This window comes from Hyperoodon ampullatus (assembly GCF_949752795.1).
Source record: "Hyperoodon ampullatus genome assembly, chromosome: 18".
Lineage (NCBI taxonomy): Eukaryota > Metazoa > Chordata > Mammalia > Artiodactyla > Ziphiidae > Hyperoodon > Hyperoodon ampullatus.
This window is the reverse complement of record NC_136931.1, coordinates 4,502,118-4,645,332: the sequence shown is the minus strand read 5'-3', so window position 1 is coordinate 4,645,332 and position 143,215 is coordinate 4,502,118. Positions and strand designations below refer to the sequence as shown.

General features: G+C 47.1%; 2 protein-coding genes across 2 annotated transcripts; both read left to right on the top strand.

The window, feature by feature from the left end:
• Positions 1-24,078: 24,078 nt before the first annotated feature.
• Positions 24,079-30,193, top strand: KLHL36 (kelch like family member 36). Its single transcript, XM_079723780.1, has 3 exons — positions 24,079-25,726; positions 27,246-27,403; positions 29,480-30,193. Exons 1-3 carry the CDS (start codon positions 24,458-24,460, stop codon positions 30,033-30,035), a joined length of 1,983 nt encoding a protein of 660 aa, XP_079579906.1. The 5' UTR covers positions 24,079-24,457; the 3' UTR covers positions 30,036-30,193.
• Positions 30,194-59,905: 29,712 nt separating this feature from the next.
• USP10 (ubiquitin specific peptidase 10) lies at positions 59,906-132,249 on the top strand (the record flags this gene model as incomplete). Its single annotated transcript, XM_079723405.1, has 14 exons — positions 59,906-60,097; positions 93,578-93,646; positions 100,634-100,694; positions 105,393-106,454; positions 115,475-115,566; positions 116,064-116,173; positions 116,587-116,642; positions 116,875-116,978; positions 119,359-119,458; positions 120,241-120,418; positions 123,337-123,502; positions 126,546-126,690; positions 127,971-128,036; positions 131,218-132,249. The coding sequence occupies 14 exons, from the start codon at positions 59,906-59,908 to the stop codon at positions 131,403-131,405; spliced, it is 2,589 nt and encodes an 862-aa protein (XP_079579531.1). The 3' UTR covers positions 131,406-132,249.
• Positions 132,250-143,215: the final 10,966 nt, after the last annotated feature.

Sequence of the window (143,215 nt, the reverse complement as noted above, 5' to 3'; positions counted from 1 at the left end):
GAGATCTGGGGATATATGTATATGTATAGTTGATTCACTTTGTTATACAGTAGAAACTATCAACATTATAAAGCAACTATACTCCAATAAAGACGTTAAAATATATATATATATAATATATATATGTATATAAATATATATAAATATATATAATATATATATGTATATACATACATATATATTTTATATATATATATATATATAATATAGAGAGAGAGATTAAAGAAAAAAGAAACTCCTTCCAGTGGAGTCCTCTGAGAGGTAGGGAGTCCCCTGTCACAGCAAAGGATCCGTGAGCGTTAATTCTTGATCTAGTGACTGTTGCTTTTCTGAACTAGATTCTACCTTTGTTATGTTTTTTGGTTTTTTTTTGGCTCAGCGGCCATGACTCACGGGCCTAGCCGCTCTGCGGCATGTGGGATCTTCCCCGACCAGGGCACGAACCCGTGTCCCCTGCATCAACAGGCAGACTCTCAACCACTGCACCACCACGGAAGCCCAGATTCTACTTTTGACATGACAAAGAAGTTTCAGTAACACAGAGGATCTTGCGTCATCAGTTAAGCTTTTTTTTTTTTAAACTCTGAAACCCAGATTGGGACTTGAACCCACAGTCTTTTATTTTTTTCCTTTTAATGCATTTATTTATTTATTTATTTAGTATTTATTTTGGGCTGCGTTGGGTCTTCATTGCTGCATGCGGGCTTTCTCTAATTGCAGTGAGCGGGGGCTACTCTTTGTTGCAGTGCACGGGCTTCTCGTTGCGGTGGCTTCTCTTGTTGCGGAGGCTTCTCTTGTTGCGGAGCTCAGGCTCTAGGCACGCAGGCTTCAGTAGCTGTGTCACGCGGGCTCAGTAGCTGTGGCTCATGGCCGTAGTCGTAGCGCATGGTCTTAGTTGCTCGGTGGCACGTGGGGTCTTCCTGTACCAGGGCTCGAACCCCTCTGCCCTGCATTAGCGGGTGGATTCTTAACCACTGTGCCACCAGGGAAGTCCCATCAGTTAAACTTTTAAACTTGCTTTGTAAAAACCCTCTGTTTTGTTTCCCCTTAACAGGCTATAAATTCCTCTCAGACAGGAACATGTTTATAGTTCTGGCTGATTTTAAGCAAACATAATATATGAAAACCTTGGTTCTTGGATCCACTAAAACAAACCCCCCAAAAAAAAATCTACCACTGAATTCCTTTCAACAATAATTTTCCCTAGAGCGTTTAAAATATACTGTCAGGGTCCAATAAGGTTTTTTTCTGAAGTGTTTATTTTATGCTGGCAAAGGGAAACTATTATACAGCGGAAGCCTACAGAGAGGAAGAAATTAATGTGAACAATATGCAAATAAAAAGCCACAATTGTCTGCAGTATGTGTTAAAATAAGCATCCTTTTGGCTTTTAGCAGCCCATAACAGCAGCCTGCAGTAGGTAAAGAAATATTGTTTATTAACAGAGAATATGCCATTGAATTCAATAGATATAATAAATTTTAAATTAATTTAAAATTTAATATTAAATAAAATTAAATAAATTTAAAAACCAGTTTCACACTTGGACATTTAGTAGCAAAAAAGGAAGGAAAAATAGCAGAGAAAACAGAAAATGAGAAATTGGAAGAAAAGGAAAAAAAGCAGAGAACTTCAGAAAGACAAGGAAGCTTTCTTATGCTATAAAATCAGGATTTTGGTCAATCAGCTAACAGTGAATCTAAGAAATCAGTTGTCCCAGGGAGTCACCTTAAGTTCATCCATACCGTGAGTATTTGATTGGACCTAACACATGCGTGTACATTCTTCTTTGAGCATGGGCTGGCTGAAACAGGCCTGTGTATTTCTTTCTTTCTTTTTTTTTTTTAATTGAAGTATAGCTGATTTACAATGTTGTGTTAGTTTCTGGTATACAGCAAAGTGATCCAGTTACATTTATATTAATTCTTTTTCAGATTATTTTCCATTATAGGTTATTGTAAGGTATTGAAAACAATTCCCTGTGCCAGACAGTAGGTCCGTGTTGTTTACCTATTTTAAATACAGTAGTGTATATCTGTTAATCCCAAATCCCTGATTTATCCCTCCTCCCCCTTTCCTCTTTGGGAATCATAAGTTTTCTATGTCTGTGGGTCTATTTCTGTTTTGTAAATAAGTTCATTTGTTTCAGTTTTTTACATTGCACATATAAGTGATATCATATGGTATTTGTCTTTCTCTGTGTGACTTAATTTAGTATGATAATCTCTAGGCCCATCCATGTTGCTGCAAATGGCATTATTTCATTCTTTTTTATAGGCCTGGGTCTTTCTTCTCACATGGAGCACATCTAAAACTCTTCTGCTACAATTTCCCATTTCCTGTTCTTTATGGCAGCTGGAGAACCTAAAGATGCTTTCAAATCTATCCATGTGTAGAACGATGCCCCCCACCTGGGGCTCACAATTTCCTTCCATTTTCTCTGTCCCAGTTTCTACAGCTCATTTGATGTCAATTTCCTCAGTCACTCGCTTCAAGTTTTCCCAAGTTTCATAGCAGTTTTCATAGAGACAATATTCTTTCTTTTTATCCTCATGTCTCCACAATTTCTGTAACACTTAATTGAATCAATTAGTGACAATAATAAACACAACTGCTATACACAAATTTGGGAGCAAACACAACTGACTCTACCTAAGCACAGAGGCCAAAGGTAGGGGAAGAAATACATAGGTGGAGGGTTCAATGTGCTTGTGTGTTTCACAGAAGAAATGGAACAGGTACATTAATCTAGTGAGTCAAGAAAGTGGAAGTTGGTTAAGAGAGCATCTTAAAAAAATAAGTGTATAAAAATTAAAATTTGCTTAGACATTAGAAGCTAGAGGTGCCTTTTTTTTTTTTTGGCTGTGTTGCGTGGCATGCAGGATCCTAGTTCCCCTACCAAGGATCAAACCCATGCCCCCTGTATGGAAGCGCAGAGTCCCAGCCTCCCAACCACTGGACCACCAAGGAAGTCCCCAGAGGTGCCTATTTTGCATTAGGTCATTTTAATTGACCATCCACTCATTCTTTCATTCAATAAATATTCCTTCCATGACCTCACAATACTAGACATATTGCTGGCTACAGGCTGATTGGCAGGGTCGCTTTATTGGGCCCATTTTATTTTATTCTTTTTAATTAATTTATTTATTTATTTATTTTTGGCTGCGTTGGGTCTTCATTGCTGTGCACGGGCTTTCTCTAGCTGTGGCGAGCGGGGGCTACTCTTTGTTGTGGTGCGCAGGCTTCCCATTGTGGTGGCTTCTCTTGTTGCGGAGCACGGGCTCTAGGCACATGGGCTTCAGTAGTTGTGGCACATGGGCTCAGTAGTTGCGGCACATGGGCTTAGTTGCTCTGCAGCATGTGGGATCTTCCTGGACCAGGGCTCAAACCCATGTCCCCTGAATTGGCGGGCAGATTCTTAACCACTGCGCCACCAGGGAAGCCCCTGCCCATTTTATTGATGGGACGACTGAGGCTCAGCCATCTGTCCATTGCCACACACATGTAAGTACAAGTGCTGGGTCTCCTGGTTGTACATCCTCATGTGCTCCCTACCATGTAATGCTGTGGGTTCATATTTCCCTTCCCCTTAGGCCAGAAATTCAGGTTCTTATGACAGTATGAGGGAGAAAGCAGACAACTCTATAAGCCATTTTGGAAAATGACAGATAAATAGATTGAAAGCCAAATTTTCCCAGTGTTTGGAGTCAGAGTGCTGACAGCAAACAGAAGGCACATCAGGTGGGATTCTGAAGAGAATTTAAATAAAAGACCATAGGGAGATCCCTGGCAGTCCAATGGTTAGGACTCGGTGCTTCCACTCCCATGGCATGAATTCAGTCCCTGGTCAGGGAACTAAGATCCCGCAAGCCACACGGCACAACCAAAAATTAAAATTAAATTAAAAAATAAATAAGGGGGGCTTCCCTGGTGGCACAGTGGTTGAGAGTCCGCCTGCCGATGCAGGGGACATGGGTTCGTGCCGCGGTCCGGGAGAATCCCACATGCCACGGAGTGGCTGGGCCCGTAAGTCATGGCCACTGAGCCTGCGCATCTGGAGCCTGTGCTCCGCAACGGGAGAGGCCACAACAGTGAGAGGCCCGCGTACCGCAAAAAAAAAAAAAAAAAAAAGGGACTATTTAGAGAATCGAGTTAGAAGAACCTACTGAAGTACCCAGGGCCAGCAAGAATGCAGCTGTCACCACCCTGGGCCTGAAGACAAAAATGCAGGAAAGAGCATTACTAGGGCCTGGGGGGCTAGAGCCTGGAAGAGGGATTGAAAAGATGCCTCCTTGGCCAAACTTTAGTCATGCTCTTCTGATCCCTGTTCTCAACAAGGCCTTGACCATGGCCCCGCTGTGTCTTTGGCTTGACTAGCCCAGTTTTAGCAAAGTATCCTGAGAAGTCAGTTTAGGGAGAATCCCCTCACCCTTGATATCTTGTCAAATCCCTCATCCCCCACCTTTGATATCTAAGCCCTTGGCCTGCCTTTAGCAAGAATCCTATTAAGTCAGTTTAGCAAGAATCTCTCAACCCTTGATAGCTCCCCTTAGTAATTTTCCATCCACTGACCACTGACTCTGCTATAAACCCTTAGCTGTCTCTGTTATATTCAGAGGTGAGCTTGGATTCTCTCCCCTGTTGCAGTAGTCCTGAATAAAGTCTATCTTGCATCTTTAGCTAGTGTCAGAATAGTTTCTCTTTAACAGGATTGCCTGGCAGGAGCTGTGGTCACTGAAGCCACTGACAGAGTCTCAGCCCAAAGCAGCGGGTGGACAGGGAAAGAAATGCCCCCACCTCTCTCCTCCTGCACTCCAGTCTCCAGCTGGTGCCTCCCACTGGCTGACCCCAACAGGAAGTCATAGGGGAGGGAGCCTAGGTGATGCCATTCATTAAGGTCAGACTTCCAGGACGGAGAGAAAGTGAAGAATGAATCTGGGGAGCAAACAAATAGAGAATAACCAGCCCACCGCGTCTGCCAATGGGTGGCATAACTGACATTGTCAGAATTCTTTCTCCCATTACAATGTTAAGAACTCTCCGAGACTGACCCAAGAGGAAGGGGCAGAGGAGGACATGCCAGCCAGAGCAGTGTTGGTGCCAGCCCACCAAGGTGGTCAGAGGGAGTGGGTACGGGCAGGGAACCAATATGCAGACCCAGGCCTGCCAAATCTCTGGATGCTCAGAAGGTGACACTTAGGCCAGAAAGGGGACTTTGCAAGAGATTGAAGGTCAACAGGCAGACAAGGGTTGTGACAGAGACAACTCTGAAGTCCCCATCCTGATTTAAGAGAGGAAGGGGTAAGTGTGGACTATGGTCTTCAATCTGCTAGATGAGAAATTGTCGCTGGTGAAGTGCTCACTCTTCAGATCCTCTCTCCCCACCTCTAGCTCATCTCACTACAGCCATTAGCTCTGCCCAAGCCTTGCCGATTTTGGGCAAAAGCAAAATGACAGGGACCCCCCACGCACACCCACACAGGACTAAGTTACGTCTTCAATCCCCAGACTTCACAGACACCATGGCATGAAATACCACAAAGCCCGCTAGGGACTCACACTGCACAACCCAGAAGTTGGCGGTGGGGTTAACTCCCATGGGCTACCCTTGACAGTGGCGGTGCAGGAACCAATAAACAAATGTGTGCCTCTTCCATCTCCTGGGTGGACAGTTCTGAAAGGCATTTCCCCAAGGAGTCCCATGGGATTGACTACACAGTCACCCCAGCATTGGGCAAATTGAGGGTACATCCCTGGACCAACAACCTCTGATCCCCTGTTCCAAACCCCCATCCTGAATTCCTGCTTCCTGGAATCACATGTATTACATAACTTGGAAAAGAAAAATATGAAACTTTCCAGTTGAGCTCAGCCTTCCCGGAACTAACAGCATGGGAATGGCCTGGCCTCAAGGACAGAGACTCATAATCCAAGATTCTCAGTCAACAGATATGTCTTCATCCCTGAAATGCTGCCACTTTTGAGACTGAGGGATTAAAGTATGAAGACTCTGCATTAGTAAGGACTCAGAAGTTGTGAGTGAGAAAAACAGAAATCACACCAGCTTAAGCCAATAGTTTGGGGGGAAAAAGATGGGGAATTCACTGGCACAAGTAACCCCCTAGAAGTACAATGGGACCAGGAATTCAACATCATCATCTTCATCCTCTCTCTCACTCTGTCTCTCCCATCTCTCAGTGCTGTTCCCCTGCGTGTTGGCCACATTCGCTTCTATTGCAAATGAGCTACTTCCATGCGGACTTTGAGTTTACACCCTCCCCAGTTAGTGACAGAAAGTAGAACTTCGCTCACCCAGCAACTGTATAAAAATCCCAGAGAAAGATTCTGATTGGCCCTGCTTGGATGACATGTCCACTCCTTGAGCCAATCACTGTAGCTGAGGAATCGGCTACCATGATTGGCTAGACATGGATCACGTGCCCACACTAGTGGGTGGGGCTGTGTGGGGTTCTCAGATCGGCAGCTTCAACAGAAGCTTTTGGAAAGGACTTTGGGGAGGAATAGTTCCGTAAAGGAAGGTATGGCAGATGCTGTTGGCGTTCCATCCATATTCCTCACGCCTTACTTTTCCAGCGGTATACCAGTATTTGCAGCTCTGGGTCTGAGGGCTTTGCCCCCGATTCACAGAAAATGTTCTGCCCACTGGCCCAACAGGTTGGGAATGCAGACTGATTAACACCCACAAAGAGCTGTCAGCCAATATGCACCAGGAATGATGTGCAAATACCCCATCTGCCCCACCTCTTGTGTAGAAAAGCTCTAAGGTGTGTGCTTTCTGTTATTTCCAAGAGTTACTGTTATTTCCAGTGCGGTTACAGTTGACCTGCACTGTTAGACCCTCTTCCCTTCCCTGTCTCCCTCTCCCCGCCCCCATGACTGTTTCTTGCACTTTCCAAATTAGCTACTTGAACCTGAATTCTAGCCTCAGGGTCTGCTTTTGGGGGAACCCAGACAAAGGAGGAAAAGATTGGTACAGGACAAGGGCTATTGTTTCAGGAGGAGGAGAAGAAAAAAGGGCAGCTATCACCAACAGCCCTGCCCCTTTGTGCCCCTGTTCATCTGTGGCACCTTAGGTCAGGTTTCTAAGATGCAGAACCTGTGACCTGGATTCTCATGCAGTGGTTTATTGAGTGAGAGTTTGCGGAAGAAGGAGCTAAGGAAGCAGCACAGGGCAGCGAGAAAGCCCGACGACGGCGGGGGGGGTCTCGGCGGGGAAACTAGCCTTAGCGTGATCCCAGAGGAGCCCTGGAGCATGAACAGAGGAGGCCTGGAGCATGGACAGTTTTGCCTCTCTACCTTGAGACAAAAGCCAGACCTTTACACCTTGCTATTGATCAGCCACTGGCTGCAGGCTGCCCTTGGGTGGGGGCGGCGGGAGCGGGGGGGTGGCTGAAAACTTCCAGGCTGTCCAGGGCAGGTGAGATCTGGGCAAGGCTTGAGCAGCATCCTCTGCTTGTGGATTATTACGGGTTATAGGGAAAAGGAGCCTCAAGGCTGCTGAAACTTTTGACACAGACAACAAATATATACTGAGTGTAACAAAGAATTAGGATACAAGAGCTTCGCCTTCCCAAAGTTCATGGTGTGCTTGTGGAATTTAAAATAACACTACTTCCAGATGCAAACTATTATATATGGGATGGATAAACAAGGTCCTACTGTATAGCACAGGTAACTATATTCAATATCCTGTGATAAACCATAATAGAAAAGAATTTAAAAAAGAATGTATACATACATATAACTGAATCACTTTGCTGTACAACAGAAATTAACACAACATTGTAAATCAACTATACTTCAAAAATAAATTAAAATAAAGCTACTTCATCCACCCTTGCCAGGCACCCAGCTCATTGCTGAAGGGTATCTGCCCTCGTGATGTCCAGTTTCCTCCTGTGGACCCCATTTCCTGCTATTTCCCTGCAAGCACCCCAAGTTCCAGCCAGCCCGGGTTCTTCCTCGACTGTCCACTGCTTCACTCCTCTGGGCCTTTGCACATGCCATTCCTTCTGCCTGGGATGCCCTCTCCTCTCTCATCTGCTTGGGATGTCCAACTTACCCTTCCAAACATAGCTCAAATGTCATTCCCCATAGTTATATGTCATGAGCAGAAAAGCTTTATCCCAGGGGTGCCAGAAAAGTTTAGCATTTGAAAAAAATTTTCATTCCTGGAATGAACCAGGCCAACAGAGTAAAAAAGAAAAATCTCTGGGGACTGGAGATGTGCATGTGAATGACAGCAGCAGTGAGCCAGTATCGCACCCCAGGCATCATGCTAAGCCATGGAGGGGGAGGTGGAAAGGCTCTCCTGTAAACTTCATTTCACAGAGGAGGAAAGCAGGGCACAGAGAGGCTGAGTAATTTGCCCAAGGTCACACAGCTGGTAAGTGGTAGAAGCAAGAGTTGAACTGAGACATCTTCACACCATGTGTCGTTACCACATGTCATACTGAATGACTGAGTGAAGGCGACCAGCAGAACCAAAATGATGGGTGATACAGAGAGAAGACAGCCCTGCTGAGTCAGGTCGGGCTGTTCAGGTCATTCCTTGCAGTGGGGGAGAGCGGGAGCTAGGACAGGCTGTTCAAAGGACGGAGAAGGTTGCAACCCTTCCCATGGAGCAGACTGCCAAGGACCCAGTGTTCTTCCTGCCCTGGGTCCCCACGGCCAAGGGCCAGCCTCCACCCTCCCCCTTATCTCACTAGATTACAATTGCAAGTTCACGTGTCTCTCTCCCACTTTGGATATGGGGCCGGGTTTCATGCAGCCCTTTTTGGCCAGGACCATTTGTCCGGCCTGGAGACAATCCATTTTTCTTGAATAAAAGAGAGGAACGGTACTCAAGACCGCAGGAGCCCTGGTGAGAACACGGCCAGACCCCACTCCAAGAGGCAGCAAAGCAAGAAGCCAGTTACTGCCAAGTGGTCAAAGCAGGACCAGCTGCTTGGCTGACAAGGTACCGACCAGGCACTTGCTCTTTCCCCTAAGAAGGGTCAGGCCTGTGCCTGGAGTCTGAGCTTGAACTCTACAGACAGAACCTAAGGATTGTGGGGGCCATGCAGCTCATAGGAGAACTTGGAGGGGATGTTGAAGAGGATGTGCCTGAGAGTGTTGCTCCAGGCTGTTCCTAGAATCCCATCGGTACCTCTGGGCTCAGGGGGAAAGTGCTGTGATGGATTAGCAATGTCTGCCATGGGTACTGGATGGGAAGTGAAGGCGTACTTGTTATGTGTTTACCACCCAGGTAGTAGCAGGGCTGTGGGAGAAGGGAGCTGGGCAGATTACTAGTAATAATCGTGACTAACATTTCTTAAGCACTTGGAATGTGCCAGGCACCATGTTAAATGCTTTTCCTGCTCTATTTCATTTAATCTTCAAACCAACTCTCGGAGAAGGGTACTCTGGTCCCTCCTCTATGTCAGCTCCATGAGAGTCATGATTTTATTTATCTGTGTTTAGCACTATATCCCAGCACCTAAAAGAGTACCTGACCCATGGCCAGCACTCAATAAGTATTTGCTGTTGAGTAGATGAATTCCCATTTTGCAGATAAAGAAACTGAGGCCCAGAGAGAGAAGTAACTTGCTCAAAGTCATGCAGTTAGCAAGAACTGCTCTAGGGCAGTGTCTCTGGAATGTTGTGAGACAATGGAATTGTTCTAGAATCTGTGCTGTCTCATATGGGCGGAGCCACTAGCTGCAGGTGGCTGGTGAGGATGTGACTTGGGGCTCAGGCAACTGAAAAAGCGAATTTTAAATTTTATGTAATTTTAACTAATTGAAATGGAAATGGCCACATGTGGCTGATGGTGACCATTTTGCCTAGCACAACTCTAGAGCTTGAAGGCTCGACCACCCTAGACACCCGGCCCAGGTTCTCCAAGTCAAACGGGGAGGGCAGGGGGTGTAATCAGTGAATGAATCTCCAAGGAATTGCATTTGTGCTCCTCTGGCCACACAATTCTGGGAAGGCTTTTCTCCATGTGCCTAGTTTTACACATGAGAGGTTTGAAGATTCCAGAGGAGACGTGGCTCAGTCAGGGTTACCTGCTGACCTTGGACCTCAGCCAGGTTTGCAACCCTGAAATGCCAAGCGCTTCATTTTCACAGTTGGCAAAGAGGGAAGCATGTGCCTGGTCTGGTGAACCATGGCAGAGTCAGGCTGTGGGCAATGTCAGCTTAGTTAGGGACCTTGGCGATAAGTGACAAGCAATTCTGACCAGACTGTCCCCAAGACGGAGTCAGCTCCCGGAGAAGCCGTGACATACAGGGAGCTTCCTGTACATTCTGTGCCTGGTACCTGCCTCCCGTCCTGCCTTCTCTCTTCCTTTTTTTTTGCGGTACGCGGGCCTCTCACCGTTGTGGCCTCTCCCGTCGCGGAGCACAGGCTCCGGACGCGCAGGCTCAGCGGCCATGGCTCACGGGCCCAGCTGCTCCGCGGCATGTGGGATCCTCCCAGACCGGGGCATGAACCCGTGTCCCCTGCATCGGCAGGCGGACTCCCAACCACTGTGCCACCAGGGAAGCCCTCTCTTCCTTTCTTGAGGGCTGGTATCTTCCTTTCCCTCTGGTCACAACACAACGACGTGATCTTGAGAACGTCCCTGAAGCTGATGAATGAATGCTAAGGTGTCAATGGCTAATAGAAAAGAGCCCATTCTGGGGACTTCCCTGGCGGTCCAGTGGTTAAGACTCTACCTTTGCAATCCAGGGGGTGATCCCTGGTCGGGGAACTAAGATCCCACATGCTCTGCAGAGTGACCATTAAAAAAGAAAAAAAAAAGTCAATTTTCAAATGATTTCTATTTTAACAGGAAACAAAGGCTTCAGCCAAAGAAGAGTTCTCTAACTGGTGGACAGTCAGGCATCGTCAGCAAAAGCTCCAGTTTATGGAGCTTTATGCATGGGGTGCTGTTGGAAGTGGTCAGCATGTAGTAATTCGTTTATTATTATTCATTCATTCATTCACTCATTCATCTGTCATGTATTAATTCGTCAACACCATGACAGGAACAAAGGCTTCCCCATTTGGAGATGGGAAACTGAGGCATGGTGTAGCCGGTCCAGTTCACACAGCCAGGGAGTAGCCAAGCCGGGGCTCAAACCCAGGCAGAGCTGGGGAGAAAAGTCTTGGGGAGACGGAAGGAGGAAACAGCAAGTGCCAACTGAGGGGAGGTCTTTTCTCTTTTAATCTGAGATTGTAGGGACGACCAAGGCCTGGGCCCACATTCCCGCTGTGGCTCGACCCATTTGCTGGTCTGTTGCTTCTTATCCTCCAGTCTAAACAGTTACAAACTTACCGGAGTGATGGAGCCAAGAATTCCGCTTGCCAGCGTGATCCCGGGTGGCCCCTAGGCTGACTCGTTTATCCTGGGCTGCGATTTTTCTACATTACTCAGGCTTTGGGAGGGAAGCTGGGCCAAGGACAAACCTCTGGTGAGAAGAACAGTTTTTACAGAGCGGGCCCCGCCTCCTCCTCCCCTCCCCCTCCTCCTCCAAGAGACTCAGGGACCTGGAAACTCCCTGGAGGGCGAGGGCTGCAGCTGCAAGTAGCCGTGCTCACGGGCCTCCCCCCAAGCCTCCCCCCTCCAGCCCACCCCCCCACCAAACCAGGCCCAGCTGTTCCGGGGACCCAGCTGGCAGCTTGCTGACACCTCTCCCTGCCTCCCCTTAGGACCAGCTACAACCTCCTGAGCACCAGGAAGGTCAGAGCCAAGAAGGTAATTTGAAAGAAAAGCAGCTTGCAGCCCTTCCAGGCTGGGTAACAGGGTAACTGTTTGGGCGCTGGCATACAATGGCCTGGGTTCCTCATCCCGGTTCCTGCACTTACCATCTGTGTGATATTAGTGCCAGCCAATCGTTCAGAGCCTCGGTTTTCTCATCTGTAAAGTGGGAATAAGAGTAGCATGGACCCACAAGGTACCAAGAGGATTCCACGGGTGATGGCATGGGGCCTGTGCGTTACCCACAATCAGCCTCGGCCCCCTCCTCTCCCTCCTTTGGTTATTCTGTGTGTCCAGGTGATGCACGTCTGGACTAGGGTGTTCCGCTGTGACATATGCTTTGGAACTGAGGCTTGGAGAATGAACATAACATTAGCCTCAAGGGTTCTTTGGTGACAGTCCCAACTGTTCCATCTAGGGCCAGCAGACACACAGGGTCCCGCACTCAGAAAGGCCCCACACTAGAGGTTTAATGCTCTACGATTGTTGTCTTGAAATTCTTAATAATTTTATCTTTTGATGTTGTATTTTGTAAGCAAAGCCAAATGGGACAACGGAGCATGTTCTGGGGGACTTGGAACCTCGTTCACAGGCTCCATCTCCCCTCACCCTGCCCCCCAGGACCATTTGTTTCTTTTTTTATTTTTTCTCTTCTTTTCTTTTTTATTTTTTTAATATAATTTTGTTTACTTATTTTTGGCTGTGTTGGGTCTTTGTTGCTGCACACGGGCTCTCTCTAGTTGCGGGGAGTGGGGGCTACTCTTCATTGTGGTGCGCGGGCTTCTCATTGCGGTGGCTTCTTTTGTTGCGGAGCATGGGTGCTAGGCATGCAGGCTTCAGTAGTTGTGGCACGCGGGCTCAGTAGTTGTGGTTCGCGAGCTCTAGAGCGCAGGCTCAGTAGTTGTGGCACATGGGCTTAGTTGCTCTGCAGCATGTGGGATCTTCCCGGACCAGGGCTCGAACCCATGTCCCCTGCATTGGCAGACGGATTCTTAACCACTGCACCACCAGGGAAGCCCCTGTTTCTTTTTTTAAATTGCAGTATAGTTGATTTACAATGTCGGGTTAATTTCAGGTGTACTACATAATGATTCAGTTATACATATATAATGTATATATTCTTTTTCAGATTCTTTTCCCTTTTAGGTTATTACAAAATATGGAGTATAGTTCCTTGTGCTATACAGTAGGTCCTTGTTGGTTATCTGTTTCATACATAGTCCAGGACGGTTCTTGACCAGGCATCTTTGCCCCTGCCCGGCAATCACTGTCGCGCATCAGGGGCCTGGGTACTGCAAGAAGGCTTGGGGCAGCCTCTGCCCTGCCTACCAGCTCGCATGGCCCTAGGTGCCTGTGAGGGTCTTGCCTGCACAAGTCCCACAAGTACCCCTGTGTCCACAGGAGCAAGGCATGAAACAGCAAATACAAAGCACCACAACGGGTCGCAGGAGAGACTGCAGAAGAAAGGAAAAAGCTGTTTTCCTGCTTTATGAACAACCAGGGAACCACCTGGCCCTGGTTCCACTTGATGGGGCTGAATCTCAGAAATGATGGGGTGCTGAGCCACTGACTAGGGGTACTTACCGAGACAGCCTTTGCGGGGAGGTCAGAGCCTTACAAACAGGCGCTCCTCTGACCCAGCAACTTCATTTTACCATCAGGCGTGAGTGCAAGAATGTTCACCTGTGTTATGATAATAGTGAAGCCAGCTGGGTGCCCCAAAATGAGGGAGGGTCAAGTCCACAATCCAATAGAAGAGAACTTATTGACACGTGAAAAGCTCATGATATTTGCAAAAGTGTGTGTGTGGGGGCAGTTTCCAAAGGGCCTGCGCCACATGGAGTCACATGCATGGATGCGTGGGGAACACTGGGCCGATCGACACTTAAGTACTGACAGCTGTTCTCCTCGGGTGGGTAATGTTTTCCCATTTGTGCTTGTCCGTGTATTCCAAGTTCTCTGCATGGAGCGTGCCTCACTTTGATCATGGCACAAAGGCAGGATGGTGCAGAAGGCAAGGTTAGGCCTGCGGACTGTGGTGCCCAGTTCTGACCAAATTCAGAACCAAAACAAGTCTGATCATTGAAATTTGAATATTGGGAAAAACTCATCTTTTCTAAGCCAGGTTGTCTCTGGCATGGGAACAAATACACACAGGACTGCCAAGGTTCCAAGCCCAGCTCCGCTCCTTACGAGCTCTGTGACCTTGGGCACGGAGTTAACTTTTCCAGGCCTCAGTTTCCCCTTCTGTAAACAGAGAAAGTAAACAGTACCTCCCTCAAAGAGTCCAGGAGATTAGATGAGTGAGTATGTACAGGGAGCTCAGAGCAACGTGTCGCACATGTGAGCTGTACAGGGGTTGTGGTGGTAGTGGTGATATTATTGTGAAAAACTACATAAGGGGAAAATATGGAGAGACAACAGTATTAATAATTATTTTTGGACAGTGCAGGAGTGAGTGGTTTATTTTTCCTTTCAGACTTTTCTGTATTTTCCAAACTAACTTAAACATGCGTGACTTTTCTAATTTGAGAGAAAATGAGATGTAAAGGAAAAAAAAGTGAAAGATGGTTCACCAGGTGGTGATAGGGAAAACAGGACAAAGTCAACTTAGCCAAGCCTGCACGTGTTTCAGGTCAGTGTCACGTGGGGATTCCTGAGCATGTCCCAGGCCCTTACTACAGGCAGTCCCTTCAGTTTGTACGTCTTCTCATTCACATAGAACCCATCACCAGCAAGACAGACATCCATGCCAAGTTATAGGCTGCTAAAATATCTAGGGACTTCCCTGGCGGTCTAGTGGTTAGGACTCCATGCTTCCATTGCAGGGAGCATGGGTTCTTAGATCCCTGGTCAGGGAACTAAGATCCTGCATGCCATGTGGCACGGCCAAGATAAATAATTAAATACAATACAATAAAAAATCTATAGCTAAATCTCTCTAGATAGATAGATAGATCCATGTATGCGTAGAGAGATCCATATATACCTTTATCTATATCTACCTGTCCTTATCCATATCTTTCTATAAATAATTTTTTTTTTTTTTTTTTTTTTTTGCGGTATGTGGTCCTCTCACTGTTGTGGCCTCTCCCCTTGCGGAGCACAGGCTCCGGACGCGCAGGCTCAGCGGCCATGGCTCACGGGCCCAGCCGCTCCGCGGCATGTGGGATCTTCCCAGACCGGGGCATGAACCCGTGTCCCCTGCATCGGCAGGCGGACTCTCAACCACTGCGCCACCAGGGAAGCCCTCTATAAAGAATCTTTAAGTATAGCTATAAAAAAGAATACATGCCACCCATAGCACTCTGAATATATCCCTAACACAGGACTGACCCGGATACAGTAATTGCTCATTTATTTGTTTGTCTCCCTCCCTAAAATCCTTGAAACTATCCCTGGCAACTACCACAGTGCCTGGCACATAGTAGGAATTCCCTAAAAGTCTGCTGAGTGAATTAATGAATGAAGAAGTACATGAATTCATGTAATAGTGGAGATTTGCACGTCAAGATACAGACATAGAACAAGATGTGAGATTAGCTTTGTTGGAGTATGAGATTAGCTTTGTTGGTCAAGGAGAGGTCAAAGCTGGGCAAGTAAGGCTTTAAAGAGCTATATGAGGGCTTCCGTGGTGGTGCAGTGGTTAAGAATCCGCCTTCCAATGCAGGGGACACGGGTTCGAGCCCTGGTCTGGGAAGATCCCACATGCCGCGGAGCAACTGAGCCCGTGCGCCACAATTACTGAGCCTGTGCTCTGGAGCCTGCGAGCCACAACTACTGAGCCCGCGTGCCCCAGCTACTGAAGCCTGTGCGCCTAGAGCCCGTGCTCAGCAACAAGAGAAGCCACCAGAGTGAGAAGCCCACACCCCGCAACGAAGAGTAGCCCCCGCTTGCCGCAACTGGAGAAAGCCCACGCGCAGCAACAAAGATCCAATGCAGCCAAAAATAAATAAATAAATTTATTATAATTTTTTTAAATCAAAAGGTACCTCCCTGTACCACGAAGAGAGCAGTCTTTATTTAAAAAAAAAAAAAAAAAAAAAAAAAAAAAGACGCTCTCAATCCTTCCCAGAGAAGGCAGGAATAGAAAAACAAGGACAGAGAGTTTTTTTGTTTGGTTTTGCTTTTGTAACAGCTTTATTTATTTTTTTAACATCTTTATTGGAGTATAATTGCTCTACAATGGTGTGTTAGTTTCTGCTTTATAACAAAGTGAATCAGCCATACAAAAATATGGAACGCTTCACGAATTTGCATGTCATCTTTGCACAGGGGCCATGCTAATATTTTCTGTATCGTTCCAATTTTAGTATATGTGCTGCCGAAGCGAGCACAACAGCTTTACTGAGATACAGCTCATACCATATTTTTTTTTTGGTTCTGGCGGCGCCGGGTGGCTTGTAGGATCTTAGCTCTTTGACCGGGGATTGAACCCAGGCCACAGCAGTGAAAACGCCACGGCCTAACAACTGGACCGCCAGGGAAATCCCAAATTCACCCTTTTGAATTGTACATTTCAATGTTTCTTTTGTATATTCAGAGTTGCTCAATCATCAATACCACCTAATTTCAGAACATTCTTATCACCCTCCCCCTGCAAAATCTCTTAACAGCCACCCACTCCATTTCCCCCCACCTGGTTAGCCCTGGGTAACCACTAATCTTTCTGTCTCTATGGACTTGCCAGTTCTGGACACTTCATATAAATGGACTCATACAATACTCGCACATACAATATGTGTCCTTCTGCGTCTGACTTCTTTCACTTAGCATAATGTTTTCAAGGTTTATCCAGGCTGTAGCATCAGTTTGACAAGGATAGATCCGTGATGGTTAAACTCATTCATTCCTCGAATATTTATTGAGCGGCTACTAGGTGCCAGCCCTGGGGGCCCAGCCAGGAATAAAACCGACAGTAAACCCTGCCCTGGAGGGTTTCTAGTGGGGGAGAGAGACAATAAGTCAAATGAACAAGGAAATGATTCAGAAGATTAGACGGTGGTAAAAGCTAAGTGAAGCGGAAAGCTGGAAACGGGGTGAGGAGAGCGGGATGGTGACTTTAATCACGGGGTCAGCGAAGGCCTCACCGTAGGGTGAACGCAGAGGCCGACCGAGCTAAGGCTGGAAGGAGGTGAGGGTGCGAAGGTGCCACCGCGATGGCCCCTCCCAGCACTCCGGTCCCCCAGGCCCGGGACCATGCCTGTCCCTCCACGCCGTGTCCCTGTGGCACCCAGTAGGCATTTCGCGGTACGTGACTGTGAGTGGCCTGCCTGGGCCGCAAGCGAGTCCGGAGGCCGGGTGGACAGCGAGGCCAGGCGGACAGCGAGGCCAGGCTGGGTGAGGACGCCGCGCCCCCCGCGCCCCCCGCGCAGGCCCCGCCCGCCTGAGGCAGGCCCCGCCCCCGCGCCGCCAGAGCCCACCCCCTCCCGGCCGCCGCCATTGGCCGCGCGCGCCTCCGCCCTCGGCCTCGCACTTCCTGGCGGAGCCATGGCCGCGCACCCGGCCGGCCCACGGGCTCCGACGCCCGGGCCCCGCCGCCCCGACCGCCCGGACCGCCCGGCCCCGCCGCTCGGGATCCCCGCGCCGCGCCCGTAGCGCGCCCTCCCAGGTGGGCCTCCGCGCGCGCCCCTCTCCTGCCCGGGCCGAGAGCCGCGCGCCGTCCGGGGACCGGGGCGGGGGGCGGGCCTGCCTGGGAACGGTCCCCGGCCCCGCGAGCTGCGACCCGGTTCCGCCCCCGGGATCTCTTTGTGCTCGGGGGGTGGACCGCGGGGCCGGGGGCGAGCGGAGGGGCCGCCGCGGGGCCGGGGTTGGGGGATGGAGAGGGGGCCGCCGCCCCCGCAGGTGAGACAGGTGCGGCCTGTGCGGCCGGCCCGCGCGGCCCAGGTGAGTGACTGTCCTCGCGTCCCGCCGCGGGCGCTAGCCCCGGGCGCAACCCAGCTCCGCCTCCTCGCAGCCGGCTCGAGCCCGCCTTGGAGGCCGTGGTGCCGGCGGTTCCGCCAGGGGGTGCTGGGTCCGAGCGAGCTACAGAGGCGTCCCCGGAGACCCTGCCGGCGAGACCCGGGACGGGTGGGTGCCGGCGGGCGTCCGCGCCCACCTCCACGACGCTGTTTCCCCGAGCGCTGCGGTCGGGCACGTTCAGAGTCGAAACCCGGGGAAGGAGCCGGGAGAGGAGGCTCCCTGGGGACCCTCCCGTCCGGACGCGGCCTCGGTTCCCGTGTTTACTAAAAGACCTTTTACGCCTCACTGGGGATCGCCACCGTCCCTGCGTGTGGCTTTGACCCCTCACCTGCTTGCAGAAAGCACAGGAGGCAGCTGATACCTACACTCTTGTAGCAATGAGCCCCAGACCACTTGCCCGCAGACAAAAGGGAGCCTCCACAAGGGGATACTCTCTTTAGAAATCTTGGCCTAGAAAAGAAAGCTCTTAGCACTAAAGGCAGACCTGAGCCCTGGCTGGCTGCCTGCGGTGGTAGATACTGTCTGCTGTGTGACCTTGGGCGGGGCCGCACGGCCACCTGAGCCTGGGTGTCAGAAACGATGGTGGCACCTGTCTCAGAGGGTGAAGGTGAAACAAGGAAGTCAGGGGTGAGCAGTAGGTTGGATGCTGGTGTCCTTCTCTTCCCCCTCTGAGCCCCCCAGCATCCTAGGAGCAGACAGAAAGGACAGGGGTGGGGACAGCTGGTCTTTGTCACGAAGTTGCTAGTTTGTCGAGAGAAATCTAGTTGGCCCTTCCTTCCCCCCAGGGAGCTGGCAGGGTGGACTGTGCCTGGATTTGTCCCCCCACCCTCCGTGGGAGCGCTGGAGCCCCCTCTGTGTGTCCCTGATTATCTTGACACAGAGCCGACTCCTTGTCACATTGTTCCTTTTTAGCAAAGGCTGTGTGTTCAGTTGGTAACAAATAGACTCTTTTCAACTCCGCTAGCAGAGGGAAGAATTCCTCCTTAAACCCTCAGTCCCAGTATGTGACTTGTGCCCATATTGCTAGCTTAATCCTTCCTCTGTTTGCCCCCCATCCTCCGAGGTCCCCCCAAAGCCCGGCTCTGTGCTGTTAGTGGGTTGCTTGACTTTTCAAAGCTGGAAGAAACCTTAACATCCCCTGATACACCAGCCCAGTCCATAGATTCAACCATGAAGTCTACAGAGGTTAACTTGCTTGTTCAAGTTTATCCTGCATGTTCCAGCCGGGGCATGGGCTCCCCCTGCAGAGGTTTCCTGCCTGTGGGCATTTTTTTAATGGTCAAGTGAAATAGCCCAGGGATTGAGAGCAGGAAAGCCTCCTTAGGTCTGCTTCTTCCTGTGTGTGACGCTGGGCAAGTTACTTCCCCTCACTGCCATCAGCTTCTTCCTTTATAAACTGAGGATAATAATAGTGCTGTCCTGGTGGGCTTGTTGTGGGGATTAAATCAGTGAGACACAGAAAACACTTAAGACAGTGCCTGTGTTTAGAACGTATTTTTACTTGGTAGTCATCACTGCATCATATCCTTAACTTCATGAAATTTTAAAAGTATGAGATTCGTAAAGATTAGGCCACATTCTACCAGGCATCCCAGTGAAGGGCCCATGTCTGTCCAGTTTTGAAGCTGGACAGACTCAGGTTTGATTCCCAGCCATTCACTAGCTTTGTGACCTTGAGCTCAATATCCTCATCGATAAAATGGGTTAAGTGACATCAGCCCGGCCAAATAGTTGTGGGAGTTTAATGAGATAGCACATGTCAGCTTGGTTCCAGGGTCATAGTCTGGGTTCTGAAATGATAACTGTTGTCATTATAATCTTGATCTCTCGAAAAGGCCTAATTCAGCTCAAGCATCCAAAGGTAGGTACTTGTAGGAGGTGGGCTAAAAGACACGATGTTGTCGGATTTTAGGTGAAAAAGGAACCCTTATTAAATGTTCTGTCTGATTCTAACCCTCTGATTTTTCCAGCTCTCAGAGGAAGGGCGTTCTTTGTAGAACAGTTTTTTCTCCCTCTTTTCCTCCATGTGACTGTTTCGCTCTTGCTGTCACTGATACGCGCCAGCAGAGCCTGCGATTCATGAATGACCTCGAGTTATTACTACATGCTCAGAAGTCCTGTTCTTGTCGTAGGGCTGCGATCTTGTTTATGATGGAGGGAAGCCGGCAGACGCGAGTGTCTCGGCCGTACAAGATCAGCGAATCCTCAAAGGTCTGTGAATGGGTCGCTCGCCACCTGTGCACATTGCCAAAGAAGCATGAGATTTTTCTAATGAGCTCATTCTGATTGCACAGGCTGATTTTCTGTCCTTGGTGTTGGTGTTAATCTCCTTAGCACTGACTAGAGGTGGCACAGGCAAGGAGTGGAAAAATCGTAAAATCAGAGAGAGCAGGGGTTGGGGGGTGCGAGGGGTGTTAGCGACACAGCTTGACTCGTTTATCCCACACCTGGCATCTGCGGGACAGGGTGGACGCCGTGGGATTTCTGTTTCCACTTGGGGCTCAAAAACTCCAAGGCTGTGTCCATCGAGAAGCCAGTCCCCAACCTTATCGTGGGGGCAACACTTTGTGTACCTGGATGTTAAGGGCCCAGAGTCTTCCCCGGCCGTGACCTTCTGAGACCGTAGGAGCCAGTGTGGGTGGATTCTCCATGGCGAGGCTACCTACCTGTGGCACACTGACTACATCAGACTCACCCTGGGAGACGGGGAGGGAGCAGGTGTCTCATGAGAAGTGCATATGCCCAGCCGCACCCCAGACCTGCTAAGTTAAAATCTCAGAGCAGGACCTGCAAATCTATACCTTTAGCAAACTCCTCAGGTGACTTGGAGCAGCCCCTTTCCCCACAGCCGCTGTAGATGAGGTTTGGGGGGCCAGTTGGTGAGACTCTGTCCCAGTGTACACCTGTCTCTTTATGAACATTCATAACACCCTTTTCCTTCTTTAGTTTTTGTCTTTTATTTATTTTTTCGGCCGCACCGCAGCTTGTAGGATCTTAGTTCCCCGACCACGCATTGAGCCCTGGCCCTCGGCAGTGAAAGTGCAGAGTCCTAACCGCTGGACCGCCAGGGAATTTTCTTAAAGTGTCCTTTTTTGAAGATTAAATGTCATGTTTAGCTTAGATCATGCATTCTCCATGGGGCTGATATTGCTCACAAGGACATGAAATGGGTTCTTGGGGGTCTGGAAAGAATTTTACTCTTTTAAAGTATAAAGCTCTACGTATAATACACGCACAGATATATAGAATATATATCTTGCGTTAAAATGACATGGCAAGCTATTAGGAAAAAAATATCTTAAAAGCAGACTGAAAAAAAGATGAAGAAATACCATTTTAAATAAAGGGAGTTGGGAGCAGCCTGTAGATAAGAGGAGAAGAAGAGAGAACGAGGTTCGACAGATGTGTAAAAAAGAAAAACAGGGTGTAACTTTCAGGGGAGGTTGGTCCTCCTGAGAAATGCTCTCGTATTTCCATTTGAGTTGACTGAGAAGACTCTTGCCAAAGCCCGGCTTTATCTGCTGCGAAACCCCAGAAGGGTCTTGCTGCTGACTCAAAGGGGCTTTGTCTGGGAGCTTGGCTGCAGAGACAGCGTAGCTTTCTAAGTTCGACAGCACTAGAAATCTTTGTCCCTTCAAGCCAGATTCTGAGCTTGTCTCTCTCTGAATTGGAGCTTTTAGGAATAGGCTTCTCTGTCCCTTGGTTCGTTGTATTTATGTTCCTAACTCTTTATATTTAAAAAGTGCCCAAATCATAATGTACCCTTGATTTTCTAGACATTCAACACACCCAGTTAAAGAACATTATCAAACCCTTCCAGCCCCTACAATCAAGATAGCCACTTAGGGCTTCCCTGGTGGCGCAGTGGTTGAGAGTCTGCCTGCCGATGCAGGGGACACGGGTTCGTGCCCCGGTCCGGGAAGATCCCACATGCCGCGGAGTGGCTGGGCCCGTGAGCCATGGCCGCTGAGCCTGCGCGTCCAGAGCCTGTGCTCTGCAACAGGAGAGGCCACAACAGTGAGAGGCCCGCGTACCGCAAAAAAAAAAAAAAAAAAGACAGCCACTTGCCCAGCTTCCAGCCCTGCAGTTTTGCCTGCCCTTGAACTTATATAGATGGAGTCAGGGGTGGGTCCTCTGGGTGCCTGGCTCGTTACTCTTGTCACCCTGCTTCTGAGGTTCACCCTGGTTGCTGCATGTGGTGGTAGATCGTGCCCTTCTCAGAGCGGGTGGAGTCTTCCACCGTGTGGCTGCCGCTGTTCATTTATCTGCTCTAAAATGTGTTGATCTACTTTGATGCTGAATTCTTTTTTCTTCCTTAATTATTTATTTAGTTTGTTTATTTATTTATTTATTTATTTATTTGGCCATGACGCGCAGCTTGCAGGATCTTAGTTCCCCGACTGGGGATCGAACCCGTGCCCCCTGTAGTAGAATCACGGAGTCCTAACCACTGGACCACCAGGGGATTCCCTGAGTTCTTTTTTAATATAAGATACCCCATGCCTGCTTTCTGCCCAGTGTTAGATCCTGAGTTTCTTCACCTGATTAAGGTGCTAAAGTAAGAAACAAAGGAATGAACAGGGTTAATACCACTGGAGAATGTTGCAGGTCGGAGTTTCTAAATTATATGAAATGTTGCAACTCAGTTACTGATGCCAGTTTAATGTTGGGAAGTCACATTTGTCTGTTTTTAGTTTTGGTCTCTGCTGCTGTACTAAATAACCAGAAATGGGCTGTAGTCAGGACCCAAGTAAAGAATTAAACGTGCCTACTTAGCCTAGAGACCCAGCTGTAGAAACAGTGGGCGCCGTCTCCCCTGCCCTGGCTCAGTGCAGCAGGAGGCTCCCCTGGTAGCTGTCATCTGGGGCTCTCCCCAGTCCCCGCCCCTCCCTAGGGCTGTTTCCCTTTTCACGCGGTAGCCTGGGGGGGGGTGCCCCTATTTAAGTGGGGTAATTCCAGCACCCTCACCAGCTTGGAAACAACCAGGAGCCCGGGGTGGGCTGACAGCCCACCTGATGCCCCTCACTTGCTTCTCTGGGACCCTAGCCTTCACTATTACTCGGGAGCTTGCGGCTGTAGTGCCTTTTTCATTTCCTTCCTTCAGTCCGCACCCAAGAGGGTCCCCTAGCCAACATGTGTTGAAGCCCAGACCAGGCCAGCCTGGCTCTCTCTCTGAATAACCAGAATAGAGGGAGATACCTGTGTGTGGACCTACAAGAAACCATCCTGTCATGTAAGGTAGGAGAGCCTGGCTCTGTAAACCTGGAAGGGAAGGAAGCTTTAGGGAACGTCTGTCTGGTACCCTCAGAAGGTGAGGACGTTGCCCGAGACTGTTGCACAGACAGAGCGATTGATGTGGGAGTTGGCCGGACGGGGAAGAACCACGGGAAGTAAAGTGCCCCAATTACTAATGCATCGGAGGCGGTAAGGAGCAGATTTGGAAGGCAAGACAAATCCACCCCCCTGCCGTAGGACACGTGTTGAGGAGTAACCCAGCAGGACCTGTGCCCCAGTCACCCAGCTGCTCACACCTGCTGAGCCCTCACCCACCTGTCTTCCTTTCCACCACCACCTCCCCTGGGGCTTAACGCCCGCCCCGCCCCTTTCTCCTGAATCGCCCTGCTACCTAGTTGACATTTCTGAGTGGTCTGTTTTTCCATATGTTGAATTTTCTTGTTGTTTTTATAGGGAATAAATAAAGCAGTGTGAAATATCCTAATTAGTTCTTCCAGGGTATAGAAACCGTTGTCTGGGTCTGATTTTTCTTTGCATCTTCAAAAGCCCAGGGCAGGCAGATAACAGTCAAGCAATGTCCACCAACCTGAATGTATTGAATTAATTCCTATTAACTCTTCATATTAATTGATTCGTTAATTCCAGTGTAGCGTGGTGATGAAAGGTTTGGGCTCTGGGATCAGACCTAAGTTCAAATCCCAGCCCTGCCCCTCAGTCCCTGTGGGACTTTGGGCAAGTTCCTTAGTCTCTCTGAAGCTCACTTTTCCTCATCTGGAATAAGGGGGTTACAACTGACGTTCCGTTGGAGGGTTCCTGGGATGCTCAAATGAGAGTGTGCAAGCGAGTGCACAGCGCGGTCTGCGGCACATACGGCTCCCGGGAAAAGACGGCGTTCCTGCAATTTACGTACATTTTCTGGCAGTGACTGTTGAAGCCGTGTTTCTGAAAGTAAGATTCCCCAGAGCAGGTTAGTCTGGATATATTGCAGAGTCTCTGGGACCCTCTGCCTCCCTGGACTGGTCTCTGTAGCATAACTGTCGGCACCGCGACTCCGTGGGAACGGACGGTCACAGCTGCTGACTTTGCTCCCGCTCTCCTCGGGCCGGCTCTGGGCCATGTTCTGTCTCATGACCCCTTCCCCGCACCAGACCTGGGTGAGACCAGGAACCGAGGCTCATCTTCACTTGTGAGACCAGGAGCCGAGGCTCAGAGGCTGCTCGTGACTCACCCAGATCACACAGCTGCAGAGCAGTGGAGCTGGGGTTCCACCAGCTTCTGTCCGACTTGGGAGGCTACACCCCAGGCAACTTCACCCTCCCGATAGGACAGCGTTTTTGAACCTATGTGCCGTGACCCACACACACTAAGAAGGAAAGAGAGACAGGGAAGGAGGGAAGGAAGGAAACTTTGGGGAATTCTGTTTACAAAGAAGGAGGAGAGAGGGAAAACGAAACAAAGGGAAAAAGAAAGATTGAGTTAAAATTTTTATTTGTAGAGAAGGGAAGAAAGGAAATGTACAAATACGTATGCACACATACAGGGAAACACCCTGCTTTTCTGCGAGGTGGTCTGACACCTTGTTTCCTGTTCTCTCTCATTCCACTGTGTGTCAGTGCTGGTCGCGTAGCGCTAGCTGGGCCCCTGCGGTGTGGGGGCGGGTTGGCGGCCCCCTGCCCTCCTGACGCACGCTCTCCACCGCCACCGCAGGTGTACCGCTGGGCCGACCACTCGAGCACAGTGCTGCAGCGGCTGAACGAGCAGCGCCTGTGCGGCCTCTTCTGCGACGTGGTCCTGGTGGCCGACGAGCAGCGCGTGCCGGCCCACCGCAACCTGCTGGCCGTGTGCAGCGACTACTTCAACTCCATGTTCACCCTCGGCATGCGCGAGGCCTTCCAGAAGGAGGTGGAGCTGATCGGCGCCTCCTACATCGGGCTCAAGGCCGTGGTGGACTTCCTGTACGGCGGGGAGCTGGTGCTGGACGGTGGCAACATCGACTACGTCCTGGAGACGGCCCACCTGCTGCAGATCTGGACGGTGGTGGACTTCTGCTGCGAGTACCTGGAGCAGGAGGTGAGCGAGGACAACTACCTGTACCTGCAGGAGCTGGCCTCCATCTACAGCCTCAAGCGGCTGGACGCCTTCCTGGACGGCTTCATCCTCAGCCGCTTCGGCACGCTGTCCTTCACGCCCGACTTCCTGCAGAACGTGTCCGTGCAGAAGCTGTGCGCCTACCTGGGCAGCAGCCAGGTGCAGCGGGAGTGCGAGCACGACCTGCTGCAGGCGGCCCTGCAGTGGCTGACGCAGCGGCCCGAGCGCGAGGCCCACGCCTACCAGGTGCTGGAGAACATCCACTTCCCCCTCATCCCCAAGAACGACCTGCTGCACCGCGTCAAGCCGGCCGTGTGCTCACTGCTGCCCCGCGAGGCCAACTGCGAGGGCTTCATCGAGGAGGCTGTGCGCTACCACAACAGCCTGGCGGCCCAGCCGGTCATGCAGACCAAGCGCACGGCCCTCCGCACCACCCAGGAGTGCCTGCTGTTTGTGGGCGGCGAGGTTTCCGAGCGGTGTCTGGAGCTCAGCGACGACACCTGCTACCTGGACGCCCAGAGCGAGCAGTGGGTCAAGGAGACGCCCCTGCCGGCCCGGCGGAGCCACCACTGCGTCGCCGTGCTGGGGGGGTTCATCTTCATCGCCGGCGGCAGCTTCTCACGGGACAACGGAGGGGATGCGGCATCCAATCTTCTTTATAGGTATGACCCCCGCTGTAAACAGTGGATCAAGGTGAGATTAAAGCCAGATTATTTCTTTACTCTTGAGGACTTTTGATCTCCTTAACCTTAGCCTTGACTGCCCCCCACCCCCTTCTCTCGGGCCTTGACCACCACCCTGCTTCTGAACGAGGTGTGACGATAAAGTGACAAGCCACATCATTCCCCCTACCCCCCTGGTTGGGGGTGGTGAGGGCTGACCGGCCACCTTCTGCAGGGACGGTCGGTGTCCAGAGCATCGCCGTGCAGTGGAACTTTCTTCACCGACAGAACCGTTCTTCATCTGCGCCATCCAATACGGTAGCCACCAGCCATGTGTGGCAGTTGAGCACTTGAAACGCTGTGGGACTGAAGAACTGAGTCTTCCATTTTATTTCATTTTCACTAATTTACATCTGAGTGTAAATGGCCACAGGAGGCTGGTGGCTACCGTATTGGATGACACTGCTCTGGAAGATTGACCCACAGTTCTGACAACGTCCCCGTGTCTCAGAGTGTCCGCTCAGTTCCTCTTTGGGGCAGGTTTGGAGCTGGTCAAGGAGGCTACGAAGGCTCACACCTGGCAGGAGTCATGGCCCTTCAGCAGGTGTGGCAGCTGATTCCGGGACAGGCAGGTTTGGGCCCCAACTTGGCTAAATCGTAGCTAGGGGTTTCAGACCAGTTCCTTGCCCGCTCCAAGTTTCAGTTTCTCCCTCTGGGAACGGGTGGGGGGATGCTGACCTTCCAGGGTCGGTGGTTGTGGCTCACGTTGATTGGCACATGTGCTCCTTTCCTCCCAAGAACCAGATGGCCACCCATGAAAGTCTGTCTCAATCTTTATACTCACACCTCAGTCTTCTTACTTAACTCGGTGCTCTTCTGAGCTCAAGGCTCAGAAGGGACTTGGATGACCTTTTGATTTTATGCTCAAAACTCTAAAACCAAGGTGTAAGTCTTGCACTTGCACTAGCGGGAGGCTCCCAGCTTTGAAGCCCGTCCTCCAAACCTTCATAGCGGTCGCAGCCTGACATGGTCTCCTGCGGGACCGTGTTCATTCGTGTGTTCTGCTTGGATGATTTAAAAAAGAAAGAAAAAGGCTTGGGTCTTCCATTGCTAATTTTCTGTGGAGCACCACTTTCTGCCCATCAACACGGATGACAATCAGCATTAATTTTTCAAATATCTGATTGTGGGGGGTGAGGGGAGAGATGAACTTTTATATCAGGAAACCACCACATCAGCAGTTCTGCCCTGTGTGTGCTGCAGAATTCCAGTCCACAAGGTCGGCCAGGTGGCCAGACAGGTTTGGGGAAGTGAATTCTCCGTCCCCCTCTTGGGGATTCACGAGGTCTCGAGGGTCCTGGGGGCCCTGAGAAATCCCGCCTACAGAGCCCCCCTTTCTTCAAGTTTGGCTCCCTTCCCCAGGCTCATGTGGCCACCACCTCACCTTCCGGGGCTGTGCCTTCCATGGAGCATGTTTGGGGATGCGGTGCTGGATGTTGATGCTGACCCGAGTTTGGGGCAGGGAAGGTACAGGTGTCTCACCTCCGCAGGTGGCCTCCATGAACCAGCGCCGCGTGGATTTCTACTTGGCCTCCATTGAAGACATGCTGGTGGCCGTCGGCGGCCGGAATGAGAATGGAGCTCTCTCGTCGGTAGAGACCTACAGTCCCAAGACCGACTCCTGGTCCTATGTAGCCGGCTTGCCAAGGTGATTGGGGTTTTGTGGCGGAGCCTACAGACATGGAGGCTTTGGGGTTACAGTTGAGCCCACCTCCCTTTCTGGATATTTTGGCCTTCCGGTTCCAGGAAGAATCTCCTGGCTTGTAAATAACAGCGTGGGGAGCGGAGGGCGTGGTTGTCAGGGTGCCTGTTCTGGGCCATCGGAGTGCCCGTGCCACCTCTGCCACTGAGACAAACATCCCTCTGTTTCTGAATCTCTTCACTTCCTGAGTTTCGAGGAAATGAGTGCTGAGTTCAGAGAGTGAGAGGTTTACTGAAAATCCCTCTGACTTTGGGCAGGAGGAGTACAGAGGGTGAGGGTTCCCTATCCTCCATCTGACTCCAGCAAGTGTCTTCACCCCACACTCTCTCTTTTTCCTCATCTGTAAAGGGGATGTGATGTCAGTACCACCCTGTCGAGGTGTCCATTCACTGCATTTGTTATCGTCACGGGCTTAGCAGAGGTGCCTGCCATTTCTTTGAGCAGCTCCCTGTAGTAGAAGCTGCCCGGCTCCTCTAGTCCCCGCCCCTCCCCCACCCCACAGTAACTACCACCTTCAGGTAAAGGTTCCAAGAAGCCGATGAAGTAACACCTGGACACCTGTGGATAAGATGATTGGACAGTCATGATAGTAGCTGTTGATCACCACGTGCCAGCCTGGGCCATGTGCTTGATGTGATGAGTCCCTTGATATCCACAGTGATCCAGTGGGGTGGGTAATAACCCATGTCATTGATTACCCAAACCTGAATGACCGTGAACGGAGAGCTCACCGTATAAATCCTGACCGTGTCCTGGGCAAACCAAGACCTGTGTTCCCCCAGGTTCAGGTCTTGTGTACCATCCCACTTTACGGATGGAGAAGTGAGGCTTAATTACATAAGAGTATCTGCCACTGTCACTTTCTCTAGGCCAGCCGGGGTGGTTTGTGTACCTTAAGTGCGACAGCAACCCTATCGTTATTTTTTCTAAGTGGACCATCCATGTCCAGAGTTGGAGTAAACATAATCCACGATGCTGCCGTCGTTAGGGCATGCATGCCCCACATTTGTTCCGTTTGCTTACTCATACCTTTTTTCATTCATTGACTGACTTGTGTAATGAGACCTCCACGAGCCCACAGCCCAACCCAGGAGTCGAAGACGTTGAACGGTAGCCCACCTGCCTGGGACCCATTTGCCCCGTGTGCGCTTCTCCCATCCGCTTGCTTCCCGCCTCCAGCTAAGGAATCACCGTCCTGAATGTCGTGACGCCATTCCCTTTTTGTTCCACCTTTGTGTGCACTTTTTTTGCTGTTGGTAATTTCTTCTCTGTCTTTATATAGATCTCATTTTTTAGAGTGATTTTAGGTGTAGAGAAAATTGAGCAGAAAGTACAGAGGTTCCCACGCGCACCCAGCTCCCCCCGTTGCAGTAACTGGTACATCATTTCCAGCTAATGCACCAAAGTCGATACATTCGCTTTAACTAAGCTCTAGTTTACATTAGGCTCCCTCTCGGGGTTGTGCATTCTGCGGTTCTGACACGTGTAGGATGATGCGTATCCATGACTACAGTGTCGTACAGAATAGTCCCAGTGCCCGAAGGATCCCTCGAGCTCCGTCTTTTCGTCTCCCCCTGCTTCCCCTGAACCGCTGGCAGCCACTGGTACTTACTGTCCCGTTAGGGCTGACTTTTCCAGACTGTCCTGTACTTGGAGCTGCACTTTGTTGCAGGCCCTGCTTGATGTGTGATGGGACCAGGGCCACACGTGGGCCTCAGTAGCGTAGCGTTTCTGGCCCTAATGAGACAGGTGCAGTCTTGTGATGATGCCCACTTCTCAGACGGGCAGAGAGAGGGCAGAGCTGGGATTCTGGCCCAGGCGATCCGGCTGCAGAGCTGCCTGTGTGTCACCGCCCTGCTCCATCTGTCACCCCCTCCCATCCTCACCACCCCCTCAGAGGGCAGCTTGTCCCCATTTTGCCGAGGAGAAGACCGGGTCCCCGGCTCACAGAGGCCCAGCCTGTGCAGCACTGAGCTCCCCCTCTGTCTCTGTCGGTCCGTCCATCCATCTGTCTCTCCACAGGTTCACGTACGGCCACGCGGGCACCATCTACAAAGACTTCGTGTACATCTCGGGGGGCCACGACTACCAGATCGGCCCCTACCGCAAGAACCTGCTGTGCTACGACCACCGGACAGACGTGTGGGAAGAACGGCGGCCCATGACCACGGCGCGTGGCTGGCACAGCATGTGCAGCCTGGGGGACAGCATCTACTCCATCGGCGGCAGCGACGACAGCCTCGAGTCCATGGAGCGCTTCGACGTGCTGGGCGTGGAGGCCTACAGCCCGCAGTGCAACCAGTGGACCCGCGTGGCACCACTGCTGCACGCCAACAGCGAGTCGGGGGTGGCCGTGTGGGAGGGCCGCATCTACATCCTGGGCGGCTACAGCTGGGAGAACACGGCCTTCTCCAAGACGGTCCAGGTGTACGACCGCGAGAAGGACAAGTGGAGCAAGGGCACCGACCTGCCCAAGGCCATCGCCGGCGTGTCCGCCTGCGTGTGCGCCCTGAAGCCACGGCTGGAGGACAAGAAGAAGAAGGGCAAGGGCAAGCGGCCCCAGGACCGCGGCCAGTGACCCCGCCGCCGCCGCCACCTCCGGCACGTCTGGAGACCAGCAGCCACGTGGTGGAATCCCGGAACCATTATCAACGACTTAGCAGCTTTTTTTACTTTTATGATTCTTGGTATTTCTATGATATCACAGTAACCGATTAAATATTCTGTATGACTTGACATACTATCTTGCTCGAATAATTAAAGCGGGGCCCAGGCAGCAGCGACCCCCTGTGTCTGTGCAGGGCTGCTTCCCACGTTGCGAACCCCCATGGGTGACCCCCCCGACCGTCCCCCAGAGAGCAGCCAGGGCAGGGGTGACGCAGAAATTTTCCTATCGAAACGAAGGGCTGCGGTGGGACATGGCAGACTCCCTGGTCCACGCCTCCCCACACCTGGCTGAGCTTTGAAGAAAACAGGTTCCTGAGCCCCGCCTCAGAATTATCGAGTCTGAAACTACCAGCAGTGGTGTAGGGGAGCCTAGAAACTCCTTTAGCCGGTCCCTGGGACGACGGCGTCGGCCATGTTCGGAAATCACCGGCAAGGGCATCTTTCCAGGTGGAGCACAGAGACCCACAGGGGGCGCCCGCGTGACCGAGAGCCACCAGCTCGCCGGCAGTCAGGCGAGCCGTGGGACTGCTCACCAGGGAGGTCTCCCCACCTGGATTTCTTGCTCAGGTGACGGCTGCTTCTAAATAATCCTGTTTCTCCTGGTTGGTCGTCTTCCCGAATTCTAAAAGGGGATAGATAATCGAGGAAGAAAGGTAAAAAAGGGCGCCTTATTCTGTGATTTGTGCTCTCGTCTTGTTACTGTTTCTTTTTTCTGGAACCCGCTGTTTCTCAGATTACTGATGGACTGAGCCCCACAGATCTCCATTTATCACTCAGGAAAGAAAAAGGGAGCCCGCAGAATGTGCCATTGTCTCCTGTGACTCCAGCTCTGAGAAGCCACAGGAAGCTCCCACACGAGTGAGTGAGGGCCCGTGGATCCCCAGCAAGGGAAGGTTGTCCGAGTACCTCCCTCGACTCCAGCGCCAGATCCTGGTCCTGGCCGTCCGCTGCCGAGTAGTTCTGTGCTGGGGGCAAAGTTCTTTAACAAGTCATGAGCTGTTTCCCCCCTCATTAAGTGACAGATGAAACAATGGCCAGGTCTCCTCCCAGGGGTTAAGGTCGCTCAGTCTGTATAAGCTGTGAAAGTGGATTCCGCACCTCCTCAGGAGATGCGTGACCGGCCAGGCCTGTCTCCTGCAGTTACCGGAACTCACAACAGTAGCAGTAGCGTGTGCCGTTTAAGGAGAGTTTGAGACTCGTGCCCAAGCCGCTGTGTCACACCAGGACGATGGGCATGGGGTGGGTTTTAATCACGAGCCAAGGGAAGCCTTAGTGATCTATACTGTGGCAGAGATCTGACTGCAGAGACGAGAACACTTCAAGATTTATCGTTAACACTGCTATTAGAATAAGAATCTCAGTTAACTTCTTTTTTCCTTTTTTGTCTCTTTACTACACTTCCTTTCCTTTCTCTCAAAGGTTTACTGTGATTTTGATTGGCCCCTTTCTCTAGTAACCAGGAGAGCTGAGAGCCACTTGGGAGCTGAAAGCTTCGGTACCCAAACGATTGCCCCCTCTCGTGAGACAGGCGACCTGTCTGCATATTTAGCTGGTTCCTTGCCTGTGGAAGTCGCTAAAGGCTTCCAGACTCTTGAGAGGCATACAAACAGTCAAACCAGAAAAGTGTCCATCTTCTTGGAGCTCTTTAGAACAACATTTAAGTGTGTTAAAGGCTCTGAGGAGTCCTGCATTAACTACTAACCCTCCATCAACCCAGCATTTCCAAACTTCATTGAGCCCGAAACCCTTCTTTTACCTCAAACCTAGTCCAGCCCTCCTCGAAACATGTTTTGCAGAACTACTGCCAATTTTGGGATAAGCTTACCCCCTTCCTGTTCCAGGAAAGGTTTCATTATTTGAAGACCCTTTAGAAGGCACAGAACCTGTGGTCTGTTCTCCCCACCTCAGCCCAGGTCACGAGCAAAGAGGTGGTCGTTCAGTCAGAATCCAGGGGCAGGCTGCGCTGAGCACATGGAAAGACCATGCGTGCTTTGGGGAGCCGGGAAGGCTTTGACCTTGGGAAGCAGACAGGCACGAATTTTTAGCCTAAGCCAGCTGTTGTGTTTTTGACTTCCAGGACGTGTTCCAGGATAAGGGTGCAGTGCTGGCCTCTGTTCTGATTTTCTTGTGCCTTGCAGGTTAACGTACCATGTCCTGCACCTCCTATTCTGTGATGTCTCCCTTGCCACTGTGAAGGCTGTTTGTGATTTACACGCCTTAGAATCTAATATGATTGAGGCGGTGAGTGTTCCTTTAAAGGTAGGGTTGATGAGGAAGTTTCCTTTTGGAGACCAACTTCAGATAATTGGCAGTGGCTCCACTGCGCTAGGAAAGGTTTTCGAGCTCACTGTGGTCCGTGGAGCGGAGCATCGTGACCCGTGAGCAGCGCCTGCCTGGATAAGGGAGAGAGAGTAGAGTGGTGGGACTGTGGCAGATCTCTCGCTGTCTGTGGTTTTAAGATGGACATCATCGTGCTGTGCAGTGCAGCTAAGATCGGAAGAAAATGGTTTATAACCCAGGTGGGCAGAGCTTGGGGATGTACTTATGCAGGTGGCCATTAGAACTGCAAAATCACGATGGTGTGATTTCAAACCATGGTGATGAAGGCTTGGGTTCTCCTGGCTGCCACGTGGAGACAGAAGCAGCAACTTTTGCCGTTATTTTGTCAAACTCAGCGCTCCGAGCTGTTCTGCTAGAACTTTGACAATTCTTGGATCATCTTACTTTGATCTTTCAGAATGAGCCTGGTGGGCTTTTATTCAGGTTCTGATTTTTTTCTTTTAAAGAACTAGAGTTTTAACTTCATACTAGTGGTAGGTTTTGAGTTCGACCCTCACCCAAGTTGGAACCCTGTTTGCTTAAGCAGAGTAGAAGAGCTGAAGAATCCTGGTTACTTACAGTGGTCTTTCTGCTGTTTAAAATACACAGAGATTATCTTAGCACCTTGCTTGTGTGTACGGCTCAATTCGTATTTTTAACATCCTGCTGCTTTAGAAATCTAGAATACCAGGTAGGACTCCTTCTAGATCTTGATCTGAGCAGCAAACCTCATGTGTGTATTTATATTCTGAATGCCCCTCCCCTTGACCCTGAATGATAGGAACCCCAGAAGCCAACCCTAAACGGTGTTCAATTTGGGATGGGAACCCAAATGCCAAAGGGAAGTGGAGTCCCTCCCAGGTCCCACTCTGAGTTCAGGTGAGTTCACCTGTGGCTCAAAGTGCCTGGCCCCTAAGCCAGGAGTGACCTTTGGGCGATTTGCAGCTGTGGGGGAAGGGAAAGGACCGCACCCTGCCACCCCAACCCCCTTGTAGACTTAGCAGCCTCCTCCTCCTCTTACCCTGGTCCTCCGTGGCACGTGGCCCTGCCAGCACCTCACTTAGCTTTTGGCTCTCGGAACTTTTGGCTAGAACCTCAGACCACTGGTCCCAAACCTGGAGGGGCAGTTCTAGCCATGTGGCGTGGACATCCTTGCTGTCTCCGTGGAGATTCTGAGCATCTTCAGAGGGAAAGGGGCGGAGTCCCCCTCTCCAGGATAAACCTCTGAAACGTAGGGCAGCCCTCCGGGTGCTTAGAGAGCCTGCCCTGTGTGTCCGCCAAGCCTGGCAGTTTTTAAAGTTTTTGAAATGTTTTGATACTTTTTGATACCATTTGCTAATAACCTTTTGTAGTTGCCTGCCGGGGTTCTCCACCTCCCCCCACCCCTCGAGCTTGCGCTAGAGAGCAGGCGTCCCCGGGTCAGCGCCAGGGTCTCGCCTACCTGTGGCTGTGACTCTCCTCCATGGCTGCGATCTGATACAAACTCTTGAATTGTGTAAGGGCACACGTGGCCCGGGAGTGTGACTGTCTTGGACCCCCCCAACTGAGCAGAAGGGCAGTGCTTTATGATGAGGACACTCTAACGCCCTGAGATGTTGTGCATTTCTTCCAAAGGTCCTACCTCAGCAGAGTGTGCAGAGTTGAAAAGATACCTGAGGGCTGATGCATATATCACCTGTCCAGTACAGGTCGTTCCTCAACCCAGGGCGTGGCTGGGTCTTGAGTCACTCCCGTCCACGCCTCCTTTTAAAGAGACATTTTAACATGAAATCCACAGAAGCTGTTAACAGTGAACCATCCTGCACTTTGCAGAGTGACTACCCGTAGTTTTGGAGGTCGTTCATTTCTTTTTTTTTTTTCCCCTTTGTACATGGGTAGAATTTGTGGCTTCGCAGGGTGTTTGGGGGTCTCAAGAAATTGTCTTTTGGTTGCCTTAGTTAAAAGAGTTGAATGAATGTACAAATTTTGGTGGCAGAGGGGGGCGGAGGAGAAGAACCCTCCCGTGTCAGTTTTCTTTGAGAAAAGGAGCTCCACTTTTCAGAGTTACTTGAGCCGTCCTTACAGGTTTGCTTGCGGTGGAAGGAAAAGTCCTTTGGATCAACTGAAATCCATCATCACTACCAGCCCCCTTGCAAAATGAGTAAGATCTTTGATGATTAAGTATTGATAATTCATTGGGTATGTTCTGGCTACTCATGTTACCGAAATCTGTAATTACGTGTGTGCTCTTTTTTTAAGTTGTTGCTTTTGTATTTGTAGTTGTATGACACCCAAAGCTTTTCTGTGTCTTACCTCTTCTTTAATTTTCTGCACGTTGATTTTTCCCCCCTCTGTTTTTAATTCCATAAAGAATATTCAATTCTCAAAACACATTAAACATGATTTGCCTGCTAGGGTCTGGCTTATTTTATAATCATATCCCTTAGTCTTGTGTGGTTATTGTAATAATCTTCAGTCCTATTTTCTCTGCCTAAATGAAAAAGAACTCCTTGCATGTTGAGCCCAAATATAATTTGGAAATTAACCAGACTGCCTTTCAGTGTCACGGCAGGCTGGGACGTTTCGATTCTGCTCTCACTGTGCTTCTAATTACTGTATTTTACCAGGAATTTCATTCAGATCCTTGATTGTAGCCCCAAGTCCTGTGACCGGAACTGAAACTATTTGCTTAAATTTGTGTCAGTTGGGGTAATTTGATAAGAAAAGAAAAACAGACAAGGAATGGGTTATGTTCATCAGAAAGATACAATAACATTTCTATAAGAACAGAGTCCCCTTACTGCCCTTGGGGCCCAAGAAGAGGAACATGGCTCCCCTGCACGGACACCAGCAAGCAGACAAGCCCAGTCACGGTCCGGCGTTTCTTCCCCGAGCGTTTGGCAGTTCAGCTTTGGGAGGATGGTGGGAAGTACCTGCCATGCATATCACACCTGGAAACTGGATTCGAATTTGCCTCTGAGCCAGTGAGCTGCCCCAGATGGGACACCGGCTACCAGATGCTAAATTTGCCTGGATTCTTTCATTTCCAGAAGAATCTTAGGTTAGAAACGATACTCCTCCCCTTTTCCGGATGAAGCACCCAGAGCTCGACCTAATTATCTTACCCAAGTGCAATTACCTTACCTCCCCAGCAGGTCCGCACTCGTCTTGGTGTGGGTCCTCTTGAACAGAGAGCCTTAGATGAGGACTTGGAGCTGGTCCTCATGTTCCCAGGAAGCCCAGCGAGACCAGGAAGGAGGAAAAGCTGCTCATCAGGTGCTTTACCTACGGCTGAGTAGGAGGCGCCCCCGCCACGCCGTGGCTTAAAGCCATAGCATCGGTTATTTTTGCTGACAAATCTGAGGGCTGCCTGGGCTCAGGTAAGCAGCTCTCACCTGGGTCTCACACAGTCCCGGCCAGGTGGCGGCTCCTGGAGGCTCACTGCCCCTCCCCCCTTCCTTTCCCTCTGCTCCCCCTGCCCCTGCCCACGGGTCTCTCTCTCTGGTGGCAGAGATGGCACCTCTCAGCGGGAAGCGGGGGCGGGTGGGTATCAATGAATTGGAAAATCCCACAGGAGCCCGTGTGTTCCCACACATCCTCTGCCCAAGGAAGGGGGGCGGAAGCTCCCAGAGGCCCTAACAACCTCCGCTCCGCTCACCGAGCTGGCTCTTCAGTGTCTGGGAGGACTTGGGGCAGAGAGAAGCACCGTGTGTGACGGAGGGGGATGTCAAGCTGTCAGCTTGAGGCCAGCGGGGCCCACCCTGTAGTGGGATCAGAGGAGGGCAGAGGGTCTGTGTCGGATCCCAGAGGCGCCTGCTACGTCTGGAGCTGGATTTTAACCCGAGTCTGCCAGCTCAGACCCAGCTCTTTCAACTACCTGAAAACGATCACCATGTACGTTCCCTGCGTGGGATATTATGCCCCCAGAAGGCCCTGCTGGGGTGCACATATGTGAGCTGAGGGGCTGACGAGGGAAGCCGTCAGCTTTCACTCAACCACAGGCACAGATGCTGTCCCTAACGCAGAATTAGCAGAGAGGCAGTGGGTGCGGGACAGGCAGGTCTGCAGGGGGCTGGGGGAGGGGAGAGAGAGGACCCAAGCCCCTCTCTTCAGATCCACCTACAGATGAGGTCCGCACCTCATGTCGGCCGAGGCCAAGGCCATTGTCTCAAGGACCTGCCTGCGTTCTCCGTGGAGCTTGACAACTCTGAGTGTGCTCACAAAGCTGCCACACAGTCACTAGGTGTCCGCTTTGTGCCAGGCAGGCACCAAGGGGGGTGAAGGGGGGATACGGTGGTGAACAGACAGCAAGACGTGCTCCCCAAGGACCTACACCCCAGTGGGAGAAACAGACCAACAAACCCAGGTCAGGTAGGGGTAGCGACAGAACGCACTGAAACCCATCGAACTGTACCCTTAGATGGGCAGATGTTATGTGTGGGAATTATATCTCAGCAAAGCCTTTTTTTGTTTCAAACTCTGCACGGGGAGTTCACATGGCAGGTCAGGGGAACAAAAGGCGCTGAACGAGAGAGAGTTGGGGGCAAATCACAGAGCATCTGAGCAGCAGAGGGGGAAAGGGATAGAAGGCAGGAGACCCATCAGGAGGCCTCTGCCATCGCCGCCATCCGCTCCAGTGATGGGGGCCGGGAGCAGAGACTCCCCGATAAACGCCCGTGGGAACACACCCCAGCTGTCCCAGCTCCCTATTGCTGGGGCTCAAAACAACTTAATTATATTTTACAATCTTGTAGGCCAGGAATTGGTGTGGGGCTCAACTAGGAGATGCTACTGCCCCACGTGGCTTCAGCCGGGGTCCCTCGGTATTACAACCTCACTCGTGTGGCAGCTTTGGAGGGGAAGGCTGGCTTCACCTGGGACCTATAACTGCACCCCTGGCCTTTCCCACGGAGTGGTCTCAGAGAAGGCTGAGGAGTTCCCGCCTGCTGGCTCAAGGCAGCCCTGTCCTAAGAGATAAGAGGTAAAAGCCACCCATGTCCTTTTCTAAAAATAACCTGCAGTAAAATGTACTCTGTGTGTGTGTATAATTCTATGAATTGAAACAAATAACCAATCAACTATTCACTGCAAAAATTAAAGCCCAACAATGGGCGAATGGATAAACAAAATGTGGTCTAACAAGATGGTGGAATATTACTTGGCCATGAACAGGAATGAAGCACTGACGTGATGATGTGGATGAACCTTGAAAACATTGTGCTAAGCTGAAGAAGCCAGGCACAGAGGACAACGTATTGTAGAATTCTGTGTATATGCCGTGGCCAGAACAGGCAAATTTAGAAACAGAAAGTAGATGAGTACTTGCTTAGGGCTGGGGTGGGGATGAGACAGGATAGGGGTGCAGGAGCTAAAGGGTATGGGTTTCTTTGTGTGGTGATGAAAATGCCCTAAGGTTGACAATGGTTGTAGTTGCACACCTCTGTGACTATATGAAAAGTCTTTGCCTTGTATGATATGTGAATTACATCTCATTAAATGTGTTTAAAATATGAAAGCAGTAGTAATTCACCCCGTTCTCTGAGTTTCCTGTGTTAGTCTCCCAGATAGCTACAGGTTGAGCGCCAGGATAGAAGAAACCTCCCTAATTGGGTTCTAAAATTGGGGATAAAATGGTAAGCATAGAGGTAGTGTTGATTTCAGGCCCACCAGGGAGCAATTCTGTGTGTGCAGACCTCGTGGCATCCTTCAGAAGGCGCCCTAGAGCAGGGCTCCTCCAACAGTGGTCCCTGGAGCAGCAGCATGGGCATCCCAGGGAGTCTGGGAATGCAGATTCTCAGGCCCCGCCCCCGATCAGCTGCCTCAGCCACTCCTGGGGTGGGCCCCGGCGACGAGTGTTTTTCACAAGCCCGCCTGGAGAGTCTCACGCATGCTCGGTTGAGAATCGCTGCTCTCTAGAGGGTTGTCTCCTTTCTGCACCCAAAGGCTTTCCTGAGCTGTGAGTTGGCCAGATCTCCAACAGCTGTGCCTGGTTTGCACTGGCCAAACCTGAACCGTGGGGCTTCCCTCTGGTTAAATACAACCCAGCCCAGGGGTAGCTGAAGCTTTGAGCTTGAGAAGGCTGGCGCGGTCTTGGAGCAAACCCCTGCAGGGGCCACACACCTGCTGCATCCCAGGGAAAGTGAGCCTCATCTGTGGACTTCCTGTTGATGGCGGGGAGGGGAGGAGGCAGGAAGCCCTGGGGTGTGGCCCAACCCTTTGAATAGGAGCCAGCATCCGCTGGCTCTGGGACTTCACGCTCGGCCCAATGGAATCATTTTACCCGGCGTGCCACAACAGTGATGATTCATCTTCTCAGGGGTCACCTAAAGGCGCTAAAAATATATCACTCTTATATGCAGTTCTGGACTTCTAAGTGCCCCAATGCTGTGGGCTTTCTTTTTTTGTTCCAGGCTGAAATTCAAGAGACCAGGATTCCAGTCTGATCTTTGTAACTAATTAGCCTCGAAGAAGGCTGTGCTTGGTGTCCCCTCCTTTCAGAATGGGGACTAGGGCTTCCCTGGTGGCGCAGTGGTTGAGAGTCCGCCTGCCGATGCAGGGGACACGGGTTCATGCCCCGGTATGGGAAGATCCCACATGCCGCGGAGCGGCTGGGCCCGTGAGCCATGGCCGCTGAGCCTGCGCGTCCGGAGCCTGTGCTCCGCAACGGGAGAGGCCACAACAGTGAGAGGCCCGCGTACCACAAAAAAAAAAAAACAAAAACAGAATGGGGACTAGATCCCACCTCTGTGACATGGATGGAGCACGGGGCTGTGCATCACGAATGTGCGGTATTTTGTGGGGTTTTTTTTTTTTTAAGATTTTGGCCACACCCCGCAGCATGTGGGATCTTAGTTCCCTGACCAGGGATCGAACCCATGCCGCCTGCATTGGAAGGCAGAGCCTTAACCACTGGACCAGCGGGGCAGTGCCAGGAATGTGGGTTTTAGCTTTGGCTCTGTCACATGCCACCTGGATAAGACATTTTCTCTCTTAAATCTCAGTTCCTTACACTGTAGGATGAGATGTCCCTCAGGGTGTGACCTGCATCACCCTTGTCCCCTAAACAGCTGCCTGAAGGAGCTCTGGTCAGGAAATACGTGGGGGACTGGGAGGTGAAGTCCCGCTCTTGGAGATTCACATCAGGCTACACACTTGTATATTACAGCCTATGAAAATCCCATTAAAGACATCTACCTTGGGAATTCTCTGGCTGTCCAGTGGTTTGGACTCCACACTTTCACTGCTGAGGGCGCGGGTTCGATCCATGGTTGGGGTACTAAGATCCCACAAGCCGCGCAGCCAAAAAAAAAAAAAAAGTTACTTACCTGACTATAGTTAACCCAGGATTTCCCGAGCTTGTTTGCCCCCGGCCCCTTCCCTGCTTTTTCCTCTGTTAATAACTTTAGAGACTTTATCTCATCATAACACCTCTTGGGGAATAGGAAGCTAAAAGATTTCTGTGTCCCATCAATTCTGACAGTCAAAGATTCAGCGATTGTCCCATCACCCACTTGGAAAGATGCCACAAAGATGTCAAAGAAGATGGTCAGCTGATTTTTTAGGATTCCCCATGGAGGACATTGGCTTGATGTGGTTACTGTGTTTTAAGGTCTGGCTTTTAATTTTGCATACCTAGAATCTTGATCTGGTTAATGCATCTGTGATGGTTAATATTATGTGTCAACTTGGCTGGGCCCCAGTGCCCAGATATTTAGTCAAACATGACTCTCAGTGTTCCTGTGAAGGTGTTTTTTGGGTGAGATTAACATTTAAATCAGTGGACTTTGAGTAGAGCAGAATGCCCTCCATTACGTGGGTGGGCCTCATCCAACCAGGTGAAGGCCTTAATAGCACAGAGACCAACCTCCCCAGAGCAAGAGGGAATTCTGCCAGCAGACGGCCTTCAGACTTGAACTGCAGCACTGGCTCTTCCCAGGGTCTCCAGCCTGCTGCAGATTTTGGACTTGCCAGCCTCTGTAATTGTGTGAGCCAACTCCTTAAAATAAATGTCTCTCTCTATATATACATACACATCCCATTCTTTCTGTTTCTCTGGAGAACCCTGACTAACATGGCACCCGTAAAAGAACAGACTCAAGGAACTCACTACATGAGCCAGACTCTGAAAGAATTCAGCAAGGGGAACTCCTTCCAAGAGCAGACTTTTGCCGATGCAGCTGGTCACCCACTTTATGGGGAAAGAGAAGTAACCTGAGATAAGAATATATATAGATTCACGGACAGTGATAAATAGCTTCACTGGTTGGTCAGAGACCTGGAAGAAAAAGAGGACTAAAACCAAGCGTGTAGGGGTTTTTTTTGTTTGTTGTGTTTTGTTTTGTTTCGTTTTGCGGTACACGGGTCTCTCACTGTTGTGGCCTCTCCCATTGCGGAGCACAGGCTCCGGACGCGCAGGCCCAGCAGCCACGGCCCATGGGCCCAGCCGCCCCGCGGCACGCAGGATCCTCCCAGACCAGGGCACGACCCTGCGTCCCCTGCATCGACAGGAGGACTCCCAACCACTGCACCACCAGGGAAGCCCCAAGCATGTAGGTTTTTGTATCACATGCCATGTTCACTAGAGAGCATTCACCATGGAAGAGGCCACCCCAGTGCTGACACAACAGGCATATGACCAGAGTAGCCATGGCAACAGGGGTGAAGGCTGTGCACGGGCTCCTTTTACCAAGGCTCATCTAGCTGTTGCCACTGCCACCAACGTAGACCAGTGTCAAGCCCCACATATGGTACCATCCCTCAAGGAGACCCACCTACCGCTTGGCGGCCAGTTGGTTACATCGGACCCCTAAGACCTTGGAAGGCTCAGCAATTCATCTAGACCGGAATTAATGATAATCCAGGTATAGGTTTGCTTTTTCTGTCCAAAGGATCTCTGCTAGCGTCACTATCTGCTGGCATACAGAATGCTTGATCTGCTGACATGGAATCCAACATAACATCCCCTTGAACCAGAAGACGCATTTTATAGGAAAGGAGGTAAGGAGGTGAGCATATAGCCATGGGATTCCTGGTCCTATCACCTATACCAGAAGCTTCCAGCATGATAACATGACAGAAAGATCTTTTGAAAGCACAGTCAAGGTGCCAGCTTAGAGATGATTCCCTGAGAGTTTGGCATACCATCTCCCCAAATGCAATCTACTCCCCAACTTAACTACCAATAGAGTATGATGTGTCCCCCAAAAGTAGAATACATTGGTCCTGGAAGCAAGGGACAGAGAAGCAGATATGGTCCTGGTCAGTACCACTCCCAGCGACCCTGTAAGAGGTGTGCTTCTCATCCCTCCAACTTCTGGCTCTGTGGGTCTAGAGGTCCAAGTTCTCAGAGGAGTTAATGTTTCCACCTAGGGACACGGAACGGTCCCCATTAGACTTTAAGCTCTGACTTCTACCTGGTGGAAAACTTTAAATGTGTGGATCTTATGGTATGTCAATTATATCTCAATAAAGCTGTTACAAAATAAATGAGTAGGGCTTCCCTTGTGGCACAGAGATTAAGAGTCCTCCTGCCAATGCAGGGGACACGGGTTTGAGCCTTGGTCCAGGAAGATCCCACATGCCGCAGAGCAACTAAGCCTGTGCGCCACAACTACTGAGTCTGCGCTCTAGAGCCCATGAGCCACAACTACTGAGCCCTTGTGCCACAACTACTGAAGCCTGCGCACCTAGAGCCCATGCTCCGCCACAAGAGAAGCCACCGCAGTGAGAAGGCCACGCACCGCAATGAAGAGTAACCCCCACTCACCGCAACTAGAGAAAGCCTGCGCACAGCAAGGAAGACCCAACACAGCCAAAAATAAATTTATATAAGAAAAGAAAGTGATACATCAAGAAGCCAACAGTGTTTGTCTTTGAAGAGAAATGAGTTTTTCTTCTTTCTACTTCGCTTTACTCTCTTTAACACTTTGAGCTTGTATTGCCTTCATAATCGGAAAGAATTAAAACAAACTGGCATCTCACAGGTAGGATGGAGACTCAATCTCCTGCCTCTGACCTTTCATCCCATTTGTCTGAGGTCATGGTCCTAGTGGGGGTAATGATGACAGGTGCTTGGGTGCCCCTCCCCCTCTCCCGGGAGGCTACCCTCCCCAGAATCTGCTCATGAAGTTAAATTCAAAATCATTGTATAACTAACGTATCCATACTGCTAACAGCAGCAACACTATCTTATATGCAAAACACTTCTATTTAACCACAGAGCAAGTGCAGCATAGTAATTACCTATCAAATGGTAATTACGGTTTTATTATTTTTTAAACTTTCATGAAAAGAAAGCATCTTAAATTGGAAAGAAACAATCCATGTCACAAGCCAGTTAGTCAAAAAATGTTTGTCTGTATGGAGGGCCCAGAATGATCATGGTAACATCTACCCTTTATGAAATGCTTATCATGGACCAGGCATCCTGCAGAACCCTTGGGATTTGAGGTCTCTTCACTTCCTTGATGGAGATGCATCTTGTAAATCACGAGATTAGAGATGAAGAACCAGAGACAGAAAAATTAAATCTCTTGTTGAGGAGGGCAGAGCTGGAATTTAAGCCTTGGAGCATGTAACTCAGAAGTGGGGCAACGTTAGCCAGCATGCTGCATTGTCAGTACAGGTGTGTTCTTAACCTCTGTTCACAAAGGTGTGTTGATGCAAATGAAGAAAAAAATAAGGCACTATGCCTCTAGAGGAGAACTGTCATTCCCTTGGCTTGTGTTTCTCTCTCCCATCAGACTGAGAGCAACCAGAGAGGTTCTGTTACCGAACGCAAGTTTGCGTGCCCGACACACAGTGAGGCCACACAAACTGAAATGCCCGAGTTTGGAGCAGAGAAAGGTTTATTGCAGGGCTAAGCAAGGAGAATGGCTAGCTCGTGCTCAGAAAAACCCAAACTCACCAATGGTTTTCGGGGAGATGTTCACATAGGCAAAATTTGGGGGAAGGGCTGCAGGGCTTGTGACTTTCATCTGATTGGTTGGTGGTGAGGTAGCAGGGCGGTGCTTCAGGAATCCTGTGCTCAGCCTGAAGCTACCATCCTCCACCTGGGTGCGGGCCTTAGTTCTGCAGAAGAACTCAAAGACATTGTTATGGGGAATTCCCTGGCGATCCAGTGGTTAGGACTTGGCACTTTCACCGTCATGGCCTGGGTTCAATCCCTGGTCTGGGATTCCACAGGACACATGGCAAGACCAAAAAAAAAAAAAAATTGTTTATGTATATCCTTTGAGGAGGAGCCAGGACCCTGCCCCATGGCTGCACTATTGTTTCTTGAAGGCTCCTCCTTTGTTTCTGCATTCCTTCCCTTCCCTGGTTAGCAACCATTTGGATTTGCCCTCTGGAACTCAGGAAAGGTCAAGGAGGCTGAATGAAGCCTATTTCCTACAAACAAGAAACAAGGACACAGAAAGGGCTTATACCCAGGACGGCCCCACAGGATCCTGCTCCATTTCCTAGACTGTCCCATCTACCCAGCCCAGCAAAACAGAAATCCATATGCCGTTTGGATAACATTGCCTCTCTCTTACCTTCCACAGCAGTTGATGAGTTCCATGACATCAACATCTTTCAATTCTTTCCCCTATGAACCAGCTCCTCTGCAGCATTCTGTTCAGGATGGCTTAATTGGGAAGTCTATGAATTTTCTCTAGCTTCAGGTATGGCTGTATCCAGGAGTTCACAGAGTGTCTCCAGCCTGGGATTCAGTTGCAGGCTCTTAACTAGCACCAAGTCCTCCTATCTGTTTGTGCTCCTCCAACTTCACCACCTTCCCAGCCCAACCCCATCCGCTTATCTGCCAATCCCTGAGACGTCTTTATGAAAATGTGATCACCGAAAGCTTTCAGTGGCAGGATATCTTAACTCCTCCCTTGTCACAACCTGTCATATGTCGAGCTCCCCAATCTCACCTCCCACTTTTTTTCCCCACGTGCCATATAAAGAAAAATTATCCCCAGTTTGGAACACTGGACGCCCTCAGGATGTTATAGCAGACTACCACAGCTTTGTTCTCAAGTCTGCCCAAGGGTCATCTGACTCTCAAGGCATCAGGAGCCCCCTGAGGGAGTCACAACCCAGATTGCTGGCCTGCCTCCTCCTGGAATTTCTGATTTGGTGGGCCTGAATTTGGGTGGAGCCTGAGCATTACATTTCTAATAATTCCCTGGGGCTGATGCAACTAGTCCAGGGACCACACTTTAAGAACCTCAGCTCTAGGGCAAATTTTTCCTGGAAAGAGCCAGATAGTAAAGATTACCTGGGCCAGATGATCTGTGTTGCAACTATTCAACTCTGCTATTGCAGCAGGAAAGCAGCCAGAGGGGATATGTAAATGCATGGGCTTGAACGTGTGTGTTCTGATAAAACTTTGTTTACATAAACAAGCAGTGGGCCTTATCTGACCCGGAGTTTGCCTCTCCAAGGAATGGTCATTTTGTTTGACTTATTATTTATCATTAGGACCTACACTCTGTCAACTTAGATGTTGACTTGTAGGAGTATTAGTAAGTTACAAATGACTTTTGTCCCACAGAGATGAAAATGATTTACTTCTGGAAGAAAAGATAGCCCCAAATGCTACCATTTTATCGCCTTGCAGGGCATTAACCTTTCTGCGTTGGACTTTATCATTTTATTCCAGCATTCTTTCTCTCATTAACTATACAGACTCAGTGTCTTGTGTTCTCCCTTGAACCCACCCCCGACCCTGCTGCTTTTCCTGAGCTAAGCGAAACTCTGATCTGGGCTCACTATTATATTTGCGTGTCATGTTTTAACTTTTGGAAAATGACACTTGCACACCGACAATAATAATGTATTTATGGCACTCATTTGGTGGTATGTGACAAAATTCCAGTCCAAAGTAGCAAAAGTTTGAAGGGGGTGGGGGTCTCAGTTCATGTGGAAATCCGAGTTGTCTCCAGTTTCAAGCTGCTGTACCCAAGGGCTCAAGAAATATTGTCAGCTCTCTCTCACCTGTGTCTCTGTCTTTCTCTCCCTCTCTCCATCTTGTCTCTGCTGAAATCTGCTTGGCTTCTTTTTTCTTTTTTTTAATTGAAGTATAGTTGGTTTGCAATATTGTGTTAGTTTCAGGTGTACAGCAAAGTGATTCAGTTATACATATTCTTTTCCATTATGGTTTATTACAGGATATTGCATACAGTTCCTGCTTCGCTTCTAGAGGGGATTCTCAGGTGACCACAAGTTGCCCACCCACTAGAAGCCTGGCATTCAGTGTGTGGCCCCATTACAGTGCTTGTCTTCGTCTCGTGGGCTCCGATATATCCTGGGAGCAGTTCGATGGACCCAGCTTGGGTCAGGCGCCCTCTAGGAGCCAAACACTTAGCTCAGTTGATGAGAATCATCCTCTGATTGGCTGGGTCCAGATCAGGGCCTGACCCTGGGGTAGGGGAGCATGGGAGCCGCCCGCCCCCCAGAAGGACCAAGATGATTCTGGAGTAGGAGTGGGGTGCTGGGCAGACCAGCATAATTCTTCTGTTACGACAGATGACTACTGTAGTCTGCTACTACTACTGCTGTTTCTACTGTGCCTACAACAACAATAACAACAACAACAAATAATAATAATACCTTATATTTGTTATTGAGTCCATGCTAAGGAGCCAGCCCTGTGCCAAATGCTTGACCTTCCTAATCTGCCTCCCATCACAAACAGCTCTACATTCTTCCTACCGGCATTAGCTCCATTTCACAGAAGAAGACACTGAGGCTTGGAAAAGCTAAGTACCTCACCCAAGTTTACACAGCTAATAAGTGACAGGTATTGTGACCCAAGTCCATCCAAATCCGAAGCTTGTGTGGTTTCCAATAGTGCTTGTGCTGGGGCTTGCAAGATGAATAAATTAGGAGTCTGCAGGTTAGACTGCAGGGATTAGGGAAGGGTGTTTTAGACAGAGGGAAGGGCACTGCTAAGCTATGGAGCAGTGGGAGACCACGTTGCGACTGGGAAGGCAACCCAGTAAGGCCACGGCCAGGCCAGAGAGCCTCACGGTACTTCTCTGTCCAGGCTGCGTGTTAAAACACCTGGGGGGAGGGGGACTTCCCTGGTGGCCCAGTGGTTAAGAATCCGCTTGCCAGTGCAGGGGACACAGGTTTGAGCCCTGGTCCGGGAAGATCCCACATGCCGTGAAGCAACTAAGCCCGTGCGCCACAACTGCTGAGCCTGCGCTCTAGAGCCTGTGAGCCACAACTACGGAGCCTGTGCGCCACAACCACTGAAGCCCGGGCACCTAGAGCCCGTGCTCCACAACAAGAGAAGCCACCGCATGAGATGCCCGTGCACTGCAATGAAGAGTAGCCCCTGCTCGCTGCAACTAGAGAAAGCCCGCGCGCAGCAACGAAGACATGATAAGGCCAAAAAAAAAAAAAAAACACCTGGGGGGATGGGGTGTTCATTAAACGCACCCAGAGATTTTGATTGAGTTGGTCTAGGATTGGGTCCCAGTGTCAGTATTTTAAAACTATAAATAGAAGCAAAAGCAAAAACTCCTCAAGAAGTTTTAACATAACAGCACAAACGTGGTAGCAAAGTCCAGACTTTGGAGGCAGATGACTCTTGTTGCTAGAGAGACAAAGACCAATACCAGTGGCAGAGCCACTCTAGGACCCAGGTCACCTGGTGCCCTGTTATAGTGACATGGTAGTGTAAGCAGATACGTTAGGGGGTCCCTTAAAGGAATGGCTTTCTTGACATACGAGAAGCCATTTTGGCCTAAGCCATTTTGTGAGCTAAGCCCGGCCACCATGCTTGCCCTTGAACAGGTCTCAGTCATCAATGATCTTAAAAGAACACAGGAATGCAGGAATAGAGAAAAGGCAGTGACAAGCAGAGTCTTAGTTCCTCCACAAGGGATGTACATAATAGTATATCTTTGAGTTCTGCAGGAACTAAGGCCCCCACCCAGGTGGAGGATGGAAGCAGGATGTTGACCCTCCTGACTTCAATCAACTAAGACTTGGGCTCTGTCGACCTTGGCCCCAATTCTATGCCAAATCCTCCTCTGCTCATGCCCCTTCATGAATTGGCATATTCCCTTAGCTTCAAACTTCCCCACTTTGGCTCTTGGGGAGACACTGCTTTGGGAAAGATCCTTGGTGTTCTCCTCACTTGCTGCAAGTGATGATAAGTACTTCCTTCTCTCCATCTTCGTCTTGGTTGTGTCTATTGGCCTGACAGCCCCCAAGAGAAGAACCCAGGCTTCAGGTAACAGTAGGAGAGCTACAGAGCCCAACAGGGCGCTTGGCGGGGAGGTGGGAGCAGTTTTACTGCTCAGCACACAGCCCTTGTGTGCTGAAAAGCCCTTGAAACTGAAGGGCTTTTCAGAGAGTAAAGGTGCAGACACAGTGAAACTTGAGTTATTTGAAGGCAGTGAGGGTAGAAGTTACGGCCAAGGTCTCAGGCATCTGACAGACCTGGGTTCAAATCCTGACTTGACCAGGGACTAGGGGAGGGAGCTAGGGTAGGCAAATCCACAATTTGCTCATCTATAAAATGGGGCTAATGATAAGAGTTCCTCTTTCATAAGGTTGTGGTGAGTGTTACATAGGCCTATAGACACAAAATATCAACCCAGAGCCTAAGTAGTGAGTGTCATCAGGGATTACCCTCCCTATACATGACTTAATGTCCATCCCCTGGGTGATGAGGTCCTGGGGACTCAGGAGAAACACAAGATTTGCCCGGTGTCTCCACAAAGTCTCCTGCAGGTGAAAAGGCTAATCTTCTAGTCTCTGCATTTTATTTTATTTTTTTGGCCGTGCCACGCAGCTTATGGGATCTTAGCTCCCCAACCAGGGATTGAACCCACGCCCTCGGCAGTGAAAGCGCAGAGTCCTAACCCCTGGACTACCAGGGAAGTCCCTAGGATCTGCATTTTAGTCCTTCAAAACATAAGTGCATAAAATTCAACTAAATACAGAGTTGGCTATCTCCATTTGCCATTAGACAATCTTATTAAGGGACAGGAATCCTAGGAATATGTCTGTGTCTGTGTTTTGGAGATTGTTTGGTGCCACAGACTAAATGTTTGTGTCCCCCACACCACCCCCCAAATTTGTATGTTGAAATCCATCCCCCAACATGATGGTATTAGAAGCTGGGGCCAGGGAATTCCCTGGCTGTCCACTGGTTAGGGCTCTGCACTTCTACTGCAGGGGCACAGTTTCGATCCCTGGTCAGGGAACTAAGATCCTGCATGCCGCATGGCTGCAGCCAAAAAATTTTAAATACTAAAAAAAAAAAAAAAGGAGCTGGGGCCTTTGGGAGGTCATGAGGTCATGAGGGTGGAACCCTCATGTGTGACATTAGTGCCCTTATAACAAGAGCCCAGAGAGCTCCCTCCTGCTTCTGCTGTGTGAGGACACAGAGTAAAGATACCACCTATGAACCAGGAAGCAGGCCCTCACCGGACACTGACTCTGCTAGTGCCTTGATCTTGGATTTCTCAGGCTCCATCACTTTGAGAAATGAATGTTTGCTGTTTATAGAGTCTCAACTGGGTTGGGACGTCCCGGGGGCCTCCCACACGTGGCTGGCAGTGGGTGCTGGCTGTCAGCTGGGAGCCCAGCCAGGGTGGGGACAGGGATTCTTTTTTTTTTTTTTTTTTGCGATACGCGGGCCTCTCACTGTTGTGGCCTCTCCCGTTGCGGAGCACAGGCTCTGGACGCGCAGGCTCGGCGGCCATGGCTCACGGGCTCAGTCGCTCCGTGGCATGTGGGATCTTCCCGGACCGGGGCACGAACCCATGTCCCCTGCATCGGCAGGCGGACTCTTAACCACTGCGCCACCAGGGAAGCCCGAGGACAGGGATTCTTGATTCTCCTCCACAGGGTCTCTCTGTCACTTGGGTTTCTCACAGCATAGGGGCTGGTTTCCAAGGAAACGCTCCAAGTGCTCAAGAGAAAGGCTCAGCTTAGGAATCTACACAGCATCACTTCCATGGCCTTCTGTTGGTCAAAGCAAGTCCCAGGGCCAGCTCAGATCCAAGGGGAGAAAAGGAGACTCCATCTCTCTACGTGGAGTGTCGAGGATTGGCTGCCATCTTTAATCTTCCACACAGGTGGCTCTGAGGTGTCAACTCAGGAAGAAATCCCCATGGTGACTTTGAACGTGGTGGAGCTATAGGCTAGCATGCTTTAGAGCACATTTCAAAAGGGGGTGTGGCGGGAAAGAATGTTTTGGAACCAATGGACGAAGAGTCAAAATCTTGATGTTTGGAAGTAATAGTTTTCAGAGATAAAAGAGATCTTGGAAATTTGAGGCCATCCTCCATGTGTTGCTAGAGAAGACCCCAGATACGGAAAGTGACTTGTACTGGTTCTCAGGAGACCTCCATTCTGGTTCGTTAACTAACTGCTTCACAAATTCGGCATGTATTTATGGAACACTTATGTGACAGGTGCTGCTCTAGGCTCTGAGGCTATTACAGTGAACAAAACGAATAAATATCTCTGCTTTTGAGGAGGTCCCATTTCAGGGAGCAAGACAGACATTAAAGGAAATGAATTAATTAAATATATGGCTTGTGAGTGATAAGTTCTAAGGGGAAAAATGAAACAAGAGGATAAGCAGTGCTGGGAAGGATGTTCCCATTTTATCTGGGGCGGCCAGAGAAGTTGTCACGAGAGGGTGACCCTGGAGAAAAGGGAGGAGTGGCCACTGGGACGTGGGGAGGGCATTCCAGGCAGGGGGAGCAGCTAGTGCACATGTCCTGGGGCAGGAGTATCCTGGCCTGTTTGAGGACTGGCAAGGAGACCAGTGTGCTGGAGCAGAGGGAATATGGGGGAGAGGAACAGGAGATGAAGTGACGCTGGACCAGCTCTCCTAGGATCTCATAGGTCACTGTGTGGACTTCTCCTCAGAGCGATGGGAACCAGCATAGGGTTCTGAGCAGCAGAGGCACAGGATCCAATCTGAGTGTTAACAGGATCCCTCTGGCTGCTGCATGGAGGGTAGATGGAAAGAGACCAGGGTGAAACTGTAGGATATTCTATTAGCGGAGAATTGCCATCGTCCAGGCAAGGAGAGAGGGGCTAATTTTTCTCTGTCTCTAACTAGCTGGGTGAGCTTGCCAAGTTTGCAAAACCTAGATTGTCCTGGAATGGGAGAAAGAGAATCTCTACTCGGGAAAAGACAGGAAGGTGGTTTTTGAAGGCTTGAAGCTGTCACCTCCCTGTCTGGAGAGGCTAGCTACCATTCAGATGTTCTTCGGGGCCCTAATTCTTCATGAAGTCATCAGGAACTCGTGGAGTACTCACCACATGTTAGAGATTCTGCCTCGTGTTGGGACTACAGTGGAAAGCAAGGTGAGCGTGGTCCCCACCTCCCCAGAGCAGAATCGTGATTGCTGGGGCTGAACCGGAAACCAGCGTGTGATGAGACAAAACCATCGCTTACTCTCCTGCTCAATTTCATCAGCAGTAAGTGGCCTCCTTAAGAGGAGTCACTGCTGTCAAGAAACCCTTGGGTGGGGACTTCCCTGGTGGCACAGTGGTTAAGAATCCACCTCCCAATGCAGGGGACACGGGTTCGAGCCCTGGTCTGGGAAGATCCCACATGCCGCGGAGCAGCTAAGCCCGTGCGCCACAACTACTGAGCCTGCTCTCTAGAGCCCACGAGCCACAACTACTGAGCCCACGTGCCACAACTACTGAAGCCCGCGCACCTAGAGCCCATGCTCTGCAACAAGAGAAGCCACCACAGTGAGAAGCCCGCGCACCCCAAGGAAGAGTAGCCCCCGCTCAACGCAACTAGAGAAAGCCCACGTGCAGCAATGAAGACCCAACTGCAGCCAAAATAAATAAATAAATAAATTAGGAAAAAAAAAAGAAACGCTTGGGTGGTTCCCCCACCTAAAATGTGCTCAACCAGCCACCAAGTCATTGATTATTTTATTACTTAATGATTTTTTAAAAAGTCCAGGGAAGATAATAAACACATGACAGCGTCCTCCATGATGGAAATACTGGGAACAACCTGCCTGGGACAATGTGAGCTGAGAACACATGTGTATCTCTGTATGTACAGTCCGTGTATGGATACGTGCTGCATATACATTGTTTTACTCACCTTCCTATCTCCAGCGTCTATATGGACACTTGCATAGAGTAGGAGCTCTCTACGCTTTGCCGAATGAATAAATACGTGAATTAAATGATCGGCTTATGGGGAATTATGGTTAAGACTTGGGCTTTCACTGCAGGGGGCTCGGGCTGGATCCCTGGTCTGGGAACTAAGATCCTGCAAGACGTGCAGCACAGCCAAAAACAAAAAAGATCGGCTTTTGCGTTTAAAGGATGTAATTGGAGTGCCTAGCACACAGCCTCAGTAAATGGTAGATGTTATTATCATTTCTCCAACACCATCTCTGCCAAGACTCCCTGGCTCCCTCACCCCTGACTCAACTGCCAGGCCAACCCTGGGCTTTAGAGGTACTGAGTGTACGCCTCTAGTTCACCCCTTCCAACCGTTCATGCTCCACCACACCACTTGGATGGTCAGTGGTGTCTGTTTCTTGGGGTGCCTTGGCTGACCCTTATTTATGATGCTGTTATATGGCTGTTATATACGATCTCATTTTTTTTTTTTTTTTTTTTTTGCGGTACGCGGGCCTCTCACTGTTGTGGCCTCTCCCGTTGCGGAGCACAGGCTCCGGACGCACAGGCCCAGCGGCCATGGCTCACGGGCCCAGCCGCTCTGTGGTGTGTGGGATCTTCCTGGACCGGGGCACGAACCCGTGTCCCCTGCATCGGCAGGTGGACTCTCAGCCACTGCGCCACTAGGGAAGCCCTATATGATCTCATTTAATCCTGACGACCACACTTTGAAAAAGGCGTCAAAGGAGGAAACCGAGGCTTCCTGCAGTGGACGTGCCCACAGCTCACCCCCTGCTGACTGGCAAGAGCTGGGAACTGAACTTGGACCTGGGACACCAAAGCCCGTGCTGTGGATTCCAATCACATCCATGCTAATAACAAGCTCATGGGGGAAAAAAAAATCAAACAATCATAGGGCTTGTGCCAGAGTGCTGGAGTCATGGATTATTATTTTTTTCTTTCAAATCTCTTGATTTTGTTACAGTAATCAATCTTCACTTGAGAGTAGAAAAGATACTTATTTTGGTAGGCTAAAGGAGCTTGAAAGAATGCTACACTATTTCTTCCCACTCCCAGCTGTCTGTCTGGCAGGAAAATAAAAAATGTTAGGTGAAAATCAATGAAAAATAAGAAATTCTTTGATGAATGGGAAAGGGAAGGGTTGGTAGGGGTGACTGAATCAAGAAACATGAAAGGGTATTAAATAGTGATGTCGCCACTTTAACTAATTAGTAATGTGAAAGTGTTGCAGTTAATGGATTAATCTACATGGTACAAGCTGCCTTGCATCGTCCCAGTTGATCTCAGTACCTAACCCAAGAGGCAGGCAGGACACACTGGCCTTTCCTGCTTATGTAGGAACCAAGTTACAGAAAATCAATGATTCCTTTGAGTTCTCAAAGTGACTTGAGGCTGGAATTAATGCAACCCAGACCAATGGTGCATCTTACCTTGTCTTTTTCCTTTTCTTGAGCACTTTTCCCCCTGGCCAAGGTCCTTTGAGATAGTGCCACCTGTTCTGTTATCTGGGGACAGTGCCCCACCCTGGGGAGGGCAGAGACAAGGAAATAAGTACAACAGAGAAGGGAGGAACAGCACTGGCACTGTGCGGGTATTTTACTCAAGAAGAGACATCAACTATTCGAGTTCTGCCACCAAGAATAAAAGAGCAGAAGAAGGAGAAGAAATAAATGGGTGAACACACCAGTCAGGGAGCTGAGAGGAGAGGCAGCAACCTGTGTTCCCTCGGGCAGGTTGCTGGGCTGAATTTGACGTTGATGTTTAAAGATTTAACATATTTGAGATAACATGTGCTGAAAAACAAGCCGTGATTAGGAGCTCAGGGGGACAACCTGAGGTTCCTTTCCTTTCGGCTCCGGATGAAAAAGCCTCAGTTTTTTTTTTTTTTTGCGGTACGCGGGCCTCTCACCATTGTGGCCTCTCCTGTTGCGGAGCACAGGCTCCGGACGCGCAGGCTCAGCAGCCATGGCTCACGGGCCCAGCTGCTCCGCGGCATGTGGGATCTTCCCAGACCGGGGCACGAACCCGTGTCCCCTGCATCGGCAGGCGGACTCCCAACCACTGCGCCACCAGGGAAGCCCCAGAGTTGGTTTTATTAAGTGACGCAGAGGGAAGAAGACCGTGTGACAATGGAAGCAGAGATTGGAGTGCTGAAGCTCTAAGCCGAGGATCCCCAGCAGCACCAGAAGGTGGAGAGAGGCCTGAAATAGATGCTTCCTCAGAGCATCTATTTGTTACAGAAGCCCTAGGAAACTCATACAGGCAGTATGAGTAGTATGACCTACTAGGCAGGTCCTTTCCCGAGGGAATGGGATTGCTCTGATGGGCAAATTTGGCTCAAGGACTTTTACCCAGCCTTTCCCCATCCCCACTTCTGCCCAGGGGACAGCCAGGCACCAGTCCAGGTCTCTCCCCACCGCCCCCCAGCTCCCTTCTATTTTCCCTCTTGCTTCTCAGACGACCTGACCGGACACCCTCATATCTCAATGGTTCTCAAGATTTCACCTTTTTTGCTTCATCTATTCCTTTTTCCTTTCTGTTTTTTTCTCAAATCTTTTGAAGCAAATCCCATACATCCTGTCATTTCACCTGTACATATTTCAGCATATATCCCTTAAAACAGGAAGTAGTGTTTCCTAGCATAATCTCAAAGCCACTAGCACACCCAACACATTTGTTGGTGAATAATTCTCTAGTCTCCTCTAGGCCTTATGTACACTACTAGGTTGTCTCAGAAATATATTTTTGAATGAAATAATGCCATTTGCAGCAACATGGATGGACCTAGAGGTTCTCATATTGAGTGAAGTAAGTTAGAAAGAGAAACAAATATCATATCTCTGATATGTGGAATCTGAAATATGACACAAATGACCTAATCTACAGAATAGAAACAAACTCACAGACATAGAGAAAAGACTGTGGTTGCCAAGAGGGAGGGGGCTAGGGGAAGGATGGGTTGGGATTTGGGGTTAGCAGATGCAAACTATTACATTATATATAGGATGGGTAAACAACATCCTACTGTATAGCATAGGGAACTATCAATATATTCAATATCCTGTGACAAACCATAATGGAAAGAAAAGTAAAAAACAATGTATATATATGTATAAGTGATCACTTTGCTGTACAGCAGAAATTAACACAACATTTAAAATCAACTATACTTCCGTAAAATAAATTTTTTTTTTTTTTGTGGCTGCCTTGGGTCTTTGCTGCTGCTCATGGGCTTTCTCTAGTTGCAGCAAGCAGGGGCTACTATTCATTGCGGTGTGCGGGCTTCTCATTGCGGTGGCTTCTCTTGTTGTGGAGTGCAGTCTTCAGTAGTTGTGGCTCGCAAGCTCAGTAGTTGTGGTGCACAGGCTTAGTTGCTCTGCGACATGTGGGATCTTCCCAGACCAAGGCTTGAACCCGTGTCCCCTGCATTGGCAGACGGATTTTTAACCTCTGGACCACCAGGGAGGTCCTCAGATTTCTTTTCACCTACAAGATTATTGCTGACCCCCAGAAGCTTTTGTTTTTGTGTGTTCTATCTTATTGCTCTTTACCACTTAGGAATGAAAACTAAGACATTTACAAATACGTATGGCAATTTATTTCTCATAAACTCATTGCATGCCAATGTAAAAAATAACATATTTTTAATGAAACATAACTGTTTTCAAAACAAAACATGTTGGTGAGAAGAGTGGCATTATTTTGTATTTTTTTTAAAGCTTTTTCATGTCAGCTGCATTCTCATACCTGCTTGTGACTTCAGTTGGTTGTGATATATTGCTTTGATTGAAGTGTGAAGAAAATCCAGCCTCACACAGGGCATGCAGTTGAGAAGGGGAGAGAGGAGTATTTCCCTGAAAAGTAAAGTCCTCATAAGAAATGGCCTTTTTTAAGAAAAAAAGAAAAAAAGGGAATGACCTTTTTTGGTAATTATGGATATTTTTCTCTGTTGCTCTGTGAAAAGCAGACACATTTCTTAAAGGAAAATTGGAAAGTGGAATGTGAAATCATCTCTGAATTTTTCGTACACTGTTAGATTAAAGTCCATTGGTCTATCTTGTACTTTGAATGGATCTTTTATTCATGCATGATTTTATAACATCCTACACGGGTCATTTGGAAAATATTGATTCAGTGAGTTATACACATCTTCCAAATGTTGAAATGTTCCATTAGTCAATATTTAAAAAAAAAAAATCTCATTTGTTACTATCACCACCAATCTCATCAGAAAAGTCCTTCAGTGTTGGAAAGCTGCCCAGCTCACAATGGTGGATACATTTCCTCAAATTCTAATTTTTGTTTGAAAGCTTGAATTTTATCATTGGCGATATATCCTGTCAAATGCACTGAGCCTGTGCAAACATTCCTTTCCAAAAAGTCTGGGAATCCTAATGATAATTTCCATCATTTATCAAGCCCTTGTTCTATGCTGAACGTCTTATTAAGCAATTTACGTACCTTTTCTTGTCATTATATTTATTTCTACTACATTCCTGAAAGGTATTATTCCTCCTATTTTACAGATGAGGAAACTGAGGTCCAGAGGGATAGGTACTTGCCCAAGGTCACACAGCTAGTGGTACTCTTCTATACTATCAGAGTTTCAGAAAAGAATTTTCCGGGTAGGACAGGTCTAACTGAAATACTCTGACCCCTTGGGCCCAAGAGTTAACTCCTGCTTGTCAAAACATGTATCCATTGGTTCAGATGGGGAAATATGGGTGCCCTCTCAAGACATAGCCATCAAGGCTTAGCTCAAATGTTACCTCCTTGGAGAAAACTTACAGCCTCCCTGGGATACAATAAAAAGTCCCTTAGGGCTTCCCTGGTGGCGCAGTGGTTGAGAGTCCGCCTGCCGACGCAGGGGACACGGGTTTGTGCCCTGGTCCGGGAAGATCCCACATGCCGCGGAGCGGCTGGGCCCCTGAGCCATGGCCGCTGAGCCTGCGCGTCCGGAGCCTGTGCTCCGCAGCGGGAGAGGCCACAACAGTGAGAGGCCCGCGTACCGCAAAAAAAAAAAAAAAAAAAAAAAAAAGTCCCTTATCACCTATTGATTGGTAGTTAAAAAGTGCTCAGCACCATACTCCGTGTGCTAGATCCATTACTTTGTTTCCTCCTGCCAACAGGCTTGCAAAGGAGGTGGTATTATCCCCTATGTTCATTTCCTGTTGTAACAAATGACCACAAATTGACTGGTTTACAAATTATTATTTTATAGTTCTGTAGGTCAGAAGACTCACTGGGCTAAAATCAAGGTGTAGGCAAGGCTTTGTTCCTCCTGGAGGCTTTAGGAGAGAGTCTGTTTCTTTTCTAACTTCTAGAACCTCCTGCATTCCCTGGCTCATAACCCTGCCTTCATCTTCAAAGCCAGCTGCTCAGCGTCTTGAAATCCGACCCCCTCCCCCCCACCGCGCCACAACCGCCCCTTGTTACTTCTCTGATTGTCTGACCTTCTGGCTTCCTCCCTCCTTTTTTTAAGGATCTTTGTGTTTATATGGGTCCCACCCACATAATCCAGAATTATCTCTTCATCTCACAGTCCTCAGTTTAATCCCATCTGCAAAGTCCCTTTTACCATGTAAAGTCACACCTGCACAGGGTTCTGGAGATTAGGAAGTGAACATTTTTGGGATGAGATTATTCTGCCTACCACACGTCCTTTTACAAAAGAGTCATAGACAGTTTAAGTAACCTGCTGAAATTCATGCAACCCAGTGAGTGGGGGACTCAGGATTTTATTTCTGGCCTGTCTTTACTCTGGGTTCCTCCCTTGGCTCTTAGTAGGAGGGTTTGCTAAGGACTGCAGGGCCCACAGTGTTTGTTCATATTTTCCTTTTCACATTTATCTCCTTGTATTGAAATTATGTGGTGCCACCATTAAAAACAAACAAACAGAAAACATACTTTTGGTATTCCCTGGCAGTTCAGTGGTGAGAGGACTCCAGGACTCCATTGTAGGGGGCACGCCACGAGTCTGATCCCTGGTTGGGGAACTAACATCCTGCAAGCTACCCAGTGTGGCCAAAAAAACCCCAAAAAACAAACAACCAAAAAAAAAAAAACACCCCCCAAAAAACCCCAATAGTGTCAACATTAAAAAAAAAATTCGTGGTAATATCTCTGTAAGTGATTTGAAAATTAAAACTGGGTCTCATTGATCATAATTTTGATTTTTTTTTTTTGGCTGAGTTGGGTGTTTGTTGATGTGCGCAGGGGCTACTCTTTGTTTTGGTGCGTGGGCTTCTCACTGTGGTGGCTTCTCTCGTTGCAGACCACTGGCTCTAGGTGCGCGGGCTCAGTAGTTGTGGCACGTGGGCTTAGTTGCTCTGTGGGATCTTCCTGGACCAGGGCTCAAACCCGAGTCCCCTTTTTTGGCAGGCAGATTCTTAACCACTGTGCCACCAGGGAAGTCCCATAATTTTGATTTTTTGTTCAAGAACCGTTATGATGAAAATCAGATATCAACCATTACGTCACCAATGTGTTTTCATATCCCTCCCTGTCTTTCTCTATATGTAGGCAGAATTTTTCTGTGGTTTTAATCACAGCATGGATACAGTATTGTATTGTTTCCCTAGCTTTTTTTTTTTTTTTTTTTTTTTGGCTGAGCCGTGGGGCTTGTGGGATCATATTGCCCTGACTCGGGATCAAACCAGGGCCACCGCAGTGAGAGCACGGAGTCCTAACCACTGGACTGCCAGGGAATTCCCTTCCCTAGTTTTTTGTTAAAAAATTTTTTCAAGCATACAGAAAAGGTGATGGTACCACTTAGATCCAACAACTGTTAACATTTTGCATTATTTAGTTTCTCTCCCTCTATGTGTATTTGTGTGTGCTTATATAATTTTATTTTTTGTTGCACCATTAAAAAATAACTCAGGTATTATGACATTCACCCCTAAATTCTTCAGATGCATATCCTAACAAAACAACATTCTCTCACATGAGCGTAATATCATTATTATATTATGGAAGTTACCAATAATTCACTAAAATCATCTACATCCAAACCATACTCAACTTTCTCCAACTGTCAAAAAATATTTACCAGGTTAAAAAACACCAGTATCCAATCAAGCTTCACACACTGTATTCGGTTAAGTTTTTTATTTAGCTCTTTTATTTTATTTTTAGAATTTTGTGTTGAAGTATAGTTGATTTAAAATGTGTTAATTTCTGCTGTACAGAGAAGTGATTCAGTTATACATATATATGTTCTTTTTCATATTCTTTCCCATTGTGGTTTATCGCAGGCTATTGAATATAGTTCCCTGTGCTATACAGTAGGACCTTGTTTTTTATCTATTTTATATATAGTAGTTTGTATCAGTTTAGCTCTTTTATTTTAGACAATCCCTTCCCCTTCTTATATTTTTCATGACATCCCATTTTTGAAAAGACCAGGCCCTCTGCCTTATGGAATGTGGCAATGGATCTTACTGTTGATCCCCTCTGCTCAGCACGGGCTCTGGTAATAGGCTCTCTGTTTGCTGAGCACTTGAAAAGAGCGATCATGGTTATGAATAATAATCACAGAAGCTAATGTTTATTGAGGGCTGGTGCGTTCACACTCACCTCACAGAAATCTTGGGAGTTAAGAAATTTTATTAGCCTCATTCACAGGTGAGGAAACCAAAGACTTAGGAAACGGAATTAACTTGCCCGAATCACTCAGCTAGAAGGGCCAAAGTAGGTGATAAACTGCATGGTCAAGTAGGGGGTTCACTGTTTCTTGAACCAATGACCCGAAAGCTGGTCTGTCTGTATGCGTGCATGTATGCGTGTGATAGTAGGCAACGCTGAGTGCTTACTATTTGCCAGGCCCCAATCCTAAACGCTTTACCGGTGCGTTTTCATTTTTATTTTTTCAAAATATTCTCCAATGCCTAGCTAAAGGCGTGGCACAGAGTAGACGCTCAGATAGTGTTTGTGGAATGAATGAAAAGTGAATAAATTAATGAATGGACGGATGTGACCTCCATAAACCGGGACTACTCTGAGATCTTCAGCGCGCACTTCGGAGACCCCGGCCCAGGACGACCCCGGCCCAGGACGACCCTGGGGTTCGGGGGCGCGGGCGGACTTCAGGCCGCGGCTCCCGGGCTCCGGACATCCCGAGTCCCACCCAGCACCCAGGTGGCCTCCCGGCTGGTGAGAAACCCGAGCCGACCAGGCGCTTTGGCGTTATCACCTCCGTCCACTGTCCTTTCCCCTACGGCGCCGCAGCCGGACCCGGTAGCTCCAGGTCCGCGGCGGGCGGGCCCGCATCCGCCGAGGGCCGCGGGCTCGCGGTCCGCCCCGGGCCGACTCTCGCCGCGCACGCCCACCTGTCGGCCGCGCATGCGCAGCGCGCGCTCGGCGCGCCCGGCCTCCCCGCGCCCCTCGGCACGCGGCCAGTGCGCAGGCGCGGCGGCCGATGCGAGTGTGTATGTGCGGGCGAGAAGATGGCGGCGGCGGGGGAAGCAGCGTGAGGAGTCGGACGAGCGCCGAGGCTCATTGAAACGGGCCGCCATGGCCCTCCGCAACCCGCAGGTAGCAGCCGGCCGGCGCCCTCGGCGGGAAGGGGCCCCGGGCCGCGGGCGGGTGGGCGCCGGGGCGGGCGTACGGGCGGGCGGGCGCACCCCGGCCCCGAGCGAGCGTGTGGGAGTGGGGGAGGGCGCCGGGACACGCTGCCCGGGACTAGGCCCCGAGCCTCCCGCCGCCTCCGCGCCTCGGCCGCCTGCAGCCCGGCCCGCCCCGCGCCAGAGCCCACCGGGCCCCGCTTCAGAGGGGCGGCGGAGAGGGGGCGCCCGGGCCGGCCTGGAGAGGGCGTGGGGGGCGCGAAGGGGTTAACCTCAGGGCTGGACCGCGGGGCGAGCCGGCGGTGCAGATGGGGCCCTGGCTGCTCCAGGAGGCAGCCGGGAATCTTCGGGAGGCCCCGGGGCGGCATAGCCTTCCACGCCCTGTGGTCGCCTCTCTGCCCGGAACGAGCCACCAAGATTTGGGGTGCCCCGTTTTCCCCATGGCCCCAAAGGTTGCTTTCGCAGTTTGATTGACCCGGCGCGGGGGGGCGGCTTGCCGGTGTTCTGACTTTTAGACTCAAGTCACTAAGAAGCAGCCTAAGGTTACTGGTGCAAAGAAAACTCTAAATAACTCGCCAGGACCATACTTGTACCTGCCTTTGAGTGACATCTTTTGCACGAATCCGCCTCAGCCTGGCTGACACTACTAACGCACCCTGTCAGCGGTATCTTAGGGGTCGTTTGTGATAATCCCATAGTGGAAAGAAAGAGTAAAACGCACGCTTTTAGAGAGATGTGAGTGTAGAGTTGAGCCCTTATTCCCTCTCCTCACTCCCCCAAATACAATTGGTCTGGATAAAAATCGGCATGTGGTATTATTTGTCAGGCTTGCTGTGGACCGCTGATGTGTTGACTTCTAAGCCCTAGAAGTTATTGCGCGTTTTTATATCATCTCAGTGTGCTGTTGTATTAAATATGTATTAAATAAGGGAAAATGAAACAAAGTAGCTGTTGCAAAACTGGTGGCCGGTAAATCGTAACCCTTTCAAAGCAATTGGTTTTTGTTGCCCTTTTGGAAATGGAGTCGGTTTTAGTAACTATTGGAATTAACGCGTGTCGCGGAATTTGAGACTCGATAACTTAAAAAATGAGATCTTACAGGAAGCAGCAATTTTGTTAAACTTTTGGCACTTTAGTTTGCTCTACAACTTTCCCCTTTAAACTTTTGTTCACGTGTACATCTGCGTTTTAAAGTAACTCAGTATAGTTCTTTGCACAAAAAAAGGGCTTAGTAGTGGTTGAATAAGTTTTACAAGTGTGCGATTCAAAGATTTCTTTCCTTAAGAGATTTGGTGTTTGCCTTTTTCTCACCTTAAATTTTATTTTTAAATTAAGCTTTGCTCTTATTTAAAAAATTTTTTTTAATTTTATTATTATTTTTGGCTGCGTTGCGCCTTTGTTGCTGTGCACGGGCTTTCTCTAGTTGTGGCGAGCGGGGGCTACTTTTCGTTGCGGTGCGCAGGCTTCTCATGGCGGTGGCTCCTCTTGTTGCGGAGCACGGGCTCTGGGTGTGCGGGCTTCAGTAGTTGTGGCTCGCGGGTTCAGTAGCTGTGGCGCACGGGCTTAGTTGCTCCGTGGCATGTGGGATCTTCCCGGACCAGGGCTCGAACCCGTGTCCTTTGCATTGGCAGGTGGATTCTTAACCACTGCGTCACCAGGGAAGTCCCCACTTCCATTATCGGAAGCACCAATCGCAATGCAAAGTGAAATGTTAATGAGTGGTGATAATAGGTAAAAGTGATTGTAATTTCATTTACTTTCCTTAATGTCGTAGTATTTATGTCTTATACAGCAATATTGCCTATACACATCTTTAGAAAATTGGAGTGGCAACAGTTAGCTGAACATAAATGTTAGCAGCACTTTGGGCTTATTCTTTTAAAGTTTGATTAGGGCTTCCCTGGTGGCACAGTGGTTAAGAATCCGCCTGCCAATGCAGGGGACACGATTCGAGCCCTGGTCCGGGAAGATCCCACATGTCGTGGAGCAACTAAGCCCGTGCGCCACAGCTGCTGAGCCCACGTGCCACAACTACTGAAGCCCGTGTGCCTAGAGCCCGTGCTCCACAACAAGAGAAGCCACTGCAGTGAGAAGCCTGCGCGTGCTGCAGCTAGAGAAAACAGAGCAACAAAGACCCAATGCAGCCAAAAAAGACCCAATGCAGCCAAAAATAAAATAAATAAATTTGTAAAAAAAACTAAAGTATGATTAAAATGCTTTTAAGTTGTAGCATGCAGAAGGTAGGAAAGGAAATAGTATGAGTTCTCATATTTTTCTTTTCTTTTCTTTTCATAATTTTCTTTTAGAAGAATAATAATGAAAACAAGTAATGAAATCATATGTGATAGGATTTAATGATTGGATCCCGCTTGAGTCAGGCTAAGCATTTTAATAATTTTGTTTTGTTCAGTTACCTGCTGTCCTGAAGGTCCTGCCATAGTCATGGCCATTCATTAATTCAACAAATATTGGTTGGGCTCTTGCCCTCTGCTAAGCACTGTTATTTGTTATTATGCGTGTTTCTTGTTTATTATTGGAGATATGAATCACAGATTAACAGTAAGGGTCCTATTTTCTTTTCTTTTTTCTTTTATTAAGTTTTTATAAGGGTCCTATTTTAAAATTGGATTTTAAGGTTACAATTTAAAACATTTATATAGTTTATAGCCTATTTCCACACCATTGATTGAACCCTTTTCCCTGGATTGACATAAACAGTGCAAAACTTAGAAACATTTCTAATGCCAGTAGTTTTCAACACATTTTAATAAATACAACGAACTTTGACAGTTGGAGTGAAAGTACATCTCTGACATTTGTTGGCATGAGGGAACTGATTAAAATGATTTGGGGTAATTAATTTGAACTGACCAATTCTGCCGTAAACCAGAAGAGATTTTTGTGATCATTGCAGTCATTTATAGTGAAAACTCTACAATAATTCTTCGTACACCCTGTTTGGACATCGTGTGGCTGCTCCTGTTCTGGTCCTGTGCAGTGGGCTCACTCTTATCTTTTCACTGCCTCACATACAGCATTGTGGCGCCCACATTTTACACTGTGGAATTTCTTGGATCCAGTTTACAGCATATGGTAGTGTTGCTGTATCGTTGAATATCTTTGTAACTGACAGCAGTATTAGTAGCTTTCCAAAGAGAGACATTTTTATTGGAGTTTCATAGTGAGCAACTGAAGTAAATAAAATTATTTGAAATGCGGGATATTTGGAGATACCAGTTTTCCTTTGCATAGTGACAGCAAAATCTTGAAACATGTCCTAAGACTAGATAAGCCATTTAAAGCTTGTGCGTTGATGGTCGCCTCAGTGGTTTCTACACAGGAGCAGTGGAGATGAGCCTTATCCAGGGCCTCACCCTCACCCTCTGGAGCCTCTCTTGTGGGGACCAGTGTCCTGAAATGAGCAAATAGTAAGTGGACCGCCTCATTCCACATTCCTCTCTAGAACAACAGTTAGGACATATATTTGAGGGCTTTTTTATGTGGAACTGAAGTGGTTTGAATCGTGGTTTTCATAGGAAAACTTAAAGGAGAAAAGAATTCCAAAGCTTAATGATTATTTAATGCCAGGGCTAGTGGTACATTTACTTTGTGCTGTGTTCAGAATATAATATTGAAGTAACTGAGAAAAGTTGTATCATCTCTACTTGAATTATAGTTCATCAAGGTTATTTTTTGTTTGTTCTTGTGTTTTTACAAATTTCAGACAGGCAAGTACTTGGCTGTTAATGGATCTGGTTTTTCAAGTGGCACATTAAGGGTGGTTGCTGAGGACACTTCTTACTGATAATATACTAAATATGAAAACAGTGGGAAGCACTCGCTTTTGAATTTGTAATTACGCTGTTACAGTTGTCTTTACTGCCACACATGCAAGAATCACTGTGGCACAAGACAGATAAATCTGTTTGCAATGGAATTTACTGGCCTTGGGCCACTGGATTACTGTCATTTGTCACTTTAGTGCTACTTCAGCAGTGTAGATGTTCATTTTCAAAGACTTACATGTGCTTGGACTGCAGTTTTCCTGTTTATTGAAGTGATCTCCCAATAGGTCTTTCTGTGACCGTTTCTGTCAGTGCAGTCTATACTAAGAACAGTAGGTAAAATAAAGGCAGCCGGTGGGGGTAGGTTTATAGTATTTGTTTCAAGAATCAGAAATTGTAGAATCTATCATAAACCTAGATGTGGAGTCTTCAGAGTGTAGACTTTTCATGAGTGGGCTACTTTCTGACTGCTTAAAAGCTCCTCAGACATGACCCCATTTTCAGCAGGAGACCCAAGAAACCAATAGCTCCATGCCGCTCCCTGTTTTGAAAGGCACTGTGCTCAGGTTGCCCTCTCCTGGGAACAGGGTCGATGAGGTGTAGAGTGGAAGTGTGGTTTGGGGCAGGGAGTGAGAGAATACAGCGTGTCTTTCTGGACTTTCCTTTTCTGGCTCACTTGAGAATTGAGAGATGACCATGTGCCTGGAGAGTGTTAGCCCAGGTCTGCACCAAGAGTCTTCGCACTGAGGACGCCTACTCTTGTCCCTCAGGCCCCTCCCTCCTGGGCTTCGTCTGCAGCTTTACTGGTTGTCATTCTTCAGATCAGTTCTCAATTTATTTTTCTGGTATCAGCTCAAGGGCCATCTTGTAAGCCTACACTCTCTGATTTAAGAGTCTCACAAGTAGTGCATTAGAAATGAAAGTACCTCCTAATAGAAAGGCTGGTGCCCCACTCTTGTGCCTTTGGCACTTGAGTTTTACACATAGCTGCCTGCCTTTCTCTTTCTCTTTCTCCCCCCCGCTCTTTCTTTTTCTGGTACAATTTTGTTTCCCCATTTGTACTTGTTTTATGAAGAAATGCCGGCATGCCCGTGCTCTTTTGTGGCAAGTAGTCTTTAAAGTTTCAAAAGATTCACCATGACAGCTGCAAACTTATGTTGTCATGGGAGCTACTGTGAAAAAAAAAACTTAAATGTTAATTGGATAATACTAGAGGTATTCCTGCTGTAAGAAACTGAATGTAGGAAAAACCACGCATTGAAGACCACACAAAATGGAGGGGTTCATGTTACAGACCTGTTACTGTGAATGAGCTGGCTGGGGTGGGAAGGGAGGGGTCCCATGAATAGCACGCCCCTCCCCCCACCCACTCCTGGGGCTTTAGTCCCATGAGGTGCACTGGTTGCACGGGAAGCGGTGGGGACAGCTTTTCAGACCATTTTCTCAACGTAGTCTCCTCACTGTTCACAAAAATAGAAGTTTATCGTTATTGTGAGTACAAGTCAAAAATACTTACTTCTGTGTTTTAAAATATGTTGAATGAGGCTGGATATCTGTATAAATTACGTGTTGCAAGCCATGTGCCTTGTGAACTAGAACTAGCACTGCCCAAGAACATTTAATACATGGCTCTGTGGGGGAAATTTGGATTTGCCTTTTGGTCTAATGAGTTAGTTTGCGTTGTTTAATAGTTCTTGCATAAACATGATGGTATCCTTTGCTCTGGATATAAGCAATACATTTTAAATTTTATTATATTCATTTAAATTTAGTCAGGGCCACTCAACTTGTGAATTTATTTGGTATTCTGATAATTGTCAAGAGGATTTCTAGTGTTCCTCTTCTTTTGTGTCTCTCCTATTTTAGACAGTTCATAACTCCAGAGGAGTGAAGCAATTGCCTCTTTTGAGAGACTTGCATCATTAAAATATATACCCTTTCTATTTTTTTTGAAAACATCAATTTTTTTCTTGTGATAGGACTTGGGGGGGGGGAATAGAAGAGAATTTGAAAATGACATTTAATTCTGGAGTTTTCAGAGATTCTTGCCTGATCTTACAAAAAAAACTTCTCTCGATATTTAAGTAGTAATTCCCCTTAAGTGGCTGCTAAGATGTGTGTATTTATCTGAGACCCTGGAGAGTAGGCCTTCTGGGTAGATCTGATAATTGGATGAGGAAGAGCATACTTATTATAAAATTAAGCATTGCAGCAATCAGCATGTGGAGAAAGTTGTGCAGTGTATAAGCTGCGTGGTTTATGAAGTGCCGTGACTGGTTTGATCCTTACGGCAACTCTGTAATGTGTTGTTATTATCATCATTTTACAGATGAATAAAGTGAGACTCAAGAGGTTGTGGGACTTCCCTGGTGGTGCGTTGGTTAAGAATCCACCTGCCAATACAGGGGACACAGGTTCGAGCCCTGGTCCAGGAAGATCCCACATGCCGCGGAGCAGCTAAGCCCGTGCACAACTACTGAGCCTGTGCTCTAGAGCCCGCGAGCCACAGCTACTGAGCCTGCGCTCTAGAGCCCGCGAGCCACAACTACTGAGCCCACGTGCCACAACTGAAGCCCGTGCACCTAGAGCCCGTGCTCCACAACAAGAGAAGCCACCACAGTGAGAAGCCCGCACACCGCAAGGAAGAGTAGCCCCCGCTCGCCACAACTAGAGAAAGCCCGTGCGCAGCAACTAAGACCCAATGCAGCCCAAAATAAATGAATCAATAAATAAAATTTTTTAAAAAAAGTTTAAAAAAAGGTTGTGATGTGAAGTCGCATGGCTCTTAAATGAGCTATCAGGGACTTAGGAGCAGGTCTTTGGACTTCTATCCTTTGCCTTTTCTACTTGGCTGAACTGATAAAGGCCTGATGTTTCACAGTGTGACTTCCCCATGGTAGTTCCTCAGTGAAGATTCATGGAATGGCCAAATGAATGAAATAAAGGTTTACATGTTTAAAGATATTAATGTGTTAGTAATTACTAAGGGTTGCTAATCTGCTACTAATTATTAATTACAAGATTTTGTGTAGAGTGCATTTTGGTGAAAGTTCTTACTGATTTTATTTTTAATTAATTTTTGGCTGTGTTGGGTCTTTGTTTCTGCGTGCAGGCTTTCGCTAGTTGCGGCGAGCGGGGGCTACTCTTCGTTGCGGTGCACGGGCTTCTCATTGCTGTGGCTTCTCATTGTGGAGCGTGGGCTCTAGGCGCGAGGGCTTCAGTCGTTGCGGCATGCGGGCTCAGTAGTTGTGGCTTGCGGGCTCTAGAGCGCAGGCTCAGTAGCTGTGGCGCACAGGCTTAGTTGCTCCGCGGCATGTGGGATCTTCCCAGACCAGGGCTCGAACCCGTGTCCCCTGCAATGGCAGGCGGATTCTTAATCACTGCGCCACCAGGGAAGCCCCACTGATTTTATTTTTACATACAAAATAAAGACTTGCAATTTCTGAAACAGAAATATTTAAAGTAAAAAGTATGTCACTCTCTTCCTCCCTGATCCTTGGTCCTCACCTTGATGTCTGTCTTCTGTGCCTTTTTGTGTTTGGGCATTGTTGTTTTTGTTCCCTTGTCTCATAATGCAGTCTCTTCTAACCAGGTAGTCACTGAGCTGGATTTTTTGGAGTTAGTCTTGTTTCTAAAACTATTGAAGGCATCTATTCAAGTATAGGAAGTGTTCTTATTTTTACCAAATTTTGCCAGGGGATGGAGGTTAAAGTGGTTCCCTGGGACCTGTATACTGAGAACTGTGGAAGTGCTGTAGAAATTTATGACTATTAAAATGCCCAAACCATTTTTTTAAAAAGAAGTATTTTGAAGACGTTCAGCCCCTTAATTATAGCAGCCATGCTGTTCAGTTTCTGTATTGTAAAAAAAAAAAAAAAAAAGTCTGATTCAAAATTAAATTCTTGTCTCTTGGTCAACTCTGCACTAAAGAAGATTACTGAGAGGACAAACCTTTTGTTAGTTGGAAAGGTTGATAGGTCATCAACCCTAGTGAATAGTGGGGAATTGGGTGATGCACCTGGATTTTCCCTGTCTTCTCCAAAATCAGGCTTTGTTCACCTCCCCCTTTGTGTTTTTGTTTATTTATTTATCATTATTTATCATTATTTTTTTTTGCCACACCATGATCTTAGTTCCCTTACCAGGGATCGAATCTATGCCCCCTGCAGTGGAAGTGTGGAGTCTTAACCACTGGACTGCCAGGGAAGTCCCTCCCACTTTGTTTTTATCAAAGTACTGCAATGGCAAAAGAAAGAAAAAAATCCAAAAAAACTGTCCCGTTTCTCATGTCAGGTCCTCGCCCCAGAAACCATATTCAACTACTTCTAATAAAATGCAAAAATCAGGTCTTTTAGGGGTTGCATTCTGTGTCCTTCGGAATTAATTTGTAGGATACCAGACACCTTTATTCAGAACGACATATAAAGGACTTTATATCTTTCGTAATTGTTCAAACAAAAAATTTTGGTGGCCAGGCATTAGCAGGATAGAGCTGAAAAGAGAGTTTCTGTGCTTTAGAAGTTCACAGGGTAGTGGGAGAGGGAAGCAGGCTAATTGGTAGATACTGTTTTAGGGTGTTAATTCCTGTAACAGAGGTGTGAACAATACAGTCAAAAACTTTCATTTATTCATTCATTCATTTATTCAGCAGGTAGTTATTGAGTGGCTGCTGTGTACCAGGCGCTGAGGATGGAGTGATGAGCAGAGACGGGCATTGTCCCTCTTACCGGGGAGCTCACTGTCTAGTGAGGGAGACAGACGCTAATCAGATAGTCACAGTGATGCCTGTGGCATTCCAAACGGAGGACTATGCCGGGAGGGAGGGCACAAGGTCTGTCGGCGCGGCCCTGGGAAGTCAAGGATGGGCTCCCGGAAGCGGTGCCTTGGCTGATACCCAGCCGGAGACGGCTCTGCAGCTGGAGGGTGTGGGGAGCCCCTGAGAACTCAGAACGCTGGGTGCTGAGGTGCGGGTGGCCAGCCTTACCCCGGGGAGAGTGTGGAGGAGGGCGGCACGCGCTCACACTCTGCCTGCCCTGCAGAACCATCCCAGTGGGCTCACGGTGGCTTGTGGGCCACCGTGGGGAGGGTGCCGTGGAGGTGGGGAGGAGAGGCAGCGTCACGTGGACTGGAGAAGGGGTAGCATCAGGGGAAGCTGGGAAGACGACCCTCCTAGAAAGGCGACATTTGTGCAGAGAAGCATAAGGACAGGGTGTGGGGGGAAAGCATGCAGAGGAAGAAAGTCTCAAAGCCTGCGGTACGCTGGAGCACGTGGGCTCGATGGGTGACTGGCGTGTAGGGTGAGGGGCCGGGACCGAAGTCAGGAGGGGCGAGGGACCTTGCCAGTCCAGCCTGGACGGCGTCTGCCCTTGTCAGCAGGTGGGCGTCTGTGGGAAAGCATGGGTTCGAGGAAGTGGCTCGTCCCGCTCTCTGTTAGCGTTGCTGAGGGAGATGGCTGTGCAGGGGCCCGCTTGGGGTCCTGCATGTGGGGTGGCAAGGGTGTGTCCCTCTTCTGGCTCTCCTCCAGATCTCAGAGTGTTCGCTCTGCTCACCTCAGCACCTCAAGCATCTTAAATCTCAAAACTTTGAGGGGGGAAAAATTAGGACATTCTTTTGGGGTCATCTGAGGCAGATTAATGCAAGGCAAATAGCCCTTGAATGTCCTCAGTGATAGTTGGATAGAGTCGTTAGGGAAGGTCATTTGGGGACATTATTCCCTTTATGTTTTTGGGGGGGCACCTTTAAAACAAGCATTAGGTACTTGATTATGCTCCTAGAAAATAAAGAAAATATTAGAAAAAACATCACCCCTAATATCTCACGACTCTGAGATGACTTTTGTTAATATTTTGAAATGCTTCCCTTTGGTACTCTTTGTGGTAAACTTTAGACATTTGGGATCCTTTTATGTAATAGCATGTTTTAAGTTGTGATCCTTGGTCATGGTCTTCTCTCATCAGGTCACCTGGCATCCTGGTGGCCATCCAGACACACTAAGTAGGGACTCCTAATTAGGCCCCCAAGTCTGTGTTTCCCTCAGCCCCCTAGGGCCTCAGCCACACGCAGGTGTCAGAGCCTCCACATAGTTTTTTTTTTTTTTAATTAATTAATTTTGGGGGCTGTGTTGGGTCTTCGTTGCTGCACGTGGGCTTTCTCTAGTTGTGGCGAGCAGGGGCTCCTCTTCATTGCAGTGCGCAGGCTTCTCATTGTGGTGGCTTCTCTTGTTGCAGAGCACGGGCTCTAGGCGTGTAGGCTTCAGTAGTGTGGCTCGCGGGCTCAGTAGTTGTGGCTCACGGGCTCTAGAGCGCAGGCCCAGTAGCTGTGGCGCATGGGCTTAGTTGCTCCGCGGCACGTGGGATCTTCCCGGACTGGGGCATGAACCCGTGTCCCCTGCACTGGCAGGCGGGTTCTTAACCACTGTGCCACCAGGGAAGTCCCCCTCCACATAGTTTTGTTTACAGCTTTTCCCTTAACCTGCTGAACACTTTTCAATGACTAGGATTAACTAAATCTTATCTTGGACATTTTAAAACTTTTCCAGTCTAGGTTAGGTATGAACAACAACAAAAGGTACAGGTTTGTGGCTCTCTGAGAGATAATATTATTAATTTTAGCACTGAGTAGAGTGAGTTGGGAACAGAACCAACTGAAGAGCCTGAAAATGTTGCTGTTTGAAGACCTGCCGCACTGGGTCTTCAGAATGAGAGTTCAGTTTTGTTTGAAGTTCAGTAACTAGCTCATTGACTAATTCCTTCTCAACAAACATGTATCCGGCTCTTGCTCGGTGCTGAGGCCTGTGTTGGGGTTCATAAGCTGCAAAACACAATTACAAAGATATATATATATATATACATGAACATTACGTTCCCCGTAGCCACGGGAGACTGCGGTGCTCCGTGTGGTGAGATGGGGCCCTTGGGGACGGTGTGCGGGCAGCACAGACTCGGCCACAGCTCGATTTAACTGTGACCGTCTGATGTCCCAGCAAGACGGAACAAAATTCCTAATTCATCCCGAAGCCCATTTGTGGCCAAGATCTCTTTGGGGATTTGTGCAGAATATTAAGCCATTTTGCCATCGGAAACTCTTGCTGCCTTCTTTTGGTTGCTGGTCATGGATTTGTCAGCTTAGAAATTCTTGTCTCCAGTTTGTCACAAATTGGTGTTAAAATAATCACTCTTGGTTCCATCTTGGTTCTTACTGAATTCTTGGCTTTTCCATGCCACATTACACAGTGTGAGTTAAGTGCCAGGAGCACAAACTTCCTTTTTCATCTGTGACTAGAGTTCTCTTCAGTGAGAACGAGCTGAGAGATAGCTTAAAAAAAAAAAAAATCTTAAAAAGCGTTCTCTTCAGTTTTGGCTGGAAGTTTACTGGCTGTAAATTGAACTTCACATGCAATGACACTGTAGCAATATCCTAGCCATGACTAGTCCTGGACACAGAGTTGCTGCAGCTCAGTTTGGAAAGAGTTTGCCTCTCACCCCCTGACACATGTTGAAAAATGAGTTTCTTTTCTTTTTAAGGTGGAAAGAAAGTGAAATATGTTGCCATTTTGTTTCTTGGCCATTGATTTCTTTTTGGTTGAAAACAGATCTGAGTTAGCTTCCTCCCTTCCCTGGGGAGAAGGGGAGGACACCCATGTGTGTCGTGCACAGCGAGCCTGGAGGGTCCTGTGGACTTGGATTCTGGGGGTGCCGTGTCTTTCCTCCCTGGTCAGTCAGCCCTTCCCGGAGGCCTGCAGCCTGCTGGCCCCGAATGGGCCAAGTGCCTGAGTGGCGGAAGGACAGCATGGCCCTGCCTGGCGGAGGGCACAGTACACAGACGGTCATCTGGCTAGAGTCTGGCAGGTGTTCCAAGGTAGGAGCACAGGGGCCCGGGAGCGGCCTGGGGCTCAGGAAAGCTTACTTGAGCGCTGAGGGGTCTGCTTCCCCTCCAGCGGCCCCACTGTTGGGCACAGCATCCTGTCCTGCATGTGGGGGCAGCTGGCTGGCTGTCAGGTTCAGGACTGCACGAGGGTTGGTTTTGGTGTTCCCAGTTCTAGGAATGAAGATCAGGATGATGGTGTGGTTCTGCACACGGGACGGCTTTGCCCTCCCCAGAAATACCTTTACAGTAATGAGAGCTGATGGAGAAGAGGTGGGCTGCTCCTGAGGTATTCAGATCGGTGGTAATTCTTGCATTAAGAATGCAGATGACCTCTAAGTTTTCTTTAAGGGTTTCACGACTCTCTTTATCTCTGTTGTGTAGTTTCTTGAATCCAGGTGACTGATCTGTGTATCAGCTAATAAGCTGTTTTGTTTCATTCTTTGGGCTGTTTCTCAACAGTTGTAGCGGAGATCAGAGCACCCACCGTTACTGATGTAAATAAAATGCCTTCACTATAGCTTTCCTGGTCCCAGTTAGTGGTCCGTAGCATTGATCCTTTGTTGGCCTGCTCTGAACAAATGCTGTTATCCCCAAATTCAAGAGCCACAGAGCTGTCTGCCTTCCAAGGTGGAGAGCCCAAATGTGTGTCAGCGGTGAGTGTGGAAAGAGAATTTTTCCATTGGCTTGCCTCAGTTATTTTTTGTGTTCGCCACCTTTGTCCCCTTAGATATTTCAGCCAATGTCATCATTTATCCACTGGTTATTTACTTTTAATAAATATTTACTTTATTGTTTTATTTACTTATTTTTGGCTGCGTTGGGGCTTCGTTGCTGCCATGGGCTTTCTCTAGTTTCAGCAAGCGGGGGCTACTCTTCATTGAGGTGTGCGGGCTTCTCATTGCGGTGGCTTCTCTGGTTGCGGAGCACGGGCTCTAGGCGCGCGGGCTTCGGTAGTTGTGGCCCATGGGCTCTAGAGCGCAGGCTCAGTAGTTGTGGCATATGGGCTTATTTGCTCCGTGGCATGTGGGATGTTCCCAGACCAGGGCTCGAACCCGTGTCCCCTGCATTGGCAGGTGGATTCTCAACCACTGTGCCACCAGGGAAGCCCCATCCACTGGTTATTTTTCGAGCTCAGCTAAGTGCCACAAAAATGAGTACAAATAAGTCCTCTCTACCTGAGACCCTCTGCTGCAGCATGCCCCCCCTCTGTCCACGAGCTTGCTGCCTGGCCCTGGGCGGCTTTCGGTGTGGGTGATATCTTCTCAGGATGGCCTGCCTCCCTGGCCTCTTTAAAATCCAGCCTCCTGAACCCTCACCACCTTCTTGCCTTGCTTTGTCTTCACAGCACCTACCACCTTCTGATACCCTGTATCTAATATCCTAACGTAGTTACTTTGTTCATTTTCTCTCTCCCTACTAGAATGTAAGATTAACGAGGGCAAGGATTTCTTTTGTTCACTGATACATTCCCCGGGCCTAGAATGTAGTAAGTGCTCAAAAATATTATTGATAAATAAATTAATGAAAGATACAACACCGTGGGTATATTCAGGAAGTCCATGGTTGAATGTGGGAAAGAGTCTCATCCACTGTTGAAATCCAGAGTGAGTAACTCATCGGTTTGTTAGGAAAGTAGTTCCCGAAGAGGAGACTTTGGAACTGAGTTCTGTGATGTGAGGAGAAGCCAGCGGCGCCCCTCCTGGTGGGAGAGAAGGCGCTCTGGGCAAGAGACCCTGTGTGGATGGCCCTGAGCCTGCAGTTCTGGGCGGTGGGGCGCAGCCCTGGGGGCTCTTGGGTGCTCTGCTGGAGCCTTTTGTCTTGAAAGGTCTCGGGGGCCTTGCAGGCCTGTTCCTAGGGACCAAAATAATCAGGTTCACATTTTAGAGAGAGCAGTGTGGTGGCTGCATGTGGTTTGGAGGGTGAAGGATGAGTCCGGGGGCAGGAAGACCAGTTAGGCACTCAGTGATCCAGTTGAGAAGTGCTGAAGGCCTCACCTCCGCCTGGGGCAGGGGGTGGAGGAAGCGAAGGCCTTGGGGTGAGCAGTTGGAACGGGAGGCATAGGGAGCAGGGTGGCTTCTTTGTGGTAATGCATTTCCTTTTTTAATAACCTAGGACTATGCTGTATGTTGTTCAGTAGTTTTTCCCCATTTCTTGTATTGTAAACACTCCTGATTATTAAACATTTTTCTTCAATGTTATTTTTAAGTACTGTGGAGTATCCACAAGTTATATTTTATGCATACTAAAAACAGTGATGTTTGGCATGTTTTGGATCCATTTATTAGCTGTTTCTCATTGTGAGTGGATGATCTTATTTCCCAGAGATAATTAAAGTCCAGTATTGTAAACTGAAAGATGAACATCTTTAATTCATTGGTTACTTGGAGGCAGAATGGGAGATACATTTTGCTTAGTAATATTAAGGAAATAATTAGCGGTAGATTAAAACGTGAAGTTTTTTTATGTTTTTATTTTTAAACTACATACTAATTTGATCAAAAGCAAGTTACACTATGAAATATTTGAAAAAGATTGAGAAAGATCTTTTTATATAATATTTGTCAGCCAGCTGGCTCATGTTTGCTGAAGGCTGTTTTAGCTACTGCTCGTAGTTAGCTGCTCAGGAAGGTAACTAAAGCGTTCTTAACCCTGTGTAGGTAGTGGGTGACTCAGCAGGTGACTGAGGCAGAGGGAACCATTGGGGCAGGTTCTGAGATGTGTAATGTGCTGAACTAGGTGGTGCGCATGTCAGGTTCTGCAGGGGGAGTTCAGGGAGTGAAGGAAGTGGGCAATGAGTGACCTTGAAAATGAACAGGATTTGGGCAAATGGAGAGAAAAGAGGAGGGCATTGCGTGTGGGAGAGTGAGGAGGACTTAGGTTTCAGATTAACTTTTTTTTTTTTTTTTTTTTTTTGCTTTTTGAGTGATCTTACTTGGTATGAATCCCCTGGATCACTCACTCCATTTCTGTCTCAGGATACTTTTGATAACAAGTAAGAGAAAGCTCAGCTCTAACTGGCTTACGCCATAACCTAGAGATTTACTGGCTCACGCTGCTAGAAATTCTGTACGTAGGTCAGTCTTCAAGGTTGGTTTGATTCATCAGTTCAGTGACATCTTTGAAGACCTGGTTTCTCTTCACTTGTGTTGTATCACTATTATCCTAAGCCTAGTTTCCCCCCCAGTGGCAAAATGGCTACAGTAGTTGCGGGCTTCACATTTGTGCCCAGCACACAAACCGGCCCAAGAGAGTGTGTGTGTGTGTCCCGGAATTCTTGGCAGTGCCCTGAGCTTTGTGCCCTCTGGGTCACCCTGAACCAAGTGCTCTGGGCTAGAGGGGTGGCATGCCGTGCTGGCTCCCCTCTGGAGTGGGGGGTGTCAGCCTTCTGAACTGGGTGACCACTATCCAACAGGGGAGGAAGAGAGTGAACATTGGGAGGATGGCCGCAGAATCCTTTACCTGACGCTTCATCCCTCCCCACCCTTTCCAGGTTTATCGTTTCCTCCTTCTGGGCTCCTCAGACTCGGTCCTTTCTCCTTGGCAGGTCATCCTGGACTGTCTGATGGTTTCTTATTGTATCTTATAGTCTTTCTTAAGTTTTTTTTTGTGTGTGTGTGGTACATGGGCCTCTCACTGTTGTGGCTTCTCCCGTTGCGGAGCACAGGCTCCGCATGCGCAGGCTCAGCGGCCATGGCTCACGGGCCCAGCCGCTCCGCAGCATGTGGGATCTTCCCGGACCGGGGCATGAACCCGCGTCCCCTGCATCGGCAGGCGGACTCTCAACCACTGCGCCACCAGGGAAGCCCTCTTCCTTAAGTTTTATTGTTGCTTTATTATCTGTGTGTCTGTGCATTGAGGCCAGCCCCAGGTTCCAGTGCTGGCTCTCCCATTTTATGTTCGTGGGCTCTTGGGCAAGATTATTTCTCTGAACCTCAAGTGTTTTCATCTTCACTCGGTCAACGGCTGCTTACTAGAGTCTAAGTATTGTACTTAAGTGGATGGGATCCAGAACTGAAAGACACAAGGAGATCGTAGTTCATTTACAGAAACATGTAGGTAAGTGAGAATTACCATGAGGTATGAAAAAGGGTTTGAAAGAAATAGGGGTTGCGATGACTTCCCTGAGGGGGTGATGCCTCTGTTGAGCTTGATGGGCAGAGGACTAGGCACCAGGGAGCTGCCTGCATGGAGGGCCGAGGAGTAGTGAGTACATTTGGAGTAACTGGGCTCTTACGTGCACACAGAGATGAGGCTAGGTTGTTCAGGCCATTACACCAAGAGTTTAGGTCCCATCTCTGTATCCCTTACAATTAGGAGTTGACCATATGTCCTAGTTGACACGTGTTCCAGGGTAATTAATGCAGTCCTTTCACTGTGAAAGGTGACATCAGTTTGGATGATAAACCATCACCCAGCTTAATAGAGGAGTTTGGAGCTATGTGGTGGTGGTGTACAGGATGCAGGGCTTACCCTACGGTAGGACCCTGGGACTGTGTGAGATACAGCTGCTGCTTCTCAAACTTAAACCTACATTAAGAATCAGCTGGGGATCATGTTAATGGCGTATTTGGCTTCAGTTGGTCTGGGGTGGAGCCTGAGAGCTGCATAATCTCCTGGGTTATTCCTTTGGTGCTGGGCTGGGGACCACACTTTGAGTAACAGGGTACTATAAGACATTAGGAGCATCAGAGGGTCTGCAAGTCCTGAAATCATGTGCAAAAATATGTGTATGTGCATTCTTCAGGTAGTGGGCTTAATTTGCTTACATCATATCCTCAGGGGAGTCTACTGCCACCCAAAAAGGGTTAGGGGAATCACTGTTTTTTAGAAATATTGTGACGATTAAATGAGATCTGTATATTAAATGCCTTCAGGGCAGTGTTTAACCCACGGTAGTCATTCATTATGTGGTAGGTGTTTGTCCCATCCCCCAGGTTTTTTGAAGGTAGTAAACATTGCTTAAACATTTAAAATATCTTTTTTTATATCTTCTATGCCATTGGTGTTCAATAAAAATATGTTTAGTTTGGTGACAGACGGTTTTAGGACTGTTGGCCTTTCTGTCAACATTTGAGGGTCTGTTATGTGCCAAGCATTTTATTGGGTATTGCGATGCTGAAGTGTAATCTTGGTTATTGCAGATACCCTGGCATGGAGCGGTTGTAAGGGCTTGGGCTGGATAGTAACACTAGGATTGAAGAGGAGATGCATCAAAAAAAAAAAAATTGTTTTTTTTTTTGGCTGTGCCCTGTGGCTTGTGGATCTTAGCTCCCCAACCAGGGATTGAACCTGGACCCTCGGCAGGGAGAGTGCGGAGTCCTAACCATTGGACCACCAGGGAATTCCCCCCCCATTTTTTTTTTTAGTAATCTTATCATTGAGGTATATTCTGTGTTCAGAAAGGTTCTGCTCTTGCCTTTGACTCATTGAGATCCTGTTCTCTGGATCTCGGGTGTGGGTGTATGGATGTCAGGATGCATCACTTAATTAGAATGCTTATTTCAATTCATGCAGTTGCTATTGTTTTTACCAAATAAAAATTTTTGAACATTTTGATGAGATTGTGCCAGGAATTGGGGTATATAATTCAAGTTAATCTTCAAGGTTTCTCATCTAGAAGATTGGAAGAACAGTGAAGTTTGCTATTGGCATAAGTGTAAAACCTGGTTTTGAGAAAATAATGGACTTTTTTTTTTTTTTTTTTGCGGTACGCCGGCCTCTCACCGTTGTGGCCTCTCCTGTTGCGGAGCACAGGCTCCGCATGCGCAGGCTCAGCGGCCATGGCTCACGGGCCCAGCCGCTCCGTGGCATGTGGGATCTTCCCGGACCGGGGCACGAACCTGTGTCCCCTGCATCGGCAGGCGGACACTCAACCACTGCGCCACCAGGGAAGCCCAATAATGGACCTTTTGATGTTAAGGTTAAACTAGAACGTAACAGTGGAAGAGCCTAGGGGCTGGCAGCTTGAAATATGGAACTGGAGTATAGTTGGGCATCCAAGTTGAAGATGTGGGTTTGGAATTCATCAACATACTTGAAGCTGAGAATAGGTGAGCTGCTTAGCGGGGGAATATCCAGGTGCCATCCCAGAGGAGAGAGAATGGTTAAAGAAACAGAACCAAGTCTTGTAGAGTTATGGAATCCCCTGAAGGTAAAATTATTATGAAAAGTGTGTGTGAGAGAGATCTTACTACTAATCAAGTGCTTGATAGATTGACTAGCTTAAGGAGGTAGAATGATCTTGGTTTAGATTGGGAGGTTATTTTTGAAAAAGCAGAATGTTGAAGGTGAAAGATTTCACTGAGTCTAAAGAGCAAATGGGAAATGAGTTCAGTTACAAAGAAGTGTCTCTGTGGAAAAGACATTTCTGAAAAGTTGCATTGGAGGGGAATTTTTCTATCACATTATTTCTAGCTTAGTTGCATTATAGTTTTTCTTCCGATTGTTTGCCTTTAACTTGTTAATGATAAATAAATCCTTAAAAGCACTAAAATAGTTTTCCATTTTAAAAACATTTGCTTTGGTTGTTCATCAAGCAGTGGGTCCTCCTATAGAGTGAACAGTCATCTCATTGTTTTATAGTTCCTTCTGTCTGGTTTGGGGGCATACTTGAGTGTCGAAATAGCTCTGCTGGCCCTCCCTCCAGTTGTCTGCTTTGTTTCTCCCATCCCTGAATCGCTGGGTTGTGGGAATGCCCCTGTGTTCAGTGATTCTGAACCCTGACTGCACATCAGTCACACAGGAAGCCTGCCTCCCACCATTGAACCCAGAATTGTGGCCTGAGGATCCTTAGGTGATTCTAAGGTACAGTCAAAGCTGAGAAGCACTGCTTGAGGCCTTTGTCCTGCACAGCTGACCCTGTTCCCCTGCTTGGTGAGCTCTTCCTGGGGTTGGTTTTCTGCCTTTGTATGAAAAACAGAGTATTGTGAGTTGATTGGGTGAAAAAAATTTTTCTAGGATACTGAAGCCCTGAGCTTCACATATTTACCATAAGGGAGACTTTCTGGAAAGTCTTGAGTTTCATTTTTCTTTTTTTTATTAAATTTATTTACTTATTTATTTGGTTGTGCTGGGCCTTAGTTGTGGCAGGCTGGCTCCTTAGTTGTGGCTCTTGCGCTTCGTGGTTGTGACATGTGAACTCTTAGTTGCGGCACGCATGTAGGATCTAGTTCCTTGAGCAGGGATTGAACGTGGGCCCCCTGCCTTGGGAGCGGAGAGTCTTAACCACTGTGCCACCAGGGAAGTCCCGAGTTTCATTTTTCTAATAAAAGATTTTTTTTTTTTTAAAGAGGATGAACTGTTTATTTATTTATTTATTTATTTATTGCGGTACGCGGGCCTCTCACTGCTGTGGCCTCTCCCCTTGCGGAGCACAGGCTCTGGACGCGCAGGCTCAGCAGCCATGGCTCACGGGCCCAGCCGCTCCGCGGCATGTGGGATCTTCCCGGACCGGGGCACGAACCCGTGTCCCCTGCATCGGCAGGCGGACTCTCAACCACTGCGCCACCAGGGAAGCCCTCTAATAAAAGATTTTTAATCGTAACAGTGAACTTACATAATTCAAGAATGGAGTGCAGTCTGTTGTTTTGGCTGGTAAAGTAAACTGGACCTCCGTAATTACAGTCTTCGGAGGCTGTTTTTCAACAGGCCATTAGGTGGAGGTTAAATTGAGAAAGTAAGCAGTGGACTGCTTCCTCAGTAGGCATGGTGGTCCTCAAGCCCTCAGCACCTGCTTTTGCATTCTTTTATTTTCAGCAGATAGTAATTGTGCAGCTTTTACTGCTTCAACCAACTCTTCTAACTTTGGTTTTCATTACAACCAAAGTAATTCATGAAAGGGAATATTCTATATACTTCCTCCTTAAAATTGGAAGGAGAGGGGTGTGTGTAACAGCTAACATGAGTCCTTTTTCTGAGGCATCTCTAGATTTTCCAAGGTGTTTGAAGAGACCATTGGCAGTGACCATTAGATTAGAAGAAAATAATTTAGGTAGTCACACTTCTGTTTTCCTGAATGTCTTTTAATGTGGAGCTCTGGTTTAGTGGTGCACTTTCCTTTCTGGCAGGTGGCCTTCAGTAGCCAAGCTTTTGTTGGTTTGGTTCCAGCATATTTCATTAAGTGAAAAATCCTGTAGAACAGATGGATTTAACAAGTTTCTGCTCATGGAGCATTCTGTTTAATGCAACACTAGTTTTGATTCAGCGTTGTTGGCAGTTATTGTCTGTATGTAGTGTGGAGTTTGAGTAGGTGGTCAGGGGATCTAGGCAGTTATAAAGGCCAGGCCAGTCATGAACAACCTGAGGTTGGAGGCTTAAAGGAGCCTGTTACAGTGATAACAGGTAGCACAATACAAATACATGCCTACTAGTTTAGGTGGTGTTGTGTAGCAGTAGTTAGAGTCTTTGAACCAAGGAACATGAAATCTTAAAAAAAAAAAGTCCTGATGTGTGTGTGAATATTTATCGAGTACTTAAGAATTCTACTTATGTGAATGAAAAATCAGTGTTGTGGTCTTTGGTCTTCAAGAGTTGTTTTTACATTACAGCTGCCTCATCCACCTGATTTATAGATGTGTGTCTAATTAAAGTCAACCGTATTGAGGTATACTTTAATACAATAACTGTACCAATTTTAAGCTTGCAGTTTGAGTTTTGACAAATGTATATACCAGGGTAACTGTCACCATGGTAAAGATATAGAACATTTTCATTGCCCAGAAATTTCCCTCATGCCCCTTCACCATGAGTCCCCTTCCCTTAGCCGGGCAATTACTGATCTGCTTTCTGTCACTATAGGCTAAGTTTCTGTTTTCTGGAATTTTCTTCATGTGGAATTATATAGAGAGTACTCTTCTATCTGCCTTCTTTCACTCAGCATAACATTTTCGATATTTGCCCATGTTGTAGGAGTCCCTTCCTTTTCAGCGCTGAGTGATAGTCCATTGTATGGATGGACCACAGTTTATCTCTTCACCTCTTGATGGACATTTGTTGTTCCAGTGTTGATTATTATGAATGAAGCTCTTGACTGCATTCATGTGCAAGTCTTTGTGTGGACATATGTTTTCATTTCTCATGGTTAAAATACCTAGAAGTAGAATGGTTATATGTCATAGGGTAAGTATATGTTTTATTTTGTAAGAAGCTGTCAAGCTTTTCTAAAGTGGTGATATCCTTTCATGTCTGCAGCAGCAGTGCCTTATTCCCCTTCTGCAACCTCATCGACACTTGGTACTGTCAGTCTTCTTAATTTTACTGGGCCTCAGTTTTTTTTTTTCGGTACACGGGCCTCTCACTGTTGCGGCCTCTCCCGTTGCGGAGCACAGGCTCCGGACGCGCAGGCTCAGCGGCCATGGCTCACGGCCCAGCCGCTCCACGGCACGTGGGATCTTCCCGGACCGGGGCACGAACCTGCGTCCCCTGCATCGGCAGGCAGACTCTCAACCACTGCGCCACCAGGGAAGCCCTATGCCTCAGTTTTAAAGGAAAGACTTTTTGTCCACAGGAACATGAGCCACATCTATGACAGAAAAGTGAATCTGTCTGCAAATAGGGAGTTCTTAGTGAAATATGTTTTTATTTATTTTTTAAATGCATTTAGTTATTTTATTTATTTTTGGCTGTGTTGGGTTTTCGTTGCTGCGCTCGGACTTTCTCTAGTTGTGGTGAGTGGGGGATGCTCTTCGTTGCAGTGCTCAGGCTTCTCATTGCGGTGCTTCTTTTATTGTGGAGCACAGGCTCTAGGTGCACGGGCTTCAGTAGTTGTGGCGTGCAGACCAGGGCTCGAACCCATGTCCCCTGCATTGGCAGGCGGATTCTTAACCACTGTGCCACCAGGGAAGCCTGAAATATGTTTTTTTTAAAAAATTAATTTTGTTTGTTTATTTATTTTTGGCTGCATTGGGTGTTCGTTGCTGTGTGCAGGCTTTCTCTAGTTGTGGCAGGCGGGGGCTACTCTTCGTTGCGGTGCAAGGACTTCTGATTGGAGTGGCTTCTCTTGTTGCGGAGCACGGGCTCTAGGTGCACAGGTTTCATTAGTTGTGGCACACAGGCTCAGTACTTGTGGCGCACGGGCTTATGTGCTCCGTGGCATGTGGGGTCTTCCCGGACCAGGGCTCGAACCCGTGTCCCCAGCATTGGCAGGCGGATTCTTAACCACTGTGCCGCCAGGGAAGTCCCCTGAAATATGTTTTTAAAAAGAAGTTTAAGTAGGAAAGAGAGGGGGCAAGAAAGGCTAGAGAATGCCTCCTTCATGCTGGACACAGGAGACTTATTTGGTGGTCAGGCATGTAGGGATGGGGAGTAAAAATGGACTTTCAAAAGGTTGACCTGCGCTGATGCACATCCATGGTTTGTTTTGCCCTTTTTTTTCCCCTTCAAGGTTTAACATTTTGGAAGTTGATTTTTGTTTAGTTTGGGAGACCACGTGATAATTGTGAATTATTTTTCTCTAGGTCAGAATAGGTATCCTCTTATTAAAGTTTTCTGTAAAGCTTTAATTCAGTTTTCTTGATTGTGTTTAAGTGTTACTTTTAAAAATTAAATGTTATATTGTGACTATATTAAAAGTTTATATTTAAAAATGAAACTTGTGCCCCTGCTGGCGTATCTCTGGCGATAGTAAAAACAGGAGAACAAGAAACAATGAGTAGTTCGGTTGGAGTTTTGTTGTCAGCCTGCTGACATCTGGGAGTGGAACTATTGCTGTAGAGCAGTAGAAGGAGAGGTCATCGTTCCTCAGCCCTGGAACTTGTATTTGTTTTGGGCTTTGCTTTTCTTCCTCCTCTACCTGAATTCATTTTTTCAACAGAACTCTTGAGCACCTGCTATAAGCCAAGTACTGCGTTAACTGCAGGCGATGGGAAGATGAATTGAACTTGGTGTCTGTTCCTTTTTTAAAACCAGCTTTATGGAGGCGTTATACGTGTGCAGTGAGTTTCATTCATTTAATGTATATAGTTTGATGAGTTGTGACACACGTTTCTTTTTTATTGGTGTTCTGCTTTTCCCCTTCCCATCCCTTCCCTTTCCTTCCTAGATTAGCACCAAGGTGATTGTAATGGATATGAAGATAGGTGGAATTTTGAACTTCTTTCTACTAGGGCCATCCCAGATAACAAGCACCGACTCCCTAATTTATCAGCTCTGTTCCATGTGATAAAAAGTCTGTATACCAAGTTATTGTATAATGAGGGCTGTTTAGTAATAGTTTAGAGCAAAACAAGTTAAAATTTAACTGGCATTGTGTAATGTACAATAGGCCTTGAAAGTTGGTAAAAGTGGATTTCTGTTAAGTGAATCATGTTTTCTAATTTGGAGAATGCAGTCTGTGCCAACAAGTTTTAGCTTAGACTCCCCACGAGAGCACTTAAAGAAATACATCCAACCTATCAAAAGTCCTGCTTGGAAAAGTGAGAGAATAACTTGTGATAGGACTTGAGTAGTCAGAATGAAATACACAAACCACATGAAGCTAACACTAAACTGCAGTAGGTTGACATTTGAATCCTAAGGAGGGATGCGCTCTGTGGGAGTGGCTTTGTCACAGTTTTTCCATTTGTTCCCTTCTCAGGACTCCTTGGCCCCAAGAAAGTAAGCAGAATCCTGCTGCTATCCAGTCAGTGGAGGAATAAGCCTTTCTCTGCGTCCCTCTTCCTTTGTCTGCTTCTGCCATTTGTAATGCTCTTTGCAACTTGCAGTCCACTTGCACTGTGACAAAACTATAATTGTCATGATGTCCCAAACCTTATGTCTGTCTTATTCAAAATTTATTCTCAAAATCTAGCACACTGGGCTTCCCTGGTGGCGCAGTGGTTGAGCGTCCGCCTGCCGATGCAGGGGACACAGGTTCGTGCCCCGGTCCAGGAAGATCCCACATGCCGCGGAGCGGCTGGGCCCGTGAGCCATGGCCGCTGAGCCTGCGCGTCCGGAGCCTGTGCTCTGCAACGGGAGAGGCCACAACAGTGAGAGGCCCGCGTACCACAAAAAAACAAATCTAGCACAGTTCAGTGTGGTAGTTGGTGCTCTGTCCGTACTGTTAAATCAGTAAAATTTCTGCTGTTCGGTGACTGAACAGCGTCATCTCCAGGTGTCCCCAGGCCACGCACACCACTTTCCAAAGTTAAGATTAGCACACAGTGACTGTTCAGTAGATGTCAGTTAGCGTCCGCAAGTACTGGGTTCTGATAAAAAAAAAAAAAAAGTTTAGTAAAGAAATCTAAATGGTTTTTTATGCAAGTACTTACTGACCTGATTTTTTTTAACTTCATTTATTTAGTTGAAATAATTCCATGCCATAGAATTCTCCCATTTAAATAGCTGTACAAAAAAAAATAGCTGTACATTTTGGTGGTTTTTAGTATATTCACAGAGTTGTGCAACTATCACCACAGTCAATTTTAGAACATTTCATCATTCCAGAAAGATTGTACAACAGAAACTAGCGCGGCATTGTGAAGCAGTTATACTTCAGTAAAGATGTATTAAAAAAAAAAAGAAACTTCATATCCATCAGTGGTGACTCCCTAATCCCCTCCCCACTCAGCCTCTGGCAACCACCATCTACTTTCTGTCTCTAGGGATTTGCCTCTTCTGGACATTTCACACGAAGGGAATCATACAACGTGTGGCCCTTTGAGTCTGGCCTCTTTCGGTCAGCATGATGTGTTCAGGGGCCAACCACCTGGTAGCCATATTAGTCTGAGAGCATTTCCAAACCTGTGTTTCTCCTGGTTATATCCAGGAGATCCTTTTGGAGCTGGGAAGAACCTTGGAGGTTGTTCAGTCTGGCATATACCCTTAGTTTAGAGACGAAAGTAAAGTTTTTATCGCTTGGAACACTTTATTAGTCCTTAATGTTTCCTCCTGTCTCCCAAATTCAGCTTCCTTGGGTTGGGAAAAGAGAGAGAAGACTTTGTACTTTTTGTGCTTGGTTCTGTCATTGAACCCTGCGAGGCTTGGCTTTGCGTCTGTTCTCAGGACATTGTCCCAGGGGCTGGGTTCACAGTGGTTCCAGTGATTGCCTTGGAACCTGTACAGTGTGTACGGTGCACACGCAGCAATGTGTTTATTGATCATGCCTCTGTGTCCTAATTTTTTTACCTCAGAGGCTGACGTCTTATTTTCCTGAGTCCTTTTGAAGGCAGAGGACATGGATTTGGTGGCAGCCTATATCATTACTCGTGTTTCTGGAGATGGAGCTTTGGAAGCTGTGCTCCAGCGCCCCCTAGTGCCGCGTTGTGGTGGTCGTCCTCCGTGTCCCCTGCTTTCTATAGAAAGCAGAAAGTGCTGTTTCCTGTGGCTTCATTAGATCCGTGGAGAACCAACTGTAGGTCATGTGGGCGACTGGCAAATGCCTTTCCTTCTTCTTACCTCCCTTGGGCTGAGACTGTGTCTTTGCTTTCCTTTAGCAGGAACACGGCCTGCCCCTTCCCCAGGCTGTACAGCCCTAGGCCCTCTGGGGCCAGGCTCAGAGCATCCATGCCCCTGGGGCTGGGCTGCAGTGAAGTGGCTTGTTTCTACCCTAAATGTGCTGTGGGCGTGCCCCTTTTCCTGATGTGTTTCTTTTCTTTCTTTTTCTTTTTTTAAATAAATTAGTTTGTTCATTTTACTTTTGGCTGTGTTGGGTCTTCATTGCTGCACGTGGGTTCTTCTCTAGTTGTGGCGCGGGCTTCTCATTGCGGTGGCTTCTCTTGTTGCGGAGCACGGGCTCCAGGCGCGCGGGCTTCAGTAGTTGTGGCTCGCGGGCTCTAGGGCGCAGGCTCAGTAGTTGTGGCACGCGGAGCCCGCGGCACGTGGGATCTTCCCGGACCAGGGCTCGAACCCGTGTCTCCTGCATTGCCAGGCAGATTCTTAACCACTGCGCCACCAGGGAAGTGCCTGTCCTGTCTCTTTAGCTTCCTGTAATCTGGAACTTTTCCACAGCCTTTTGTGACATTGAGTTTTTGGGAGAGCACAGTCTTCCCCCTGCTTTTCGGTAACATTCTTCATTTTGCCAAACATCTAAAATAATTTGTGATTGAAGATTAGGAAAATTTTGGGGGATGGTGAGACTTGAACATTTTAATGGCAGTTGGCTGCCCTGAATTTCTGTGATAAACTCTTTGGTGTCACAAGACTTGTGATGCTTTAACCTTTACTCAGATACAGTTTTAGTTAAATAATTGTCACTAAAATGCAGGGCAGTGTGATTTATGTACACTCACTGGGGTTTGCAGTTGAATAAATGGCCTTTCTTTGCTTTTGTAGCTTTAACTTTGTAATTTAACTTTTTTTTTCTTCCTTATTTGTTTAAGGTAAATTTTACTGTACAAGCAGTATTTCTGTTTGCCATTTTGGAACAGTGTGGTTAAAAAATGCTTCTTCATAGTAATGCTTCCTGTAATTGTTTTTGAATGATGCAGATGATTTTGATAAGCACTGAAATGATGTCATAGCCTCCAGGTTTATGTGGGGTATTTTACTATATCACTTCCCACAAATGTTTGAGTGGTTACCAAAGAAACATGACTTTCTTTGCCTATGAAAGAAATATTTACCTTTTTTTCACACTCACTGTGATGGCAGGAAATTGTCTTTTATTCTTAATCTCCCCTTACTTGAGACCTCAGTGACTTGACCTTTGCTGACCTTTGAGAATGAACTCCCCAACTATCAGGCCTTTCTTTATCTGCAGTTACTATGTTTTATTTGAATTCCTATTTGAGTCTAAGAAATATGTGTACAGATACATAGGAGAAAGATACATGTAGTTTATCTGCCATGAGCATATGGGAAATACTCATTGTACAGGAAATAGAAATCCTAACCAAAACTCTGGACAGTGAGTACCTTGCAGAGACGCTGATAATACCAGCTTCTTAGCAACCCCCTCTGTTATCTCAGTCGCAAAACTGAAAGGACTGTTTTTTATATTGTTGAAATGTAACTACTTATTTTTAAAAACTCATGCATTTTAAAGATAGAAAGTAGGTCCGATTAGGGGCAAGAGGATGTGATTCATGTGTGTTTTGTTGGAGTTGTTTATTGATATATGTGGGCTGGTGTTACAGGAATTACATTGGAGTTCAGAGCAGCTCTGGCTAGCAGTTTGTCAGGTGTTAAATGATACTTTAGCGTTGCATATTTGATAGTTGGCAGTTGCTTATGGTATCTTTTTTGGATTAAATGTTTTCATCAAGTCCTAGTCTCTGTTGTCAGGGAGATCTTGAAACTAACATAGGTGCAAACACAACTTTGCAAAATGTGTATATTTGAATAGTTGTACAATGATTTGTTTACATTGACTTTTTACAATTAATATTTTGAATAGATAGTTATTTATATGGTTCAGAACTAAGAACTCTGAAAAGATATACGCTTATTTATATGGTTCAGAACTAAGAACTCTGAAAAGATAGACGCTAAGAAATCTCACTCCCCGCTCCACTCCCTCCACAGGGATCCGCCCCGCCCCCAACTCTGAATAGTCGAGGGTTTTACTCCCTTCCTGGTACCCTCTCCAATATCTATCTCTTTATGCAAACACAAATCAGTATTTCTGTTTTCCTCCTTTTTTTTACCTAAAGAATGTTTTCTATTTAACAGTGTCTTGGAGATTTCTTTTTTTTTTTTTTTTTTTGCCATGAAAATTTCTTTTTTTTTTTTTTAACATCTTCATTGGAGTATAATTGCTTTACAGTGGTGTGTTAGTTTCTGCTTTATAACGAAGTGAATCAGCTATACCTATACATATGTCCCCATATCTCCTCCCACCCTCCCTGTGTCTGGAGATTTCTGCTCTCTGTACTTGCTCCTTCCTCAGCCCCACCCCACCCACCCACCCACCCAGTGAGTTTGGTGTGTGTGCTGTTCGTTTTGTTTTGGCCTCACCACACGGCATGCGGGATCTTAGTTCCCTGTGACCAGGGGTTGCACCCGTGCCCCCTGCAGTGGAGTCCTCACCACTGGACTGCTGGGGAATCTGTGCCCTGCCCCCACCAGCCCCCCACGTGGATTTTGTAATCAGGTTAAAGATACATATCCGTGAAGTTGTTAACATGAAGTTGTAATGAGAAAGCACATTTAAAATCTATAGCAAAGTTTTTCAAATAATACTTTACAAATAAAGAATTAAGTAAAAATAGTAAAATTGAAAATAATAGAAAAAGGCTTTCCCTGGAGCCTTTCTAAGCATTCTGACTGTTGACCATGAGGTTGCTCCCAGCAGACTGGCACGGGGACTTGACAAGAAGGCTTGCAAGTGGGGGGGTTCTATCGCCCCTCCCCCTCCGTTGACAAGATTTTATTAAATCTTTAGGAATTTTAATTCTCTTATTGGATTGGCCAATTTCTCTTTTTTAAAAGACGTTATATAGGAACTCAAATAAAGAAATTTACTTAGAAATGTGATTTAAATGAGCATTTCATTAATATTTGTTTTTCCAAGACAAAACCAGCCTAGGGACTTCGCTGGTGGCGCAGTGGTTAAGAATCCACCTGCCAGTGCAGGGGACATGGGTTCGGGCCCTGGTCCCAGGAAGATCCCACATGCCATGGAGCAGCTAAGCCCGTGAGCCACAACTACTGAGCCCACATGCCACAACTACTGAAGCCCACACGCCTAGAGCCCGTTCTCTGCAACAAGAGAAGCCACCTCAATGAGAAGCCTGGGAACCTCAACGAAGAATAGCCTGCGCACAGCAACAAAGACCCAAGGCAGCCAAAAAAAAAAAAAAAAAAAAAAAAACCAGCCTAAAGAGAATAACTTAGACCCAGCAATCCCACTGCTGGGCATATATCCAGAGAAAACCATTATTCAAAAAGACACACGCACCCCATTGTTCATTGCAGCACTATTTACAATAGCCAGGTCATGCAAGCAACCTAAATGCCCAGCAACAGACAAATGGATAGAGAAGATGTGGTTCATATATACAATGGAATATTACTCAGCCATTAAAAGGAGTGAAATTGGTCATTTGTAGAGAAGTGGATGGACCTAGAGACTGTCATACAGAGTGAAGGAAGTCAGAAAGAGAAACAAATGTCGTATATTAACGCATATATGTGGAACCTAGAAAAACGGTACAGATGAACCGGTTTGCAGGGCAGAAATAGAAACACAGATGTAGACAACAAACGTATGGACACCAAGGGGGGAAAGCGGGGTGGGGTGAATTGGGAGATTGGGATTGACATATATACACTAATATGTATAAAATTGATAACTAATAAGAACCTGCTGTATAAAAAATAAATAGATTAAATTAAAAAAAAAAAGAATAGGAGCTTCCCTGGTGGCGTGTGGTTGAGAGTCCGCCTGCTGATGCAGGGGACACGGGTTCATGCCCCGGTCTGAGAAGATCCCACATGCCGCGGAGTGGCTGGGCCCATGAGCCATGGCCGCTGAGCCTGCGCGTCCGGAGCCTATGCTCCGCAACAGGAGAGGCCACAACAGTGAGAGGCCCGCGTACCGCAAAAAAAAAAAGAGAATAATTTAGCAATCCTATAGAACCTTCAGTTCTCATCCTAATGTCTTCCCCACATTCTGAATTAAAGTAGTCACTCAGAAGGTAGAGTGGATATCTTTTACGTGGACAACATTTCTACTGTTGGTATTAAATAAAACAACATGAGTCTTCATGTTTGCATTGGGCTTCACAGCTACAGTGTCAATCATCTTTTGGATCCTCTTTGTTGCTGCTCATGTACCTCCTGAATTGATTTTCTGGAATTCTTAAGCAGCCCACCCCACCCATCCCAAGGGTGTATGAGTGTCAGAGAATTACTTTGCCTTTTGCACTTGAGTAATAAACTATAGAATAGAATTCTATGAAAACAAAAAATACTTTTTTCTTGGAACTTGCAAGGCATTGCTGTCTTGCTTTGTATTTATTTTGTTGATTCTACGTTAAGATCTTCTGTTGAGCTTGTAAATTTCGTAATTTAAAAATCTTCTGATTTCTGTGAATACTTTCTGGTTCTGTAATTGGTCCCCCCTCTTTTTAAAAATAAATTTATTTATTTATTTATATTTTTGGCAGTGTTGGGTCTTCGTCGCTGCGCACAGGCTTTCTCTCGCTGCGGCGAGCGGGGGCTACTCTTCATTGTGGTGCGCGGGCTTCTCACTGCAGTGGTTTCTCTTGTTGTGGAGCACGGGCTCTAGGCGCACGGGCTTCAGTAGTTGTGGCGTGCAGGCTCAGTAGTTGTGGTTCCTCGACCAGGACTCGAACCTGTGTCCCCTGCATTGGCAGGTGGATTCTTTTTTTTTTTTTTTTTTGCGGTACGCGGGCCTCTCACTGCTGTGGCCACTCCCGTTGCAGAGCACAGGCTCCGGACGCGCAGGCCCAGCGGCCATGGCTCACGGGCCCAGCCGCTCCGCGGCATGTGGGATCCTCCCAGACCGGGGCACGAACCCGTATCCCCTGCATCGGCAGGCGGACTCTCAACCACTGCGCCACCAGGGAAGCCCGGCAGGTGGATTCTTAACCACTGCGCCACTGGGAAGTCCCGGTTCCTGTTTTTAAATAAAAAAATTTTTTTTATTTGTCTGTACCCGGTCTTAGTTTCAGCATGCAGGATCTTCGTTGCGGCATGCGGGATCTAGTTCCCTGACCAGGGATCGACCCTGGGCCCCCTTCATTGGGAGCATGGAGTCTTAACTACTGGACCACCAGGGGAAGTCCCTAATACGTCCTTTTTTTTTTTTTCATGGCAATCTGCTTATTTTACCTGCTAGAATTTCTTTCAGGATACAGATTAGAATTTTAAGTTCTTTTCTGTTTCCTATATTTTGTTTACGCAGATTCATTTCACCCTCATTTTAATAGTAACTCTCTTTATTGCTGTTGATTGCTCCCTCACGTGTCTTGTGATTTCTTGTTGTCCATTCACATTCAAGGGCTGAAATCATTAGTATTTTCGTGGGCGTGTTCCCTTGGCAGGTTGGAAGTTTACTATTTCTCTAACAGGCTTGCCCTGTGAATATTTCCATTCCCCCTAAAAGTTCCCGTGTGCCTTTTTTAAAATAATTTCTTCCCCAGACCTTGACAACCACAGGTCTGTTTTCTGTCCTTAGAGTTTAGCCCTAGAATGTTATATAAATTCAGTCATGTAGCTTGTGGCCTTTTAAGTCTAATTCTTCACTTAGTGTGATGCTTTTGAGAGTCACTGAGTAGTAGTTCATCATGTAGATATATCACATCCACCTCTTGATAGACATTTGGGTTCTTTTCAGTTTTTGGTAGTTATGAATAGAGCTGCTGTAAACTACAGCATACAGGGGTTTTTTTTTGTTTGTTTTGTTTTGTTTTTTGTGGACATAGGTGTTCATTTCTCTTTGGTAAGTACTTAAGAGGGGGCTTCCTGGGTTGTATGGTAAGTAACTTTATAAGAAAGTGCCGAACTCTTTTCCTGAGTGGCTGTATCCTTCCGCATCCTTAGTTGCTTCACATCCTTGCCAGCAGTTGGTATTGTCTGGAATATTTTCTCCCATTGTATCGCTCATCTTTTTTTTTCTTCTGAGTAAATTTAACGGTTTATATCTAGACTTACAGATCTCTCTGCAGTGGGACTATGAAGGCATGCCAGGCAGCAGTGTCATTTCTTCCCCCACCCCACCTTTCTTTCTTCTCATTTAAAGATAACTTTCCCTCCCATTGCTTTGTGTTATGCTGGAGTGAAATTAAAATAAGCTTTCCCCCAGTTTTGGTGATAAGTCTAATTAAGCTCACAATATTTCAGAAGTATTTCAGAAGAAGACTGTTTCTAAGTTGTTTTTGGGACTCTACATTTTCACCATTACTGTCAGTGCACAATTTCTTTGTGGACTTTTGCAAGTATACGTAAATATTATGTCAAGACGTTTTTGTTTTTAATATATATTCACGGTCTTGGTAGCTACTGTGAAAGAGCCCTCCAAAAAAATGTTTTCCCCAGAAATACTGGTGCATTCCTTTTTAAAAAATAAATAAATAAATAAATAAATTTATTAATTTATTTATTTGGCTGCGTTGCGTCTTCATTGCTGTGCACGGGCTTTCTCTAGTTGCGGCGAGCAGGGGCTACTCTTCGATGCAGTGCGCAGGCTTCTCATTGCCGTGGCTTCTCTTGTTGCGGAGCACGGGCTCTAGGTGCACAGGCTTCAGTAGTTGTGGCGCACGGGCTTAGTTGCTCTGAGGCATGTGGCATCTTCCCAGACCAGGGATTGAACCCGTGTCCCCTGCATTGGCAGGCAGATTCTTAACCACTCCGCCACCAGGGAAGTCCCTACTGGTGCATTCTTACCAACAGATTTTGAGACTTAGTTTCCATTTACTCAGTTATAATAATGATGGTTATTATCTATTTATGTATGTTTAGATACTGTAAATTTCCCCACAAGTTGTTAGACTGCAGTTCTGTTAGAGGAACCACGACTCTGCTTTTGCCGCTTTTATATCTAATACCGATTGTTGTGCTTGACACCTAATAGGCTCTAAGTAATTATTAAGTGAGTGATTCTCTGTTGTAGAAATCAGGTCATACTGATTCTTATCAATGACTTGTTTCTTGAAGCTTCAGGGAGAATATGAGCTGCTTGGCACTGGTCAAACTTACTTCCTTGCGGGTTAACCAGTTTTTCAGAAAGTAACGTTCAGAATTCTGTGAAGTGAGAGTTCACAGCGAGGTTTGTGTCTGTTGAACAATATGTTTATCTGTGTATCACGTTCCAGTGTACTTTTAAGGTAAAAAAATTACACATATATTTTTAAAGTTCATCCACCACAGTCATTAACATTTCCCTTTTTTGGATTCCCCTATCTTCCCGTTGGAACCACGTTTTCTGCTTTTCTTTAATATGTATGGTAGGGAAAGCTGAAAAGGAGGTAGTGACATGAGTCAGCCGAAGGGTAAATGGAACAACTAGAAATGTTTGTGAACCAAAACAATTCTCCTGCAAGCAGGAGTCTACTTACAAGTTTGATGTACAGAGTTGACCTGTTTCAAAGTGTTGCCGAGCTGTGGTCCTAAGCCCCGGCTGAGGCCACCTGTCTACACCAGGGAGGTTCTTTTTCTGATCGGATTTGTGCAGCCAATAACAAAACTGATGCTGAGACTGGAACGGCACAAGCTTTATTCAATGGCCAAAGAATGGAGAAGCAGGAACCTAGTTCCAAATCAACTTCTCAATGCAGTTTGGGCAGAGGTACCAATATATAGGAGGGTCAAGGTAAAAGAGAGGGATTTGGAAAGAGTGGGAGGAATGTTCATGACTTACTAGAGAACAGGGGTGTGGTTTGGACCTGGGACTGTCGCAGTTCTCCTTTTCAGTCCTTGTATGGACTTTCTCAGTTGTCATGGCAGTCCTCAACTGCGGTGCTGGTGGGTGGGTCATTTAGCGTATGCTCACCTATTACCATGAGAATGTAATGAGACTCAACTTCCGCTGGAAGTCACATCCTCCGCCATCTTGGGCCTTGTTGGTTCTAACCAGTTGTTTTTTCCTCTTTGCAGCTTCCTCCCGAAACTTAGATAAGAATAAGGTTTCTATTTGAGGGAGGGGCAGGGATATGATTCTGGGGCAACAGCCTTGGTAACAAAAGTAAGCTCTGTTAACCTTAGGCTGTCCCTTTGACAAGTTATGGAAAACCTAAGTATTTTATTATTTGTAATTGGAAAACACTCCATCTAGAAATCTGTTGCAGATCCTTGATTTGTTTAACGGAGAAAGGGTCTTAGGGGTTCTGGCCCAATTATTCATAGGATTGAGATATAACACTTTTTTTCTGAAACTGTATGATTTGTGTATTTTATGTGATCAGTAATTCTCTTTTTTTCAGTATATTTTTGGAGATTTTAGCCCTGATGAATTCAATCAGTTCTTTGTGACTCCTCGCTCTTCAGTTGAGGTAAGACACAACTTTGTTTTATTGAGTACGTGCATTTAATTGATGGTTATGTGTTAGTTCTTGTTTTTTAATTTATGCCTTTTGATGAGGAGTTCCAGCGTACAGAAGAGTGTAGAGACTAACATGAGAAATGACTGAACCCACCAATCAGATTTGACTGCTCTTAACATTTTGCTATATTTATAAATAGCAAAGCATTACAGTGGAAGCCCCCATTGTATCCTCTCATTCTTCTTCTCCAGAAATGCTGACTCTGCTGAAATTGCTCAACATTGTTTCCTGACTATGGTTTTCGCCTTGTACTACGTACATATGTATTGATAGATAGTACAGCGTATTGTTTTTGTGGTTAAAAATGTCACATAAGTGGTTTCATACTGTATTCATCATTTTGTAGTTTGCTTATTTTAAGTTAAATATTCTTTAGATTTATCTGAACATTTTGTTCTTGGTCTTTGATTTTAATTGTTAAATTTTTTGTTTGTTTTGGCCGCGCCCTGCGTGGTTTGTGGGATCTTACTTCCCCGACCAGAGCATGATCCTGGGCCCACGGCAGTGAAAGCACCGAGTCCTAACCACTGGACCGCCAGGGAATTCCCCGTTAACTGTTAAATATTGAACATACCTTTTCCCCTGTTGAGGACTATTTAAGTCTATGCTTCTTCCACTGTTACAAAAATGTGGCAGTAAACATATTTTGTCATGTCTCCTCATGCTCCTCTGTGGGTTTCTCCAGGAAATATTCCTAGGAATGGAATTGAGAGGCTCTGCAAGGAATAAGAATCTTTAGTTTTATTACAGACTGTGCATCTGCCTTCTAAGTGGTTTTAACAGTCTCCCTTCCCATCAGCAGGGCATGAGGGTTTTTAGATCTCATTTTTTAAAACAATTCTTTTTTCTTTGGAGCTGCTTTGGCTTTTCGTTGCCGTGCACGGACTTCTCATTGAAGTGGCTTCTCTTGTTGCGGAGCACGGGCTCCAGGCACACGGGCTTCAGTAGTTGTGGCTCGCGGGCTCTAGGTGCGCAGGCTTCAGTAGTTGTGGCATGCGGGCTCAGTAGCTGTGGCTCGCGGGCTCTAGAGCGCAGGCTCAGTAGTTGTGGCGCATGGGCTTAGTTGCTCCACGGTGTCTGGGATCTTCCCGGACCCGGGATTGAACCCGTGTCCCCTGCATTGGCAGGTGGATTCTTAACCACTGCACCACCAGGGAAGTCCCTAAAAAATTTCTTGCTAATTGTCAGCATAGACATAGTTAAAATTTTTGTTAATCTGATGGGTAATAAATGGGTCTTCATTATTTTAATTTGCATTTCGAGATTACAAACAATTGAGCACCATTACATTACTCATATGTCTGTTGGCAGTGTAGATTTCTACTTTTCTGTTAATTACCTGGTCTGTACCCCTTGTCCATATTTTTATCAAATGGCTTATCTTTTTAAAAATTGATTTATAAGATTAATAATCTTTGGGAGTACATTTTTAAGTTTTAATGTTAAATGTATTGATTTTTTTTCCTCATGGTTTGTGGATTTTTGGTTTTTTTAAAAATATCTTTAAGAAATTCTTCCTTTCCTTGAGGTAATAAAGACATTTAAAAAGTTTTAAAGTTTTTGTTTCAGTTTAGTATATAATGAAGCTGAGATTGTGGTGTTGATCGTGTGTGTGTGTGTGTGTGTGTGTGTGTGTGTGTGTGTGTGTGTGTGTATTGGGGATGTTAACCTCCCCCCACCCAATGGCAATAGCAAGTTGTCCCAGCACCATTCACCCTTTGCTGGGGTGCCACAGTCAGGCCGCACGTCTCCACATGGGCTCAGTGGGTTCTGCTTCCCCTGTTTTAATTGCAGCAGCTTTACAATCAGTCTTATGATAGGACAGGCACCCTTTTATACTTACAGGTATTTTGTCTCTTATTCATCCATAACTCTTCCCTAGGAATTTATGATAAGCACTTGAGGTTCCATGAAAAATCCTATTGAAATTTCAGTTGGAATTGTGTTAAAATTATGCATTAATTTGTAGGAGAGTTAACATCTCTATGATAGTTTCCTGAACAGGATTGTGCTATATCTCCACCCAGGTCCTCTTTTATGTCCACTCTTCATGTGATTCATGGTTACTATTTTAGTTTAATAAAAACTTATCTGGAACATTTTTTCAGATTGATGTTTTAAATATGAAGACTGTTGAAATTGCATTGAAAAGGAGAAAAGGGAGAAGTAAGTGTATATATTAAGTAAAATCTTAGTTAACTTTTAATGAAATCTAACTAGCCTTTTAGACTCCTTAATTTTGGATATTTGCATGCATATTAGATATTCATGTATGGAGTTCTTTTGTTTGTTAAAATGGGGCAGGAGAAGTTAAGTGCTTAAAATAGGGTTAGGGTCTGGGTGGGCCACCTACATGTGACCTTGGCAAGTCCTTGGCTCTTCACCTTGGCTTCTTGAATTCTAAAATTTTTTAGGATTGTGGAAGTAGGACTAAATGAGAACATTTTTTTTTTTTTTTTTTTTTTTTGCGGTACGCGGGCCTCTCACTATTGTGGCCTCTCCCGTTGTGGAGCACAGGCTCCGGACGCGCAGGCTCAACGGCCATGGCTCACGGGCCCAGCCGCTCCGCGGCATGTGGGATCTTCCCAGACCGGAGCACGAACCCGTGTCCCCTGCATCGGCAGGCGGACTCTCAACCACTGCGCCACCAGGGAAGCCCAATGAGAACATTTTGAAAGCATTGTGTAGGCTATGCAGATATAAGAAAGATTTATTACTTGTTTTCTTCACTTTAGGAAAAAGAAAGATACCAGAGGAGATAAAGCTTATATCAGGTTTTATTTTAGAAAATGAACAAATTCAGCTGAATGCCATCTCTGTCTCTTGTGTTTGTTGATGTTAGCAGTTATGATTTTAAGAAATCTAAGGATATGAGCTGGGGAATAGTGAAAGCTAGATTATATATTGTATTTACTCAGGCAATAAAATGTATCTATGCATTTTAGAATTCTGTGGAGTAAGGATTGAAGTTTAGTCTTTAATGATTTAAAAAACAGTTAGTTAGGACAAACATAATCAAATCCTATATTCCCCAAGTGTTAGTGTTAATTGACGTTGTACTCTGTGTACTATACTAATGATTCAAGTTTTAAACAGTTTCTGTCTTGACTCACGCTAAAATATGGTGGTACTTGCTGGGAACACCACAGTCTAACTGTAACTGTGCTCTTTGTGATTAAGAGTTTAAAAAAACAATAAAAGCCCAATTCTGTACTTTATAGCTTGTCTCAAGTGAGTGCGTGTGTGTGTGTGTGTGAGTTTGTGAGCACCTGTTTGCAAGTAAGTGTCAGAATAAAAACTTGGGCTTTCCTGTGGTATGAAAATGGAGAATGTACAATATATCAAGTCTAAAGAGCTGGGTTCCTTTCTCCCTTTGCTACTTAAACAGGCTTGATGGTCTTGGGCAGTTCCCTCCATCTCATTGTGCCTTTTTTTAAAACTGTAAATTTGGAAAGTGGAGGATGCTTATTTACCTCACAGAAATGTTGGGAAGCCATTAATGTATTCTGTAGTATTTCGTGTGTACCAAATGTTAGTAGATAGGAAGGATTTTGATAGTAAAGTTACATCAAACTTTTAAAAAATATTTATTTATTTATTTGGCTGTGCTGAGTCTTAGTTGCAACACGTGGGATGTTCAGTTGTGGCATGCGGGATCTTTAGTGGTGTCATGCGAACTCTTAGTCGTGGTATGCGGGATCTAGTTCCCTGACCAGGGATCGAACCCAGGCCCCCTGCATTGGGAGCACGGAGTCTTATGCACTGTGCCACCAGGGAAGTCCCCAGACTTTTTATTTGTGGAAGCTATAGTTGTGTGTCATCAGTGTTTGGGGGGAGGTATGACAAGTGTTGACTATCAGAATCACGTATGGTCCAGTAACCTGCAAAAGAGAGACACAGGCTAATTAACATGATTAGGCTGAGTTATCTTTCTCACTGTATAATTATTATAACACAGGGGGCTGGGTTATAATAGTAATATCATCACATGGGACATGGACTGCTTAATGGGGGTGGTGTGTGGTTGCACTGGTGGGTGAGGAATGGTTATCTCATTCCACTGCATAATCATTTGTTTGACCTTTTATCTCAAAGGTAAAATAATTGCACCTCATACCTTCACAGTTCCTTCCATGTGGCCATGGCATAAATTAGAACCCTGTCGTGTATTTTTTTGGCTATTAGGAACTTTAAAGTATTTTTTCTCTGCTTGGGACCAGGGACTGAGAAACCAAATTTGAGAAATACAGGGTGTTAAATTGTAAAAATAGTCTAACTTTCTACAAAAGCATCATACCTCTCAACTGAGAGTTTTGATATCTTTTCTAAAGCTGTCTTCCAATTGATAAGCCAGGGCAATGTAAAAATGAATTTCTCCAACTGGAAAAAATATACAGTATACTTACTGAATAAGCGTATTTTGAGCTCCAGTCATAATCCTATTATATTGGTGTTCAAAAATAGGGGGAGAATGCTTATTGTTCTTGAAACTTTCCAGAAACTCAACATTGGGCAACTCATACTCCTCAACCAGCCATGGAATAAACAAGCCCAGGATAGCATAGTGCAAGCTGTAGAGGTGTGTGCGTGCATGTGTGGGTGTGTATAGTGATGCAGAGTTAAGACAGTTATTCTCAGTGGTTTGGTGTCTTATTGGGATTTCAGAGGGGAGATTCAGGGTTCATGAGGGTCTTTTAGAGAGAGCACAATCAATAAATAGTGGCAGCACCAAAAAGATTTTAAAATATTACCTTCTTATTGAAGGGCCCAGGTATTGACCTCACAGTATGATAGCACTATTTTCGGACTGAGTCGATTTGATTTTGTATCTGATGTAACTAGATTTCTTTCTTTCTTTTTTTTTTTTTTTTTTTTTTTTGCGGTACGCGGGCCTCTCACTGTTGTGGCCTCTCCCGTTGCGGAGCACAGGCTCTGGACGCGCAGGCTGAGTAGTTGTGGCTCATGGGCCTAGCTGCTCCGTGGCATGTGGGATCTTCCCGGACCAGGGCACGAACACGTGTCCCCTGCATCCGCAGGCGGACTCTTAAACACTGCGCCACCAGGGAAGCCCTAGATTTCTATTTTTTACACTGCTCAGTTTGCATTTGTGTGTGAGATTTTATATTTTTGCTGTGCTTTTAGAATTCTCTATTCTTATAAGTAACTATGAGAACTTGGAACACGTCTTACACTTTTATTCTGCTGTGTATTTATTATACCCACTTACCACAGACTAAGGGGCATCTTACAAGTGACAGAGGTTCATTGCATTAAAGGTGCCATGTATGAGGCTATAGAGTAAAAATAAAACACACATTTTTTCTGTGCCTGAACTCACTCCAGCATTCAGTACTTCCCACAATTATGCACTTACCAGATTAGTAAGTCAAAATAAATGTCTTAAATACACTAACAGGAAATGGTGGTATTGCCCTGGCGTGTGCCAGGCGCTCTGTTTTCACATCCTGCCTCTACCACTCCCTAGATTTTGTGGAAGTGCAGTGTGATTTTAAAAAACAAAGTAAAATACTTTGAGCACCTTACAACTGTGTGATTTTCATCACCAGGGGGCACCCTAGTATCACTGATGGAAACAAAAAGGCAGTTCGGTGTATGGGCGTTTGCTAAACGTCCTGCATGACGGCCGAGTGACACCACCCTGATTTGTGGCTTCCCCAGACGCACCTTTCTGCTCCGTGTGTCCACGCCAGCGGTAAATGCTGGGGCACCGGGTGTGAGCGTTTGGATGTTATGTGGAATGGTCTTGCGCTGCAGGTGCCAGGCCAAGTGCAGCCCACCTGGGCTTTGCCGTGATGAATGCTGGGGTGCCCCCGTGTGGTGGAAACTTGTGCTGCTCTCAAGTCCAGAAAGCGGTCAGTTCCTTTCAAATCTGCCTTTGTTTTCTTAGCTTCTTATTTGTCATTAATTCTCTCAGGCGAGAACTTTTATCTCTGTGATTGTTGAATTGACTTAGTAAGTTGACTGCAGAAAGCAGCTGAGGAAGCCACTTTAGTAGTTCCCAGACAGTCGTGGGCATGGGAATCTCATGGGTGCTCTGAACATCGCAGACTCCAGCACTCCATCCAGGCACCCGAGGCCATTGTACTGTGTGTGCTGCAGGGTGCAGACTTCGAGAAGTTCTGTGTCAGGATGTATCGATAATTGTTTTGTTCTTTTGTTCTGCTTTCAGGTAGCAATTATCTGTCCACTTAACCTTACCCCTTCCCATCCTAAACTTTCTCATCTCAGACATATCCATTTGAAACATTTCTAACTCCTCTAAGTATTATGGAATAGCTAGGAAGGAAAATTTTGGTATATTCATGATACCTTCCTGCATTTACAAAGAGCTCAGACACCTGCTATTTTGCTTTCTCTCTTCCAAACAAGGAATGTGATCACTAGCTGTTAATTCAGTTACCTAAGGCACCCTGTTAAAAAGGGAGCCACGATTCCCAGGCTTTTCCTTCTCAGGGGCTTTGTCCACTCTCTGCCCCTGGGCCTGGTTCCTGCCTCTGGCTGAGTGGACATGTAGTGATGGTGAACGTCAAGCACAGATGGCCACGAAGACTCTTGACCAGTGGATGGAGAAAGACAAGCACTGTTGTACTGGTGGGCAGTCTGCAGCTCCTGTGAAATGAAGGGTGTGGCATGAGACTTTTATTGTAGTGGATTGACATGTCCATTGGAGCCCATTTTTATTTTTTGCCTCATTTTTGGATCTGTTTATTAACAATAAATGTTTGAAAGCATTCCAATGGTGTTTTAAAATGAAGATGTTTAATCTTACTGCTTTTCTGTCTGTGTTATTTTGTTAAAATGTCACGAGAAGGTGCATGGATAAAGTGTTTTAATGAAGGTTGCTGTAATGAAATAGCATGTTTTGCGTTTTAACAATTTGTTGAATTAAAATTTGTTTTCCGATTCCCTGTGCAGCTTCCTCCATACGGTGGAGCAGTTCTATGTGGCGCACAGGCCGCTGGTGAGCTACCCGATGGTAAGCTTGTGCTCTCCTTCATTCCCTGACGTGCGTGCTGGGTGGGCAGGCTCCCTGGAAGTGGTGTTCGGTTGGTCCATACCTTTTGGATAAGCATTCCCTTACTGCTTGATGTTTTTGCTGTAAGCTATAGCAGATTTAATCACCGAACCACTTTGACGAATGAATTAAAGTTTTTTCTGTGCTTCAGAGTGCCAGACGTGCAAAGGTGAGTTAAGGAAATAGTTGCTCATTTCTGTTTTTTTCCTAACAGTCCTCAGTGACAAAGATATATATTCCTTCATAGCCAAAGCTCTTTGTAAAGGTTCTGAAGTGAGCTTTCTCTCTGGATGCGCTGGCTGCTGGGTCCAGAGCTGGCGATTCTCTGAGCATGTGCTTTCTGCCTGGTTCAGTGGCAGCTCGGGTCTGTTGTCCTGCAGTTTGTGTTTATGTCCCCGTCTGTCACCAAGGCTCTTGGGAGTTCAGGTGACCTCTTCACCTCTTGGCCTGTTATTAGTGATTGCCTCTGTCCCAGACACTGAGCTGATCAGTGGAGATGGCGGTTGTTGAGATGCAACCCTTTCGTATTATTTAAGTGCCCAGTGTTATTAACAGCAGGGGCCTTGCACATGTCAAACCCGTTAGACCATTTTTCAGTTTGCATTGTGTTAAAGGTCCTTGCTGGCCTTGGAGAAGCTAAAAGCCTAACGTTTTCTTTGAGAGCAGGGATTTGGTCCCCTGTTTCTTTAGCCTTGTCTGACCTATGAAAGGATTTTATTATAGTTTAGATTTAAATATAAACCGTGAAAAGACTATGTAAACTTTGTCTATAGTAAAATGAGAAAGTGATTATATCTCAAATTATTAGCAACTTTGTAAGGAACGTAAGGGAGAGAACAGTTCCAATGATGGCTTAGGACGACAGTAAACTAAGCGATGCTACAGGGACCCACATGCCCTTGCAGGGCCGCCCAGCCTCCAGAGTGGCTTTGTTATCTGTGGGTTGAGGTTCTCCCTATCTTCGTGTACTTGGTGCATAGGAGGTGTGCCACAGGTGTTTACTCAGTGCTTAACAGATGTCTCATTATTTTCCCTGTTATAATAGTCCTTCCATCCTGGTCCAGGTAGTGGCCTCACCATCCTCCCAGTCGCTTAGGCTGGAGATGGAGGCTGCACCTCCCCCTCCTCCCCTCGTCCAACCCCCCAGTGTTCCAGTGTCACTCGCCACTAATCCATTTCCTTCTCTCTCTCGCCACATCCCTCCTTCTAGGCTGGCATCCTTGCTCAGTTACACTTCTTGGCTCTTTTTTTTTAAAATTATTTTTGGCTGCGTTGGGTCTCTGTTGCTGTGCGTGGGCTTTCTCTGGTTGCAGCGAGCGGAGCTACTCTTCAAGTGCCACGTGTGGGCTTCTCGTTACGGTGGCTTCTCTTGTTGCGGGGCATGGACTCTAGGTGCATGGGCTCCAGTAGTTGTGGCGTGTGGGCTCAGTAGTTGTGGCACACGGGCTTAGTTGCTCCATGGCATGTAGGATCTTCCCGGACCAGGGCTCGAACCCGTGTCCCCTGCATTGGCAGGCGGATTCTTAACCACTGCGCCACCAGGGGATCCCCTTCTTGGCTCTTTTTCTCCATTCTCTCCTCTCTCTTCTCAAGTCCATCTTTTAATCCTCCAGAAACACGGCTGCTCACACTGTTAGTGACAGGCCAGCTTAAAGACCCCTTTTCTCCAAGGCGTTTTCTGCTCTGTTTCCGTTACTTTTGTTTCTCCTGCAGTGCTAGCTCACTCTGCCTCCCTCTTTAGGCTGAGTTCAGCTGTGGGTGGCAGAGACCACAGTTCATCCGTTTCTGCGTTTAGCAGCTGCACGGTATAGTACCTGCCGTGCTGTAGACTCTCAGGATGTTTTTTTTGTTTGTTTGTTTGTTTTTGCGGTACGCGGGCCTCTCACTGTTGTGGCCTCTCCCGTTGCGGAGCACAGGCGCCGGACGCGCAGGCTCAGCGGCCACGGCTCACGGACCCAGCCGCTGCGCGGCATGTGGGATCTTCCTGGACTGGGGCACGAACCTGTGTCCCCTGCATCGGCAGGCAGACTCTCAACCACCGCGCCACCAGGGAAGCCCTCAGGATGGTTTTGGATGAACACTTTAGAGGGATTTGTTCTATTGCCCACCATGGCCAGCGACTCACGCTCTTGGCGGGGTCTCCTGCACGGCGTGCCTTTTATACTGCTGCCTTTTTTAAGTCAGTTCCCAAAGCGGGAAATAGCCCCTACTTCTCATCACCCACCCCATCTAGTTATCCTGTCAATTCCACTAACCTCTCTCTAGCTTCTGATCGAAGTAGATCTCTTTTCTCTGTGTCAGGAAGCATTCTTTTTGTAAAGCTGTTGAGGCGTCCTCTTACCCACCCTCTGCGTTGTCATCTCCCGTCTTAAATGTTTGTCTCCCTAGTAGATGTAACTCCTTGAGGCAGAGACCTTGCCTTACCTCTGTACCCCACCTCCCTCCCCGATAATAAGTGCTTTGCACATAGCTAGGTGCTCCGTGGTTGTTGAATTGACTCACTAAGAGTTGATCGGAGAAATCAGCCGAGGAAGCCACTTAAGCAGTAGCTCTCAGACAGTCCTGGGCATGAGAATCTCCTGGGGGCCTCTGAACATCGCAGACTCCGGGACCCCATCCGGGCACCCCAGGCCACTGTACCGTGTGTGCTACAGTGCGCAGACTTTGAGAAGTGATGTGTTAGGATGTAATTGTTTTATTTGAGCTGGTTTTCCTTCCTTCAACAAATCCACTGCCTGCATGACCCGAGTGCTCAGGAGCTTCCAGGCCTTCCACCACTCTTCTGGCCTGACAGGTTGGGCCTAGTCCTGACTTCTCTGCCCTGGAGTGCAGTGCACGTGTGTGTCCATGACCAGTGTTCCTGAATAAGAAAAGGAACTGTTCTGGGTAGGAATCAGACTTCCAGGGATGTGATCAGGTACTTTGTTGGGTAAATGTTTTGATGACAACTGTAGCGTATTGAAATGGTTCCGTTAATGTCACATCACATTCTAGAATGTTCTATGATACGATAAGATTAAGAATTGAGATGTGGAAGGCACTGTGTCTATCGGAAATAATCAAAATCTGGCACGCACTGCATGATACAGCACATACTAATTTTTAGTGTGATTCACAAGGTACATCACAGTCTCCAAAGGACAGTCTCCTCATGCCCAGTGTCCTTCACTTCTTCAGGTCTACCCATTTCAGTCCACTTAGCAGCATTGTACCCTTGAAACCTCACAGGATAGGGGATACCTGGAAGCAGACTGGACACTTCACTTTTAGGTATAATAATAGAGAAATTAATTTCTCTGTGGTGATTGTTTTCAAAATAAGGAAACAACAGTTCAGCTCTCAGGGGCCAAAGGATTCAAATTGTCCTATCGGTGGCTTTATAGTAAAGCCTGCTGTTAGGCATATCCATCATTAGTATTCTTTTTTCAGGAACTTTTTGTTTGTCAGGCTGTTGTATTCCCCCCACCCCCAGGGCATGTGATATCAAAACAGATGGAGAATTAGGAAACTGTTTAGGGCCCTGGCCCCTCTGTGGGGCTGTTTTTTCTTCTCTAAAAAGACTTCCAAAGTAAAATATATTCAGTTTTGTTAATAGAATATGATTATTTTGGTATGGTGATTTTTTTTTTTCCTTGAAATACATACCTTGGGAAAAAAGTGGGTCTCTTGTTCTAGACTTGGAGAAATCTTCAGTTATGCACGAAAAATGAGTTAAAAAGCACGTGTCCTTTCCTTAACTTCTAAACGTATAACTACTTCATCAGATATAAGATGACATTGGTGCTCGGTGTCTGTTGAAAGATTCAGTTGATTCTAAAACTCAACCTAATTTCTGAGATGTGACCCATGGAAAAATGTCCATGTGAGAATGGATAGAATATGTAGCTGGTTGTCAGTGGGGAGAAAGTAATTGAAGGATTGCAGGGAGATTTTTAAAGGTTTGCAGTCCTAACTTTATCTTTTGGGGATTTTTGGAAGTACCTTCATTACCCATGGAGTTAATCCAGTATGAATTAATTTAGTAGAATTCACATGCACTCATGTAAGGCCATTTTTGGACTTCAGTTAAGGTTGTCAGTAGAGACGATCCAGGAGATGGATAATTTGAAAGAGTGCTTTTGTGTGATTCATATTTTTGGAATTAATTACACGAATTAGAGAAGATATATATATGTGTATATATATGTATATATATATATATATATATGGCATTGATTTTTAAGTCCCCATGTTAGTCATCTTGGTTTTTTAAAATTAAGTTTTCCAAGATACATATGCCCTAGTCTCCGGCTTGTAGAGTTAGCTGATAAAGTCAGATATCATTATTGAGGGATGTGTTTAGGTAGGCAGAATATTATTTGCTTTTTCTCTTATAATTTTCTTTTAATTTCTATCTTCTGAAAGTCTCCCTTAGCTACCCTGAGAGTAGAAAATACATACAGGCTTCTGTATTTCATATCCCCAGGTTAAATATAATTTTGTAGTTATTACTTATTTCAGCAAATTATTTATTCAGCACAGAAATTAAATGTCAGAGCTTCGTTAATTACTATAAGACTTTAGGTTTCATTTTCAAAAAGGCATAATTACTGAGACTTTTATAGTTTGTTTAGCTGTGTTCTTAACTAATGGGGTGTTTACTGATCGTTTTCTAAACAGGGCAGGACTGTCAGAGAATTGAATTTGGTGTTAATGAAGTAATTGAACCCAATGACACTTTGCTGAGAACTCCCAGCTACAGTATTTCAAGCACATTGAATCCTCAGGCCCCTGAATTTATCCTTAATTGCACAACTTCCAAAAAGATCCCCAGTGACATCGATAAAGAAGGGAACTTCAGCTCAGCTGACTGCCAGTACCCAGGCTCTGCCCTCACCGTGGACGGCAGCTCCAACGTGGAGGCGGAAGTTTTGGAGAGCGACGGCGTCTCGGGTGGTCTTGGACAAAGGGAGCGGAAAAAGAAGAAAAAACGCCCCCCTGGGTATTACAGTTACTTGAAAGACAGCGGCGAGGGTGGTCCCTCCACAGAAGCCCTGGTCAATGGCCATGCCGGTCCAGCAGTCCCCAACAGTGTAGGCACGGAGGATGTGGACTCGATGGGTGATGTGCCCCCCGTGGGGACACCCAGGACTTGGGGCAGCCCCCAGGACACCACGGACTTCGTCAGCGACGCCGTGCCTGCTGGTTCTTTCCCCGGAGCCCTTGACAGCGGGGCCAGGACTGCAGGGCAGCCTGAGGGCTGCCCCGGGGCCAACTTGGAGCCCTCTCGCCTCCCTGCAGAGGCCAGCAGGGACACCCTGTTGAGGACAGCTGTGGCTCAGCCTGCCGTTGGGACCGATACTACTGAGAACCTTGGAGTCACTAACGGACAAATACTTGAATCCTTGGGTGAGGGCACGGCTGCCAACGGGGTGGAGTTGCACACTGTGGAGAGCTTGGACTCAGAGCCCGCCAGGGCCGAGAGCAGCGCCCCTCCTGCGGACGCCGCGGCCTCTGCGGCGGCCACCGCCCCTGCCGGTCACAGTCAGCCCGCCAAGTCGTGGGCCAGTCTTTTTCATGGTTCTAAGCCCCCTTCCTCCTGCGCCTCCTCCTCGCCTGTGGTTTCCATGGAAGCTAAGTATTCCCCTCCTGCCACATCTTCCCTGGTCTCTGAAAAGCAGGCCGAAGTCAAGGAAGGGCTGGTTCCAGTTTCAGAAGATCCTGTAGCTATAAAGATTGCAGGTATAGTTCAAAAGATACAAGTGTGAAGCCAAGATGGGCGCAGACAGGCTGGGCTAAAAACTTTGCTGGTATGTTGTTGCCCACAGCGGTAGTAGATTGATTACCCGTGTGTTAAGAGGAATTTCTGAATAATGCCTGTACCTTAAACGTTACTAAAAGTATAATGGTATATGAGCAAAATGGGGTGGGGAGGGGGTGTCGTACCTTCATGTTAAGTGGAAAATCCATGTCCATTACCACTTTTTTAACCAGTCCTTTTCTATTGACAAATTACATTTCCATTTCTTGCCTTTTGATCAAGTCATTGTGCTCCATTGTGTGACTGTGTAATAGGCAGTCCCATCTGTGTTCCAGCTGTTGTATACCTTTGGTGTCATAATCCCTGATTTGGACTCACTTTGTATTGTTTCTTTATTTCTCAGGGTATAAGAAAGTATTTGGGGTTTTTTCTTTTTAATGCCTGTTTTGGATTGAGTAAATGGATTTTACTCAGTTTTAGCACACCAAGGCCAACCCTTGACAAGATGAGAAAAACGGTAACAGTTTGGCCTAAAGTTAATGTTTTATTCCACATGCTGAGGCTCAAAAGTAGGACCAGTTCACAGTAAAACTATAAAGCTGCACGACTTGCCACTTTTAAAGTTAAAGTAGAAAGTCAGAAGCAGAGGGGCCGTGTCTGTTTATATTCGTCGAAGAAGCCGGGGCTGCTCTTCGGGTTTCATTGTACCGAGGAGTTTACTAGTAACCACCTTTCCAGGTTTTTGCCCCTTAGCCGAGTTAAAATTAGCTGTCTTATTTCGGCTTTATGTGATGTTTGCTGCTTTAACATTTTGGTATGCCTGACAGCATTCATTACCAGGGTGAGGGGGATAGCAGTAGCAAGATGCAAAATGCGTACATACCCTTTTATGAATGGTCAGAATTCCATCAAACGTAAAACACATCCTTCTCATGGCAGTAAGATGACAGCAGGCAATAATTTAAAGTTTTTTTAAAATGAGCATTTTATTCCTTATACAGAATACATTATTTGGATTAATCTAGGTGTCTGGAGTTCTCTTAAAATGAGAAGTTAATTGATAGATGAATCACCATTTTGGGCTTTAAAGTGATAACTTTTAGGTTATTTGGGTGAATTTTTTATTACAAATATTAAAATGCTAGTAATGTTTTATTATTATTATTATTATTATTATTTTTATTTTTTTTTTTTTGCTGTACGCGGGCCTCTCACTATTGTGGCCTCTCCCATTGAGGAGCACAGGCTCTGGATGCGCAGGCTCAGCGGCCATGGCTCACGGGCCCAGCCGCTCCGAGGCATGTGGGATCTTCCCGGACCGGGGCACGAACCCATGTCCCCTGCATTGGCAGGCGGACTCTCAACCACTGCGCCACCAGGGAAGCCCTGTTTTATTATTATTAAAATGTGTGCATTGCAAGGGAAAGCTGTCAAGGTCAGGAAAGGGAAGTAAAATCCTTTGAACAGATCATTAAGTTAAAAGTTTACTTTTAGTCTGTAATGAGAGATACATGGTGCGACGCTTTTAAAAACGTGCATTCTGAGTTTAAAGTCAGAAGGCATTGTAATTGTATTTCTGTTCCTAAAAATTGCTTCACAAAGGAAAAACCTCCCATTCCTGGGAAATTTTCTCAGTCTTGGTTTAAAATAAGAAAGAAAAGATTCATTTTAAATGTTTTAAAGCATTCTAGTCATATGACTTCAAATGTGGTTTGATACGTAGTTTGCTGCGTATGTTAAAATCTAGTTGACCTGCTAAAATCTAATGTTAACCTGCTTTCTAAAACACTGTGAAGGGAATTCCCTGGTGGTCCAGTGGTTAGGCACTTTCAGTGCTGTGGCCTGGGTTTCCTGGTCGGGGAACTAAGACCCTGCAAGCCCCACGGCACGGCCAACAACAACAAAAAAAGAAAAGTAAATTAAAATGATGTAAAAGTAGAGGCTCTTAGTTATTTGTATTAGTGGAGAGTGTTGCTACAATCGAATCATTTTTGAGTTGATACAGTGTGTTCCTCCATTGCCGCGGGGGGACCCCCATTTACTTTCTTAATTCTATTTTTGATTAGGTCCGTTGTAAAGATGTTTTAATTATCTGAGCAGAAGTGTGGTTCCTTTTAAAATACTTCATTCTTTTGAGCCTGGTTATTGAACCTTGGAAATACACAGTGTAGTTGCTGACAGTTCTCAGTATTTCATGTTGTAAAATAATGCAGTGAGAGTCGTCACTCTTGGAATCATACCGAGCTCAGGGAAAGAGGATTGTTTGGAATTTTTCCTTCTGTCACATTCTCCTCCTGAGAGGTTTTACTTTATAAAAACGATAAGGTAGGTTCAGTTTATTGTAGGTCAGATCACTACCACAGACTTCCCCTAAATGGGCACGCTTTTAAGCGTAGGCCCACTTATTTTAAGCAGTATTTAACTGTGTGAAATTCTAGCTCCATTAAAAGATCTGTTGATGTTGGTTATCACAGAATTTGACTTGCATTAGCGTCTAAGTGGTTCTACTGAGAGAATAATTTTTGTGTTTATCATTATACTTATTAACTTTTGGGAAAGAAAGAGGAGGGAACAACAGTTCAGATAAGTTTATTCTTTTTTGAGTTCTTAGAATAATATAAATATCCACAGCCAGTTTTTGACCCCAGGGTCATTTAATTTGGATGTCTGCATTTCTGGATCATCTGCCCTGCCATTAAGTCTGTGCTTAACAAATGCCAAGTAGTTTTTGTATAACCACAAGTGAAACACAAATTAGAAAGACAAATCAACTGTAAACAAAGAATGAGAATCACATAAAGCCTTTTGAAATGAAATATAGCCAGCTTTCAATTACCCACGGTCTGTTTACCCATTGCAGTGATGGCTTCTGCTTTTACCTTTTTGGTGGCAAGGCCGTCTGCTTGGTGTCCTTTGTCAACATTTTTTTTTTCATTTGCTGTTTTTCTTAAGTGTAAACTCTTACTTAAGAAGGAGATGGAAGGGGAGAGCACTTACACTGAAACACCACATGCTTTCCCTAAGCTCGCATGGAGTATGAACCTGCACGAGAGGCCCGCGGGGTCTGTGTCTCAGTGAGTGGTTTGTGTCTGTGAGGGGCTATATGCCATTTTTCAGTAGGAATAACTGAGCTAGGAGGTGAGCAGAAGAAACTTGAAAATCTTAATTCTTATAGCTTGTATTGAAAGCAGTTGCAAAACTTGAGGCACACCCCTGTTGGAGAGTAAGTATGACACATACCAGAAAAGTAGGCGTGATCTCTGCCTGTGCTCCCTCCGTTAGCTCAGGGTCAGAGTTCGAAATGAAACATATCCTTGTGATGAACATTACATGCTTCCTGGGTTTTTACTGAGGATCACTTGTCCTGTCCCAAACCTAAATTGTATCAAATGCTTTCAAATCACAAATAGAGCTATTTTGTATTTTATGTTTTGCGTCAGTGTATTTTGTTTTAAAGGAGTGTAAATAATGGTGGGCGAGGAGAGAGACTAGGCCAGATGCCCAAATAGAAGGAGTTAAAATTCCAGTGTAAGAGAACTAGGTAAACTGAGGTCTTAGAAAGCTTTAGAAAAATTCTGTTCTGTGGGGGAATTGAGGTATCTAGTAATGTCATTTATTATGAATTTTAGTAAAACACACTTAATAGATGATTTTGCACAGTTTTATACCTAAAAATTGTTGCTGGAGAGAGCAACAAAATCACTACAAGTTGGATCTGCTCAGAAAAATGAATTCCTGGGTCTGTATTTATTGTAAACAAAAACATACCCCGATTGATCTTTGTTTTAGTGGTTTATAAATCACGTTTATATTCAACACTTTCCCTGTCCTTGAGAAATAATTCTCCAACAATTTGCATTTTCTCTTTAAATTCTCCGAAGCAACACAGGCAGTGATCATGCAGCAGGCCCTGAGCTGAGGAGGTCCAGCACTTGTTTGCAGAAGTCACACTTGTGGGGTGAGAGTTCAGTCCGTATCTAACTTGATAGGTGTATGTCCTTGCTAATATTTCTGTCATGTCTCTTTTTTTTTTTTTTTCTGCATTACGTGGGCTTCTCACTGCTGTGGCCTCTCCCGTTGCGGAGCACAGGCTCCGGACGCGCAGGCCCAGCAGCCATGGCTCACGGGCCCAGCCGCTCCGCGGCATGTGGGATCTTCCCAGACCGGGGCACGAACCCGTGTCCCCTGCATCGGCAGGCGGACTCCCAACCACTGCGCCACCAGGGAAGCCCTGTCATGTCTCTTTTAAAGAACTAAATGGACACTCCTCCACTTACGAAACATAAGTTGATCTATAGCCAACGGGTAGTGGTACATTTTGGTCACTTTGCTGTCCTCCACCTGATTAGGTAACCAAGATAGCGTGTGTTCTTCCAAAGTGACGTAATGAGGAAAAGAAAAACACTTGGAGAATGTTCTGGACAGTTAGGAAGATGACAGAAAAGCAGGTCAGCAGCATCAGAATGTCAATTACGAGCCAGTTATTGAGCCTTAAGAATCAGTGAAAGTTCTGCAGCTTGCGTTTTCATGGATTTTAAATGGTAATATGACCTAAATGCTAATTTTAGGAAAACAAAATTTGATGCATAAAAATATAAGAATAATCATAGTTTATATGGACTTAAAAGTTTACAATGCCAGTATTGCCCTTGAGCTTATGGATCATTTCATCTGAGTGATTTGTGGTTATGTGTGTGGGCTACAATATATGTCAGTGTTTGAGATGTTACGAAGGTGAAGAGAACGGTTTCAGTTTCCTATCTTTTATGTGATATGCAGTCATTCTGGCATTTTGTGCTGTGCCTGTAACATCATTCCTGGGCAACCCTGCCAACTCCTGTGGAAAAGATGGCTTGAGGAGGCCACCTTCCTAAAGTTACTGTCTAAACAGGTCTGAGGAGTAAATTATACCAACAACAATGGATTGAAAAGAAGGCCTCTGGGGGGAAAGTCTGTTACTACAGTCAACTTCTGATAATGTGCCCTAAAAGAAAGTAAAATAGAAAACCAACAGTGATGACTTGGGACCATAGGTCAGATTTAAAGGTTCAGCCTCAGGAAATACCCCCCGTCTCTCTTCTTTGGCTGCCCCTCAGTGCTCATTGGACTTGAGCAAAATCTAAATGGAAACGGTGATGTTGTTATTATAAAAGGAACTTCATTAAGTAGAGCCAACTGTTAACACCAAAACATTAAAAGCAGTATTCATGCTCGCTTGTCTGCATTCATGAATATTGACCTCAGAAACAGAGCAGTAAGATTCATTTATTTTAGGAGCATTCAGTAACAGGAATGGAGATCGCTTACAGGAATGAGCGTTGTCTTTGCACCGGTGCTGCTTGACTGGGTGGGAGGAGAGGGGCAGCGCGCCGTGGACTCCGTCAGACGTTAGCGTCTGGCTCAGTCTGTGGTCATTGAAGTTCTTCAGGGGGAGGAACGCTCAGCTCCACCCAGCTCCAGTGTGTTATAAAACTGAACGTTGAAATTGTGTGGATGTTTGGTTTTTAAGAGAAAATCGTAGGCAATAAGATATTTAATCTTAATTTTTTACAACCTTTCATTCCTTTTGAAATGTGACTTTATTAATATACTGTATACTCACAGAATATTCAAAACTTAATTGTAAGGAATTGAAGCAAACATTTCTTTTTGGAGAACTGAAAAGTGTTGGTTCTCTCCAACTCTTTTTTAAAATATAAATTTATTTATTTATGTATTTATTTTTGGCTGCGTTGGGTCTTCGTTGCTGCACGCGGGCTTTCTCTAGTTGCGGGTGAGCGGGGGCTACTCTTCGTTGCGGTGCGCGGGCTTCTCATTGCGGTGGCTTCTCTTGTTGCGGAGCGTGGGCTCTAGGTGTGTGGGCTTCAGTCGCTGTGGCTTGTGGGTTGTAGGGCGCAGGCTCAGTAGTTGTGGCGCATGGGCCCAGTTGCTCCGCGGCATGTGGGATCTTCCTGGACCGGGGCTCGAGCCCACGTCCGCTGCACTGGCAGGCGCATTCTTAACCACTGCGCCGCCAGGGGAGCCCTTTGCTTCCCCTTTGAGAGTGGAGTTGGCCTGTCGTAAATGATTGTTTTTAGTTTAACAAGATATGCATCCAAAGCACTTTTGACTACGTATAAACTTATTTCTGACTCTGTTAAAACAGATGCATGGAAGGGAAGTTTCAGATAGATCTTGCATGCCTGCCCCTGATCATTTTCTTTCTGTTTTCCTTCAGTGTCTGTATTGAACAGGAATTGATATTGTCAAGCCACTTCCCCTCCCATCTTCACCCCTGCCCCCAGCCCCGGGAGACTTTGCTTCCAGTATCATCGAGAAAATTGAGGTTGCTATTTCCTTTCTTTCCCCACCGTACACTGTGGTGAGTCTCCCCTTCCCTAGCTCCTGGGAGCCCCTTAGTGACCCCCTTCTTCTGTCTTACTCCTCAGCCAGGCTCCTGGCCAGGGGAGCCTGCGCGAGTGGTCTCCGCTCTTGCTTTCCTCCCTGAGGCCCTCGAACGTGCTTCTGCTCCCACTACTGATCCCAGCTGCCCTGTCCGTCTAGATCACCGTGACGGATTCTCCTTAGCCTGTCACTTGGACGCGGGTGGTGCTTAGGGTTCCGCTTCTGACCCACCGCTGTCAGAATGTACAGTTCAGGCCCCAAGCTGCAGGGTTGTGTGTGTGTGTGTGTGTGTGTTACTGGCTGATCTGTGAGTGTCAGTGTACTGTTTACTGGTGTCTTCCACGTACCTTTTTATCTGAGCCTCTAAAACTCTTAAAACTGAACTCCTTCTTTCATCACTGCCCAAAACAGGAAAGAACCCGCTTGTCCTGTTGCTTCTCTCCTCTGGGTGGAAGGCACCATCACCCCGAGCTGGAGATGTTCTCCTGGTACCATCTGCCGTCACAGGCCCCTGGCCACCTCAGGTTTCTCCAGTTCCTGGATGGGGCGGGGCACCCCCGCCACTGCCCCCACCCAGCTTAGCCTGCACTATGTGGTCCCTTCTGCACTGGTCTGCAGGCCCTGCTACAGCAGGGCCACCGCTCAGTCATCTCTGCACCTGCAGGTCCTGGTGCCCAGGCAAGGCTTAGCCAACTGCAGCATGTCATTTATCAGAGGTCCTTGTGTTAGGAAGGCAGTTGGTTTTGAGTTGTATGATTATGTGAAAGCTTAATATTGTTTTTAGATATAAAAATACTGTGGCAAAGATTCACAGGTGTCTTGATGGAGCGTTCATTTTGGACTGATGCTTGTTTGAAAATGCACAGATATTTTGCAGAGTAACTATATGAAATAATGGCCATTCTGTGACACATACTGGAAATTATGGGCTGTTGTGATAAAATGGCTCAAAGATGGATGTAAAAATCCTCTGTGAGAAGAAGATCTTCAGCTTGTGGGGAAAAGTTAGTATCAGAAACCTTAGAGTAAAGGATCTTAAAGCAGAGTCCATTGTCTCCTGAGGGCAAAGAGCCTGGCTTCTGGGACCCAGACTCGTATGTCAGCTCAGTCATGTGCCCTGCACCAGTTCCCTAACCCCTCTGGACCTCAGTTTTGTCACCTGTGAAATGGGGATGATAATGGTGTCTCTTTGACAGGGTTGTTAGGCCGATTATGAATAAAGCGGTGTCTGTGCTGGGTGTCAGTCACGTGGGCGTGTGGTTCAGTTGTGTATCTGATCTGTTCCTCCGTGAAGGCCCAGCGCTGTGCCCCGTAGTGAGAGAGACAAGAGGACCTTGGCAAGCTTAGTCTAACTGAACAGATTCCATGGGTTCTCTTGAGTCGCTTATGTTTCACTTTTTAATAAATGGGAAAATTATTCTCTGTGCCTCCTCAGTTAGAGGCCAGAGGGCATTTACCCTCACAGGAGAGAGGGAGAGAGTGTGTGTGTTGACATTAGAATCTTGCAAATTAATTTCTTCATTTAATTCTGAAGTCTGGCATCTGCCAGTGCAACTGTGTTTTTAGGAAAAAAAGGCTTCTTTTGTTTGATGCTTTGGGTGGTGGGTGCTGATATCAAATGCGTGCTCCCTAGTACACAGTCTAAAAGTTACGGGAGGGGCTGTGTCGTGTGGCCGCACGTCATGGATTTGGGTACCGACTGTGCTGCCTGGCTCCTGTGAGGTCACAGGCAGGCGAGTTAACCTTGAGCCTCTGTTTCCTTTTGGTGAAGGCGGGATGGTTGGTGGTGCTCTGGGATCCCTGAGGATCCAGTGCAGCGAGTTAACGTCGTAAGTTGTAACGCACTTGCCAAGAGTGGGGGGTAGGCAAACACTGTGGCTGTCACTGTGAAAGGCTCCGTAAGGGACGTGGGGAGACCTTGTCATAACACATTTCTAAAAAGAAAAAGGGCCAGTTACTTACCAATATTTACAGCATTCTTTTGTAAAGATGGCATTTACAACTATTTTAAGACTATGGGGAAGAGTGATGTCAAAAGGGGAATCTGAGGATAACGAAGCTTATTTCTAAATGGAATAAGGGATTTTAGTATTCTGAGTGGGACTTTGATGAAAATACAGTTCAGTTCGTAGGAGATAATTGTCCCTAAAAGAGGGATCATCACTTGCTGAACAGTCACCGAACACCCACTGCGATGTGCTGGGCGTCCAGACGTGAACGAGATGTGTCCTGCCCGTAAGCCCCTCCCTGGATGGAGTCTGAGCGCCACGCGATGAAGGAGGCCTGCGCGGCCGTCGGTGTTAGAAGAGCCTGTATCTTTTAAGTCTGTTCCCGAATACTGTTACATCATTTTTCAAGCCCTTCCTGTTTCTTATTAAAACAGTCCTTGTGCCACAGGAAGATAAATAAATGTCATCAGTGTTCGGGGGGCAAATATTTTTGAAAATTTTAATAATTAAATAATTACGTGATGCTGAACAGAACGAAGCTGTAACACAGCCTGCCTTCGCTTTGGATGTGACGTGTGTGCTCTGTTGAAGGGGGTCCCCCTCCCAGAGCAGAGCGTGAGTTGTTCTCAAGATGCCATTAACGTCTTCACTGTGCTTCCCTCTTTCAGAGTTACTGGAGAACGTAACCCTGATTCATAAACCGGTGTCACTGCAACCCCGCGGGCTGATCAATAAAGGAAACTGGTGCTACATTAATGCTGTATCCTTCTCAGAGGCTGTCCCCAAGGCTGGCTTTCTGCAGCTTTCTCTTCCTTGGGCACATTCGACTTAGTTCTGCTTCTGTGGGGTGTCTACCCCACATTTTGAATCCAAAACCTCGGTTCCTTACTGCTTATTAACTGGGCTATTCGTGACCAAAAAGAGAGATGATTTGTTGACCTGTGACTGACAGAATCAGGCAAGTTTCTCATTAAAATGGTCCTGAGTAACAGGGCAGAGTGACCACTTAAACTAGAAATCCTGTGTTAATTGACTTGATTATCTTGGTTGAATCCAGTTCTTATTTATAAACTACTTAGATATCATAGGGCAGTTATCCCCAGGATTAGTTGGTTTATTCCCTTTTGTGTTTACATATCTAAGTCGTTCAGTGTCCTTGGCTTGCTTAGTTTTATATGCTCTTGTGTTTTACGTGCCTTTCCACAATTTGGAGCATTGGTTTTATTTCCTTTACGCTTCCTTACTGCCATCATTTAGACACTGCAGGCATTGGTTGCTTGCCCTCCGATGTATCACCTGATGAAGTTCATTCCTCTGTATTCAAAAGTGCAAAGGCCTTGTACGTCCACACCCATGATAGATAGCTTGTAAGTAAGCTGCTGAAAATGTGTTAAGGGGTGGGCTTTTCCCCCTCTGATAGTTAGATTCAAATAACAAAGTTCTTGATTTCCTGCACATGAATCCTGTAATTCTATTTTTTTTTAAATGTGGTGTTCATGACTTTCTATGGAAGTTAACCAGAAATGGAAATGGAACATTGTTTATCTGTGTTCTTTAGATTCAGTTGAATAAATTTTAGTGTTTACCAAATTATATCACTTTGAAATATACCAAAAACTTATGTAGAAAAGATTTACAAGCTCACTAGCTATTACAGCATTGGTTATCTAAAGTTTGCTATCTTCATACTAGATAACATTCTACTTAGCCGTCAAGACTTTTTAGTAATAGTATGTCTTTTTTAAAAAATGTACTAAACATTTTTTCCCCCCGTGTCTAGTGTTCGGCTAATGAATGAGTTTACTAATATGCCAGTACCTCCAAAACCCAGACAAGGTGAGTACAAACGAGGGTTCTGATGCCATTACATTTTGGGAGTTATGAAATCAGGTGACTGAGTTTGAGAAATTCAGGCTTGCTGGAAAGAAAATGTCCCTTTACATGCAGGTTACTACGCCTGTACTATTCTCAGCATTGGGCTGGTGCTGGGGGGAGTTTTGATGATTATGCCTTTTGTCATTTTAAGACTTCTTCAGGTGTAAAGATCTGTGTCCTGTTTCCGTTGCAGCTCCTGGGGATAAAGCCGTGAGGGACATCCGCCCAGGAGCTGCCTTTGAGCCCACGTACATTTATAGACTGCTGACAGTTATCAAGTCGAGCCTGTCCGAAAAGGTTGGGGCTGCCGTTCCGTAGCCAGTGTGACGCTTGTGCCTTACCTGTTGCGTATTCAGTGCTTGCCCTCTGCTGGCACTGCGGCGATTAAGTGGGTGTTCAGTGGATCTGAGCTTGCTCTGGAGTCAGTTGCTAGGATGAATTAGAGTATGGGATGATAATGATGGTAATCAGAGACAGCTCGTGTCATTTACTGGGACCAACCACAGCTGTAAGTTTGTTCCATCCGTTAACTTACTTAACCTTGTGAATAAAGTGTGATTATTGTCTGCTTGTTCCATTTGAGAAAAGTGAAGTCATTGTCCAAGGTCACAGCTAAGAAGTGGCAGAGCCTGGCAGCGGAGTTAGCTCCTTCACTTCCACACGGACTGCCCTGCAGCAGGGGCGGGGCCGTGGGGCCGGGAACAGTGGCCGCATTCAGGAGTGCTGCGTCTTCTCCACGCTCCCTCGGGCCTTCATTTTTAATCATACACTTTGCTGCTGAAGGCATGGGGCCAAGGGCCACGGAGGTCTTGTAAAGGGCCCTGACGGCGTTCAGGGTAAGTCAGGGGCACCCTTTGCACAGTTAACTGGAGCGTTTCTTTCCTCCCCGACAGAGTTCGTGATGAGTCAGTACAAGCAATTGAAATGATGCCAGAAAAGGGGAATTCTTTAGGAAATATTTAAGAAAGTTGTGTTAAAACTGACTAAAGTAATATTGTTTGCAGCCCCTTTGTTTCGAAGAAGAGGGAACACTCAGGGCACTGCAGCAGCATGCCACCAGGGGCTCTTCATGTGCCCATGGCGTAGCCTTTGGTGTTAAGCTCAGGATTTGGGGGTGTTGCTCGTGTTAGGAAGGCGGGCATGGAGTGAACGGTGCCCTCTGCTTCGCAGAGCGCCTCGTCCAGTGGGGGAGTTAGATCTATCATCTGAGGAAGCAGACAAGACAAGTACTAAGACAGATGAGTGCACAGATGTTCTAGAAGCCAGGGGCGGGCCCCCCAGCTCAGGGGGAGCAGAGGTAACGCTCAGGGTGCTTCTTGTGGCTGAGCAGCACTGAGATCCTGCAGCTTTCGAAGTTACATTACTTTCGGCTTGTTGGGGTCTGCAGGACCACCCTCAGGGCTGAGGATTCGCTGGAAGGTCTCACGGGACTCAGGAGCTGTTACCCTCAGTTCGGATTCAGTACAGCCCAAGGACACAAAGCAAAATCAGCACAGAGTAAAGACTCAGGCAACGTCTGCAGGAAACGAGACTCCTCTCCGGGTGTAGTCACACAGGACTCACTCAGTTCCTCCCACATCAGACTGTGGCAGCTGTGTGGCTTGTGGTCCACCAGGGAAGCTCCTCAGCAGCTCAGTGTCCTAGGATTTTGCTAGGGGCTGGTCACATAGGCACCCTACCCTCTGCCTCACAGAGCCTCCAGTCCAGACTCCTGGGGGGAAAGCCAGTGCTCAGCACAAACCACACTGTTTGCACAATTCGGCACACTCCCTTTTCAGTTCTTGGAATGGTGGGAACCCTCCTGAAATCCAAGTTCCCAGATGCCAGCCAAGGACCAACCTGGTGAGCAGGCCTTTCCCAGCACTGTTAACTCTTTTCTGCGTCTTGGGCTGTGCCAGCCTCTGCCCTTTCCCACAGACACACTCACACCAGACAGCCCTGTCCACAGCTGTAGTTCCATTGGAGCAAACAGATCTACTCAGAGACCACAAGCAGAATAATTTGCAGATCCTTGGAACACTCACGCCATTATGCTCCAAAGAATGAAATATGAACCAATCATGATAAATTATATGATCAGATGAAACCAGTGTAAGATTATACAACTAGTGTGTGACCATATTGTGTGATTCATCTGCGAATGGTTGTGCTGATGTGTGTTTGTAAAGCAGGCAGCTAAATCTTTAAACCAATAAGAGTTTTTCACGTATAATTTGGGTCCTTTCTCCTATGGTTGCCCATCATCAAAAATAAAAGGAGACATACAGGGCTGCTAATTTTACAACTTGCAGTGTGAATGGTAACCCCTGAGGTTGTTGTGCATTCTATTTCGTTTAAACAAAAAAGCAACTTATAAAATAACTTTTTTATTATAAAGGTAACGTATACTTATTGTAGAAAATTTCGAAAATACAGAAAAGCAAAATTAAAAAGAAATCCCTGTTCTGTTGCTTAGAGATAGATATTTAATCCTCCCCCGCTCACACACCCAGTCTTCCCCACTTCACACATCTTAACTGTCCAAAGAAAAATTCATGTGATTTTTGGGAAACACTTTATGTTAAATCTTACTGAAAATTTAAGAGAAGGCATAGTTTGTATATGCAGGTAACACACTCCGTGCAGGCCTTGAAGAATAATTGGTTAAGATTAACGTGACGCTGTTTGACCTTCTCAGGGTCGACAAGAAGATGCTGAGGAGTACTTAGGCTTCATTCTAAATGGACTTCATGAGGAAATGCTGAACCTGAAGAAACTTCTCTCACCAAATAACGAAAGTAGGTTATGGTGTGCTTGCTCCAGAATTGGGTAGAACATTTTCTTAAGAATTATGCTTAAACAAATGCTATATATATGCTCATAGAGTAAGCTGCCTTTTCCCCCAACAGTCATTCGCCCTTCAAAAATCACTTATTTACTCATTAAGATAACTAGTTACTTTTACAATGCTTATTATGTACCATTGAGAATGTTGTGTTTGTATATTTCAGATACATAAATGTATTTCCAGAACCTCTGCTTTTTCCCCTTCAATTTGTAATTAGGAAAATGATTACACATAGAGAAAAACCGAAAGAATAGGTTGGTTACCTGCATAACCACTGGATTCCACGGTTGCTACCGTGTTGTCCTTATTGATCTCTCTTTCTACTTTCCCAGCCCCCCACGACATTTTTCCCCAAGGGATTCAAAATCAAGTTGCAGATGGCAGTTTAGTTCACCCCAAATGGTAAAGCATGGGTCTCCTGAGATAGGGATGGCTGGCTCTCCCACGTGACCCGAGTCCCTTCGCAAATGATGGAGTCCGACTGCAGTTATGCAGTAGAGTTGGCTTCCCCGTCCCACCTGAGTTCTCCAAGTGTCCCACGGCATCTTCCGTCGCCGGTCACACCAGCAGGGAGATGCTGTAGCATCGCACACATTGTTTTGTCCTCAGTGTAGAATACACTCTGATCTCACTTTAAAGCTCCAGTGGACAAATCTGTGTAGGTGGTTTGTGTAGAACTTTTATTTTTTGCTCTTTGTGTAAATAGTAGCCTAAGCAGAGTCTCCTTTTCAGAACTTACTGTTTCCAATGGACCCCGAAGCCACTCAGTGAATGAAGACGAGCAGGAAGAACCAGGCGAAGGAAGTGAGGACGAATGGGAGCAAGTGGGCCCCCGAAACAAGACTTCGGTCACTCGCCAGGCGGATTTTGTTCAGACCCCCATCACTGGCATTTTTGGTGGCCACATCAGGTTTTATACTTTTCTGGAATAATTTAGCATTTGCCTTTTTCAGGTTTTGCCATTTTGCTGGAGGGGGGAGGTGTAAGATTTGTCCTAAGAAATTTGGGACTGGATGGTTTGCCTTTGCACTCTGTGCCCGCTCTGTTCTTGGGCTTCCTGACACTCTTCCTGCCGGCCCCACGGCTCTCACACAACCCACGGTGGGTCCTGCAGTGGGCGCTGCCCCTGCCTCTCTGCCAGGGGCTCCTCACCCCTCAGCGACACTGACATTCCTTCCATCCAGCTGCTCACAGCCGGGTAGGAAGAGAAAGACAAGTTAATGGAAATACATGTGTTGTTAAGAAATTCATGTATCTGATTGGAGGAATTGTAGGCACGGGAGCCAGGTGAGCTCAGAAGCTGAGAGAGTGCAGAGGGAGCTGCTTTTACACAGAGGAGGGCACGTGGCCTTCTGGAGTACCTGGGCACCCCCCCTGCCCCAGTTCCCTCAGACTAGCTGCCCTTTGCTCATTCATGGAGTCCTTCTAGAAGGTTTTTTAATAACCTTTTTTTTTTTTTTAAACCCCACATTTATTTATTTATTTTTGGCTGTGTTGGGTCTTCGTTTCTGTGCGAGGGCTTTCTCTAGTTGTGGCAAACGGGGGCCACTCTTCATTGCAGTGTGTGGGCCTTTCACTATCGCAGCGTCTCTTGTTGCAGAGCACAGGCTCCAGACGCACAGGCTCAGTAGTTGTGGCTCACGGGCCTAGTTGCTCTATGGCATGTGGGATCTTCCCAGACCAGGGCTCAAACCCGTGTCCCCTGCCTTAGCAGGCAGATTCTCAACCGCTGCGCCACCAGGGAAGTCCTAGAAGGTTTTTACTTATTTACGTTAGAGCCGTTCAGTACCACCATTATGTGGAATTCAGTAGAACTTGCACTGACTCTGAGGACCTCCTTACTCATCCAGAGTCTGAAGGACCGCATTATGGCATGATTTCCTTCTGAAGACCTTACAGCTTCACCTACAGGAGTGTGTTTGTGGTTTTCTTAGTGAGCTTCTTAGCCTTTCGTCGTCCCAGAGCAAGAAGTAACACCCTTTGCAAGGCATTGCAAGTCAGTTTAGTCTCTCTGCTCTAAAACAGTTTAGGTTGAGCACCTTGCAACAGGCTAATGAAATCCTCAGAAATGTGCCCGACCCCCTCCCAAGCTGGTCACACGACACTGAACACGTCATTTCTGTGCCCTCCCTGTGAGCTAGACTTTGTAGGCCCCTTTCTGTTTTGGAGTCTCGTGTCAGCCTCCCGACACCCAGCCCCACCACTGTGGCTGCAGCTTGTTTTCACCAGATGCAGATCCTCGGGAAGGGCCCTTTTGGGAGAGGGAAGCGGGGCTCCACTTTGGTGACCAGCAGTGAGAGGAGGCTGTCTGCGCCCTTAACTCTCTGTCAGCCGAGCAGCCTGACGTTGTCCCCCTCGGGGTGCTCACTGAGGGTCGGGGAGGAGTGAGGGCGCGGCCCAGTGGCTGTGTCGAGGGCTCCGTGTTTGTGGGGAGGCACAGCAACCGGACTGCAAGGCCACAAAGATCCCAAATGTGCTTGAGAATAAGCAGTGGGAAAAACCAGGATCCACTTTGGAGAAACTCCTAGCTTGCCCCAGATGACTCTTCATGGCCCTGTAGCCTCAGCCTCTGTGGGCTCTTTGCGTTGAAATTGGGTGTTGATTTTTTTTTTTTTTTTTTAACTATAAAGCAAAGGTACAGAACTACTCCTTATAACTTAGGAGCTGCTTTTGTGTGTGTAGTAGGCACCATTAAGCATGATTCTTAATGGTGTGTGGCCTGTGGGATCTTAGTTCCCCGACCAGAGATCGAACCCGGGCCCCTAGCAGTGGAAGCACGGAATCCTAATCACTGGACCACCAGGGAACTCCCAAGCATTATTCTTTATTCAGACGAACTGAAAGGTTTTCTCCTAAAATTCACGCTCTTTTGGTGGTTTTCCAGTTACCCCAGAAAGACCAGCACCTTCCTCCACCTTGTCTACCCTTTTGGTAAAGTCCAGGCCCATGACTGCTGTTCCCACTGTTTTCCCACTCTTCCTCTCTGGAACCAAGGGAACGGCCGCCCCCTCAACGCGTCCTCCTCACAGGGAGCCTGGAGGTGCTTCCTGTGCTGTGTGTCGGGAAGGCAGTGTGTGAGGCGGAAAGCTGGCACGAGAGCCGCTCGCCTGCCCCTCGCAGCAGTCTGACCACCTGTCCACCCCTGTTATTCGTGTATAAACTGGGGTACTGGGACTGTAGAGAGACAATCCCACGTCGAACTCCTGGAACATCTCCTTGCTGAGGCTACGTGAGATGTGGGCCCGACACACATTTCTACTCGGGAAAACTTGGACAGAGAAAAATGAAAACCCAGCTAAGGAAGCAAGGCTCAGCGGGCAGCCTCCTGCTTGAGGGCGGTGGCCGCCTTCCTGCCACACACACCCTGCTCCCCTTCCATTGTAAAGTCGTTCTCATGGGGGAAATGCTGTCCAAAGTATTCTGTTTACCTCGGGGTTTCCTCTCTTTTATTACGACAGGCTGTGACGCCCGAGAGGATAAAAGGTGTCAGCATTTTGACCCTGGGAAGATGGTCACCTTTGCTAGTCTGTGCATTAAATAAAGTGGAGGGGAGGCGTTTGGAAGGTGAAATAGGTCTTCTTCCAGAGCTCTTAAGCTGGGAAAATTTTCAGCTGGTGGATTGAGTTGCTAGAAATTCTTTCGAGGTGGTATTGAGTGGAATTATTTTAAAATTCTTCAGTGTGTTTTTAGCATTTCTGTTCTCTCTGGTCTTCTGGCCAGTGATGCTGAATAACCTCGCTTGCAGTGTCTGTTCCTCTTGTCCTGCTGGATAACCTCAGGGAGAGTGGCAAGGCGAGCTCTTAGATGTGGTGTGTCTTCCACTTTCAGGTCTGTGGTTTACCAGCAGAGTTCAAAAGAATCTGCCACCCTGCAGCCGTTCTTCACGCTGCAGCTGGATATCCAGTCGGACAAGATACGCACCGTCCAGGATGCGTTGGAAAGCCTGGTGGCAAGAGAGTCTGTCCAGGGTTACACCACCAAAACCAAACAAGAGGTACGTTCACACTTGGTCTTGGACCTTGATCCCGGGGCCCTCTGGGGTGGGCGAAGGAGCACAGACTCTGGAATGAGGAGAAGGGGGTTTGAGCTCTGCCTCTGAAATCAGCTGCTTAACTTGCTTTTTGGACTGAAAGCTTCCACATTCTGAGAATGAAGTGGTTGACACAGATGATCCTCCCAACTTCCCTTGGGTCTAAGTCATGAAACACAGGTCACGATCTTTGGGGTTATTTATTCTGAGTTGCGTTTCATTTGCTGGCCATCCAGTCATGGCACCGTAGAGTGAATACCACCTCTGACAAAGGCCGATCGCTCATTCACATTCCTGATACCGTAGAGCACAATTTCATGAGAGAGTTAGGATATAAAAGATGTTCTAAAAGATGTTCTAATCTGGTTTGCATTTGATTGTAGATCTTCAAGGACGTTGAAAAATAGAAATTAATTGTTCTGGTGCCTGTTACTCTTTGATTTAATCTGAAAAAAAGATAAAGTCTTGATTCTTTCAGTGTTCAGGAGTCAAGAGGAAGCGTGTCCGCTCCGTCGAGAGAGGCAATAATTCTCTGCTCTCTGAGGGCTTGTTAGCTGCTGGCCGTCCAGATGTGCCAGTTAGGCCCGACTTCTCCTCCACAGTAGAGCGTGCCTTCTCCGTTATGTATCCTAGGTCATGGCTGTGCATTCATAGAGGTGTGTTGGGGAGATGAATGTAGACTGGCTAGGGCGGTGCCTTTTTGAACAGTTCAGAGTACTCCTGTGAGGCCTGATTTCAGTAGCCGTGTGTGATGGCCACAGGGTGAGCCAGCAGGGCCCAGCGTAGGAAACCTGCCAGCACCTCATGGGGCCAAGGGCCCTGCCCTTGCCTCGCAGCTCGGGCTCCATCCACGTGAAGAGGAGCAAAGGCGGGGTGTGGAGAGCTTCCGTCCGTCTGCTGTGTGTTGGTCAAGCCAACCTCTCGGGGCATCTGCAGAAGTTAGGCCTAGTTCTCCCCCGTGTTTTCTTTTTTTTTTTTTTTTTTTTTTTTTGCGGTACGCGGGCCTCTCACTGTTGTGGCCTCTCCCATTGCAGAGCACAGGCTCCGGAAGCGCAGGCTCAGCGGCCATGGCTCACGGGCCCAGCCGCTCCGCGGCATGTGGGATCTTCCCGGACCGGGGCACGAACACGTGTCCCCTGCATCGGCAGGCGGACCCTCAACCACTATGCCACCAGGGAAGCCCCTCCCCCGTGTTTTCTAATTGCTTCTCGTGGATAATTTTGTTCAAAAAGTAAAAGTGGTAGTTTTTCCTTAGAGAAACGGTGGAACTTAATGGGAGAGAGAGAGTGCATACTTGTTCTTGGGAGGCTGGGTCATGTACTGGCTGTGGGACTGTCCACCTGCTTGTCTGGGGCAGCCGTGACTCCAGAGGTGGACTCGCCATCCTGGCCCCTCCCCACTGGAGCAGCCGATCCTGCCGGGGGGGGGGGGGGCAGCCTTTCCCTGCGCTCCCGGGAGAGCCCTCTGGGGATATGTCTGTTTTCCTCTTGCTGCAGTTAAACTGCTGTTTGGGCAGAGGTGGGTGGGGCGTGATGACTGAGGTAGCGGTGGCTGTGGTTGTTGGCCTGGGGTCAGAGGAGGGTGAGGAAAAGGTGATGGATTCTAGATGGCAGGTTTAGAGAAAGGAGTCGCGGAAGAAGTGGCGTCTCGGTGGCGCCTTGAAGACGGCGGAGAAGGCTGCTGGCCGTTCTCGCTCCACGGCTATGGAAGCAGGTGTCTGAGGAGGGAGCTTGTACAGCGTGTCTGTGAAGAGCAAGTAACACATTTTCTGGAATGTGATTTTTTAATTTACTTTTCAAAGTACCTACTTTAATTTTATTAGGTTTTTAGGTCAAAAGTTGTTTTTCTTTGGGAACACAGGAAGATCGTGGGAAAATATGATTGTACAAAATACTAGCTAAATAAAAAAGGTCTGGATTTGTTGGGTGTTAGAAAGTGTGGCTCAGTTTCTCTGGAAACCCGGAACACTCACTTAAGGATTTGAGATTAGCTCCTTAACGAACAGAATCGCACGTCACTAGCACTGAGAAACCATCCCAGAGGTACTTTAGTCTGACTATCATTTTACAAGTGAGGAAGCTGGAGTCTTACATCGTCATCGCTGGTTTTGACTGTGGAACTGGAGTCATGCTTTTCTTCATTCACAATTCTTGTTGGATGTGAGACACTGGACAGCAGAGACTCAATGGGAATGTCGAGGTGATCGGGCCGTTTCCATGCCTGGGACCTCAGTCTGGGTGGGAAGACAGGCCTGAAAGGGTCTTCAACCCTAATAAACCAGTTGGCGGTGACCGCTAGTTTCGCTTCAGATACCTTCAGCCAGATACGCGTGTAATCCTCCGAAAGCTTTCTGGGTGTTTATTATATGCTGCTGTCTTTCGGATTGTTACGTGGACAAGTGTTTCTACCGAAAGTATTCTCCATCTAAATACTGGAAGCATCAACACGTTTGCAGATACAGAGAACAGTACATAAAGGGGTTAAGTTTGGTTGTGAAGATGGATCTTAATAAAAAGCAGCGTTCAGTAGACCGTGAAAGTTCATAAGGGGCATTTTGAATTGATAAAAGCGGAACTGTTATAAAACCAATGGTTACACTAAATAGCTTTAGAATTATTTAGAGCGTCTAATTCAAGAAACACATTGGCTTCAGCTTTATCAGCACTGTGAGAGTTATTAAAAAAATAAGTTAATACGTATGTAATTCAAGGTATTACTAAGTTAGCTTCTAAATTTTTATGCCAATTTAATGCCCTGGGACAAACGTTCTTAACTTGGCTCAGGGACCTTTAGGACCCCCTGCAGTTGTGTCTGTAGAGATATATGCATTTTTCTAAGACGAAGGTCAGTACCTCTCAAAAGATCCCATTAGATTCTCCAAAGACCCTGTGACTCAGGAAGCTTTGAGCAACACCGCCCCGGAACATTTGAGTCTTGGAGCGAGAGGTGGGGTGGCGTCTGCCGCTCGGAGTAAGATGGCGTTTCCTGTGTGCTTTGTGTGTCTCAGGTTGAGATCAGTCGAAGGGTGACTCTGGAAAAGCTCCCTCCTGTCCTCGTGCTGCACCTGAAACGGTTTGTTTACGAGAAGACAGGTGGATGTCAGAAGCTTATCAAAAATATTGAATATCCTGTGGACTTGGAAATTAGTAAAGGTAACGACTCTGTAAGGCAAAAGCGCTTATGATGACAGTGCTCTGGAAATCAGCCGGCTTCTTGATGCTTCAGCATTTTCTGTCATGGCAGGATTCAGAAGCTCTCTTTCATGACTTTTTTGTTTTAAATTTCTTGACTGTTAATAGACCTTTAGGTTAAAATTTCTCACTAAAATGGCCTTTTAAAAATAAAGGCAAAAATAAACCATATGAAAATATTACTAGGTGAGAAAAATACTAAATATAAAAAGTTTACGGGTTGTTGGTAGGAAATACTTGTCCTTATACTGAGTGCTAACAGCTGAGTGGAGCAGCCTGGCTAACTGGGCTTTTTAGCAGGTGGGGAATGCTTCCCCTGCCCTCCGGCGGCAGGGACCCCGGCCTCAGAGCTGCAGCCCCAGCCCCGGGTCTCCGCCAGGTCTCCGGGGCTCGGCAGCTTGGGCACATTGTGGTGAAAACACCTAGTTGTCTTGCTAGAAGTGAGCTTGAAGGAAAACTTTCCTGGAAAGCTTCAGAATTGGTGAGAAATGTTCTGTGCAACAGTGAAGTTCGATCAGGAGTGTAACGAGCTCGAGGTGATGCTCCAAGTGTCCGGGGGCCTGGAGAACAGAAAAGAGGACGTGGGACGTCGTCCCTGGTCTCCTGGAGGCGCAAACTCCCGTCCTCCTCCCTCCTTCCTCCCCACGCTGCCCGGCACTGGGACCTGCCGGGCAGTGGGCCTGGGGTCACCATCGCTTCACCTGCACCCCAGGCACGTTGCATTTCCTTCCCCCTAAGATTCGGACTCTGGCTCTCAGCCCTGTTCTCACGAGTTGCCGCCTTCGGCTGATAGGTTTGCCTCCTGTGCCCGTTCATGGTCCGTTTGAGGACCAGAAAGGGGAAGAAACGCCAGCCGAAAATCATCTTACTGTTTATTGGAGTTTTGTGGTCTGACTCACGTGTAAAACATTTTAAACCTTAGGCTTTCCAGAGCTGCTTTGCTTTTGTTTTTTTCTTTCCCATTTTTTAGAACATCTGCTTGTAAGGGGTTTCTAGCATGAGCTAGAGGCTCAGTATATGCCCCTGTCCTCTGATGGGTGGGTTCTGGTGACATCCGTTACTACCCTGCAGCTAGTCTTCCTCGCTGCTCAGTTTTTATGCAGATGAGGGGATGGAGTTCTGTTTGGTCTCCCTGGTCCACTGGGTGGGTTACTTGAATGGAGGCTGCTGTCTGCCCCTTTCTGGGAGCTCTGTGTGTCAGCGCTTTTATAGATTAAAGCTCTTGATATTTTGTTTTTCAGAACTGCTCTCTCCAGGGGTTAAAAATAAGAATTTTAAATGCCACAGAACCTATAGGCTATTTGCAGGTAAGTAAATTTGTACGACATTTTCCTGTTAAAGCAACAATGAAAAGGTTTATAATCCTGGCACAATTTTGTTGTAATGCCACTTAACGTAGAGAATAGATTATTGGTATCCCTGTGGACTTTATAAGTCTGGAAATCATTTGAAAATGTGCGTTTTACCTAAAATTTGGTGTGTTTGGAATTTGACAGAATATTCTCTTGTCTCTAAAGCTCAGCCCAGCGTGAGACGTCGTTTAACACCACTGTCTCTGTCTTGGAGCCAGAGGTGTGGGGTTGCCAGGCTGGGAACCCTCCCTGCTGCGGTCGTGGTGCCTGTAGGAGTGGGTGCTGAGGCGTGGCCCCAGCCAGGCTAGGGGAGCGCAGGCTCCTCAGCGGCCCACGACCTCCTACCCCCACCCCCCCACCCCACAGAGCTCCCTGCGGAGCCTGTCCATCTTCTGCGCCTCCTGTCCTTCCATGCTTCTTTCTCTTTTACAGCCGGAGTCTTTTATGCCTTTGAGGCCTTATGTGTCTTTTAAGAGTTGCTGGTTGCAACAGTTGTGTTTGCTTTTCTGGCCGTTTTTATTAGAATTTTCTAGCTGCTCTACCACTGCTCCTTTTGTGTTGCCTTTGGTGAGCCTGTCTGTAATGACTGCTGTTTATTGGCCCTCACACGTTCATTGAGCCTTTTCACTGGATACTTCTTATGTAGTATCTCATTTAGTCCTTACAGTGTCCTGAGAGGTATGTGGTGCTATCCCCATTTTGTAAAAGGACAAACTGAAACTCGTGGAGGAACGTTGGCCGCTCTGTGCCCTTAAGTGGCAGAGCAGAGCTTCACACTCCTGCCCTCGGTCCACCCCTGAGCTCTTGGGATGTTGGATTGGGCCCTGGTCGTTGGGTGGGTCGGGTGCCAGGTTAGAAGGTGTTGGGCCCGGTTGGCCCTTTCTTCCCACCAGGACCTGCTCCCTCCGACTCGCTCTTCTCCCCGGAGGTGGCTGATCACGGCCTCACCCCAGCCTGCTGGGACCTGGTGGGCAACACACTCCCGGCTTGTAGCCACCCTCCCCCTGACCTGCCTTGGGCTGGAAGCTCGGAGGCCTCTCTGTGGTCTTCCTCTGAGACCAGAGGGCCCCCAGGGTCCAGCCTGGCTCCCTGGGGTTTGGCACTGAGGTCCCAGGGTGATGACGTGTTTCTCCGAGTCTCCCTGCAGCCTCCCTTGGGTCCCTGTCAGGGCAAGGTGATGATCAGGGGCAGGGTTAGCAAGTCTTGTCTCCTGGTCAGGGGACCCCGGGGCTCCCTCTGGAGTCGCTCTCGCCTGTACCCCTGAATCCTCATCTGAGCCTTCTAATCTCAGAAATACGGTCACCGGATTGGTTGCGGCTTTCTGTAAACTGTGAGTAAAGAGGTACTTTTAAAAATGGTTTTGACTGTGGGACAAAGAAAACGAGTTAGTGTACTGCGTGAGCTTTTGGAAAACTCTCATTCTCAGCTCTGCTTCTGTGACATGGGCTTGCTGGGCATCTGTGACACATCACCATGTTAGGTACAGGTCTGCCGCTTGAGAAACCTGAATACGGGTAGAGCGCTTCTCTTCTGAATACTTAAAATGAAGTGTCGTAGAGGAAACGCAAATCAGTTAAACCCACAGGTCCTTTAAATCCTACTGACCTGGTCACTTAAAAAAAACCAAAACCAAGTCTGGTAGGTCTTAGAGGTGAAAATCCGGACAGACGCCCCACAGCTGGATTTGGGGTCAGAGGGACATGCTGGTGTCGGGGCTTCCCTTGCCCTGCGGCAGCCTCTCCATCGCTGTGACCTGCAGGACTCGATGCAGCCGTGAGCTGGTGCTGGTTCCGTTGCTGGTTTCCCACTTGACGGCCCAACAGTCTCGCTGTCCCTCAGTGACCAGTCACGTTCGTCACCAGCAGGCCAGGGCCTCAGTGTCCTCTGAGCCCCAGCAGAATGGCCTCTGTGCAGAGCCCGGCTCTGACCAGCCCGGGTCACTGGCTCAGGGTGGATTTGGATGTCCCTACAAGTGGGAGAGCGCGCCGACGTTCAGGGTATTTATTGCTGAACTTTCGTACCAGATGGTGCCCCTCTCTCCAAGTGACTGTCCTCATGCCACTCACGGCAATGCGCAGCTCACCCTGGCCACACTGCTGCCCCCCTCCCCGGAATGTCACTGGAGGCTGTTTCCCTCACACAGGGTCAGGTCTGCTGGTGGCTGGGCCACCTCCCAGCCCCTTCTCTGCATAGAAGGGGGAGGATGTGCCCTCCCACTGTCTTTAATACCTTTTCAGCGTCTTCCGACAGTTATATTTGTTTTAGACCTCTGACTAAGGCTTCCTGTTTGAATTACACAATTTTAATGAACAAGTACATGGCAGGTATTTTTTTCTGTTAAAACATGGTTGTAGAAAAATTAGAAATTTTTTTTAAAAGGAAAAAAGAACAATGACTAGTGTCTGCAGGGTGACTCCACAACTGCCCACTCAGCCCAGCTAACTGCGCTGGTGACCCTCCTGGGGCGGTGCTGTCCTTGTCACGGGTGACAGTCCACAGAAAACCTCGGATTCTTGTTTTTTTCATGTAATGTAAGCATATTCCTACACCACCAAATACTTTAAATCTGGCCTACGAAAAAATTCACCTTATTGTAGTGTAATGCACTCAGCATTCCTTGTAGCGTGAATATAGGCTTTTCCATGTTTTCACTTTGTCCAAGATTCAGATACTCTGTTGAGAACAGTCTAGAAGTGGAATTGGCTGGATCAGGGCCTGTTGTTTGGGCCTCGGTGTGTGTTCCCAGAGGGCCATTGGCTGATGGCTCTGCAGGGAGCGTCTCTGTGTCCTGCTTCCCAGGGGACTGTCTCCTGTATCAAGTCTTAAGGCGGCTGACGAGCCTGCCTACAGGGCTGACAGATGGGACGACCCCATTAGTTGACATTTCTTTTATAGTTTGTGAGGTATTGAGCGTTTTGAATATGTTATTAAGATGTAGATGTATGACTTTGTATTGTAAATTGTTGAACGGTTTTGAGTTGAAACAGCATTGCTTTGTATAATCCCACTTCTCTGTCCCACCTGCCTTGGTGCCAGGCCTTTCGTGGGACAGGCAGGTCTGTGGCGGGGGCAGGCGGGCACCTTAGGCGCTGCTGTGCGGAGCCGCTCTCACGGGCGCCCGGGCCCTCTCTTGCAGTGGTCTACCACCACGGCAGCAGCGCCACGGGCGGCCACTACACCACGGACGTCTTCCAGATCGGTCTCAACGGCTGGCTGCGCATCGACGACCAGACGGTCAAGGTGATTAACCAGTACCAGGTGGTGAAGCCCGCTGCCGAGCGCACGGCCTACCTCCTGTATTACCGCCGCGTGGACCTGCTGTAGCCGCCGCTGTGTGTGCCGCCGCTGCTTGTGGAGCACCGGCTCTCACCGACTCCCCTCCTCTCTTTAGTGGCTCTTTAGAGAGAAACTCTTTCTTCCTGTTGCAAAAATGGGCTAGAATGAAAGGAGACGCCTGGGGTTTGTGCACAACATAGTTTATGTTGACTTCTAACTTCCAAATCAAAATCATCTGGTTGAGACGGATTGTCGCCTGATTTAAGCAAATACACAAAAAACCACATTTCCGAAATAATGCCGATTCCTGAGTAAGAAGGGGAACTTGCATTTGATTCCCAGTCTAACTGCGTAGTAGAATAAATCCTGCACCAGCAACGACACTTGTAAATTTGTGAAAATGAATTTTATCTTTCCTTACAAAAATAAATTTTTTAATCCATCACACTTTCTTCCCTCACCCTTTAGTTTTTGATAAATGATAAAAATGAGCCAGTTATCAGAGAAGAAATAGTTCTTACTTCAAAAGATAAACAAACACAAAAAATAAGTTGCTGGTTCCTAATAGGAAAAACACATTTTAATAATTGTGCGATGAGAAGCTGCTTACGTACACATTGCAGATCAAATACTTGGAGTTAAGGTGTCAGTCACATGGATGGGTGATTGTAACTTTATTGCCATTAAAAGGTTTCAAATTGCGTTCATGCTTCTGTGTACACGTAATGAAACACGGGCAACATAATGAAGATTGATAATTCCCTGCGTCTGCTGTCTAATTAATTCTGCTGTCTGCTCTTCTACGATGCCGCGTCTCTAATTGTACACAGTTAGTGTTAGCTAGGAGTATAAAGTTGTCGCCCATCAATAAAAATCACACAGTTGGTTTAAAGCTGCGTGTGTGGTGTTTCTTTGACGGCAAATGCCTTTTCCAGTAACCGGAGTTCAAGTGGGCAAGACTGGGCTGCTGGAATTAAAATAAGCCCTTGGGGCAGCCTGACAAGTTTGTGAAAGCTGACCCACGCCCTCAGATGATTCTTGTTCGCTGTTTCCAAAGTAATTAACTCTGGTGATTTGGATAAATGAATTTTTTTAAATCTTCAAATAGCAGAAAAGAGGAGGTAAGCTCTCTCTCCATTGTTTTGTCCCCTGCATTGCTCAGTTCAAGGGGGGGACGGATGTGGGTCATGGCTGAGCATCCTTGTCATTGCCTGCTACTGAGCATCCTACCTGCGCCTCAGATGCCACCTCCAGATGTGGAAAGGAAGCCTTTCAAGATGGAAGAGATGGAGAGAAGAGCCATCGTACATGTCAGGCCGCTCCCGGCAGCTCTTGTGTCCATGGCACCCTGGTTCCAGAAGGCCCTGTGCAGGCTGCTCGCAGTAGTGTGCTGGGGTCCCCAGAGTAGCGGGTTTATGTGGTCCAAGCCTCTCCCCCAAGCTCTTCCTCTTACTGTCCACTGTTCCTAATTGTAGCCATGTGCCACTGCAGGTTCGGAGCTTACTTTTAAAATTACAGTACTGTATAGCATAGGGAACTATACTCAATATTGTGTACTAACCTAAAGGGAAAATTATCCGAAAAAGAATACATACACATATATAACTGAATCACTGTGCTGTACACCTGAAACACAACATTGTAAATCAACTATACTTCAATAAATATATATTTGTATAAAAATTTTAAAAAACGTGCAGTTCTAACGTTGCCCCCTTGGCCCGCCTGCCCTGCTGTAACCCTACTCTGATGTGCTTAGCTACTTACAAGTCGTAATTAGTCTCTCATTAAAATCATGTACAATTCTTATGGAACATGGACTTCGAAAGCTAAATTAACTTTGGGGGATGCAACCCACACCAGCAGTAACCCAGCCACACGTGGAATAAGGAGCCTGTTCTGAAGCCCGGCGTTGAGTTCTGCGTCGTGATCCGTGAGCCAGGTCAGGTCCGATCTGTACAAGTGGCTTATCTGTCCTGAGTATGTAGCCTCCGTAAGCGATGTTGGCTGAAGTGTCCCTGTGAGTCAGTGAACGCCCTGTTCAGAACAAGGCCTCTCTCAGGGATCTGTAACAAGAGCCCGGACGTACAGTGTCGTCGTTGGTACACCAGCCTGCTTCCAAGTGTTAGAACACATCTTGTGGATTTAGATGAGGAAATTTCCCATCAAATGTCATTCGAGGGTTTCTACATACTCATTAAATTGCTAAGTTACATATTCTGTCAAGCCCAAAATATGTTGGAAACTGAGATACTAAGGCTTTCCTTTGGAAGGTCTTGTCTCTCTCAAAAGTGGTTAGAGATGAATTAAGTGCAGTGGGGCATCCAGTGTCTCGGGTGACCCTGTAACGTGTGGAGGTACTGCATTCACGTTTTAAAATTTATTTTATTTTTGGCTGTGTTGGGTCTTCATTGCTGTATGTGGGCTTTCTCTAGTTGTGGTGAGCCGGGGTTACTCTTCATTTCAGTGCACGGGCTTCTCATTGCGGTGATTTCTCTTGTTGCAGAGCACAGGCTCTAGGCGCACGGGCTTCAGTAGTTGTGGCACAGGGCTCAGTCATTGTGGTTCGCGGGCTCTCGAGCACCGGCTCAGTAGTTGTGGCGCACGGGCTTAGTTGCTCCGAGGCGTGTGGGATCTTCCCAGGCCAGGGATCGAACCCGTGTCCCCTGCATTGGCAGGTGGATTCTTAACCACTACGCCACCAGGCAAGTCCTGCATTCACTCTTCAGGCTGCTGTCCCCTCTGGCACATCAGACTTTTAGATTCAGCTGTCTGGTAGCCCTCAGATGGCTTCTCTATTACCCTGTACATGAGTGTGTTGTCTGAAAGAGCATGCATAATCCCACAACCCCCTAACAGCTCGAATTGTATTTATGACAGATAACAGCTTCCCAATTTTCCTGTGCTTAAGTGGGATCAGCATGCCCAGCTGCAGACAAAGAGCAAAGCTCATAAAGGGGCCGAATATGTAGCAAGGAGATGCTAGCCTGGAGTTCACGATTATCTGCATTTGGTCCCTGCAGTGACAGATTGGCCCTTGGATAGAAAACCCGATCATTCTAGCAAATCCAGTGCTTTCTAGGGTCCCAGGTGAATTGTGGGCCTATCCATGTTGTTCTTGACATTTTGAGCTAAATGTTTAGTGTTTCCTGCTGCAATTTTTAGTATTTTTATAATTCCAAGACTATTTCGTTGGCTTTAGGGTCATTTAGACTAAGAACTTGGCCCCTTAACCTTGGTGCTGGGGATACAAATTTAGTGATTTTCCTTCATTAGCATTTGACATGTCTTTCTCAGTGGCTTTTAAACCACTGTGAATGCTAGGGTACCGTCAGAAGTACATCACATGGAGATTTTTCTTTACTGTGTGAAATATTGCTAACAAGACTTGGAAGTTCACTTACACGAAGAATGTAATCAGGTTTATCTGGTTGGTGTATTGTTTGCCCCAAGCCAAGAAAGTGCACGTGCCTCTTTCAGAACGAAAGAATGAAAAATGGGTTCCATTCAGAATGAAAAATGGCGGTCCTTCCATTGTCCTGTTTGTACAGCCATCCATGTTCAGCTGCCCGGTGGCTCAGAGAAACTGTTTCTTTAATTTTTCAGGTGGTCAGTCATGTAGTCATGGTCTAATGTGTGGGTCCTACGAGTAGTAACTTTGTAACCAACAAATGCATCATTTTATGTCTTTTCCTTAGTGGAAATTTCTGGTGATTGCTCTCATAGGGTGCTTGTACTTGACCGGGCCAACTAGTTAGAAAGCTAAGATTGCAGTCAAAATCAGTTGCTTTGGATTAACCAAGTAAACCTATGAGTTCAATGCTGCACAGCTCTCAGCTAACTTTGCAGGAGTCGGCGTCCTGCCAGTGTGGCCACTTCACTCATGGTTCATGAAGCTTCTCTTTGGAAGTGCTTAGTCCATCAAGAGAGACCAAAGACTTTTCTATTACTTCTCTGGCTCAAGAAGGAAAGATACCTTGTCGACTGGCCCTGGTGAGGACAGTACCCATGACACCAATTTCCTGAGGGTCAGTGGGCTTCGAAAACATTAGGAAAAAAATCTTAGAGTTTAAAAAAAGTCTAACAAGTCAGTGTGTTAACAGCCTGCTCTACACATAATGCTATTTTTTCTTTTTAAAATGAATCACAGCAGATTGCCAGGCAGGTGTGCGTTTTCCTCATCAGACGTTAGCTCTTGCTTCCTAGGATTTTTTTTTTAAATTTGTTACTATTCATGTTTTGGACTGACTGTTCCCATCTTACTTATACCTTTTGGAGACGAATGTATTTGTTTGAAAAATGAGATTCACTTTGTAGCTTGGCTTCACCCTGTGGTGATGTTCGTTCTCTTCAGAAGTAAACGAACGAACCAGTGAACGAATGCTTGGTCCGTTTTCTGATCTTTCACTCTCTTTTCTTACCTCCCCCTACCCCCCACCCCTACAAGAAAGGGTATATCATCCTAGTTAGTGAGTGTGGGCTTCTTTTAGCAGATTCACACTGTAAATTCGTTTGCCAGTTGTGCTTCCCTTTTGTTTCTCAGACGTAGTCTGGTCATAATTAGGGATGACTTGCTAAGCTCTGATTTGCTGAGCACAGTAGCATTTTGTCAGGTGTCTTCTGTTGGAAACAGCTGTCAAGTAAGCTTTTAAATTTAGTGGGGTTTTCTAAATGTCCATCGACAGAGGAGTGGATAAAGAAGATGTTATATGTACACACACACGCACGCACACACACACACGCACACACACACACACACGCACACACACACACACACGCACACACACACAATGGAGTATTACTCAGCCATAAAAAGCATGAAATAATGGCATTTGCAGCAACATGGACGGACCCAGAGATGATTGTACTAAGTGAAGTAAGCCAGACAGAGAAAGACAAAAACATATGATATCACTTATATGTGGACTCTAAAAAGATGATACAAATTAACTTACAAAAGAGAAACAGACTCACAGACTTTGAAAACTTACGGTTACCAAAGGAGAAGGCGGGGGTGGGGGGATAAATGAGGACTTCGGGATTAACATACACTACTGTATATAAAACAGATAATGGAGAAGGACTTACCGTACAGCACAGGGAGCTCTACTCAATATTCTGTAATAACCTATATGGGAACAGAATCTGAAAAAGAATGGATATATGTATGTGTATATGTATACCTGAACCACTTTGCTGTACACCTGAAACAAACGCCATTGTAAATGAACTATATCCCAATATAAAATAAAAAGTAAATTTAAAAAAATTAGTGTTTTTTTTTTTTTCAATTACGGGGAATGTACCTGATCCTAGCTGCCGTGCGATTTAGGAAGTGTTTTGACTCTAGGACTTCACATTGATTGAGTGATATACCGTCCAAGATGTTTTCATCTTCATAAACTCCATTTCCTCCCAGATCCCATTTAAGTGCGCGCTCTTTGTCTTATCTGTCATGTGTTGGAAGCATTTATTGTTGGTTTTCTAACAAGTAAATATTAGGGTAGCTTTGTTCAGTCTATGGTATCCATCCAGTCAGATGCGTGTGTGCATTTGAAGGGTTCCTGATCCCTTCCTGAGAAATCCCATGTCCCTGTCGGCACGTTCAGGAGTCGGGTGAACCTCAACCCCGTGGGGGTTTTTGGTCCTTTTTTGAAATTGCAGTTGGTTTTTGTTTTTCAAACATCTTCACCCATGCGGAGTGTTTTTGGTTTCAGCTGTTGGGCCCTCTGAGAGGCTTGCGCCGTGTTCGGGGTGGCCCTGGGATGCTGGGGTTGGGTCTGGTGAACCTGACCTTGAGCTCATCTGTCCTCCAAAGAAAGCAGATCTCCTCACACATTTTATGAGCATTGGGGGATTCTCTACGTGATTTAAGAAAAAAAATAATCCCTCTGCTTAAAAAAAAAAAAAAAAAGATGGAAGGACTATTATGTAAGCGTGGATTTCCTGCCGGATGTGAAAATGGACTCATCCTCGATTATTCCCTGTTGTCAGCAGTGGGCTCAGCTCTGGACTCTGATACCTGTGGGGTCGGATTTGCTTTGTGCTCAGTGAGCCCTGGTCACCTCTGTCCCTTCTGGCGTCATCACAGGACTTGGGGCTGGGCCTCATCTCTGATCATTCACCTTTTGAATTTTCCATCTTCTTCCTGCCTCGACCTTTGGCCCTGCTTGCCTGTCCCCTCATTTGAGTTCTGCTGTCCTGTCCGTTCTGGATGCTTCTGTTGAAGCCAGGCAGCTGGGCACTGTCTCCTGCCTGGTCAGGGCCCCGCCAGGATAGGGAGATGTTTGCTTCTGGCCGAGTTTCCACTAGAAATTAGTGTGAGTGTCTGGGTAGTGGGCGGCCTGTCACCAACTGCCCCCGGTGCCCCCTGAATCGCTCAGTAGAAAAGTTCATTCCTCCCTCCCTGTCTTCCTTTTATGCAGATGCCCACCCAGGGCGAGCTGCACACACACACCCTGGAGTTTTCTGTTACCATTCTGTACAGCTATCATGGGACTTTTTAAAGAAAGAAGTAAAATTCATCAACACAGAAAAAATGAACCAGAGACTGGTCCAACCTAAGATTTGCATCCAACCTAACGTTTGTTTTCAAAGAAATAAAGTTTAAAAGTTCAACTCATGGGCTTCCCTGGTGGCGCAGTGGTTACGAGTCCGCCTGCCGATGCAGGGGACACGGGTTTGTGCCCCGGTCCGGGAAGATCCCACATGCTGCGGAGCGGCTGGGCCCGTGAGCCATGGCCGCTGAGCCTGCGCGTCCGGAGCCTGTGCTCCGTAACGGGAGAGGCCACAACAGTGAGAGGCCCGTGTATCGCAAAAAAAAAAAAAAAAAAGTTCAACTCACCCACGTTTACAACTAAGAAGAAAACGTACACTTCATTCAGTAAACACAGCAAACTTGAAATCTGGTTTTATTCTGTCTGGTGACCAGTTCAGGGCAGAGAAGGGATGATACTGTGGGAGAGGCAGAGGAGATGGAGGTTAAAAGGGGGAGGAAGCATGCCGGGAGGGGGGCGCGGACCCAGGGGAGCATGTGGGTCCAGCCTCCTGGGCCTCCTGTGGAGACGGTGCTGACAGTGAACTCAACACTAGCCCCCGGTCTCTACAGGGAAGGGCCGGTCATCATTTCTCTTCTGGAAACAGTTTACTCCGAGCTCTGAAGGTCTCAGTGTCTTCGTTCGTTTAGACCTCCCTTTTGGGTATAGGGAGCTGTCCACCTCCTCGGCCTGTTCACTGCTCATGGCGGGTGTGTCGCCGTCTCAGGCGCCCCGTTAGGTCCCTGTGCCTGAGGCTGTCCTCTGAAGCCCACGTTTATTCTGACTTCTGAGTGCTTCCCTCTTGAAGCCAAGTCTGGTTCAGGGTTTTTGTCCTGTTAGTCCTAATGGTGACAGTACGTAATACGATTCAAAGGGCAAATAAAAGCACTGTGAAAAAAATAAATGGGCAGCGGCAGCCGCAGCAAGACATCCTCACAGGGTCCGGCCAGTGCATCCTTCAGCCTGTCCTTGCCCTGGGCTGGATGGGTGACATCACAGCTCATGGTGTGAGCACAGCCAGTGGCTGAGCTCTCAGATCTGACCTCCTGGCCCACTGAGCAAGTGACCCCCGGGTCTTTACACGCCCCCAGCGCTGACACCCAAGCAGGTTTGCAGCCAGTGGAGCAGGAAGGGGTGGGCCAGGCCCTCCCTGCCCGCTTTTCACAGAACTGCTGGCTGCGTCTGGGTGGTTTGGAAAATACTGTGAAAAAGAACCCAGTTACTACCACAAGTCTGCACGTTCACATGGTTTGTGTTTGACTTGAAGCGCCCACAACCAAACCCTTTAATTTCACTTGAGTAAAAAGTGGTGCATTGACGAAAACGCCTTGTCCTACTTAAGTGGGGGCTGTGGCGAGGGCGGTGATGTCACACTGGAGGGGACCCAGGCTGGGCCGGGCCGGGCCTCGAGCTGTGACTTCCACGCGTCCAGGCACTTATGTTGAAATGGACAGCTCAGGAGCCTTTTGCATGTTTGTGCACCCGTGTAAACGTGTAGAGCATTTCCAGGGCCCCAGGGCCCCCAAACTCCCTAAGGGTCACCAGTACCTGATGTCCGTCATACATCAGTTCTCACCCTCGGCACCGTGGACACCTGCGTGTGGCCAGCTGTCCTGCGCATTGTGGGATGTGAGCATCCTGGCCTCACCCACTGGATACCAGTGGCACTCCCCCTCCAGTTGTGACAACCAAAAACATCACCAGACATGGCCGAGTGTCCCCTGGGGACCCAAATCACCCCTAGGTGGGAACCACTGCCATAGCGAAATTTGACTGCTTAGGATTTCATAGAAACAGCATCATACAACATGTACTCCGTACCTTCCTTCACCCAAGGTAATCTGCAGTTATAATTGTCCCCGTAGCAGCGTTAACACAATCCCTTTGTGTTGAAATCCCCAGGGGGCTGGGGCTGGGGCCTGGGCCGGTGTGGGAGGCAGATTTAAGCTCGCAGAAATAAATGCAGAGTGTGCCAGTTACTAAAGTATCAGTGTATCCACTGGTAAATGATTCTCAAAATGATAAACTCTCATACTCCAGATAGAAAACCCTTTTATTCCTGGTTACTGGTGATTGAATGGTCACCTGATAAGCAAATGACAGGGTAACCAGGTGACCTTGAGTTTTCGCACAGCATCTTCCTAATCCTCGCCAAAATCTTAGGAAGGGGGCCAGCTAGTCCCGTTGTTAAACAAGGAAGCAAGCTTAGCTGGTGGTGGTTTGCAGTCACTGCGTTCCGTCCACCCTGGAGCGCCTCCTGTCACTCCGCCTTGGAGAGACGGTCAGAAAACAGTGTCCCTGTTCTCTGGAGGAAGTTTGCATGAGTGACAGTGCCGGGATCCTGCTTTCTGGTCCCCGGGCCAGCTCACCCTGCTGCCCACAGGAGGGCGACCAGTGCATCTTGGTGGCTCCACGCTTTAGTGGAGGGGCCAACGGCTGGTTAATCACACAGCACTGCCTCTTCATCTAACCCATGCATTTGCCACCTTGAAAGCCAGTTCCCAAAGCCCAGTGCAAAACAAAAACAGAACAACCCCGTTCCCCAGAAAACCTGAAAGCAAATGCCCTCATCCAAACATCACCAATGCTCGTCTCTGTAGGTACCTGCCCCCAGTCTATTTGTGTATTCCAGTTTTTCTACATTGGGCATTTTTTACTTTCTAAGTTTAGAAATATTTTCTCCTCTGTGTCTCCAAGCCTGTGTTGCCAGACCAGGTAGCTGCTGTAGCCCCCCTTCCCATCCCCCACTTCTCGAAGACCAAGGGTCCGGGGTTCTCTAAGGTCTGTAGTTTGGCCGTGTTGCAGTGCCAGAGGCTTATCTTGATTCCAGTAATTAGAGAAACACATCTGTCAAACCAGTACCCTCTTGGAATTCAAGCACTGGCTTGAGAACTAATACAACATTCAGTTGAGTGCACTCGAATGCAAGCATCTAAGTCCACGTTTGAATAAATACAGAGAGCACAAGTTGGGCACCGCGGGCCGTTGTGTTGGGATGAGTTCAGCACAAACAAATCCTCAGTCTGAGGGTTAAATTCTTATGTAAATGCTTATGGGTTTACAACTTCCCGGGGAAATAATGCCTGGGAAAATGTCTTTGGGGTTTCATCGAACACTTGGAAAATAATCTGAAAACATTCTTCCAAACCCTAGGTAGTTCCAGCCCGGTCCTAATTGATAATAACTGTGTCTACGCGGCCTTTTCTCTATCCATTCTTAGTACTGTAAATGCCAAGGAGACCTCCGCGCTGAGAATTTATGCTGGTGCCAGTGGGGTCTGGGGATCAGGCTGCTCTGGCCAGTCTGTCTCCACCATCACAAAACAGTCTCCCCCTCCCCCAGAAATGCTCATAACTATTACGAGAATCAGGTCTTGGGTTAATTTTAAGTGAATTTAATTCATTCATCAGACCATTATTTGGTACCGACTCAGTGCTAGGTTTTTCTTCTTGTTGCAGGCAGCTCATAAATGCAGTGAGGCGAGAAGTTTGACAGCTCCCATCTTGAAGAGTTCACAGTCAGTGGGAGAAAGCAGGACCTAGGCAGTGGGGTGGATAAAGCAGTGAGTGCTGGTCACAGAACAGGAGTTGGGGGCTGGCAGAGCTCAGAGGAGGGGCTGTCTGGGCAATGTGAGTTCAACCCTTGTCTTATCTATTCTAGGTCCTTTGCCTTTCCACATGGATTTTTCTTTTTTTAAGATGTTGGGGGTAGGAGTTTATTAATTTATTTTCGCTGTGTTGGGTCTTTATTTCTGTGTGAGGGCTTTCTCCAGTTGTGGCAAGCGGGGGCCACTCTTCATTGCAGTGCGCAGGCCTCTCCCTATTGCGGCCTCTCTTGTTGCGGAGCACAGGCTCCAGACGCGCAGGCTCAGTAGTTGTGGTGCACAGGCTTAGTTGCTCTGTGGCATGTGAGATCCTCCCAGACCAGGGCTCGAACCCGTGTCCCCTGCATTAGCAGGCAGATTCTCAACCACTGCGCCACCAGGGAAGCCCTCCACATTGATTTTAGTATCAGTTTGCCTCTGTCTACAAAGACTCATGGTGGAATTTTGATTGGAAATGTCTTAAGCCCTAGAGATCGATTTGGGGAGAATTTACAACCTAATTGTGTCGAGTCTTCCAACCCCTAAACACGGTGTATCTCTCCATTTATTTAGGTCTTCTTTGACTTCCTTTTTTAGGATTTCTTTGATTTTTTTTCAGCAGCACTTCTGATAAAACATACAAATCGTGTACAAGTTTTGTTAGATTTATACCTAATTATTTCATTCTGGGGAGCAATTGTAAATGGTATTATTTAAAATTTTTCAGTTATCATTTGTTTCCTGCTGGTGAATAGAAATAGGGTTGATTTTTGTACATTGACTTTGTATCCTGAGACCTTGATAAACTCATATTAGCTTTTATACATGCCTTAAGATTTTCTACATAGACAAAGATGTATGTAAATAGGGACAGTTCTGTTTCTTCCTTTCCAGTCTGTATGCCTGTGATTTCTTTTTCTTGCCATATTTCATTGGCTAAACCTTCCAGTAAGATGAGGCATAAGAATGTTAAGAATATATATTCTTGCCTTGGGACTTCCCTGGTGGTCCAGTGGTTAAGATTCCATGCTTCCACTGCAGGGAGCATGGTTTCAATCCCTGGTAGGGGAAGTTTCACATGCCACACAATGCGGCCAAAAAAAATAAAAAGAGTATATATACTTGCCTTGTGTCTGGTCCTAAGGGAAGGCAGTTCTTTCACCATTAAATATGCTAGCTGTGGGATTTTTGTAGATGTCTTTTACCAGATTAAGGAAGTTCCTTTCTACTCTGAGTTTTTTGAGCATTTTTAATCATGAATGGGTGTTGAATTTTGTCAAATGTTTTTTTCTGCACCAATTCATATGATTCTGTGTTTTTTCTTCTTTAGTCTATTAATACGATGGAGTGTGTTGATTGGTTTTTTAATACTCCACCAGCCTGCATTCCTGGGATAAACACCATTTGGTCATGGTGTAGTGTATTTTTTGTACATTGCTGGACTCTCTTTGCTAATATTTGTTGAAGATTTTTGTGTCTGTGTTTGTGATGCACATTGGTCCATACACATTTCTTGTATTGTCTTTGTATGGTCTGGGTGTCAGAATAGTACTGGCCTCTTAAAATGAATTGGTAAGTATTCCCTCCTTGTGTAGGACTGGTGTTATTTCTACTTGAAACGTTTGGTAGTTTTCACTAGTAAAATCATCTGGGCCTAAAGATTTCTTTTTCGGAAAGTTTTAAACTACAAGTTCAATTACTTTAATAGATATAGGACTCCTGGATAATCTCTTTCATCT

Excerpts from the sequence above, each read along its gene's own strand:
- KLHL36 (XM_079723780.1), top strand. The coding sequence starts at position 24,458 with ATGTACAAATACGTATGCACACATACAGGGAAACACCCTGCTTTTCTG. Across the intron at positions 25,727-27,245 it reads GCTGTAAACAGTGGATCAAG|GTGGCCTCCATGAACCAGCG; the intron begins GTGAGATTAAAG and ends TCACCTCCGCAG. Across the intron at positions 27,404-29,479 it reads TATGTAGCCGGCTTGCCAAG|GTTCACGTACGGCCACGCGG; the intron begins GTGATTGGGGTT and ends GTCTCTCCACAG.